Source organism: Manis pentadactyla, chromosome 11 (assembly GCF_030020395.1).
Source record: "Manis pentadactyla isolate mManPen7 chromosome 11, mManPen7.hap1, whole genome shotgun sequence".
NCBI classification, from domain to species: Eukaryota; Metazoa; Chordata; class Mammalia; order Pholidota; family Manidae; genus Manis; species Manis pentadactyla.
Genome location: NC_080029.1, coordinates 1,139,493 through 1,247,022, shown reverse-complemented (window position 1 = coordinate 1,247,022; position 107,530 = coordinate 1,139,493). Strand labels below are relative to the sequence as shown.

Here is a 107,530-nt window from a genome sequence, read left to right as displayed (position 1 = left end):
TCCTGCTGCAGCTCTGGGGCAGTGGGCTGGGGCAGGGCGGCCGACCGGAGGCGCATCCTCTCCCCAGACTGCACCCCCACCACCCATCCCGAGCTGAGGGGGGCGTCCCAGGGAGGCTTGTTTGCTGGGCAAGGACGCAGGCTGGGGCCTGGTGGCTTCTCTCAGGGAGGGAGGGGCGAGCAGGAGCCTGGCAGGCCCTGGGGCGGGGATCTGAGGCTTCCCGGTCTGTCTCCCACCTTCCAGAGGCCGCCCCAACTCCCCTGCCCCCACGTGTCCTCCCGCACACACCCCTTTGCCCTGGCCCCTCCCTCTACACCTCATTTGTACCCCACCCCCCTCTGGGTGGGGCTGGGCCCTCAGAGGCCTGGCTGTGGGCAAGCTTTGAAGGCGTTGGGTCGGGCGGTGTCTGGCCAGGCCTGGCCCTATGTGGGTTCTAGAGCCCTAAGCCAGGCCAGGCTGCTGTCAGGGCTGAGAGGCAGGCATGGGTGGGCATTCCAGCCCCTGCCAACCTGGCCTTGCATGGGGGCATAAAGCCGGTGCTCCCTGAGGCCTCATGAGCTGTGCCTTCCTCACCAGGCCCAGGGCAGAGGGGCACACAGCCTCACATGTGTCCCAAGCCTGGTTCTGGCTGAAGCGCCCTCCAGGAAGAGCTGAGGCAGGACCCGAGGTGCAGGACCACATTCACCGAGAGGCTGCATGGAGACAAGCGGGTGCTGGAAGGGCCCCCCGTTCCCGGGCCGACTTCGAGGCCTCAGCCCCAACTCCAAGACCTGCCTCTGGGAGCTGGCGCCTGGCGCTGCCCCTCCCGCCCTGGCCTGCCTCCGCTGAGCCCCTGGCACAGAGCCGCCGTCCTGCAGGGCGACCCTGTCACAGTCCCAGCTGGGGCCGTCACTCGGCGGGGCCTCCTCAGAACCAGGAGGGGCTGTTGCCTCGCACCCCAGTAGAGGAGGAGGGGTAGAGAGGCCCCTGGGAGGGGGTTCCGGGGCCCTTTCTCCCGCCTGCTCTGCCGAGATGTGCTCACACCCAGCTCACGGCAGAAGCCACCACTAAAGCCACCAGCCCCGTTTCTCCCTTGCAGGAGGCCATCCGGCTTCACCCATTGGTTGGAAGGTAAACCGAGGCACGTGGTAGGGCCTGGCGTCTCCTCGGCAGCACGTCCACCACCAGCACCGTTGTGGTGGAGCCCCAGAGAAACTGACCCTAAACTCAGGCCAGTTTCTAAGCTGAGGAGCTGGTGGCTGATTGTGGTGTGCGGAGAAGCGGCGGGAGGCGGGGAGACCCCCCAGCGGAGCCTCAGTGTGTGGGCCTCCCCCGCCCCAGGACCTCGGGTTCCAGGACACCTCACATCCGCGCGCCTCCTCGCCCGATCCCGCGTGAAGGCAGTGCCTCTGCTCCCGTCCTCCCCCCAGGGAAGACGCCCTCCTGCGCGGTCACGGCACCCTTGGGGAGGGCACCTGGCCCCTACCTTGTGCCCAGGGCGCCTCCTCTCTGCCGCCTTGGTGTTCTGCCTCGTAAAAGGGGAGCAGGCAGTAGCCGCTGCGGGTGAATGGGGAAGGCACAGTGGGTGCAGGGGAGCGGCCACAAAGTACCGGCCAGTGCCCAGGCCGGCCTCCCCAGGGGGCCATCCCCGGGTGAGAGGGGCGCCCACAGTAGAGGGCTTTGGCAACAGTACCCTACATAGCAAACCAGCCCCATCCGGGAGTGGTGGCTGTGCTGGGTCGTGGGTCACAGGCATCTGGGGACTGTCACCTGCCCAGGCTGCCACCACCCCCATGCTCCTGCAGCTGTCCCTGGCTGCCCGGCAGAGTTCGTGAAGGGCGGTGGAGTGCACTGGGCAGCGGAGGAGTATGGGGACAGCCGGCTGGAGGGCTGGGAGTGACAGAAGGCGCTGCCCTAGAGCTGAGCCACTGAGGCCTGGGGGCAGGGGGTGGGGCGGGAGGCAGTGCAGAACACAAACCGCCGCTCAGTGCCCAGGCCCACAGGCCCACCCAGCAGGTGCCCCACAGGGAACTGAGCGGGTCTGGAGCATCCCAGGGAATCCGGGGGCGCTGGGGACTCACCTCCCTGAGCTGGACTCGAATGGTTTTATTTTTGCCAATTTGAACAGAAGTTTGTACAAAGAGAAACCCAGTCCCTCACTTTCGTCAGCAGGTGGCAGGGCCTTCCTCGGTAGGCGTTTCTTCGCCGGAGCCCTAGTTTGCAACAGGTGGTCACAACACAGCGCCAGGCTGGCTGCCTCGCCAGCAGACTTTCACTGTCTCAGTCCTGGAGTCTGGAATCCGGGGCTTCCCTTCCCCCTGGGGGCCAGAGGCCAGGTGGGGAGCAGGGCTGGGTGCCCCGAGGCCTCTCTTCTCCACGTGCACAGCCCTCTGGTGCTCCTCTGTGTCCCTGTCTATGGGGACACCAGTCATGTGGGAGCGAGGCCACCCACTGACCTAATTTTAACGCAAGCACCTCTTAGAAGACCCCACGTCACCTTCTGAGGTCCTGGGGCTTAGGACTTCAACATATGAATTTGGGGGATGGAGACACAATTCAGCTCCTAACCACTAGTGTCTCAGAGGAGCTTGGAGGCCCAGATCCCACGCAGCCTGGCTCTGCCCAGATCTGGGCCACCCCTGCAATTTTCTTGTCTGTGAAATTTGTTGAGATTGCCGTTTTCCCCCTTCAACGTGCCTAGCAACCCATGGGCGGTTGGACACTGCCAGCGTTCAGAGCCACAGCTCTGGGGGGAATGCCCTCCTCAGGAGCCCCCAGGCCTGATTCCTCTCTGCCCACAGCCCCCATAGTGGCCCACTGTCACCCTAATCTCATCCCCTCACTGGCTCCCTCCCAAGCTGGACTTCCTGGGTGTGCTGGGCATTCCCTGGGGCTCTCGCTCCCAACATGGCCTGCTGGTATCATTGTCCCACTGGTGTCACTCCAACTGTGCTTTCCTGTAGTGTCTCACACACACACACACACACACACACACATATGCCCTTTCTTCCATCTGTCCCCACCAGGGGCCAGGGAGGTGGGGGACACCCTGTCTTCCGTTGCCTCACAAAATCCCAGCTCTCCTGAGACTCTTGCCCTCCAGACACATCCCCCCTTTCTCTACCCAAGGGCTCTACTGCTGTCTCCCCTTGTTTGCAGAAGATTCTGTCTCCTCCATTTCCCAGGCCAGTTGCCAACCTTCAACATCCAACCGTCTGCAGGAAAATGCACCCACCATCCTGACCTGGGCCTCGGGGCTTCCCTGTCCACCTGCCTCCGCCACCTCGGTCCCTACTCCCAGGTTCTGGGTGTCACCAACTCCAACGCCCCCTCTGGAATCTGAAGTTCGGACCCCTCACTCACACCACTCGCGTTGTTTCCCCACTGACCCGGTCCGGCGGCTTCTGGGCAGTCATTCTCCGGCCTGTCTGTGAGCCCACCGGCCTCCTCACTGCCCCGTACACGCCTCACATCCTTGGCCCTGGTTTCGGCCAAAGTCCTCGGCAAACCCAAACTTGGACAGATGAAGACGCTCCCCGTTGTGCGGCCGCTGAGAAGGAGGGGCGCCAGGGCTTCAGCAAGTCCGCTTGGCCTCATCCTGACACAGCGAATCAACCACAGGAGTGTCTGCCGTTACTGCCGGCAAAGATCCGAAAAATCAGAGCAGCAGTTCTTCCAGGAGGAGCTGGCGGTGCGGGTGGGGGAGCAGGAGGGAACTTTGGGGTCATGCACATTCTAGGGTTTCATGGGGGTGTGCTGTGTAGGTGTAGCCATTTGTCAAAATTTACTTAAGATTTGTGCATTTCAAAGGAAGTACACTTTAAAACCTGTAAAAATAGTCGTTGGCGGCAAGAGCAGAATAAGGGCCCCATGTGACTGGGATGGTGGGAGTGTGCCTGGATGTGGTGGGGGACGCAGTTATCATACTGAATGAAAGCTGTGTGAAATGTCCCATAATCACGTTCAGAGAAAAAAACACACAGATACTGTTGTGCATCAGACTGCAAGGTAACAGCTTTCTGACATCCTTTACTGGTGAGGCTGTGGGCAATGCTGAACTGCACTGCCGGAGGATTCAAGCGGACACACGGCCAATTCAGAGGGTAGTTTGGGAGCTGCTGTCCACGGAACGACGGCACATGTGCTCTAACCGGGAGTTCTGCAAATCTGTCCTACATCAGCTGACACGCACGCAAACAACTTGAGTGCAAGGGTATCTTAGGGCATCAGTCAACACAGCACAACATAAGCTAGGGCGTTGGTCTACACAGCAGAACACTGGAAAGGATTTAATATCCAAGGGGAGGGGACTGACTAAATGCACCACAATCCACACACTGAACGGACACTGTACCACCAGGAGAGTGAGGGCTCTTGGCACGCGTGTATGGTGTGGGGTGACCCCCGTGAGACATTCTAAAGTAAGTTACAACATGCAGAGTGTGATAGTGGGTCCCCTTCTCTTTGTGTAAAAACAATGTGTGTAAAATATTTCTGGAAGGAAAGTAAAGAAATAGATAACTTGGAAGTTGTGGCCACTTTTAGGGAAAGAACTTAGTGCCTGAAGGATGGGGAGACCTTCTTACATTTTGAATCAGGGTACCAATCATATCACCAAATGAATTAAAAACCTCGTCCTCAATCCCACATCTCCTTCCATTTCTCTCCTCCGTCCAGCAAGACTTCTCGTGTGACTGGTAAATGCTGGGTACCCTTTCCCTGTCCCCTGAGTACTGTGTTTTGGCCTCTGTGCTCCCTCTGGGCTTCTGGCCCCACCCCACCCCATTTGCCCCCCACCTTGAGTCAGCACTGTTAATCTTGTGTAGTCTTCGATGCTTCTTTTTGTAAACAGACCAAACATTCTCCCATCCCCACCCAAAGAGGTGGCTACTACCTGTTCTGTACATTTTCATCTAAAAACGCCATTGTAAGGACTGTTCCATATCAGTAAACAACTTCCCTGACCCTCTTTCTCAGCAGCGGCAGTTTCAGGGTGTGGTCGGTCTCCTAGAGATGTCACTGGGGTGGCGTCCAAACTTGTGCGTGGCAAGCAGTGCCAATGCGAATAACCTGTCCTGTGCTGTTTGGCACATGGAGGCATTAGGTCTAAGGCCCCCACACAGGCATTTGTGATCCATTTAGGCAGGCGGCCTCCAAAGCAGCTGTCCCTGCACTCCCCTAGCACCTGTGCCCGCAATCTTGCCAACCATGTTACCAAACTTAGGGGGTTCCCAAAATCTGATAGGAAACAATGGTATCCCCACATTGCTTTAATTTGCATTTCTCTTATTAGGAGCAAGGCTAAATATCTCTTCCTGTGCTCAAGGGTCATTTGTATTTCTTTTGGGTTGGCTCTGCTCATGTCTTTGCCCACTTTCCTATTGGGCATTTTCAGTGTTAAGGTATTCTGTTTATTTTCTAACATTTTAATGATTCCACACCCTTATCATTTATATATCTGACCCTTTTAGTTTTAGCAGGTATGTGTTCAGGGTATGTATCTGGCTTGAGCGCTGTCCTCATCACATACATTTCCACTTGTGTCCTGGTGTGCAGGTTCCCGCCATCGCCGGGCGCACGCTCCTTCAGCCTGCCACAGCCTGTTCAGAGCTCTGGCAGGACTAGCCATGCCCTTCTGTCCACTTCCAGAGTTTTCTTGCCCATTTTTCTTGTTCATTTTCCACGTGAACTCTAGAATCAGCTCATCTAGTTCAAGGGAGGAAGCTAACATTTACGCTGCAACCCTGTCCAACACAGCTTCTCTCCTACTCCCCCAAAACTGCTCAAGAAATGAGCAACCTCCAGGTCGCCACACTGGTCGGGGGCGCTGGTGTCATCACACTCTCGGAGCATCTTGCTTGGGGGATCACTCCCGCCTTCAAAGGCCCCCTCTCCGAGTTTCCCTTCTTCCTGGCCGCTCTTCGCCTCCGCCTGGCTCTCTTCTCTGCTAATGCCCATGCCTTAGGAAGTGTCATCCTGTCCACCGTGACTGACGCCCACTCTGGCGGGTGCCTCCTAAACCGATGCCACCTGCCACGAGCGTGCCTGTGAGTCTGGTCAGAGGCGGCACCTACGCACATCATCAGAGCACCTTCCGGAGCACAGACAGACCTGCTTTCCCCACAAACCTCCTCAGCCAGCAGCCCCCACTCCGCACAGGGCAGGGCAGCGCGCCTGTCGTGCAGCTGCGCCTGGACCTCGCCCTGGGTTCCTCTCTCTGGTGCCCAGGTTCCCACAGAGCTCCGTGGCTTCTAAGGAGCATAGCTGGGCTCCCCACTCTGCCAGCACCCCGGGACAAGTCACGTTCTCGCCCGCACAATTCCGGGTGGTCCTCTGTGACCTGTAATTGGATCCTGCAAGCACCCGGGGGGAACCCCCGCTGGTCCCTGGCCACCAGGGCGAGGACCCCAGTCTCGGTCCCCGGGAGCCACCCGCCCCCGTCTGCCGTCGCCTCCCAGCTCCGGCCCTGAGTCAGGTCCCCGGCCTGGAGCCGGGCCCAGGGCTCCGGGCGCGTCCCCCGCCCGGGCGCGAGGTGGAGGCTGGGCTCAGGGCCCTGGGGGCCCGGGTTACACGGCCCCTCCTCACACTGCTGCCCCCTGCTTCTGTCCTTTGACGCCACCGGGGCCTGGCTCTGGAGGGGACAGGCCGTCGCGACGCGCCCTCCGCGGATCGGCCCCGCAGCCGAACCGCCGCAGGGAGGCCGGGGGGCGCGGGGCGGCCGCAAGCTCAGCCCTGCTCCGGGCCCGGAAGTCGCCGGCGGGCGGCGCGCGCTCGCAGTCACGTGGGGGGGCGCGCGCCGCCGGGGTCGCTTCCCCGGAAACGCCGGCCTGCGGGCCGCGGGTTCCGCCGTGCGGGCTGGGCGGGGGCCTAGCGCGCCGGCCGGAGAGACGTCTGTCAGTCTGTCTGCCCGGCACAGCGCGTGCCCAGGGGGACGGGGCTGCGTGGTCCGCCGCTCCCTGCGCCGCATCCTGCTGGCCGAGGCGAATGAAGGCTTGAAGGTCGACCCTCCAGTTCGGCTCACCCGGCCGCCTCCCTGGCGGCGGTGGCGGCCTGGGACAGGGACGCCGCCCTTCCTGGCGCGCCCGCCCTTGGGCTCGGAGCCTGAGGAGGCCCGGTGGGCGGCGGCGGCCGGCGGCAGCCAGGCGCACTCAGGCCTCCCCGCCCGAGCCCTGCTGCCTCCCCTGCGCAGCTCGGCCCTCGGTGCGGAGCGGGCTGGGCCCGCGCACCGCCTGGTCCGCTGAGCTGCCCAAACCCAGGACCCCGCAGGTGGGGCCCCCCATTGCCGGACGCCCGGCTGTGGGAGGACATCCTCGGCTCCGTCCTGGCCTGGGCTCACCCCGGGCCTCGCCAGGCCCCTGCAGAGCAGGACCGGGTCGCCGGAGGGCGGGCGCTCCCGCTGTGGTGGGAGGTGCAGGGGTGGTTTGGACGCAGTAACGGAGAATTCTGAGCTCTAGGAGAAACACCTCCGCTACTTCAGACGGCTTTGCTGCACCTGGTGTCCTCACTGCAGAGCTTGGTTTGGTACCAATGTGGGGCTCCTGGGGAAAATGGGAGTTCCTGGGCCAGGATCCTCCCCTGACCCTCAACTACTTGGTGGTGTAACTGGCCTGCTGCTAGGCTCCTGCTCGCACACCCGTGGGCAATGAGCTGTTACCGACCGAGTCACTATATAAGGAGCTCTGCCCAGGGCTCTGGGTAGAGGCGGCGCTGAGGTGGATTGCAGACCTGCAGGCTGCCGGGTGTGGACAATTAGTGCTCTACGTACCACTGGGAGGATAAAGCCGGGTGTAAACACTTTGACCCCAAGAACGTTCTCTCGTCATCTCTAGGTCTCGCTGAATCCATAGTGAACGTGCCCGGGGCTGAAGCCCGCAGGCAGGACAGCCTCAAGACGTGCATCTCCCTGATCCTGCTTCCCACACTGAACAACCCTGTTCCGATGACTCCTCTGGAAAGAACGTCATCTCCCCTCCCACTTCCCCCTTCCCCCTGGTCTTTATGCCTCCTCTCCCCTTTCCTCCAACCTTTCTAAAAAGCAAGCTTGATTCACTTGTTCAGCTTGCTTTTTGAACTTGCTGAAGTTTAAGCAAATGCTACTCATTTGCTTAAAAGCTTCATTGACTCTGGGTTGGGTGAAGGATGGTTTGATAGGTGGGTGGAAGGCTAGTGTACCAGTTAGGGGCACTTTGGGTTCAAGTAGCAGAAATTCTGAGAAACGTTTGAACCCATGGGGGTATGTTTCTCCCATAATAAGCTTGGAGGCAGGTGTGTCTGCCTAAGTTCCACAGCCCAGTGGTGAGAGGCCATTGGCCTTTCTCTCCTGCTGGTCACACAGGGTTGCCACAGCTCCAGAAGCCTCATCTGTGTTCCAGGCTGCACGAAGGTGGGAAAGGATAGTGACAGAAATGGCTATCTCTATTATCATGGGAGCAGTTCCTGGAAGCCCCCCAGGAGCCTTCGGGCAAACCGCACTGGGCAGAACTTTGTCACATGACCGATGCTACTGCACAGCTGGGGAGTGGGCACCAGCTTTGCCAGTGACTGCTGCGAAAGCCAGTGGCGGAGGGTTTGCCGACTGCGGTGGACGTCTGTCACTGTGGCTGCTCAGCGTCTTTTGAGTGTCCCCTCTGCACTGTGACGGTTCTAACACTGTGAATCCCATCTTCTCACTTAGAATTTGGGATACGTGGGTCTGCCTCCCCTGCCACCAGGGGCAGGCGTCTGGAGTGCCGTGTGAGGAGCTGCTGGGCCAGGACAGCGGCTGGGGCTGCGGTTCAGCTGGGTCCCACCCCAGCAAAGGCAGGGTATTTCCGGGGCTAGGGGTGGTGGTGTCGGCTCCCTGCTGCGGAGACACAGCTGCCTGGGCTTGGCGGGGGCGGCAGATTCCCTACCCAGACCAGTTCTGGCAGGGGTTCTGGGCACTGCTAGAGGCCTAGCCTCACCTGTGAGCCATCTCACAGCTCCTTATAAATTCGTATCTGCCTAAACAAGCCAGGGTGGATTCTGTTATCTGCGTCTGCTGTGGCTGGACTGTGTCCGCCCCCTGCAAGCACCATGTTTAAGCACTATGTTGAGTCCTAATCCCCAGAACCTGGGAATGTGACCCTATTTGGAAATAGGGTCTTTGCAGACATAAGCAAGCTAAGGAGAGGTCGTTGGGATGGGCCCTAATCGGCGTGACTGGTGTCCTTATAAGAAGGGGGAAGTCTGGACACAGCACAGGGGAGAATGTCACATGACAGAGGAGGCCGGCCTGCGGCGCCCCAGCTGCCTGCCGAGGAAGGCCAGAGCTGACAGCGCTGGGGGACAGGTCAGCAACGGCCCTCTTCTGGAGCCTTCAGAGGCAGCGCAGCTCTGCCCACACCTTGACGGTGGACTTCTGGCCTCCAGAATGTGAAAGTAAACTTCTGTGTTTAAGCCCCCGGTTGTGTCCTTTGTTGCAGCAGCCCCAGGACACTCCCTAAACGGCAGCATCTGGGTGGGAGGGGGGCGTGCTGGCTGGGTCCCAAGGCCCCCTGCATGTGGAGGGTGTGGATAAAGTGAAGGTTCCTGTGGCCAAGATTCTCACCTGGCCCTGGTCAGCTAGCTCACAACGCACGTGTGGGCAATACGCTGCTATTGACTGTATAAGAGCTCTGCCCAGTGCTCTGGGCTGCACGGCTGCAGCAGAGCAGAGGCTGGAGTGGTGGCAGCGCCGAGGACAGAGACTGAGACGGCTGCAGGGCGGAGAGGCCCAGGAGCAGAGACGGGCTTGCTGCACGGAGACTCGCTCTGAGCGGACAGGATTCTAGTGACTGACCTGCCACTGTGGGAATAAAGTTGGGTATAAACCCTTTCACCCCAGGAACGTTCCATTGTCACTTTTCGGTCTCATTGAATCCATAGTGAACTTGTCTGGGGCTGAAACCCACTGGCAGGACAGAGGGGATGGGACAACCGGCCAGACTCCCATCCTCGTGCTCTCAAGCAACAGAACTGCCGGCGAGGGTGGCCACCCCGCGCAGCGCCTTGCCCCACCTGGCCCGGCTCCCACGCAGAGGTGGGCAGGGCGAGAGCCTCTGGGGCACTCATCTGTGGCAAGTTGCAGAGATTTCCACCCCATCACCGCTGGAGCAACGTGAGGGTCGCTCCAAAAGAGTCCTCCTGAAACGGGGCCGGAAGTGCCTGTGAGCCAGGGGGACAGGCCATGGCCCGCGCTGGAAGCTGGCCGAGCTGCCGACCCTGCGGACCCCCAGCCCCGACAGAGAGAGCAGGCCTCGGGCTGGATTCACCCTCCCTGGGGTGCGTGGGCTGCATGCTGGGGTGCACAGTGCCCACCTTAGCCTGGGTGTTTCTGAAAGGGAGGTCACTCCGCACAGCAGGCACCAATCAATGACAGGCTGCTGTGTCTCGGGCCCCGCAGGGGAAACAGCCTTCACCCTGCGGGGTCAGATGCAGAGAGCTTGGCGAGGGGCTGCGGCTGCCGCGAGGTTAGGGAGTGAGGTAGGGTGGCCCAAGACCTTCGCCAGTGGGAGCAGATGGGCTGCGAGGCTCGTGGTGCTCCGGCTCCCCACCCCTCCCCTTGCATCCCTTCCAAGGCCAGGCAGGGACCCCAGAAAGAGATCTGTAGAGTCCCATGCTTTCAAACGTGTAAAAGTTATATATAAAATAAATGTGAACATGAAATGTAAATACATGACATATATAAAGATAGTGAAAGGTATATGTGTGTGTGTGTATACATATATACACACACTTATCTTCATGTTGGGGCAGCCACATCAAAGTACCACAGACCAGGTGGTCCCAGCAGCCCCCCGGGTGCGCTCCCACTTGCAGTCGGATCTGAGGTCCAGGCGTGGGCAGGGCGGGGGTCCTGAGGCCACTCTCCTCCATGCAGACGCCATCCCCTGTGCCTGTTTGCATCCCCATCTCCTCTTCTTAAGGGGACACCAGCTGTGGTGGGTCAGGGCCTCCCTGGGACCTCATTTAACCTTGATTACCTTGTAAAGGCCCTATTTCCAAATGCAGCCATATTCTGAGGTGCTGGGGGTTAGGATTCACACAAGGAATTTTTAAATTTTGGGACACACAATTCAGGCTGTAACTGTATAATAACTTTTTCACTTAAGAAGGCACACAGGCCTTGCAACCCTGCAGGTGCCTGTGTCCAGGCCCCAGTGGGAGCCACACCCCATCCTGCCAGTGGGGAGTGTCCTGCCAGTGACCCCCACTGGCCGCTTCCCACCAGAATCCAGCCAGGGCCAGGCAATGGGACATGCAGGGCATGGTGGCCTCGGGACAGGGGGAAGCAATACCAGCCCAGCCCCCTCTTTGAGCTCTGTGTCTGTCGGGTCCTCACACCTAACAGAGAAGACGAAGTGGCAGCATGAGGTCAGCAGAGCCCACGCTTCCACCAATGTCTAAGTTGTGTGTCAGCACCTATGAACCCTCTGCTCAGGGGGGCAGAGGGAAGGACAGGTCACAGAAAGAGCAAATTCACCTTCAAATGCACATCACTGATGCCTGTGACATTTGCTGAGTGCTGGACAAGCTGGGGATGCAGGCTTGGGCCAGGTGGGCTGGAATTTGGGGTTCTGGGCACCCAGAGCAAGGTGGAGAAGGAAGGATAGGCTGCGAGGGTGTGGGCAGGGCCGCAGTGTCCGTCACGGCTTCTGCGTTAGTTCGGTCGTAACCAAGTGCCATAAGCTGGGGGACTGGTGATGCCAGAAACTCATTCCGCCATGGCTGTGGGGGCAGGACTCCAGGGACGAGGCGCGAGGGCGAGGCGTTGGCAGCGCCGGCTCCCTCCAAGGCTGGGAAGGCACGTCTGCCCCAGGCCTCCGCCAGCTGCTGGTGGCTGCTGGAGCTCTTTGATGTCCCAGGCCTTGCGGAAGCGCCACCCCGACCGTCTTCACAGGCTCTGCACCCACATGTCTGTCACAAGGTAGGTGAGACCTTGTGCAAGCGCACCTGGTGGTGCTGAGGCTCTGCAGCAGGACGGGCCCCTCCCAAAGGAGGCAGGCGGCGCGCTCTGCCCGCCCCAGGGCACTGCTGACCCCAGGGAGCTGCGCCACCTCAGCGGCTCAGCCCTTGTCTCTGCTGGTGGTGTGATGGGCACTGGGCGGTCAGTCTGGAGGAGACAGTGGGGATCGCCACCTGCCGGCTGCCTGAGCGTGTGTGCAAGGGCTGTGGCGCCTTGGTAAGGGGGTGCCTGCTCCCCTACAAGGAACCATTTGCCTGCCTGATTTTCAAGAGCCTTTGCTGCAGGGGATGTGCTTCCAAGGAGCACAAACACCTTCATGCTCTGCCCAGTTCAGATGGCTCCTTAGGACACCCGTCCCCAACCTTCATGCTGCCGAGTCACCCTGCCTGTGAGCTGGCCCTCTTGGAGCGGCATGAGTCTGTCCTCCGGGCTCTGCCATGGCCACTGACAGCCGCCCTCCACCTCCATCCCCCGGGGCCTTCCAGGGCCAGCTGGCTACTGCACCCTACATCAACCAGCCCAGTTCTTTTCTCTCCTGTTAACCAGCCACTAAGCCCTGCGGGCCACAGGCCCCAAATGGCAGGACGGCCTGGACCTCAGCAGGCCCCAGGTGAGCGCTCTCCCTTGCCCTGCCCTCCACTCGGGCCTGGAAGCTGTATGTGTTAGTCAGTATGCTGCGGGCGCAGATTCCAGCACAGCATATGCTGCCTCCAAAATCCACAAGGGCTCTCCTGGCTGGGCGCCTTGCCTTCTGAGGGGGGTGATTCACATGTAGCCACGTGTCTTTCACTGTGAGAGGGGAACACTGCCAGGCTCCAGATCACCTGACCCCAAGATACACTGCCACCTGAAGCTCCATGGGGCTCCCCTCACACCCCGGGCGCACACACCTTGCCACGGCATCTAGTGTGCTGACCGCTCCCAACAACTGGATCTGATCAGCATGCGCCATAAATGCCAAGGTACTTGTCTGCATGACATCAGGGGCGCTACGGTCCCTGGGAACGATGTTACAGCAGCAGGCTGGGGCTTACACGATCAGGAGGAGGCCAGAGGGTGTGTGGCTTCTGACAGCCCAGAGTAACTGGGATGGAGGGGAAGACAAAGCAAGCCTCCTGACTGGTCACCAGCCGCACACCAGGTGCAAGGGGGGCAGTGATTTGCTCTACAAAGACCCAAAGTCTAGAAAAGCGGCAGCTGTCACACCTGCCCAAAGGTGGCACAGTCTCCTGACGGGCGCGCCCAGTGTGTGTTTGCTGTGTAGACAAAGCAAACAGTGTGTGAGGACGTGTATCAGCTTCCTAGGGCACCCCGAACACAGCGGCTCAAACTAAGCCAGATCTGTTCTCTGATGGTTCTGGAGGGTGAAGTCTAGCATCAAGGTGTTGGGAGGGCCGCGTCCCTCTGCCAGCTCTGGGAAGCCACCCCTGCGTTCCCAGCTCCTGGAGGCACCGCATCCTTTGGCTCAAGGCCTCCTCCAGCCTCAAGGCACAGCCCTCCAACCTCTGGCTCTGTCCCACATAGTTTCTGACTCTGATGTCCCCCTCCTTTTTATAAGGCCGCTTGTGACGACATGGGGCTCACCAGGACAATCCAGGGTCATCAGCCATCTCAAGGTGTTCCCTTTAATCGCATCTGCAAAGGCCCTTTTACCGGGTGGGTCTCACAGTCACAGATCCTGGGGGTCTATCCATTCAGAGCCAGTGTGTGATAACCCCAGAGGGGGGCTCTTCTTCCCCGAGGCACAGCTCCCCGTCTGGTGGCCGCGGTTCCCTGGGATGGGCTTGGACAAAGGTCTGCATGTGTGAGAGCGCCCTTCTTCAGAGGCCTGGCCTCTCCAATTGAAGGGCTTGGGTCTCTGAAATGACCTCGGTCGGGGAACAGGGGAGGGTTTTGAAGTCCCAGTCTGGGGACTAGAGGAGGGTTCCCTCCACCTTGCTCACCAGCCCCATGAACTGTCAGAGCCACTTCCAGCTGCTGGGCCACAACTTCAACCCCACATGCTGCCTGAGTGCCCCGCGTGAACGACCCTGCCCCTCCTGGTCTCGCCCTCAGCCTCTGTTCCGGCAGGGAGGGCGGTTCTGTGGGCTCCTGCCAGAACAGATCAGCTCTGCAGTTCATCTGCTCAGCCGTCTCTCCCCCTGGGGCACGTCTACAGTTGCCCGTGGCCGCACTGTTGGCCTAGAAGTGGTCGGTGACCATGGCGAGTCAGGAAAGCAGTCACCCTCTCTGGGGCGACTGCCTCAGGTGGCATTGCTGAAGGTGGTTGCAGGAGGCAGGTCGTTCTCCAGAGAGGCACCATTCCTCTGGCAAAGTGGGCCTGTGGGCCTGGGCTCAGGGTTCCTCTTGTGTGCCTGCCCACTGGGGCCCTTCCTTCCCACCCAGCCCCAGCCTTTCCCTGAGACTTGCTGGAGCACGCCCGCACAGAGGGCCACCATCCTGCAGCGGCGTAACTACCCTCATCCATGTCTCCCCTGTGGGTATGCGAGGCGAGGGGCTCTTTCTGGGTGCCATGGTGTGGTCGGAAACTGCCACCCACCGCACGATCTTCACCAGCACCTGGTCTCCGCGGCACCAAAGCCAGCTGCCAGTCAGGCCTTGCCCGCCACTGTTCTCGACCTTCTATGGTGCTGATGCTGCAGCCGCTCTCACCAGGCCCTGGGAGCCCTTTGGAGGGCTGTCCCCTGGGGCCGCTCCAGTGACCAGCACCAGATGGGTCAAAGCAGTATTCATCACAGATACTTCAAATGCAGACGCTTTATAAAAGCGCTGTTTATGGACGTGTGGGCATGCCTTGGGGGGCAAACAGGGATGGTGAAGCAGCGAGAGGCCCTCAAAACTGGGAGACCACCACCTTCTTTAGAGCTGGAAGCATGCAAGGAGCAGCCAGCATCCCCAGACCCACTTAGATCTGGGCCCGTGGGGGAGAGCTGCCAGGGCCACCGCCCCAGAGCTGTGGCTCTTGAGACTTGACACCGAAGCCAGGAGGGGGTCAGGAAGAAATACCTGCACTACCTAGGAATGCCCTGCCCCAGGCACTGGCTGGTTCCTCCCATGGCCAAGCCCAGCCAGAAGCTGGCCGGAGTGGGAGCCCACACTGGTGTGGTCCACGGCCATCGGCCTCCCAGGCACAGAGCAGGGTAGAGGGTCCAAGGGCAGCAGTCAGGGGTACCGGGAGGCATGAACCCCCAGGTGGCCAGGTCAGTTGGAGGATGCTATCTGGGAGAAGAGCTTGAGCCCAGGACTGCTGGTGGGGCCCAAGGGACATGTGGCTGCTCTTGGAGGGTTCCAGCGATGGAGGGGTCTGGCTGAAACTAGACAACTATGACTTCCTCTTCTGTGAAGACGTAAAATTGTAGGGGCAACAAGGCTAGGCCAGAGCGAGAGCAGGGACATGATGTCACTGCAGTGATCCTGGCCTCCCCACCTCTTCCCTCGCCCACAGCCAGGAAGGACCGAGACCCAGGAGAGGGAGATGAAGGCTCGTCCCAGAGGCAGACCCATGACACTCCTGCTCAGTCCCGGGTGCCAGACGCGTGAGCAGACCCCACACGCCATTGCCTAGATGCCCTGAGTCCTGGGCATGGCCAGCAGTGAGGGATTAGCAGGGGTGAGAGTGCTTAAATGGGGTATGCCATGGATATTCCCAACTAACTGACCCTTTTTGATGCCCGAACACTGTGGACCCTGCATGAGCTTGAGGTGTAATTATCAGAAAGTGGGATTGGACAGGGCACAAGGAGTTTAAGCCCCAGTGATCTGGGAGGCCTCAAAAGAACAGGTACAGGTGAATAGATGGATGGATCCATAATGGAGGGATGGGTGGGTGGCTGGATAGATGGATGGATGTGTGGAAAGATAGATGGATGGATGGATGGGTGGGTGGGTGGATGGATGGATAGATGGATGGATGGGTGGGTGGGTGGGTGGATGGATAGTTGGGCGGGTGGACAGGAAGACGACTGGATGGATGGAGGATCATCAGGCATTGGCCTGAGAGCTCTGGGAGGCTGGGAAACCTTGGCCACACCCTCCAGTGCATTACTTTGCTATTCTGTCTGCTCCTGCCCACCTTCTCTCTGCCTATGAAACCCTGTCTCCACGACCTGTTGTGCGGGCTGGGTTGGAGCAAGGCCGACGTGGGGCAGCGGTGTGGAGGCACAGGCAGGAGCCAGGTGCAGGTCCGGGGTCTGCTGCCGAAGCTCCTTGAAAACCCCAGAGGATTCCAGAAGGCCCCAGGCTTTCCTGGTTGGGGTTCATGTAGGCAGGCGGCAGATTCCCATGGACCAGTAAGCAGACTGAAGCAGACATTTGGGGTTCCAGATGCTGATGGGTCCGGGGGAGTGGTGGGGATGGCCTAGCTGACGGGGATACTAGAGCGGAGGTGGGAAGCGGTCCAAGCATAGCTTGCGGGTGCCTGGGTGCAGCAAAGCTGCCAGTGGGGCTGGCGCGGGGGGAGGGTTCCAGGAGGGCACAGAGGCCACTGCAGGGATTTTGATTCTAACTTGAGTGAGGGGCGCCACTGGAGGAGCCCATCCGCGGAGCGACGGGACCAGACTTGGGATCTGAGAGCATGTCCCTGGCTGCTGTGTGGATAGGGCACAGGACGACGCTGCAGCGCAGGGGGCGGCGGGGGGCGGTGCTGGAGGGCGGGCGGGCAGCGCCCCCGGGAGGGTGGCATGGCTCACTCAGTGCCTTATGGTTCCCAGATGGAGGATCCTGGACGTAATGTCCATTTGGGAAGCTGTGCGGCCTGAGGCAGCTGGGACGCGGAGGAGGGTCCCAAGTGATCCTCGGGCCGCGTGGTGGCCACCCGCCCTGTGACTGGACGAGCGCCGGCCCGGAACTGGGTGTCGGCATGGAGAGGCCCCTTTCCTCCCCGCTCTCGGGCCCTCTCCGCATCCGGGGGGCTGTCGACACCCTCGGGCGCTCGGCGTGTCGGGGTCCCCGTGGCCGCTCGGCCTGGTCCCCGCGACCAGCGCGCCACCTGGCGGCGCCCCGCCGCAGTAGCGCCCGTGCAGGGCTCCTCCTCTCCGCGCTGCGCCGCGGGGCTTCGCGACGGCCCTGCGCCCGGAGCGGGACCCGAGCGGGAGGGCGGCCCTTTGCCCACAGTCGCGGATGGAAGCCGGGTCTGCAGCCCTCCGGGAGTGGGCGCTGGGCATCGGGGCCGGGGAGGGCTGCGGGGCGGGGGCTCGTGGGACGCGCTGCAGGGACGGGCCCGAGGCCCCGGGAGCCTGCAGTGCCCCCAGGACCGCCGGGGTCCCCCAGGAAGCCCCCGGGCCCCGCCCCTGCTGGCGGGAGCGCGCGCAGCGCGGGCTGAGGCCCGGGGGCCCCCCGTCTGCTCGGGTCCTCTCCCTGGGCCGCTCCTTCTGGGGTCTCTGGGGTGGGACGCCCCCTGCCCCTTCACGTGCGCAAGGCCAGCCTGCATGGCCCAGGCGCTGCCCTCATCCGCTCTGGCGAGAACCGCGGAAGGCGGGCGTTGGCGTGGGGGCCGGGCGGCCGGGGCAGGTGGCACCCCCGGGAGGGGGCGGCGCGGGAGCCGAGGGGGACCGTTCACTCCGCGCCCCGCTCCCGCGTGTCGCCCTGGCCCCTCCGGGGTCCCTCCTAGGATACAGTGTTTATGTTTGCTTAAAAAATTATTTAAGCTTGTTTCGTGCGTGTTTTTAATTCACATGGATAGAAATATGCTAAAAATCATGATGTTTCTTTCCTGCTTTAACATGTTTTCATGAACGTGTAAGTCACACGCAGTTCCGAGTCCCAGAGCCCGGGGCCCAGTCGGACGCGCTGCGGACACCGGCGCCCCCGCCCGCCTCTCTGACTCCGCGCCGTGCCAGCCTGGCGGCTCCCGGCTGCGGGACGGGCTCGCGCCGTGCCCCCTCTTCTGCCCCCTCTTCTGTCCCCGCTTTCTCAGTCCGTGCTGTGTCCGTGAGGCTCATTCACGTTGCTGCGTGGCACAATAGCTGTTTTTTTAATTTAGTCTTATTTTATTGTTATAATTTTTATCCAGCAGCCTTCCCTGCGTGACTAAACCCATTCTCCTCGCCGTAGATATTTGGGTGGTTTCCATTTTGGGGTTATTAGGAATAAGGCCACTCTGGTCATTCTTGTATATTCTTTTGGTGGACATTGCCTGCTCACATTGTATTTTTCTCTGTGCTTTTTTATTGAGGTATGATTTATATATAATGAAAGGCACAGAACTTTACTGCAAAATATTTGTAGGCTATTGTTTATAGGTAGAATCTCTAATTCCTCTCTTTTCTTTCTCTTTCCTAAAACTTAAAAATTGAGATATAATCTACATACCATAAACCCCACCTCTTTCTAGTGTCAGTATATCCACAGGGTTGTGCAGCCCTCATCCTTCACCACCATCCAATTCCAGAACAGTTCATTGCCCTTAAAAGAAACTCTGTCCCCATCAGCAGCCAGTTCCCAGCCCTCCCTCCCCCTGCCCCTGGCCACCACTACTCTGCTTTCTGTCTCTCTATGGATTTGCCCATTCGTGACATTTTGTGTAACTAGAATCTAATAATATGTGACCTTTTGTGTCTGGCTTCTTTCACTTAGCACACTGATCAGGTTTGTCCGTGTTACAGCCTCTATGAGTGCTTCAATCCTTTTTATGGCTGAATAATATTCTACTGTATGGATACACCGCCTTTTGTTTATCCATTCATCCTTTGGTAGACATCCTCACCAGCGCCTATTACTGGGTATCTGTTTGATCATAGCCACCTAGGGGGCCTGCGACAGCATCGTATTGTGGTTTTAACTTGCACTTCCCTACAGACTAATAATATTCAGTATCTTATCCCAAGCTTGTTGGCAATTTGTGTATCTGCTTTGGAGAAGTATCTGTTCAAATCCTTTGCCCAAGTTTTAATTAGGTTACATTTTTATTATTATGGAGTTGTAAGACTTCTTTATACATTCTGGTTATTAGACTCATCAGATAGAAGGTTTGCAAGAAATTTCTACCATTTTGTGGGCTGTCTTCATTTTCTTGATAAGTGTCCTTTGAAGCATAGAAGTGTAATTTTTGGAGTCAAGTTTATCTATTTTTTCCTTTGCTGCTTGTACTTTTGGTGTCATTCATATCTAGGAAAACACTGGTGAATCCAAGGTCACGGGTACTTACTTCTGTTTTCTTCTTAGAATTTTATAGCTCCAGCCCCTATGTTCATGCTTTTGATACAGTTTGAGTTCATTTTTGTACATGCTGTGAGGAGCCACCAGCCTCCTTCTTTTGTGCTTGGAATTCCAGGTATCCCAGCACTATTTGTAGAAAAGACTATTCTTTTCCCATGGGATTGTCTCGGCACTCTTGCCGGAAATCAGTTGAGCATAAATGTGTGCGTTCATTTCTGAACTCTTGGTCCTTTTCCAGTGATCCATATGTGTGTCGCTAGGCCAGTACCACACAGTCTCTAGTACCATAGCTTTGTATAAACTTTGAAGTCAGGGAGTGTGAGTTCTCCAACTTTGTTGATTTTTAAGGTCCTTTTGGTTAGAGTCTCTTGCATGTCCATATAATTTTAGGATCTGCCTGCCAAGTTATCCACATCTTCACCAATACTTGTTGTTTTCCATTTTGTAAAATAGCAGACATCCTGGCAGGTGTGAGGTGATAGCTCGTTGTGGCTTTGACTTGTGTTTCTCACGTGACTAATGATGTTGAGCATTTCATGCACTTACTGGCCATTTGTATGTCTTCTTTGGAGAAATATCTGTTCAGATCCTTTGCCCGTTTTTGACTTGTTTTTGTTGTTGGTTGTTATTGAGTTGTAGGAATTCTTTATATATTCTGAATATTAATCCTGAATCAGATATGTGATTTGCAAATATGCTCCCCCATTCTGTGGGTTGCCTTTTCATTCTCTTGATAATGTCCTTTGATTCACAAAGTTTTCTAATTACGATGAAGTCCAATTTGTGCATTTTTCTTTTGTTACCTGTGCTTTTGGTATCATACTTAAACCATTGCCAAATCCAAGGTCCCGAAGATTTTACCCTATATTTTATTCTAAGAGCCTTATACTTTTATTTAAGTGTAGGTCTTTGATCCATTTGGAGTTAATTTTTGTAATGGTATGAGGTAGGTGTCCAACTTCACTCTTTTGCACATGGTATAGTTTTCTCTGCACCATTTGTCAGAACCGCTGTTCTTTCCCCATAGTGTGGTCTTGGCACCTCTGTTGAAAATCAGTTGACCATTTATGTGAGAGTTTATTTCCGGGCTTTCTGTGCTAGTCCATTGGTCTGTACGTCTGTCCTTATACCAGTACCACACTATTAATGACTGTAGATTTGGAATAAGTTTCAAACTTGGGAAGTGTGAGTGTCCCAGCTTTATCCTTTCTTGGGACGCTTTTGGCTATCTGGGGGCCTCTGGCAATTCCATGTGAATCTGAGGATCGGCCTTTCTAGTGCTACACGAAATTTCTGCTGGAATTTTCACAGAGATTGTGTTGAATCTGTAGGTTTGCTTTGGGTGGTGTTGACATCTTTACAATGTAGAGTCTTGCTACCCATGAACATGAGGTGCCTTCCCGTTTACTAAGGGTTTCCACAGTTCCTTTCAGCAGTGTGCTGCGGTTTTCAGCGTACACGGCTTTCACCACCTTGGTTAGATTTATTCCTAAATATTTAGTTATTTAGATGCTATTGCAGATGGAACCACTTTCTTAATTTCCTTTTCTCTTCTGAATTATTTTTTATCTTCTTAACACTACCAAACATTTTAAATATGTTTACTTATTTTCCATCTCCTTTACTAGAATAAAACTTCCCAAGGGGCTAGAGCCTGGAATTGCGGATTGCCATAGTTTTGGATCTTAAAAACGGTGCCAGGTGTGAAGATGAGCATGTCATTGTTGAGGGCGTTAATGAAGGAACTGTACCTATACTGGCACTCACTCTATTTACCCAAGTCTGTGTGTGTGTGCCCCACTGCAAAGAATGCTGCACTAGAGAACTGTGAACGTGTGCTTTCTTAATTGAAATTTTATTTTTATGCCAGAAATTCTCAGTCAGGGAATTGATGTCCATTTGTCTTTTTGATCATATTTGTGGTTAACAGGCAGCTTTCCAACGCACTGTGAGACCCTGAGACTGAGAAAGGGGGTGGGTGGGTGAGAAGAAGATGGGCAGGCAGCCCCAGGGGTGGCGACCGCATCTCTGGGGGACTTTGTTTCCACCAAAAGCTTTAAGGGTCCCTGACCCCTAAGCCCCGGAGCCACTAGGCACCCATTTTCAATGCTGGCTGCCTGAGGCTGCAGCCCTGGGTCATGCTGCTCTAATGGCGCTTCCCTGACACCTGCGAATCCACCTGCTTGTCTTCTGTGAATTGCTTGTGTCCTTTGTCACCTTTCTATTGATTTCTACAAATCTGTTTCTTGTCAATTTCCAAGAGCCTTTTCTATATTATAGATATTCATCACTTACCTGGCATCTGCTTTACCGGTATGTGTTTTCCCAAATTTATAATTTTTACACTGAGCTTGTAGTGTCTTTTTCTATACAAAATTCAATATTTCTATAGAGTCGAGTATATCTACCTTCTCCTACAGCTGTGGGGGCCCCGGGCGGCACTAAGACATCCTCCTCAACCCCAGAGTACCGGTGTGCTGATCTCGTTTTTTCCAATTCTTGTGATTTCCATGTCTAATTATTTAATCAGTCCGGTTTTAACATTGATATATTATACAAATCTTTCTTACGGGTGGCTATCTGGACGTACCAACACCACTTACTAAACAACCCATTCTTTCCCAGGAATTTACCTTTCTCTTCGTTGTGAGTCAAGTTATCCCGTATGATGGCGAGTATTCTAGATTTTCTATTCTGGTCCGTGGGTCTACTTGCCGTTCCAGAATCAGCACGACTCCTGTCAGGTGACAGCAGCTGTAGGGGTTGGCCTCACCTCTGGCAGGGCCTGCCCTCTGTTCCTATCTTTTCTCCTTTCCTTGGCTGTTCTGGGCATTTATTCTGCCGTATGTGTTTGCAGATCAAGTTGACCACTGGGAGCGTCTTCCGGGCTCTGCTCTTCTCCCCTGTGGATCTTGCTTCTTCCTGCTCTGTAAGGTCTCACAGTTTCCCTTGTTTGGGTCCTGTGCCTTCCCAGCTGTCTCAGGTACTGTTACTTCTTTCCTGTACTGAATGCAGTAGATTTTCCATTTCCAGAAGCTCACTATTGGAACAGAAAAAATGACTGGTCATTCCACCTTCGTCTCCTCTTGCTATTTATGCTATTTTTGCCATAGTTTCACTAGTTTTCTGGATTGCCCAGGTGTTCAGTCATACGCCCTCTAGGGGGTGGCTTTGTGACTGCAGCACAGCGCTCATTACTCACTCGCATCTGTGTGCATGAGTGGGACGGCTATTTGCTCTTGTCTTGTGCCATCTGTTACCTGCTGGGGCCCTGCATTTGTCTGGAGTCAGTGCTCAGAGCTCCTGCAGCCTGCACTGGGTTCCCGCAGCACGACTGGCTGCTCCCGCCACTCGTGGCCTCCCTCCTGCTTATCAGGGGAGTTTTTGATGATAGGCCCCTGCCTTCCTGGGCCCAGGGGTCCTGTGGGACTGCCCAGGCCCTTCAGCTGATGGCCGCCCTCAGCCTGGGGTGTGGGGCTGTGAGCCCCCAGCTCGTAGGCCTGGGGGCCGACAAGGAGCAGCCCAGAGCCCGCGCCCCTGGAGGAGCCAGGCGTGCCCGGCTGCGGGGAGTGCTGTCTCTCAGCCCAGCCCACCTGTCAGAGGAGAAGGGGTGCGACACCCACGGAGGCGCGAGGCTCTGCAGGGACAGGCACGCAGTGGTGCCCGGGCCCCTCCCTCCTGCCTCGGCAGAGCACCTCTCTCTGCCCCAGGCCCTGGGCCCCTGGCCCCGCTCCCCCTCCGCCTCCACGGAGCCCCATCCCCCCGATCTCTGCACCCTGTCTACAACTGGTGTCGCTCCAACTCTGGAGACCAGCTCAGAGCACAGTGGGCACAGAGGGGGCATTCTTGGGTGTCTGGAGCTCACCTAGGAAGGCCAGGAGCTGACCCCATGGTGGAAGCAGAGCCAGTGTCCCAGGGCCTCCCCCATGGGTCGGGCTTTTTTGGTACAAGAAAGTGTGGCAGCAGAGCCTGCCCAGGGGCTACAGGAGCTAAGGTGGGGGCAGACTGAGGGTGGAGCTGGCTGAACCTCCTAGGGGACTAGGGGAAGGACACTGAGCTGGGGCAGAGGCACCGGGGACCTGCCCTGAAAAGGGAGGGAACAGCAGCGCAGCAGCGTGAACAGGAGCTGTCAGAGAGCCGTGGCCCGAAGCTTGAAGGAAGGCCCTGAGGCTGGAGTTGAGAGGCTGGCTTAGGGGGGACCTGAGCCTGAGGGCCACAGGGAGCCAGCTGGTGTTTTGGGGAGGCCCCGCTCTGCTGGGTGTGGACAGGAGCCAGAGCCCAGGTCATGGAGAGGGGACAGAGGCCGGGCCCTGCCGCTGTGTGCTTACTCAGGGTCCCTGCCTCTGGGGCAATAAGCTGCCCTGGAAGGTCTCTGGGGAGGTGGAGAGCTCTGGCCTCAGAGAAGGGGGTGCAGCCCGGTTCTGGAGGAAGCAGAGGCCCTTCCTTCCCCACCCCACCCCCAGCCCCTTCCCCGAGCTGCCCCCCTCCCACAGGTCAGGCCCCTCTGGGCCTGCCCTCCTCAGCCTCCTGCAGCCTGCAGGGGCCACCCCGACCTGCCTGCCCAGAGTGGGGGCTGCCTGGTGACAGGGACACTCTAGGTCTGTGGACCCTGAGACTGAGAAAGGGGGTGGGTGGGTGAGACGAGGATGGGCAGGCAGCCCCGGGGGTGGCGACCACATCTCCGGGGGACTTTGGGAGGAGCCAGGAGCCGCCCCTCCCCGGGGCGAGGGTGTGGGTGGACACCCTGACTCCCCCAGGCTGGCCTGGGAGCTGCTCCCCGCTCTTCTAAGGCTGATCAGCTATTAGACCTGTCTATCAGGTTCTTAATTTCAGTTATTTTATTTTTAATTCTAGAATTTCCATCTGTTTGGGTTTTTTTTCCATAGCTTCCAGGCCTCTGGTAAAATTCTCAGTCTCATCATTTCTTTCCTGAATGTTTTAATCGTAATTTTCCATGTTAAAAACCCATGTCTGATAGATAGTCGCAGTATCTGGATCACCTGTGAGTCTGTTTCTTTTATATTTTTTCTAGTGTTTCTCTGCTTTTTTCCCTTTTGTTCCCATCTCCTGGCATGTCTGGTAGTTTTTGAGTGGGTGTTGGACATTTGTATGAAAAGCTGTGTAGGGCGGGGACCATGCTTGGTTCTGGTTTGTTGGAGTGTCACATCCAAGGGCCTCATCAAAAAGCCTGGGCATCTTCCAGGGCACCTCTGCCCTCATGCCAGAACCGCAGTTCTCTCTCCAGCATCCTCAGACTGCTGAACATTCTGCTTAGCTATTTAGGCTTTTAGCTGCTACTTTCTGCTTGGCCCCTTACCCCAAATAGCTGAAAAATGGGCAAATACCTTGAGGGAGAAAAGAGGCCAGAGAGTTGGGTGGTAGCTCCCCAAGCCAACCCTTGTCTCTCCAGGCCTGGGAGAATGCCGGTGCTCTGAGCTGGCTGCGCTGCTTGGCCAGTGCCATCCACAGATCAGCAGATTTCCCCAGGAAGGAATGTGGCTGGGAATGCTGGGCTCTTCTCAGGGTGATGCCCTCTGGTCAGGATCTCAGCGCCTCAGGTGCTGGCTGCCTCTGTGACTCACCGATGACTTCAAGCAGCAGTGTTTTCTCATCAAGATTTTAGAGTTGCTTTTGGTGCAAGGTTTTGTCTGCTGTTTGCTGTTCGCTGTAGCCAGAAGGAGAGGCTTTGGCTTTGTACTGAGGCTTAACTTTTCGGTGCATGCACCTCATGGCTATGATTGAAAGTTAAGTGGTCTGAGAACTACAATCAGCGTTATAGCTTTGCTTGGGAGACACTCAAATAATCTACTGGATGATTTGATTGATGTAAGAAATCATTAAAATTATATAGGTGTGTGTTTTAAATTTTATAACAGAATAATGAAATAAATCAGATTGCATTTATTTTGGTAAGAACCCTATGAAGAAAGGAAACATCAAGATTTTATTTTCCTTCTCCTTCTCATAAAATCTGACCCAGGAGAACAAGAAGCTTAATCAAGCCTGTCTGATTCCCTTGGTATGCGGTTTCTGGGTGGGAACCTTACACTCGGCTCAGCCCTAATCTGTTCCAGAATAGTCTGAAGACTCCAGGTTCTCTACCACAAAGAGGGGCAGCATGCAAGCTGCAGGGCACGTCTGGATCCGATACCGGGGGGGCGGCTGCCCTGGCCCTGCCTGCCACCAGGAGACCACAGTCGTTCGTCTTTACTTGGAAGGATCTGATTTCCACCTTAGTTGATCTGGGTCCAGTTTGAGACCATGAGGCCTTGCTATGTTTTACTTAGTATGTCCCGATTTTAGTCACAGAACCAGGAGAGCACACATGTGCAAGAAACATGGAAGGCTTCCCGATATGTGTTGAAGTCGTAAAGCAAGGTGCCTGACTTGGAGCAGTATGCAGGCAGGGTGTGGTGTGTACAGCCCAGAAAGGGGGCAGAGCAGATGCAGGAACCCAATGGTAGGTCAGGCATAATGATCTCTATAAATGCTGTGACACATTAAAAAAATATATTGGCACTACGCTTATGGACAGTGACTGTAATGGGGTATGTGGGGGGGACTTGATAATGGGGGGTGTCTAGTAACCATAATGTTGTTCAAGTAATTGTACATTAACGTATCAAAATAAAAAATATATATATATTGGCTTTTATTAAGATTTAAAAACTGTGCAAACGACACATGTGCTTGGATGGGGCTAAAGGAGGCTTTGTCCAACTTCACTGTCCCTGAAGAGAAGAGACCTCAGCAGGAGCTCCCAGGCGGCCACCAGGAACAACGGCTCAGAGCTCTGCGGTCATGCCCGAGGGGGCGCAGGGTTGGCACATTTTTATTAAAACAAAAAATATATATACATATATCAGTAAAATTAACTTTTCTTTTATAGAAACATTGATTACCAATATTCCAAGAAATAGTTTGGAGAAAGCTGATCTAAACATGTTATGCTACATAGGTGTTTGGACTGAAATGGACTTAAAACATTCAACCCAAAGTAGCTAAACAACAGGGAGGGCTTTTTCTTTGTTTGACTTAATAAGAATAAGGTGCTAATCAGTGCTGGGGCCCATGCAGCGAGGCAGGGCTCTGGACTCTCCTGTCCTCTCCTCTCAGTCAGCAGAATGGCTGCTGCAGCTGCAGGCATCATGTCCTCACCCAGCAAAGGCAGCAAGTGAAGGGCAGAGTGTCTCACCTCAACCTTGTCTCGTAAACGGGAGCACGTGCATTCCTAGAAGCACCCTTGCCCCTTGCCGACAGCAGGCTTCCCCTCACCCCTCCTGGCGCCCGGCTCTGGGCCCGCCCCGCCCGCCCCCTGATCAGGAGTTCTCCACCCACGGCTCAGAGAACCTGGTTCTGTGGCAGAAATGAGGTGGAGGCTTGGTGGCAATCAGGGCCACAGCTCTCAGCACCTGCCGTGGAAGGACCCTGGGGAGAGGACCACAATGAGCCAGGAGAGGGAACCCCCACATTCACCCGCCATGTCCATCTTAGGAACTGCGGGGTCACGGGCGTGGGGGTCTGGGGACCTGCACCTGTGTGGACACAGGCCCCATGTTCCAGCCTGAGCCTCCTGCAGGGAGCACCCTGCTCACCCTGCCACTCAGTACAGGACAGTAGGCCTGGGGGCCCCACTAGGAGAAATGGGGAGGGGACATGCATGCAGGGGGCGAGTAGGGGTGAAGCAGGCACCATGCCCTTCAGTGGGGACACAGCCTCCCAGCCCCTCCACCCCATCCCTGCCCCCAGGCTTAGTGGTCCTGGGGCCCATGAGAGAGGGTCCCCCCCAGCCTGGGAGTCCCAGGCTGACAGCCCCACCCCAGGGCGTAGCAGTGCCCCTTGGTTGCTGGGCCTCAGCTGGGGTGAATAATGAAACCTGGGCACGCACAGCTGCAGCCTTTATGGACCAGGCCTCCTGCTGCCCTCGGATCATTACCCAGCCATCCGGCTGGGTCTAGAGGACTGGGTCTCCACGGGAGGCCAGCAGGCCTTGGGGAGCAGCCGGGGGGCCCTCCACACCTGTAATGGGGAGCAAGGCCGAGGGGAGGCCCCCGCCCCGGCTGCCCAGTGGCAGATGGGGCCCACAGAGGATGCTCTCAGCTCAAGGCAGGAGGGCCCAGGCCTGCGGACGAGTTCTCTGCTCTCCAGGGCTGGCCGGGCCCACACAGACCTGGGCAACCACACAGTGGACACATGCAGTGGGGAGGTGGGCCTGCTCACAGCCGAGGCATCTGTGCGAGGTCTGGACAGAGACCAGAAGGGAGGGACTGGCCTCTGGGCCTGGCCCTGTGAGTTCCTCTGCTGGGGTCTGTGCCTGCTGTCTCTGAGTCATAGGTTCCCTGCTGGCCCAGGCCCCTGCTTCCAGCAGCAGAAAATGCGCCTGGTCCTTGGGGCTTTGCTGACGGCTGGACACAGTGGAACCAGTGGCCAAATGCAAGAATCCACAGGCAAAGCCGGTGCCCCACAGGCCCCACCCACGGAGACGAGGGCGGGGAGCTGGTCTCACAGGGGTTTGGCATCTCGGGAGGGAGTTTCCCCAGAGCCCCTGGCCCACATCCTGGAGAGTGATGTGGGGATTGGGAGGAAGCTGAGGGAATGAGGACCGCGGACTGACATCCTCACGGTGGCCCCAGCCTCAGCCCCACCTAGAGGGTGCCGAGTCTAGTGGCTTTGAAGCCGGACCCTGGCGCTGGGGACCGGCTGGGAGCGGGAGGGGAAGCCTGCACCCTTCACACGCCTGCTCTCTCTTGGACTCATCCCCCGGCCCGCCTCCCGCCCCTGGAAGGCGGCGGCTGCTCACTGCCTCGAGCGCCAGGCACCAACTCAGGACCCTGGCCCACCCTGAAGCCTTGTGTCCGTGCCCAAAGCCCACAGACCTGCTGGGCGCTCCCTTGACTCTGCCATAATCCGCAGGGGGACCCCCGCCTCCCTTCTGACTCTCTCCTTTGTCTTCCTCGTTCAAAAATTTCAGGCAGAACCAAGGGCAGATGGTGGAAACAAGGGGTCTCCTGCCCAGTTACCACGTGCAGTGGCCGGGAGGGGCTTCTGTGCCAGCCTGGGACCTGGTGCCTAGTGCACAAGGCCACATGGCACCAGCTTCACTCGCTGCTGTCCTGGGGGACACGTGTTCCGGCAGTTTCCAGCTCTGCTATTGAGAGCAAAGCAGTGATGAGAATCATGCCTATGCCTGCAAACACCCCACATGACTATCCCAGGACCTGGCAAGGCTGGCTGGACTTGTGCCATGTAAAGCCCGCGGGCGCTGCCTCCCAGCCCTGAGCTCCCACTCCACGAATTGCAGGAGAACTGTCTTCACCCCACTCCCGTGCCATCCCCATCAGAACCTCCAATGGTTGTCAGGCTGTATGTGAGAACTACCATCGCCACGTACTGTGCGCTTGCCTTTCCCTGACGTGAAGCCGGCCTTTCAGCCAGTAGCCGCGGGGCTTTGCTGCAAGAGTTGAGGCGTCTGAGCGTCTCCCTTGAGGTGAGGGGCTCTTTGCTCACAAATTCATTGGAGTGCTTGTTAGGGACCTGGCCCTTTGTAGGCATGTGAGTTAACAGTTTTTCTCAGTCTGTCACACATCCTTTGACTTAAAACCTTTTATCTATGCGAAATATCACTATTTGTAATTGAATTTATCAAAAACATGTTTATGGCTTCTGCATTTGTGTCGTGCTGAGAAAAGCCTTCCTCATCCTGAGACTATTGATCGGTCCCATGTGTTTTCTTTGCTTTTGGGGTTCTTTTCTGAGTTTCCATGTCTGGCCCCCACAGAATTTATTTTGGAGTGAGATGGGGCCCAATGCCATCTTTTCTCCGGACAGCCGCCAGCTGTCTCAATGACCCTTATCAAACAACGCCCTTTCCCCCAAACAGTCCTATGTAAGCGCTCACGCAGTCCCCGGTCAATGTGCCAGCAAGAGCCCTTGACAAAACGTCCGGTTGGTTCTGTGACAGACTCTACCCTCTGGCAGTATGAGAGCCTTCTTTTTAAGAATTTTACAGGCTATTCTTATTTTTTAAACCTTTTTAATTGTATTACATACATAACAAAAATTTGTCATGTTATACATAACATAGAATTTACTGTTTTACCCGTTTTTAAGTGTACAGCTTGGTGGCATTAAGTACATCCACATCAAGTGCAGCCATCACCACCATCCGTTTCCTAGACTTGCTCATCCCTCCATCTGAAACTGTTCCCACCAGGCACTAACGTTCCCCCCAGCCCCAGGCACCCACCATCCTGCTTTCTGTCTCTGTGAGCAGGACTCCTCCAGGGACCTCATAGAATTAGAAGCACAAAGACTGGATTATTTCGCTTGGCATAATGTCCTTAATGCTTATCCATGTGGTAGCCTGTGCCAGGAGTTCCTTCCTTTTTAAGGCTGCATTGTATTCCCAGTGTGTGCAGACCACATTTTCTGTCCACGTGTCTATGGACCCTGGTTGCTGCCTCCTTTTGGCTCTTGTGAACAGTGTTGCTATGAATATGGGTGTCAAGTATCTGCTCCTGTCCCTACTTTCAGTTCTTCTGGGTGTGCGCCCACAGGTGGAATCGCTGGGTATATGGTAGTCCCACTTTTGAGTCTTGAAGAGCCTCCACGGCATCAGCACTGTGTCACATCCCCACCCACAGCGCACGGGGCTCCAAGCACTCGTGTCCTCGCCAGCACTGATTTTCTCTCATTCTTCTCCCTCTTTTGACAGCAGATATCCTCATGGGCATAAAGTGGCATCTCACTTTGCATGGTTTTGATTTGCATTTCCCTGATGACCCGCGGTGGTGAAGTGTGCTTCCGTGTGCTCGCAGGCCACCTGTGTGCCGTCTTAGTGCACACGTCCTTCAAGTCCTTCCAGACTATTCGCTCTCGCACCTTTACTTTCCTCATGAAGTTCAGGATTGGCCCATAGTGCTGGGCTGCATGCATCAATTTGGGGGGATTGTGGCTTCACTGCCCGGTCTCCTCTGCGGGTTCCTGGCTTGATCTGACTCACAGTAGCCCCCTCTCCTGGTGGCTCCAAGTCTCACCCACACCTGGTGACGCCTGACGCTGCTCCCCAGCTCTGTCCTGAAACTCCCAAATGCTACAGGCAGCTCGCCTGAATGTCCCCAGGTCTCTCCGTCCCTCTGTGTCAAACTCTCAACTGCTGACTCCCACACACCTCTCCGGTCTCCCAGTGACAACAGGGGGTTCGGGAGAATGCTGGGCACCATCCTTGTCCCCCCTGACCCACCTTGGAGAAAAGGTCTTGGCAAGAGGAAAAAGCAGAGAGAGAAAAGGACATTTTGGTGGTCCATTCACCAACATATGGACAAGGGGTGGATGAAGCCGACAGGGTGGTGAAGGCCCTGGGCAAGGACATCCCAGAGCCCTGAGAGGGTAGGAAAGGCCCCTGGGCAAGGGCGGGGGCCTCTGGGAGAGGACAGGTCTGCACCCAGCACAGAGGGAACTGGGGAAATTCCCCAACCTCTGGGCTGGAGGCCAGATTCACCCAGAAGCCAGTGGGAGGTGGGGGATGGGGCCACCTACGCTGTGCTGGATCTCAGGGAAGGGAGGGCGGAGAGGTGGGAGGGTCTCAGGGGCAAAACAAACACGCTGTCCGTCCCCTTCTCTCCCTGATGTCCTCTTCCAGCCCAGGGCCTCTGGTTGGACACCTGACCATCCCCACCCCCTCCCCACGGCACCCAGAGGCCCCCAAATCCTCATCTGAGCAGGTCTCCGCTGGCATCGGACCCTCCTTTGACGCCACAGTATCCCTGGAATGAAGTCCAGCCTCCTGGAGCCCTCCGAGTCCACGCTCCCACAGGGTCCTGCCTGTGGGCCTGTAATGGGTGTGCACCGCCCCCCGCACGCTCCCAGTCTTTCTTCTGGTACGGGGCTCCTGCCTGCCTGGTGGAGGGTGACCCCCCACCCTCAGGTCGGGCCTGGCACCCCTGCTCTGCCTGACGACTAGGACAGCTGAGGGTGCAGTCCTGCGGGGCGGCAGCAGGCCCAGGTGCAGGGCAGCTGGGTACCGTCGCAGCCCGGTATCGCCCAGCGCCCCCGCTGCCCACGCCGTAGAGCCCAGCCTCCCGGGCACAGCGCGCCCCTCCGCCCCTTCTCCCAGGACCTTCCTCCCCTTTGCTCGAGGCCTTCTCCGACCCCCGCCGGAAAGGTGGCATTCCCGCAGGGCCTTCCCTCCGCCGAGGCTCTCCCACGCCCCCTTCCCGCCCCGGGACACCCAGCACCTACAGTGGCGCCCAGCTCGGGGCGAGAGCCGTTGAGCACTTATCCCAGGAACAGTGCGCGCCTCCGGAGCCCCCAGACCCACCGGGACCCTCGGCAAGGTCTGCCCCACAGACCCGCGCGACCCCCGGCCCAGCCTTGAACGCCTAGGGTCGCAGCGCGGGAGCGGCGGGAGGGGTCGAGCCAGCGCGGGTGGGCTTCTGGGACGCAGCACCCCTCCTTCACCCTCCGCTCCTCATGTGGGCGGGCAGGGCCAAAGGTCAGGCGGCAGGGCTGGGCTCGAGCCCGAGCTCCCGGAGCGCGGTTAAGCGTTAACTCGCGGGCCCGGGGCCAGGCCGCGGGGCCGCTCTGCCCCCGGGTTCCGCCCGGCGCGCGGAGGCGGGTCCCCACGTTGAGGAGGGGGCGGGCCTGCGGGTGGGGCCCAGACGGGAGGGGAGTGGGTCTGCGGGACCGGCGGGCGCCGAGGACGGGCCCGAGACCCGTGGGGCAGGGTCTGAGGGTGGGTGGGGCCGGGGGGGGGCTGGCGGGGCCGGGCGGGCCCGGGGGCGGGGCCTCGGCGGGAGGGGAGGGGTCTGCGGGCCGGGCGGGGCGGGCGGCACCGGCGACGGGGGCGCGGGGGACCGGCGGGAGCCGCGGCGGGGAGGGGTCTGCGGGCGGGGCCGGGGCCGGGCCCGCTCACCTGGCGCCCCGGGCCCGCCCCGACCTGATTTCCGGGGCGGGGCGCTGCGGCGGGGGCGGGGCGCGGCGGGGCGGGGCGGGGCGGGGCGGCCGCAGACGTCAGGGACCCGAGCGCCAGGCCGCCGGTCGCCGCTCCGCCCGTGGGCTAGGCCGGGGCTGCCGCGAGCTTGCGGGCCGCGCCGGGCATGTCCTAGGCGGCGGCCCCGCCCAGCGCTCGGCTGGCCGGGCGGGAGGGCCGGGGCCGAGCCGGGGCCGAGCCGCAGGTAAGACGCGCCGCCTGGCGCCCTCGGCGGCCGGGCCTCCCTCCGCCGCACCTGCGCCCGCGGGCCGCCGGGGATGGGCGGGGGACGGGGGAGCGGGTCCCCGCCGGGCCGGACAAAGGCGCGGGCGCACCTGGCCGGGCCGGTCCCCGCCGCGCGGAGGCGGTCCAGCTCTGCTCCAGGCCGGGAGGGGCGCCCGGCGCCCGTCTACGCAGCCTGGAGAGGGGGCGCAGGCCCGGGCGCCGGGGTCCCCGCCAGGGCACCGGCTTGGCCGTGGCCGCCCCCGGCGAGCGCTGATTCAGGAGCCGGCGCCCTCCCCCCACCCCGGGCCCGGCGCCCCCGCCCGGCCGGGCCCTCCTCCCGCGGTCCCTCCCTCCCTGCCCTCCTCCTCTCCTCGTTTCCCTTCGCCGCCGCCGCCGCCGCCTCTCCGCTGTCCCGGCCTCCGTTCCGTCTGCTCCTTCCAGCCGCCCGCCGCACCCCTTCCCGCCCCCGGCGGCTCCAGCCCCTGCCTCCTGCCCCTGGGCGACTCCCCTCCTCCCGCGTCTCACCTCCGGGCGGCTGGCCCTTCTGCCTGGGACCGCCGAGGGGACCGGTCGGGGGTGTTGGCGATCCCCCCTCCCAGCAGCGATGGCCCGCCCGGGCGCAGACCGAACGCAGGCTGTTGGGGAGCGCCTGCGGCTCCCAGGCCTGGGCCTTTTTAGGATGGGCCGGCAGTAGCGGCGGCGGCCTGGCTCCCGCACTGCCGTGTGACCGGGCTCCGGGGACCTCCCCTTGCCAGAAGCAAAGGCTGTGGCCTCTTGTGGGTGGGGTGTCTGTGCCCACGGCCCTCCGGGAGCTCGCGGCCGGCGATGCAGGGTGTGGAACACCGGGCCTGGGCTGGGCGGGGCTGTCCGGGAGAGAGCCCTGTCACCTCCTGCGGCCGCCGGGCCGAGGGGTCGTAGAGGAGGCTGGGGCTGCGGGTGTCTCCTAGGGGCTTCGGGGGCCTGGGAGTCCCTGCGCCCTCAGCCTCCGGTGCCGGCTCCTCAGGCAGGACCTTGAGAAAGAGCAGGGGCTTGGGTGAGGGTCCCTGGCTGCAGGAGCTGCCTTCTCCTGGGGTGGGTTTTTCCAGTCTTCCTACCTGCCCCTCCGAGGTGGTGGGAAGGGCGTGCGGGGGAGTGGGGCGCTGTCCTCACTAGGGCCTTTGCAGATGGGTGGGGCCCGGTGTTGGCCTCCTACACTGCCCACAGGGAAGGGAGCTGAGAAATTCGGGGCTTCTCCGGGTGAGCATTACAGGGACAGGGTCTGGGACCCCGTCCCCCACCCCCACCTGTGCTCCCCCGGGTTCCAGCGCCATCTCCTGCCCCGTGATTGTCTCACTTCTTAACCAGTCTCCTACGTAGCCCCCTGCAGTACTCACACTGAGACCACCGCAGGCCGCCTTATTCAGGCCCTACACTCCATTCAGTGCTTTGTTCTTGCTGTGGGAAGCCCTTCACGGTGTTTGAACGAAGTGTTGGACATTTTCTTTGCACCGAGCGCTGCCGTGATGCAGCATGTCCCGGGCCCTGCAGGGCCTCCCTTCTGGCTGCAGACCAGCCACAGGGCTCCCAGGGGCTCACGACCCAGCGTCTCTGCACTGATGTCCCTTCTGCCTGGACCGCAGTCCCCAAGATGTTCCTGCTGCTTGGATGTCGCCTTTCCTGACCAGGATCCCTAAACAGACCCCTCCTGGCACTGCCCCTCCCTGCTCCTGCTTTTTCTGTCACTCACATCTTTTCACAAGGAATTCCTGTGTTCCTGGGACAGTGTGTGTTTTGGTCAGGGCTGTTTCAGAGTTTCAGAGGCCAGGACACCTGGCACATGGTGGTGCTTGGGGTACATTGTACCCAGCGTGTGCACATGTGCATGTGCTCAGGATGAGTGTGTACAGAGGATTTGGGCCAGGGCTCTTTTGGGTGGTGCTCCAGGTGTATGAGGAGACAGTGCACACGTGTGGTGGGCAGGGGTATGTCTGCCCAGTGGGTGCCTGTGTACCTGTGCTGCTGTTGCAGGCTCTGCAGCGTGTCACACTGGCTGTACAGGGGCTGGGCTGTCCTGGGGCAGCGGGTCTGAGAGCCTCAGGCTGTCCCAGGGCCTGTTGTTCAGGTTGCCCTCACTATGCCCTTTGAGCCACGTGGTGCCCGCCTACCTGCCCTGACCGTAGCAGCCCCTTGGATCCCTCCTTTGCCAACGCCCTCAGGACCTCGGGCATCAAAGCCCCGCTTCCCTCCGTGATGCTGGAGGGGCTTCTGGATGCCTTGGCCACCACTGTTCTGGCCTGGGGGCTTCTGCAGGGTGTTCACAGTGCCACCAAGCAACATTCAGTCTCTGGGTGACAGGCATGTAGGTGGTTGCCCTGCCCGGGGCCTGGCTCAGAGGGTCTGATTCAGGGAAGCAGACCCCGTGGTTAAGGGCTTGTGTCCTGGGGTGGGTCTGGTGTGTGCACCCGTCATTGTGGGGACCCTGATGGTCCCTGCTGAGTCCCACAGGTCTCAGGGACATGTGGGGCCAATGCACCGTGGACTCATCCCCTGGCACCTAGAAGAGAGAGGAGGCTGCACGTGGGGTCTAGAGCACAAGGGAGGACTAGGCAGCCTTCGCCAGGGGTGGGGCTCACAGGGCACAGACATACCGAGGGAAGGACAGGTGACCTGCCATGGCTGGAGCCCGGTGCTCCTGGAAACAGCCATTGTGATGGAGCATGAAGGTGCTCGAACCACGGAGGGGCAGGATCTGTGTGGGACCTCCGGACCCAGGGCCCCAGGCCGGGCAGCAGAAAGCCCCACTCTGATGACTCTTTCCCCTGCAGGACCAGGCAGGCCTCCCCAGTGCCAAGATGAGCATCACCTCCTGGTTCCTGGTGGGCAGCAGTGGCACCCGGCACCGGCTGCCCCGAGAGCTCATCTTCGTGGGGCGGGATGACTGTGAGCTCATGCTGCAGGTGAGGTGCAGAGGGCAGGCAGGGGCCAGGAGGCTGAGGCCCCGTGCAGGGTGGTCTCTGGCTGTCAGGCAGTGCATGCGGGCCCACATGTGCTCCCGTGGGCACAGTCCCTGCCTTTGCATACTGGACCTTTTCTGACTAGAGGGTGCTCGGGCTTCTGTCAGATTCTCAAGATGTGAGCAGCCTGCCTTTGGAAGGTGCTGGGAGGTGCATCGCTCCGTATCCTTGTCTGGGAGCTCTGCCTGGGCTGTGAGTCACGGTGGGAAACCACAGGGCCAGCTCTGACCATCAGAGCTGTCCAGGGGAAGGCTGGTGCTCCTTTGAGGCACCCTGAGGGGTACAGGGCCTCTTTTGGCCACTGGCAGCCAGAGCCCTGGGCACTAGGCAACCAGGAATTTTTCTCTGGCCCTGGGTTTGAGTTTCACTCTCATGGGACTCACCAGTCAAGATATTTGGGAACAAGAAAAGAGGGTTGGTGGACTAACCCTGCAGGGCGCACCCCAGCACCCGTGCCCTTCCCTCATCCCTCATGGGTGTGATTGAGTTGGGCTCCTTGCAGCCCTGACCCCTCCCCAGTGTGGCGCATGGGTCCCCTGTCCCCAGGTTCCCAAGCTCCATGCCCCCAGAAACAAATGGGCATCCTGGGTGGGCTGTCTGGTCCGGCCAAGGGGCCTGCTCGGGTGCAGGTGAGGCTTCACCCAGATGCCAGTTCCCATGTGCAGCCCAGCTGCTACCATCTGCTCCCAGGATGCAGAGCCAGGGGCCCCAGGCACGAGCATGTCCCCATGGGCCACAGATGTCTGTCCCCCTCTCCCGAGGGCAGGCCCCATCCACACCCAGGTGGGCCCTGACACCCTGGCTTCTCCTTCAGCATCCTCTGATCTGCTGGCCTCTGGTCCCACAAACTTCTCACACTGCCTTTGCTTCCGGCCCGTGGGCAGCTTGCACCTGGAAGTCTGTCCTGTTCTCTTTCCTTTTCCTTTGGAAGCTGGAGAGACCGAGTGGGTGGCTCTGTACAGGTCGGGCAAGTGTTTCTGTGAAGGCCCAGGGGTGTGTGGCAGGCCTTGGGGTCCACTCGCTCTGTGGCAGCCACTCAGCTTTGCCACAGTCCTGAAGTGACAGGCAGAAGCCGAGGGCGCTGTGCCAGTAAAACTCCGTGGGGCATTGAAATGTCAATTTCATGTCAGGTTCATGTGTCATTACATAGTCTTGACTTTTTACAAAGCCATTTAAAAGTAGCTCTGAGTCCATACAAAGCAGGCAGCAGGCTGGAGGTTGTGCCCCTGGCCTCATGGAGTGACCCATGTGGGGTCTGGATGTGGCCAGTTGCTCCCTGACAGCGTCCTGTGACATGACCCCTGTTTTCTGTTTTCTGAAGGCAGAAGATGTGGCCGGGTTTGGTGTCACTACATTTGCCTCTGACCCCTGGCAGGGTGCTGTGTGTTTCATCTGTGCCTGTGTGGTGTGTCTATGGCCCTGCCAGTCTACCCAGGGGGTTCAGGAAGGCCTCTTGGAGGAGGTGGCATGGATGGGAGCCTGTGGGAGGAGCCAGTCTGTGGGTGCCCGCGAGTGCCAGGGGCCCAGTGTGGGTGTGCCTCCTGTCTCCTGCCTGGGTCTGTCCCCTTGAACCAGGCCCTCCCTCTGCTTGCTTCGTCTCCCAGCACTCGGGGAGAGCCTGCTGACTAGGCTGGGTTGGGGTACTCAGGAGTGTGGGGTCCTAGTTTCTGGCAAGTTAGTGGGGGAGCCCTGGGCAGGGCAGCCTCTGTGCTGGGCTGACCCCTGGCTGGGGAGCCTGCATTTCTGCACCTTGCTGTCCCCCAGCCCTTGGGGAATGCCTCTCCCTGGAGGTCCCAGCCACCCCTCTGGCCTTGGCCTCCACCTCTGCTCAGGGCCTTCACACGGTGTGTCCCCGGCCGCCGCCCCCGGGTTCACAGCCTGCTCGGGGGACTCAGATGCAGGCCAAGCTCAGTGCTGCTGTGCAAAATGTGTCCTCCTCTGCTCCCCCCACTGGGGGCCCCACCAGTGGTCCAGGGACACACTGCAGCTGTCCCTCCCCCTCGCTCACACCTCCGGTGTCCCCGAGTGTCACTCCCACCCCTCCGCCAGTGTAGGGACGAGCAGCTTGGCCCAGCCACCCCCACCCGCCCTGGCTCTCTGGGGTCCCTCATGCCCTAGCTGGCCCTGTCCTCTCCGGCCAGCTCCCCTTTATCCTCTCCCTGCCGTGTGCTCCCCGAGTGCCTGGTCTTCCCTGTGCAACGTCGTCGTGTTCATTCCCATGTTCCCTACTCAACAGTTGTCACTGAGCACAGAGCTGTGCCCTGTGCCTGGCACTGGGAAGGCCACGCAGACAGCCTGCCTTCCTGGGGTCTCTGCTCCAGGGGTGGGGCCGGCCACAGACCTGTGAGCAGGAACCCGAGCTTTCCCAGGGTAGACACCTGAAGAAGGTGGCACTGGCTGGGCATGGTGACCTGCGCAGAGAGCCGAGGATGATGGGCAGCATGGTGGGGTGGGGGGTTGGCAGAGGTGCCAAAAGGGGAGGGGACTCTGCAGGAAAAGGGGAGGGGACAGAGTGGCTAGGACAGGGCTGGGGGGTAGGAGCTGGTGTCACAGACTAGGCAAGAGGGGCCGTGGCTTGGTCCCCAGGGGCAAAGGAGGTCGGGAATTGTGTTCTGGAGGCAGAGCCAGCAGCCTGGCTGTGTGCCGCTCCACACTCTCCAGGGTCCTGGCTCCCAGTGCAAGCCTGGCACAGCTGGTACCCAGCAGGAGTGTGTTCAATGACAAATGTGAGCAGGTGTGGTCTGGGCCCGCCTGGTGCCAGAGCCGGGACTGTCTGCTGTGGCTCCTGCCTCCAGGTGGCCCTGGGCTCTGGTGTGGGGCAGGTGTGCCCAGACATGGGGCTGTGTTACACACCTGTGTCTGTATGCACGTGTGAGCTAACACATGCTTACAGTGCAGCGTCCTCCTAGCTCTGCCCTCTATGGGACTTTGCAAGAACTGGCATTCGTCGGCCCCAGGTGGGCGGGTGAGAGCCCCCTGCCCGCACGACAGGCTAAGCCCATCCTCTGGGGCCCTTGTGGCCTCGCTGGTGGGACGGCGTGCCGAGCCTAGGGCTGTGGCTGCCCCCGGGGCTCTCACCCACAGGCGACAGCAGACATGAATTTTGGAAGCACATCTTTATTCCATTTTAAAGTGAGTACAGTTAGACCCTTTTCCAAAAATCCGTGTGTTTGGAGCTTCTAGGCCATTTCACGTGTGTGTCACGCCCTCCTCTCCACCGTCAGGGGCCGCTTTGTGTCCTTTCCAGCCTCCAGTCCTGGGCCGAGTGGCTGCTTCCGCCTCTCGTGGGTGGGCTTCACACTCTGAGCCCCTGGGTTAGGTGGGGTTGGGTCTGCTTCTGGCCTGGGTGGGCAGCTCCGGCACCTTGCCGGGAAAGAGGAAGCGGCCTCAGGGAAGGTGGTGACCGGGGTAGGGGACCTGGCCCTGCAGAGGGCGTAGCACTTCCAGAGGTGCGGAGTGGTGTGGCCGGCGGCTGGCCGGGATGGACGAGGGGGGTTCGGAGCGGCCACCAGGGCCTGTGGCTCCGGGTACATGGCCAGCTTCTCCTTCCCAGTGGGGAGCCCAGGGAAGCTTCAGCGGTAGACTGACGGGTGGGGTGGGGTGGGGGCTGGGAGCTCGGGCAAGAGGTGGCTGTGGAGTGGAGGCAGGTGGACAGGTTGAGGGGTTCCGAGGAGGAAGGCCAGCGGGTGTGGCTGGAGCACCTGGGGCTCGGCTGGCAGTGTTCCTGGGGGCAGGGCCAGGTGGGCAGGGAGGGGGAACTGGGTTTGGCCAGGTTGGGCTTGGCTGCGTGGAAGGTGGCTGGGGTGTGTCCAGTAGTTGGGGGTCTGAGGCCTTGGAGGAAGGGGAGTGGTTCAGGCCGGAAAGGTCAGCCCAGAAGCTCCTCCAGGTGGTCCCTCCCTGAGAAAGGCGGTGTACAAGCTCAGGACACAGAGTGCCCTGTCTGCTGCCCCCCTACTCCCATCTCGGTCAGGCAGAGCCTGGGGCCCCCTGCACCTGCCAGCAGCCTGACCTGTTCCTTCTCACCTTCTCAGAGGCCCCCAGGCCTCGGGGGTCCATGAGAGGGCAGAGTCCAGCCCTCAGGCCTCAGGGTTCACTTTCTGGAGAGAGCGGGTCCATTTGGCCCAGTGGCATCCAAGTGCTAGGCAGGGCTGCGTGGGCAGCCGGCCTGTCCTTGAGCCCTGGGCTGTGCATGGGAGGGGGTGCAGGAGGGGGTAAGGCCCAGCTCTCTCAGTGAGCCCCAGGCCGTGCAACTGCCAGCCTGGAATTGTGGTGCTTGAGCATGGGGCCACCGACAGGGGCAGTTACTCGTCTGGTGTGGGCCAGTTGGGCACCCAGGCACTCCCAGAAGCTCCCCCAGTGCCCTGCAGCCAGCAGGCTGAGCCTGGAGAAGGGAGAGCCGGCGTCCCCAGCAGTGCATCTCCCCCACCTGCCTGTGCCAGGGCCGGAGGGAGGGGCTGTGGTGGAGAGCCGCAGGACCAGCTCTGGGGAGGTGAGCGCCAGGTGGGCCTGCGTCAGGGACCAGCAGGGCAGCCCCGGGCAGGGAATGTGGCCTGGTGGCCGGGAGCTGTCCAGCTGTGGGCGCCACTTTGCATGAGGGATTCAGGATGGGGGCAGAGGTGAGGCCTGGAGGGGTGGGGCTGCAGGTCTCAAGGTCAGAGTCACCTTACCAGAGACCCATTGCTTCGGGAGGCAGGTAAGTCGACACCGGAGCCCCCCCAGGACCATCCTTCCCAGGGAGGGTGCCCCGAGCAGGCCTAGCCACCGACCTGTGCTTGCCCGGGCCCCCATGGCGGCCACTAGGCCAGGTGGCTCCGGGCTAGCCTCCGTGTCAGAGAGGCTCCGGCTGGCCCTGCAGATCTAATCGGCCCCTGAGTCACCTGCACCCCTGCTCCTCCTCGCCCCACAGCCCCTGGGCCTCCCACTGCAGCACCGACGCTGTGGGTCCTGCCAGCCACCTTGGGCTCTCTGAGTGCAGGAGAGGCTGGGGTGTGGAGGCCAGGCTCAAGCTGAGCCGCGCCTGCTGTGGTGCTCTCTCACCAGCTGAGAGACCGTGTGTGGGGACAGGGCTGGGCCAGAGCCCTGTCCACCCCCACCCTGGCTCCGCTGACCACTTGGGTCTCTGGGTGAGGAAGGAGGGTACTGGGGCCTCCCTGGAAGCTGGTCACTGCAGAGTGGGCTGAGGGGCCTGGCAGGTGGAGAGTATCAGGGAAAGTGGGCTCTGTGGTGTGGGGCCAGGGGGTCTGGCACTCACCTGTGAGAACTGAGAGGCCTGGCAGTGTGGTGATGGGGGACGCTGGTCTGGGACCACCCTCCTGCGGGCTGAGGGCTGTCCTGTGCCAGGTGGCGGGGAATGCGTGTGGCTCCATGGATCCCACGCGTGTGCTCTGGAGCTGCCTGGGAGCTTTGTGGGGGGCACTGCTGGCAGGTCCAGAGGGGCACATACTGTCATGCGTCTGGGGCAGGGCTGGACACTGCCCCTGGGCTGCACGGTTCTGCTGGCTGGGCCTCTGGCCCAGGCTCCTCAGCTGCTGTCCAGCCCCCCCAGGCCTGCAGCTGTGTGACGTAGGCATAGTGGTGTGCTCTTTGCTGAGACGGCCATGGCTGGGTGTGGCAGCACTTGCTGAGGGTGCCTAAGCAAGTAGTGTGACCCTGTCCCTGGCTCTGTCCCCCAAGCCCTGGTAGGTGGGGGGCAGGAATGGGGCTTGGCTGAGCGTGCTGGGTGACTGTCCTGGAGGGTGTCCTGGGTGGACTAGAGGCCAGGGAAGAGTTAGAAGTGCTCAAGGAGAAGTACTTGTGTGTGTGCATGCATGCGTGCATGTGTGCACGGGAACTGGTGGCAGAGTGTGCTCAGGATGTGTGGGAGCCCTGTGCATGCATGTGTACAGGGAAGGGTCTGCAGCATCATGCATGCCTGTGTGCACATGCCCATCACGGGTTGTGGGGCTGACCTGGAGTCGGGGGAAGCCTGCCCCTGAGCACCCCCAGCCCCTTGACCCTCCCTCTGAATCGCCTGCCTCCGCCTGGCCACCCCCGCCTGCCCTTGGGAGTGAACGGCATGTCCCAGAGGGCCAGGGGGTTGCCTCTGGAACGGCTCCCACTGCCAACCCAGGAGGAGCGCCAGGATGGGAGGGTTCCCTGGACTGTTGGTACTGTGCAGGGTGGTCACAAAGGGAGGGGCCCTGGTGACAGCCTTGGGGTAGGAAGAACTGGCCCTGACGTCTGGCAGATCCCTGTGGCTGGGACGCTGGCCGAGTCAGGGTGGGACTCTGGTGTGGGGGCGTGGCTGGGACCTGGGCCTCCGGGCCCATGGCACTGGGCTTGGTATTGTGGGGGAGAATGGGGACACCTGTGGGGGTGCCTCCCCCTAGCCGGGAAGGCCACCCGAGGACCCTTTGTGTCCCCAGTCCCGCAGCGTGGACAAGCAGCATGCTGTCATCAATTACGACCAGGACAGGGATCAGCACTGGGTGAAGGACCTGGGCAGCCTGAATGGGGTGAGTGCTGGCCCCGCCCCCGCCCCTCCAGCCCTCCTGGCCGCGCCCACACACGACCCCTCCCTCTGTGCTGGCCCCGCCCCAGCTCCATTCCTACCCTGGACCCCATACCCTAATCATGACCCCACCCCTCTGCTCGGGCCCCTCTCGGTGGTCCAGAGCCTTCTGCGACCACAAGCCTCTGCCCTGCCCTACCTGCCCCCCCCGCCAGGACTTCCTGCTCGGGTGGGGAGGAGGCACCCGAAGGTACAGAGATCCCCTGGCCTGCGTAGGAGCTCACTGGGCAGGGGCTGCTCTGGGGGCTCTGGTCCCTCGGGCAAGGGAGGGAGGCACTTGGACCACCTGCAGTCTGGGAAGTGGGGCTCCTGCGATGGACAGGGCTGTGCTGGGGTACCCTGTCGTGGAGGGACCTCTTGGGAGTTGTGGGCAGTGGGGACACGGAGGTGACCAGGAGGAAGGCCCTGACTGCAGGAGCAGGGAGGGGCTGGGCGAGAGGAACCTGGTATGTGGGGCGGAAAGTGGGTGCACTCCTGGGTCCAGTGTCTGTCTGGGTGTGTTTCCTGCCGCGGGACACTGTGTCAACAAGGAAACCACCGTCTGCCTCCATTCCCGTTTGCTGGATCAGGGAGGGCCTCTGCCCCGTCCCTCCCGGCCTGTTCAGCCCAGTCCCCGTCCTGAGCTGGGGGCCCACAGCAGCCTCGGGCCAGCCCTGCCTCCGCTGTGCTAGCACACGAGCAAGGGCTGTGCACCCCACCAGGCCCCCCTCGCCTCCCATCGGGGGTGTCAGGCTCTGCTGGGTTCTGCCCCCAGTCCCACCTTGCTCAGCTGTCTGGTGGGCTCCAGGTGCCGCTGCAAGGGGCATGGGCTGCGGCCTGGGTTAGGCTCCCTCACCCTGCAGGGGCAGATTCTTCGGGGTCTGTGATGGGGTGCAGGAAGTGGCAGAACGGGTCTGCATAGCCTTGGAGCTGTCCCCAGGCCAGGCCTGCTGTCCTCTGCTCCTTGCTCAGCACCCGAGGACCCCTACTTTACATACAATGTGTCCAAAACCAAGTTTGCCATTGTTCCAGCCCTCCCCTGGGCCCCCTCGGCTCTAGTCCCATTTGCCACCTTCCTGTCGCTGCCCTCCCAGCTCCTGAGGTGCTCTGTCCTGTAATGCACCCCTCCCCCACATTTCTTGCTACTTCTGCCAGACTCGGGGCACAACCACATCTGCCTTCCTCGTGACCCCCGCCTGCCCCTGAGGTCCTCAGCACCTGCTGGGGTCTTTCATTCACGTGACCACTGTGGTGTCCAGTGGCTGGTTGATTAGAAGCCCCTGATGGAGGGAAGAGGGTTTCTAGGGCCTGGTGTTTTGATGCGCCTCATGAATGGGCAATGCAAACAGCCCTGCCACCGGACCACCCACGGGCGTGCCTGGGTGTCCCAGTGGCAGTGTGGGCTGAGGGCTGGGGCCAGCATGAGCCCTGCCTGTGTGGACAAGAGAAAGGGTCTTATTCACCACAATGGTTTGTGTTTGAGAGGCTACATCAGGGTCCCTGGGGTACTTTTTGCGGCCAGCCCTTCTGTAGCTGCTGTCTTGTGGTCCCTTCGGGGCACACGGCTGGCTGCGTTTGAGCCCGAGGGACAGTGCTAGGCCCAGAGCAGCACAAAAGGGGCCTGGGCGTCCACTTGGGGGGTCGTGGGGCCCCCAGAGTTGCTGCCCTGTCTGCCAGCAGCCCAGCCCTGCCACCTGTCCCCTCCACAGACCTTTGTGAATGACGTGCGCATCCCGGACCAGAAGTATGTCACGCTGAAGCTCAACGATGTCATCCGATTCGGCTACGATATCCTTTCTCGGCCACGCCCAGCCCCTCCTCTGGCCTCCCCCCCAGTCCCCGCGGCCATAGTTGCCTTGTTACCCTGGAGGCAGTGGGGTCTCAGTGGTCACAGTGGGGGCCCGAGGGGTTAGCGAGTGGCCAGGGTAAACCCAGGCTGGACAGTGGCCGGAGCTCCAGGCCCCATGCCTGTCCCTGCCAAGGCTCCAGCCAGGGGCACCTTGAGTTCCTAGGGCCACAAACAGGTGAGCTCCCTCTGGGGTCCCAAGCCAGGGGCAATCTGGAGCTGCCCAGGCAGCTTCTGTGCTCAGACACAGGTGAGCAGGTTCCGGGGCCCCACGCGCATGGCAGGCGTGCGTCCTCTGCCTGCCTTGGCCGACACCGTGTGGGTGCACCGCTGGTGGGGGGCCACATGGTCCCCCAGCGCCCTCTTGATGTGCCTCACCGGAGGACGGCTCCTCCCCCTGGTGAGGAGCGGACGTGTGTCCCACAGCGCCCTTCCTGCTCCCAGATCTCCTTGACACACCTGCACATCCCAACATGTATGTGCTGGAGCGTGTGCAGCATCGCGTCCCCGAGGAGGCTCTCAGGGTCAGTGCCGTTGCTCGGCCGAGGGGCCCCCGCCACCAGGGCCCTGTGTCCCCACAACCCCCGCCCCCCTCTGCCCGCCCTCGGCCGGCGCTCCTAGGCCTCCGGGCCCCCGCCTGGCTGTGGTGCTGAGTCAGCCTGGCCCGGCCTGCCCCGCCGGATGCTCTGGTCTGGCAGGTGAGGGAGGCGGTCCTTCCCACCCCCAGGCTCATGGGGCCACGGATGCTGTGTGTAGTGGGGGCCTGGGAGGGCCCACTCAGTACCTTGGGTGCAGAGGACCCTGATGAGGCCACTGTGGGCTGGGCTGGCCAGGGGCAGGCGGGAGCGGGTGTCTGGAGGCTGGCCAGGGGCAGCCTTTGGCAACGGTATTGTGGGAGGTCCTGGGTGGCAGGTGCCCTCAGTACATTTACCCAGTTGGAGTTCGAGGATCCTGGGGAGGGAGCCACAGCAGGTGGGGTGTCTCCCTTCCCCTCGACTGTGTGGGAGTCATGGCACACTGGCTTAGGGGACCCTTCCTGGAACTTCCCCCAGGAGCCCTGTGTGGGGAGACCAGCCTTAGCCCCACTTTCCAAACGAACCTCTGGTAGCCCAGTGAGCATGGCAGCCTGCTTGGAGTTACATGGCCAGTAAGGGCAGGGCCGGTGCCATCCAGGCTCTGACAGCAACGGAGCTCAGCCCTGTGGGTGCGGCCTGTTTGAGCGGGCCGCTGCTCCCCGCCTCCCACGGCCCCTGGGCGCGGCTCCCGTGGCCGGGCCTGTCCTGCTCCTCGGCTGGGCTGCAGTGTCTCCCTGACGATTGCTGCCCACCTCCCCCTTCCCCACCCCGGACAAGCCCCAGGTCGCTCCTGGGAGCTTCTGGTGCTGGGGATCTCCTGGGCTTGGGCGCAGATCCCCAGCTTTGGGCTGGGTGGCCCGGGCAGGCTGTCTGCTCCCGTGGGGGTCGTATGTCGTGACACATGTGGGTTAGCGCCGGGCCACCCTGCGTGGAGCTGTCCTCCCGTGGCAGCCACCCACCCTCACCCGCCCCACTGCCCGCAGCACGAGAAGTACACCAGCCAGCTGCAGGTGAGCGTCAAGGGCCCGGCTCCCACAGGGGGAACAGCCCCTCCGCAGCACGCGCCTTACTGCGAGTCCTCGAGCCCCAGGCTGGAGAGGGGGGACCGGAGGCTGGGAGCAGGTAGGGTGGCCCTGCCGTGGGCCGGGAGGGGGTGTGCATGCAGGCTGCCCCCGCACGCCTCCCAAGGCCTGCCCACCGGGTCACGCCCCACCCTGTACACACATCCCCCCCCCAAACCCTGGCACACCCACACCCCTGTACCCTGTGTGCTCAGACTGGTGGCGCTTGGCCTCTGGGGTCACTCTGTGGCCTGAAGCATTTGCAGAGCCATTGCTAATGGCCCTCCCCTGTGTCCAGCAGGCTGTGGGGGCAGAGAGCCTGGGGCAGGGCTAAGGGATTAGCTGGCCAGGGCAGTGCCACCCCAGGGATGGGCTTTCCTAGCACAGCCACCCCGCAGGGAGGCCCAGGACTTGCTGCAGCTGTCACCACCATGGACGAGGACGTGGCTTGGTGGTTGGTGACTGCAGAGTCCCAGGCAACTGCTGATCTGAATGGGACGGTGACCAGGGCCCCTCCAGACCCATGCCTTCCCGGCTCTGGGCTCCCCTCCTGCCCGTGCTGGCACCACAGCCAGGGTCAAAGTCTGTCCCTTTGCAGAGGCAGCGACCTACCGCACACCCCTGTATGGGCAGCCCTCCTGGTGGGGGGAGGATGACGGCGGCGACCCGTCTGAGGACCAGCGCCGGGAGGAGCCCAGTGCAGGTAGTCCCGGAAGGCGGCCTGGTCCGTGCCGCTCTGGGGCAGACGGAGCCCACGGTGTCGCAAGAGGGGGCTGGGATGAAGGTGCCACGGGGCCCCGCCTGAGGATGCGCCTCCCACAGAGCGGCCCAAAGAGCTGGCGCAGCAGGACGGGGAGCTCGCGGGGATGACGGCCGCCGCCCGGGCCACTGCAGAGTCTTCGGGGTGCGCCTTCCGGCGGGAGCCCAGCTACTTCGAGATTCCCACAAAGGATGCCCCCCAGCCCGAGGCACCCCCCCAGGACGGGGAGCTGGGGAGGGACGGGGCCACCCCTGTTGTGCAGAGCCACGCCTCCTTCACCATCGAGTTCGATGACTGCAGCCCGGGCAAGGTCAAGATCCGGGACCACGTCACCAAGTTCTCCCTGCGCCAGCGGCGGCCCCCGGGCAAGGAGGCTGCGGCCGTTGAGGTGGTCTCCGCCGAGACCAAGGTGGCCGACTGGCTGGTGCAGAACGACCCCAGCCTGCTGCGCCGGGCCGGCCCTGGAGATGACCGCCACAGCGCCAAAAGCGACCTGCCCGCCCACACCCGCACCCTCAAGGGTGGGTGCCCGGCGGCAGCTTGGTCAGCTTGACTGACCTCCCGATCTGGGCAATCCGGGGTTCCCCTCGCTTGCCTCGGCCGCTTATGCTGGGCTGCGTGTGATGGGCTGTGTCCCCAGGCATGTGACGGCTGCGGCTGTGGGTGTCAACCCCCTTGGGCTCAGGGTGAGGCGGCCTCAGGACCGCTGTGTTGCCTTCCCCTTGGACCGATGAGTTGGGGTCCCCTGCCCGCAGGCCACAAGCATGAGGATGGCACGCAGAGTGACTCGGAGGACCCCCTGGCCAAGGCGGTGGTGGCTGGGGTGCCTGCAGAGGGCAGTGGGGAGCAGGTGCGGCTGCAGAGGCAGATCAAGCGGGATCCCCAGGAGCTGCTGCACAACCAGCAGGCTTTCGTCATCGAGTTCTTCGACGGGGACACACCCCGCAAGAAACGCTCCCAGTCCTTCACGCATGCACCGCCCGGGGACCCCAAGGCCGACAAGCGCAGAGCCCCTGGGCCAGCTGACAGGGACCGCCCGGGGGCCCCAGCTCCGGCCCGTGGCGGGGGCAGCAGCTCGGGGCCTCAACGGGCCGGCTCCCTGAAGCGGGAGAGGACGGAGGAGCGGCTAGGCAGCCCCTCGCCAGCACCCCGGGCCTCTGCCCGCCCCTTTGGCAGCGTGGGGCGCCGCTCCCGCCTGGCGCAGGACTTTGTGGCCCAGTGCCTGCGGGAGGGACCCCCGGCCACCCGGCCCGGCCCCGAGAAGGTGCCCCCCGTGCTGCCAGCCCCCCTGACACCCCGTGGGGCCAGCCCCGCGGCCCCCTCGACTCCACCCCCCCCCTCCGCAGACCCCCAGCTCACCAAGGCGCGCAAACAGGAGGAGGAGGACAGCCTCAGTGACGCGGGCACCTACACCATCGAGACGGAGGCGCCGGACCAGGAGGTGGAGGAGGCCCGCAGGATGATTGACCAGGTGCGGCTGTTCGGGGCTGCCTGGGCCGGGCCTGGGGCCTGGGGCCCGGGCGCCGTGCTCTGACCTGAGGCCTGGCGGTCCTTCCTGGCAGGTCTTTGGGGTACTGGAGTCCTCTGAGCTCTCCAGGGCGTCCTCAGCCACTTTCCGCCCCGTCATCAGGGGGGACAGAGACGACTCTGGTGACGGGGTGGCCCAGCGGGTGGCCCTGCTACAGGAGTTTGCATCCCGGCCAGCGGGCATGGCCCCCCAGGGGGAGCTCCAGGTACACGGGGCCCAGCCCAGACACCACCCCGGCAGGGGACGGGTGGAGAGGACGGTGCCTCGGCTGGAGTCCTGGTCATTGCATCCTGAAGGCGCTTGAAGGCTCTGGTCCTCCCTGGCTGGACCTTCCCTGAGGGATGTGCCTGCTGGCAGGAGGGCTGGGTACCCATGGGGAGGGCTCATGGGCACGTCCTGAGGCTCCGGGTCGAGTTGGTCGCCTGGGTGTGTGTGATGGGCAGGGTGGGCTGCCGGCCACTGTCAGAGCCCGCAAACAGTGCTTGGATGGCAGTAGTTAAGCTGGGGTCCTGCAAGCCCCAGAGAGGCAAGGGGGTCCTCCTGGTGCTTCTGCAGGGGGAAATGTGGCAGGCTGGGGCTGCCTTTATGCCCCCTCCCGCCCCCGGCACCTTCCTGGGGGCGCCTGCCTGTCCCTGCCACAGGGTCTCCTGCTCTTCTCAGCAGGGCCTCCTGGTACCAGGCTCCCCTGGGGGTCAGAAGTGGGTGTCCCGCTGGGCCAGCTTGGCTGACAGCTACTCAGACCCAGGGATGGCAGGTAAGTGGCTCCAGGGCTGCAGTGGGGAGGGGCTGGGGGGGTGGCTTCAGGCCACCGCCTGGGGAAGTCGATGCTGCACATGCTGGGAGGAGGGCCAGGCTCCTGGTGCGCATGGACGGCCCGCCTGCCGGCCGATGACCCTCACAGTGGGGCTGCTCTCGTCTTCACAGAGGATGGCTCCGGGCGCAGAGCCGGGGAACTGGAGGGGACCCTGCCTGTGCGCCAGCGGCGACTGCTCCCACAGCTGCCCAGCGACAGGGTGGACAACCCCGTGGGCCCTGAGGCTGCCAGGAGGAGTGGGCCTGGGCTGCTGGAGCCAGGCAATGAGCAGGCCAGCTGCCTCCTGGGCCAGGAGGACCTGGAGCCTGACAGCCTTAGTGATGCCAGCGGGTCAGACGGCGGGCGAGGCTCCGAGTCTGGCGGGGGCCGCCAGGAAGAGAGACGCAAGAGCCCCCGGGAGGGACTGGCCTGGACGAAGGGCCTGCACTCGCCCAGGGCCCCTGGGGAACCAGCCCCCACCTCTTTCTTCATTGGGGACAAGAACAAGGAGGCAGCCCTCCCCAGGGAACCCCCTGCGGCTCCAGGGGGGGCGGAAGGCCTAGGGCAGGGGGCTCAGTGCAGCCCCCCGGCGAGGGACAGCACCTACGTCAGCACCAGTGGGAGGCTGGTCCTCCAGCTGCGGACAGGGCGGCCCCCGGGGCCTGAGGGCCCCTCCCAGGCCCTGACCAAGGAGACCTCGGCCTTTGTCCGGCAGGAGAGCTTCACCAGGGAGGTAGCCAGCTGCCCCCCAGCGCCCAGCCAGCTCCCACACATTTCCAGCCACCCCCTCCTGCAGGACCTGGCCACAGCCCGGGCCTCACGCATGGACTTGCACTCCCAGGACACCCACCTGATCTTGAAGGAGACAGAGACCGCTCTGGCTGCCCTGGAGGCCCGACTATTCTCCAAGCCCCCGGTGGAGGTCGATGGCGAGGCAGGTAGTGCCCCAGGGCCCCTGGATGACTCCCTGTCTGGGGACTCCGACGTGGACACAGCCAGCACTCTCAGCCTGCTCAGCGGCAAGAATGGGCCCAGCCCGCCCAGCCCCCTGCCCACAGGGCTGCCGAAGGAGAAGCCGCCGTCCCCTCCAGCAGCACGGGGTGCTGCAGGGGTCACCCCAAGCACTGCCCGGGAGTCTCTCTCAGAGAAGCAGTGTCGTCCTCTGGGCATGACGGACATGGATCGAGTAGAACCAGTGAAGTGCCTGTCTGTGCCATGTGGCCACGGGCCCCGAGGTCCCTCGGACTGGCCTGACGAGGAACGAGGCTCTGGCCTTGCCCGGGTGTCTGGTGTAGATGCCGTCACCTCTGACCACGAGACCTCTGGGGCCAGTGGGACAGGGCGTCCAGGGCCCCGCCAGAAACCTACAGCCCCACCGCCATCCCCAGCCACCCGGGAAGAGCAAAGCCGCAGCTCCGGCAGTGCCCAGAAGGTGCAGCAGGCCCTGACCCGCTCCAACAGCCTGTCCACCCCGCGGCCCACACGAGCCTCCCGGCTGCGGCGGGCCCGGCTGGGGGACGCCTCGGACACAGAGGCTGCGGAGGGAGAACGGGGGGCCCCAGCCAACCCCGAGCCGGGGGTGCGGCCAGCTGCTGAGCAGGCCAAGAAGCTGTCACGCCTGGACATCCTGGCCATGCCCCGGAAGCGGGCTGGCTCCTTCACAGGGCCCAGCGACTCTGAGGCGGCCCCCGCCCGGGCCGGCTTCTCTGGTCGCAGCGTGGAGCTGCATTGCACCAGCCGCAAGCCCAGCATGGCCGAGGCCCGGGCTGCTGCCCGGAAGGCCGCCAACTCCGCCACGGCCCCCCACCAGCCCTTCAGCAGGGCCCGCCCGGGCAGCGCCCGATACTCCTCACCCAGTGAGTGCCGGGAGCGCGTGAGCGCGTGGGTGGCCCTGGGCCCAGGCAGCTGGGCAGCGGGTCTGTGGCTTGCTGTGTGCCAGCCTAGCTCCAGGCTGCAGGACCCCCAGCGCTGGCCCTGGAGGAAAGCCTGTTCCCGGGGTGGGCATGTCTCCAGGCATACGCCCCTACCCTGGGGTGCCCCCGGCCGTAGGCCCGCCTCAGCCCCAGTCCGTCCTGAGACCCTGACTCTCCAGGATGTTGGGGGCTCCTGCTGGCCCCCGGGAGGGCCTGTGGCTGCAGACAGCAGGCTGGGCCTGCGCACTCTTCCGTGGAGTCCCGAACTTCAGGCTGCGAGCTCATGGCCTGAAAGCTTGTGTGGAGGCCCAAGTCCACTGTGGGGCCAAGGGCCCAGAGAGAATCCTCTCTCCTCAGCTGCTGCATTTGTGCAGCTCCACAGGGGCCCCGGGAGCCCATGCAGCCTGTAGCCCGGGGAGGGTTGTGTCAGCCCTCAGCGCCAGTGAGCAGCGGCCCCAGGAAGCCCTGGCCCGGGTGTGCAGTGCAGGGGTGCAGGGGCACAGGCTGCCGTGGCCGCTGCCTTGGGTGGCTGGACGCCTCATCCTCACCTGCCCAGAGCAGCCCTGTCCTCCGAGGGCATTGGTTTGAGGTGTGGGCCCTGCTGGCCCAGCAACATGCTGCTGCTCCTGCCTGATGCCCCTGACCTGCTGGCACCACGCGTAGCCTGCCCCGCAGCTGGGGACAAGGGGGCCTGAGATGCAGGGTTCACTGGAGGAAGGGGTGGGGCAGGGCAGGGTGGCTGCAGGCTGAGGACCATACCTGCTTCTTGGCTGAAACCCCCTGCAACCCCCACCCCTCCTCATTTTCCTGTGAGTGTTGATAGCCACTGCAGGGGCTCAGGAACGGGGCGGGCAAGGGTCAGGCCTGAGGAGACCGTGCAGGCCCAGGAAGGGGCCGGGCCGTGAGGGCTGAGCTTGGGCTCTGTGGACTGCCCAGCCACTCTGTAGTCTAGCCCAGGGTTGGCGCTGACCCACGTGGAGAGGTTTACCCCTATTTGGGGTGTCTGCATACTTCCCTACCACCGAGGGCCCTGGCTGCCATCTAATGGGCGTGGACCCTCTTCCCAGGATATGGCTCCTGCCCACTGGCCCACTAGCCATGGCTCTGGGTTGTTCCCCGGAGGCCTGAGGAAATGCTTGGGTGCCTCTGGGCCGGTGGTGGCCTTGCAGAGCCCCAAGAACAGCAGCTGCCGGTGCTCCAGCTGAGGGCCTGTGGGGCAGGAGTGCTGGCTGCGGTTGGGTCCGCCCTGCAGCGCTGGGCCCTCCCAGAGGGCCTCCGGGGCCACCACAGGCTGCTGAGCACGGGTCTGTTCTGTTCTCGCTTCCGGAACCGACCCACCCAAGATGCACGCCGTCGGCAGCAGGGCTCAGACTGCGCGTCCACCTCCGAGGAGGAGTACGGCTCCCACCACGGCTCCCCCAGGCGCACGTGCTCCCACACCTCAGCGGCCACGCAGACCCCCCGGGCGGGCAGCTCTGGCCGGGCCCGGCCTCGGGCCCCTGGCCTCCGGGACACAGATGAGGAGGAGGAAGAGCCTGACCCCTATGCCTTTATTGTGCAGACGGCTGAAATCGCTGAGATCGCCAGGTGGGCAGCACAGGCAGCAGGGTGCCGCCAGCGCAAAGGGTGCCACCCCTGGGCCAGAGCTCGCTCTGACTCAGGGCTCTCTTCCTCGCCTGTCAGGCAAACAGATAGTGGGTGAATGCGTAGATGATGGATGGACAGGTGGGTGGGTGGGTGATGGAGGAATGCAAACCTGCCTAGGAAGGAGGGGGCCTCTGTTGGGAGGAAGGCCTCCACCAAGATCTTGATTAAAGTGAACTCCCTCATGTAGCCATTCATTGGGAGTGTCACCCCAGGCCAGGTGCAGGGGAGGACGGTGGGAAAGTGGCCTGCTGAGCCACGGTCAGGTTGGGCCCGGCTGGCCTTGTGGAGGGGCCAGGAGGAGCCCCGGAACTGGGTGAGTGGCAAGCGTTTGGTGCTGCAGATGCCAGTTTGAGCCTGTGAGGCACCTGGAAAGGTGACCAGGAGCAGGCGGCTCCTGGGAGAGTGGCCATACTGGGGGCGGGGCTTAGGCTTTGCCAGCACAGGGATGGTGGCTGAGGCTGTGCAGCTGTGCAGGGAGGATGTGGACAGTGGAAGAAAGGAGGGCCAGGTCGAGCTCTTGGGACGCCCGGGCAGTTGGAAGGATGACCTTGTGCGGAGCCCTGGCCTGTCCCTGGTGTGGCTACAGGAGTTGACAGGCCGGCCTGCCCCCTAGCCAAGGGCGGGGCACACTGCTTGCAGGGCTTGGGGCTCTGGGGCAGGTGGTGGAGGCTTTGGGCTCCAGCCCTGGGCCTCACAGGCAGTCGGGGGCAGAGGGCTGTTCCTGGTCCCTGGCTGGCCTCTGCCCTTTTCTGGGTTGCCCGGGAGCCTGTCGGGAAGCGTGTTACCTGTGGAGGGGGCAGAGGGCCAGATGTGCTAGAGCTTAACCTCCTCTGGCCCCCTGTCCTGCAGGGCTTCCCCTGCCCCTCTAGGTCCCCAGCCTCTGCCTGACTCGGACCCTCGTCTGGGACCCTGTCGCCTCCCCTGCCCCTGCCCCGGCCTGCAGAGTAGGGCTGTGTGGTCCCGTGTGTTCTTTGGCGGCCCTGATGCCCAGCCCTGAAGGCTGGGGAGGAGGAGGTGTGGTGTGTCTGTCCCTGTCCCGCCCAGTTTCACTCCCCCAATCACTTGGGGCATTGAGGCCTTGAGCCTCCTGGCACGGCCCTGTCGGGTCTGGCCTTGGAAGTGGCTAGCTGGGTGCAGTTTGGGCCAGGCCGGAGTCTGCATACCCCTGGCCCTGCTCCTCCAGAGGGGGACCCCCGCCCACCTGGGCAGAGGGAGCACTGAGTCTCCTCTGGCTGCCTGGGAGGACCCCACAGAATGTGCCTTGTTTCCTGCTGGCTGCAGGCTGAGCCACACGCTGGTGAAGGATGTGGCCATCCTGGCCCAGGAGATCCACGACGTGGCCGGGGACGGTGACTCACGGGGCCCCGCCTGCAGCCCCTCTCTCAGCATCACACCCGGCACCCCCGCCTCCACCATCTCCGCCCGGGAGGAGGTGAGCCTGGTCCGCCCCCCAGCATGGGCCAGGGCCCCTGAGCGCCCTTCCCAATGTCCACCGTGCATCCCACGCTCAGCTCCCCGGACAGGCACCCAGAGAGCCCGGGTCTGGACCCGCCTTCACGAGGGGCCTGGGGTCTGCAGGGTGCACCTGCTGTCCTGGTGAGGAGGTGCCTCTCTCGCCACCTCCTAGCGGACACCCCGCCCAGTGGGCTGACGCCACCCTACCCCCCACAGCTGGTACAGTGCATTCCTGAGGCCAGCCTCAACTTCCAGAAGGTGCCACCTGGCTCCCTGAGCTCTCGGAACTTGGACCAGAACATGAACGACTGCCAAGAGGACCCCTTGGCCAACAAGACACGGCCACGGAGCCGCGAGGAGGCAGGCCCCCTTCCCCGCCAGGAGCTGGCCTGGCCGAGGCTGCACAGGATCCCTCTGGGCCGGGCGCCGGGCTGGGCCGGGGGAGCAGGGCTGGCCAGGGGGCACCCGGCCTTGCTCACACCTGGTCCTCACAGGTCATCTTCGATAACCTGATGCTGAGCCCCGTGTCCCAGCTGTCCCGTGCCATCCGTGAGAACACGGAGCACCTCGCCGACAAGATGAAGTGAGTCAGGCCCCGAATGCCCTGCAGGCAGGGGAGCCCCTCGTGGGGGGAGGGCCAGGAAGCCCCCCACTGCTTAGTGGTTGCCCAGCCAGATCCCCCTCAGACACAGGTACGGAGAGGCGTGTGTAAGCGGAGACCGAGTCAAGGGCGCACAGCCCAGTGGGTGCACGCATGTGCACACGTGGCTCCCGGCAACTGGACTCCAAGCCGGGGGAAGCCGGAGCCCCCAGGAGAGCTCCCCAGGCCCGCCCTGCGTCAGGCTCAGTCAGGGGCTCCGGCACCAGCCCGCCCCCGGCCCGCTCAAGGCCTGTTTCCCCGCGGGCACAGGCGGGGTGGCCAGGCTTCCCTGTGGGGGCGGAGTGGCCTGGGAAGGAGCCTTGCCCAGGCCCCACGGCCGCTGTCCTCGCCTGCTCTCACCCTCCCTGGGCGGGCAGGGTCCTCTTCCAGAACTCAGAGCGTGCCTGGGAGGAGCTGGAAGCCAGGATCAATGCGGAGAACGAGGTGCCCATCCTGAAGACATCCAACAAGGTGGGCTGGGCAGGGCGGGTGGGGACCCTTAGCCCACCTGGTTCAGAGGGGACAGCTGGGGAGCTGGCTCAAGCCCAGACCCTGACTCCTGCCCCAGAACCCTGGGGAGAGGCCGCCCCCAGGCCGTCCCACTCATGTGCGTTTCTTCCTGTCAGGAAATCAGCTCCATCCTGAAAGAACTGAGGCGTGTGCAGAAGCAGCTGGAAGGTGGGCTTGGCCCAGATGCGGGTGGGGGTGCCGCACGGGGCTTCCAGTGGGGCTGGCGGGGTCCGGGATGGGGGGAGAACTGAGTCACACGTGCCGCCACCCAGCCGGGCAGGCGCGGGGGCAGGGAAGGACCCTTGGGCCTACCCTCTCCCCCCACAGTCATCAACGCCATTGTGGACCCCAGCGGGAACCTGGACCTGGTGGCTGGAAGCAAGGCGTTTCCAGGCTCGGCCCAGCTTGCGAAGGGCCGGCCGGCCGCCCAGAGCCCGTCGGCCCGGCCCCTGAGGAGCTTCCTGCAGCGGGGGGGCTGTGTGTCCCCCAGCCTCCCGGACCCCTCCTTCCTCCCCGACTCGGAGAGGTTCCTGATCTAGGCGGCAGGCAGGGGCGGCGCGCCTGTGCCCTGGCCCCGGGCCTCCCACCCACCTGCCTGCTGCTGAGGCCCCTCCCGGCTGCAGGTGGGCCACCAAGAAAACCCCCACACGTGCCATAACCCCGTGGGCCGCCCCCCCACCCCAGGCCCTCCCGCCCTCTGGGCCAGGGTCACAGGCGTGTTCCCCACCTCCGCCCTCATGTTACTTTGTCTCTAGCTTCCAAAGGAAGAGTGGTTTGTGCCGCTGTGCAGCCTCCAGGCCTGGAAGCCCCGCGCGCTTCTCAGGCCGTAGGCTGTCCCAGGAGGCCCGTGCACGTACCTGCCCTGTCCCTGTGCACTGGCTGGGGCCAGACTGAGTCGGGCTGAGCCGTGGGGTGGGTCCGTGCCAAATGGAGCCGGGAGGGCTTGTGTTGCCCCAGCGCTTGCAGAGGGCGCGGTGCAGGCTGGCCAGGGCACTTGCTGCCGGCTTTGCTGAGGAGCCTGGCAGCTCCCAGTTGCCTCTGAGTCCAGCGGCCCGGGTCAGGGACGTAGCCCATGGAGATGTTTGGGGCAGGAACCCCACTGCTTTGAGCCTTTGGTGCCAACTCAGTTGCCAAACCCACTACGCAGGCCCCTGCTGCACGTGGGCCGGGGCCGAGACCGGCCACACATGGGCACTCATCCATGCTGGACACGTGCGCCCTGCCCACTGCTAGTCCCCCACATCCCCCACTGCAGAGTGTGCCCTGGTATGGGCTACGGGCCTCTGCCCTCGGCTTCTGGGGGTTCTAGGCTGGGCAGGGGCGAGCACTAGAGTGAAGTGGCTGGAAACTGGGCTTCCAGAACCCCCCTAGACCACACACCCTCCCCCAGCCTCACCCCTGTCCTCTGGACGCTGTGGCATTCATTGGGTGTCTGCAGCCAGCTAGGGACCCAGAGGCCCGTGTGCTCCCCACCCCATGGGTGGGGGGCAGGGACAGGCCCCAGGAACAGTTTTGTTTTCTCAGGATTCTTTCAGCGGGGATATGCCGGGTGTGCGGAGCGGGGCCCTTCCCCGGGGGCTGATGTTCCTGGGGCCCCGAAGCCAAAGAGCCCACTGGCTGTGGCGGGCGGGGGCGGGGTGCTCTGCTCTCCGCCTGGCATCAGCGTGAGTGTCAATTGTGGGCCAGGGCCATGGTGGGTGACACGTCCCCGTGTTTACATTTAGCTGACCCCCCATGTTTACGTGTACGTGAGTGGGGTGGGGGCTCCCGCCCTGCGACCCTGCTGTGTCCACAGGGGAGGTGCTGGCCTGAGTCTGCTGCGCCTGCATGCCCCGCCCTCTGCTCAAGCCCGACCCCTGGGACCAGTGGCCCTTCTCCATCCACACCCACTCAGTGATCTCTGTAATTTTTTTATTCACAAATCCGCGTCACTGCCCCTCCCCACCAGCCTTCGGTGGTATCGGTGACTTGCTGGCTTCTCCGCTCCTGTTTGTCCTCAGGTGGTCTATGGATGTCTTTCAGAAAAAGGTTATTTTATATGATTTGTCATGGAATTTGTTCTAATAAACCATTCTTCTATCACGTGGCAACGTCCCAGCATCTGTTGCCTTGGCCTCTTTTCTCCACTGGTGGTTTTGGGGGGCGATGCTTGACCTTCCTGGGCTAGAAAATCTGATCGGACTCGACCAGGGACGCTGCAATGCAGAGACATTGCCACCAGGTGGCGGACTGGGCAAGAAAGCAAAGCAGGGAAATTTCAGATGTTTGCACCTCCAAAAAAAAAAACTTACTCAAGCCCTTCAGCGATGCTAGGTGCAGGACACTCTTTGAAGTAGGCCATGCTGCCTACAAAGAGCGGGACAGGCATGGGACTGTGCTGAGCCCCTGGCTAGTCACTGGCTCCTCGGGGGTCTCTGACCTCACCCACTCTGGGTGACGTCACACCACTGAATGCCCACAGCCCTGGGTCTGCACAGCTAGGGGCAGCCACGGCCCCACCTCCAGCTGCGGAGGGGACCCAGAGGCAAGATGGACAATTTGGCTTGAAGCAAGCAGCCAGGCGTGCTGGCAGCCCACGAGGCTGGCCCCCACCAGAGCCTGCACGTGAGATCACTTGGCCAGCGGCTCAGGAGTCCCCTGTATCACAGGAGTTCTCTGCACCACTCTGTTCCCCACACTGTTCCCGGTGCCTTCTCTTCGCACATCAGCTCCATTCCCTGGAACAGCTCCATCCTGTGGAGACCTTTGTAGAGGTGAGGCCCCCTCTGCCACTCCCTGCTCTGCCTCCCTTTCCTGGCCACAGGGCAGCCCCACAGGAGGAGGAGGAGGTGGGCTGACTGTGGCCCCCATCATGCAGCCCCTCAGCAAGAAAGCCTTCACGGTGACCCGCTCTGCCCCAGGCCCGGATTGGCTCCAGCCCCAGAGACTCAGCTGAACAGAGCCCAGCTCCTGGCGGCCGCAGCCTGGTACCGCGGGGACAGTGGATTGCGTGGCACCGGAAAGGAAGAAGTGGAGAATGGAGGCCCGGTCCAGGGCTGGCACCGTGGGGCGGCGGGGGCCAGGCTGCCTGGAAGATGGCCGGAGAGGGCAGGAAGGACTCCCGGGGCCGTGGGTGATGGGCGGAGCGGGGCCGCGCGGACCAGAGGCGGCGCTCGGGGAGTGTGTTCTGGGCGCTGGGTGCATGGCTTCCAGGCGGGAATGCTCTCGCCAGGGGCGCGTCCTGCGTGTCACCAGGCAGAGATGGCAGCCCCCTGGCCTGAGCTTGCTTGGGGCGTGGCTCATTTGTGTCAACTAACAAAATCCCAGAAATGCGTAGATTGATGAATTTCTCCAGTTGATTTTGCTGTAGGCAAATAGAAACCGGGTCTTGAGAGTGGTGAAGCTCACACACTTTCCATTCAAACATTAAGGCTTTCTCTTCTCAGGGAAAATCTCTGGGAAAAAATATTCCAAGAAATAATGGCCGAACGTTCAAATTACAACCCCCACACAAAGTAAACCTTGATTTTGCTCAGAATATAATGTTCATGAGAAACTGCCCTTACTCAGTTTCATGAGTAAAAAAATACATGAAACAGCAGTTTTGAGACCGTGGCAAGCAGGCAGCACAGAACTCTGGTCCCGAGAAGGAAAATGAGCGCAGTGGCCCTGCCGGACCCTGTCAGGCGACAGGCAGTCTGGAGATGAAGCGTCCGCAGTGCGTCGGTGCTGCCGAGCTGAGCCCCAGAGCCGGGGAGGGTGGGGGGCCACGCAGCCAGATTGTAGTGGAGAGAGGGGCGTTGCACCCAGTGGGCTCCAGGCAGCCACAGGTCACCCCAGGCATGTAAGGGACATGGTGACTAGTTCATATTCACAGTCACTAAGAGAGTAGATCTTAAAAGTCCTCATGACAAGAAAAACAAATTGTAGCTACGGGAGGCGAAGGGTGTGAACCAAGTGTACTGTGGGGACCTTTTGCAACGTGTGCACAGATCCTGTGCTGTGCGCCCGAAGCTGATGCGATGTCGTATCAGACGCCAGCAGGGCCTTCCTCACAGGACGCTGCCCAGCTCCCGACAGTAGAGGCGCGAGGACGAGGCAACAGCTGCGCCTGCCGAGATACCAGGCATCCACAGGGCTGCCTTCTGGGCAGGAGGGGCAGAATACCCGGCCGGCTCGGCGTCGCTGTGCATGGGGAGCGGCGGCCCTGGGGACCCGTGCACGGCACTGCCAGGACGAGGCCCTCCGCTGGGAGGCTCTGCTCCTCACGCCCGGGGCCCAGGTAGAGGCTCCAGGGGGCGGGGAGAGGGGCGCGGGGAGGTTATTTTTTTTGTGGGGGGAGTGATTTAAAAGTCAAAAAGCAAACTCAGTGTGGGGACCTCAATTGGATACGGTAGCAAATCAGCCAGAAAAGACATTTCAGGGACATTTGGGAGCATTTGAACATCGCTGTAGACTGAGTATATGTCCCCCCCAAATTCATATTTTAAATCCTGAGGTTTGACATGATATGTCAGGACAAGGGGCCTCTGGGAGGTGATTAGGTCATGAGGGGAGAGCCCTGTGGCGGGTGAGCGCCCTCCTCAAAGACCCTGCAGGGCTCGCCGGCCCCTCTGCCATGTGAGGAGCAGCGCTGATGTGAGCCAGGAGGCAGGCTGGCCAGACACAGAAGCCGCCGGGGCCTCCATCTCAGACTTCCTGCCCCAAACTGGGAGGGTAAATAAAAGGCCCCTGTAAATAAATTCTGCAGCCATGAAATCCAAGTGGTGAGCAAAAGGCCGCTCATCATACCCTGCTCTCCACTTTCTGTGTGTCTGAGGTTTTTTTGAAAATCGGGAGTATAAACAAGGCAGCAAAGGGAGAGAAGTTTCCACACATACAACGGACAACCCAGGAAATATAAGTAAGTCCTTCAAATCCATAGGGAAAGGTCAATGACTCAATTTAAAAATGGGCCCAAAGCCGTGAACAGGGCCTCACAGAAGGGGAGCCCAGCCCCCCAAACATGAAGCAGGGACGCGCACATGGCAGCCACACCCGGACCTCCGGCTCCCAGACCAGCAGCCTTTACGTGCTGGCACTGCCGCCCTCAGTACCCAGGGGAGGGAAGATGTGCAGCCCTGCTCCTGGGGGGACAGAGCAGCGCTCAGCCTGCAGAGACCAAGGCCGGCTGGGGCAGACGGTCTGGGAGGCGCAGGGGCCTGGGGCCTGCACCCTCACCGTCAGTTCCCAGCCCCTCACACTGGCCCCAGGCCCCCTCCGCAGGCCCTGCCTTCAGTAGCTGCTCCCGCCCAGTGAAAAGCGACTCTCTCCTGTGGGCACCCTGAGGTCAGCACCCTGGACAGGGCCCCACAAGGCTGGAGCCGGCAGCGGCCAGACCTCATTCAAAGGTAAGGGGCCATGCTGAATGGCCCAGTCTGCCAGCTCCGGTACTCAGGGAGCCCCATTTGATGGGGAGGCAGGGTTGCTCCCTGGCAACCGGGGCTGAGCACTGGCGGCCTACAGCCAGGCCTGCCTTTTCACACAGGCCAGTGGGCGGTGCCACCTGCATTCTCCAGAACGGGGGCCTAGCTGCCTCCGTTTCCTAGCCTCCCCTGCAGCGAGGTGCAGGCATGTGACTGAGTCCCATGCCACGGGACTGTAAGTGCACGTGCCCTTGTGGGACTCCAGGGTGCCTCCTCTGGATGCCTCTTATGCTCTTCTAGGAACACAGAGGTAACAGCTGAGCTCCAGCAGCCACTGTGGGACCCTCAGGCTGCTGGTCAGCCCTAGGAACTGGGAGCTGAGAACTGCAGGGACCTGGCTGCCAGTGGCTGTGGGGCCGACACCAATTTTAGGCCGGCAGCCCCTGAGCCTGGTTTGTGTGAAAGAGAAATAAACAGTCTTGTCAAGCCATGACTCCTTGGGTCCACGGTCTGCATCAAGCCCAGCCATGATACCCAGGCCTCTGACGGTGGAGTCCACCTGTGGTCAGCCGGAGAGGAGGGGGTTCTCTGGAGGGTAAAGCTCTCAGCCCCACCGCTGACGGGCTTAGCCAGCCCCGGTGTCTGTCAGGATGCGGGGGGGTTACTCAGGACTCAGAGGAAGTGGCCAGAAGGGAAGCGGCAAGCTGCAGAGGGGAGGCAGTAGGCGGGCTGGGGCAGCTAGCTGGAGCAGGGGCAGCTGGGGCCAAGATGGACGTTCAGGTGGGACCCCCCAGAGGTAAGTGCCAGTGAGGCCAGGGCCTGGTAGGAGAGCCAGGCCCTGCCCTGGGAAGGGGGTTGCCAGCCGCCACCGCAGGGCCCCAGGCCGCCAGCAACCCCAGACCTAGAGGGTAACAGAGCCTCTAGCGCAGCCAGGACCACCAGGGCCTCGGGGTCTCCTGGTGAGGCGAGAGCAGGCCCTTGGTCCCAGCCCAGGCTGGGCAGCTGCCCCCTTCACCCTGCAGAGCAGGAAGTCCCACACCTTTGGTCATGACCTCTGGTGCGGGCCGTGTCCCACGGCAGCCCACCACAGGCTGGGGTGCTCAGAGCTGCCCCCAAGGGTCTTGGCCTGCCAGTGTCCTGAGACGCCAGCGCAGATGGGCCAGCCTCCCCAGGCGCCAGCACGGTTCCCCATGGCCAGGAGGAGATTCCCATTCTGGGGATCGGCAGCCTGGGAGGTGCCTTGGGGGCAGGACTGCACTCTGACCAGCCTGTCTGCCCAGACATTTGGTCGACAGAGACCCTCTTCCCGGGTGGTTTGGGGTGGGCAGCAGCCCCTCAAGGCTTTCTGTCCCTGGTGCCCCCCTCACCTAGCCCCCAGCCTCTCCTGAGAGTCAGTGAAGAGGGTCTGATACCCCTGTTCACCACAGAGGTCTGCCAGTGAGCCCTGAGCCCTCCCTGGGGGTGGCAGGGAGGGAGCAGGACCCCTGAGCTCAGCTCTGCCAAGTTTTGGGAGCACCCTTGAGACCTTGGCTGGGGGTGGGGGTAGGGGGTCCCTGGCTCCTTTCTAGGGGACTCCATGGCAGGGTGGGGTGCCATGCCTTGGGGACCCTGCCCAGCCCCTTCTCTTGTTCTGGTTTCTGGGGCCCCCACCGACCTGTAACGGCCTGGCTTGGGGCAGACACAGCCCCCAGGCCTGGTGCCTATGGCCATTCGTCCCCGTGCTGAGGCAGGCCCTCAGTCCTGTGGGAGGGCAGCCCTGCACAGACCCCAGAGGCCTGGAGGCCGAGCCAGCTGCCCCTGGTCTGACCTGTGGTGGCACTGGGGCCTGTGCTGAGGGCCTGCCTCTGGAGGCCCCATGCCTGGCCAGCTCCACCCACAGGCATGTGGTGTGGCCCCAGGCCCCCGCCCAACCAAGGCAAGGACCTCTCAGTCAGAGGTTGGCTGTGTATAACCCTTCTCCACCCTCCAGGGAGGGCGAACTGAACTCAGGAGCACCTGCTCATGGTGGCATTCAAGGCGCAGCAGGGAGGGGCCCACCTCCAGTGGGGACAGGTCCTCCGTTCCGATGGCTGCAGACTCCTGCTGCTGAGGGAAAGGCCCCAAAAGGAACGTGGGGCCCCGACTCAGCCCACACGGGGCCTCTCGCCCTCTCTGTGCCATGCTTTCCTGGCTGGGACAGGGGTGCTGCCTGGCTCCCAGGAGGGGGCTGTGCAGGGAAGGGAAGCGGCTAGCTACAGGCAGGAGCAAAAGCAGAAATGGCGCTTAGGCTAGTTGCCGTTGTGGTTGAAACAAGGAACTAAGATTCAGACACCCAGACACCCAGCAAGAGGGGAAACACAGCCAGGGGCAGGCGCCTAGGCACACACGCACACGCACACGCACAGAAGCGGGGGCTCGGTCAGCTTCGGGCTCCACATGGAGGCCGCCTGCAGCAGAGTCCAAGGGCTGGCCTCTCACCCAGGGCCCCGCCGTGCACAGGGGTATGGAGGCGTCTGGGAGTTTGAGCAGGTGTCCCTAGGGGCCCCCAGCTGCCTGGGCACGGTGGGGCTGCTCCAGCCGGGCGAAGCTGTGGTTGATGCCCAGTCACCCTGTGCAGGTGCCGAGAGCTTTGCAGAGAACATCGGTGGCCGCTGTGTGGCCCTACTGTACGCCACCCCACAGCCCACAGGAGAGAGAGGCCAGCATGGTAGGACTGGGGTCCCAGAGGAGGAGGCTCAGCAGGTTCACAGAGCGCCTGGGCCAGAAAGCCAGCCAAGGGGGAGACTCGGGGGCACCCTGCCCAGTGGGCTGTTGGCACCTGCCCACGTCCCTCTGTCCTGGGGGAACTGAGAGTCGCCACATGGCCGCGGTGTCACCGAGCAGGCCCAGGCCTCCTGGTCCCTAACACAGCGGGCTTGTGCCCTGTTCAGCCCTTGCCCCTGTGGCCCCACCCAGCTGCAGCCTGGCCCTCCCTGGCAGCCGGGGACAGTCTCCACACTTGAGGGGCCGTCTCGGCCCACCTGGAAGAACGGCACGGCACGTCCCCTGGGGACCCCAGCGTGACACCCTTCCCCAGTTGCAGGTGCTGGGAAGGCTGGCCCTGCTGTGGCTTGGCACTGCAGCTCTCACGTACCTCCTGTGGCAAGCGCACCCTCCTTCCACCTGGGCCCAGACACGCGCTGCAGTGCGGCCCACCAGGCCCGGGGCCCGTGGCACTAGACCGGCCTGGGAGCCCCTGCTGGGGAAGGCCAGGCAGCAGCTGCCAAAGGACTCCTGCCGGTGAGTGAGGCTGGGGGTCTGCAGGGGAGCGGGCGATGCTGCCCAGACGGATAGGCGTTGCCCTCCACCAGCTCCTCTGGGAGATGCTGCTTTCTGAAGGCAGGGGGAGCCTGTGGGGGCCGAACTGGGTAGACTGGTGGGGGTGGGGAATGGGGGGGGCTGCCCCCCAGGGGCTCCGACAGGCTGTGAGCCCGGTCTTACCTGGGCTGAGGCCTGCACCTTCTCAGCCCTTCCTGCCCCATACGGGAGTCCTGGAGTGCCCTGCAGACATGCCCTGGGGCGGGGGTGGGTGCCCACGGGTGGGCGCCCACCCATTCCTGGTCAGCTCTGGCCGCCTCCCCCCCGAGGGCAGTGCCCTGGACTGCAGTGGGACCTGGGCCCCAAACCTGCCCCGCTCCTGGCCCCCCTCAAGCACTGCTCCTGCCCTGTCTGGTGGGCTGTCCCCTCCGGGTACCCTTGGCCTCAGCTTGGGCTCCGGGGCCGCACTGGCAGTGGCCTCTCCAGCTTGGCCAGTGGAGACAGAAGGGGACCCAAGGTGACTGGCGGCTCATGCTCGGGCCCCTGGCCCTCTCCACAGGCTTGTCCTTGTCAAGAGCATCCCCCAGGACCTGCCGTTCGCTGCCGGAAGCCCTTCTCTCCTTCCCCTGGCCCAGGCCTGGCCGCAGCTGCTGAACGCCGCCCGGGAGAGCATCCACATGGCCTCCTTCTACTGGTCCCTCACGGGGCCCGACATTGGAGTCAACGACTCGTCTTCCCGGCTGGTGTGCCCCGGGCCCCGCTGCCGAATCAGGCCGCAGGCTGTCCCCCCTGGCCCAGTGCTGGGCACACAGCAAGTCGGGGTGCACCTCCTCTGACCCAAGCTATGGGCAGTCCAGGGTGACCTCCTGGGGAATGTCTGGGTCCTGCATAGTTGGCAGGGGCTGGGGGCAGAGACCAGCCTGGGGGCATGCCTCACAGCTGGCCTGGCTTTGCAGGGAGAGGCCCTTCTTCAGAAACTGCAGCAGCTGCTGGCCAGGAACATTTCTCTGGCTGTGGCCACCAGCAGCCCAGCGCCGGCCAGGAAGTCCACAGACCTGCAGGTCCTGGCAGCCCAAGGTAGGCACCTGCCCGTCCTGGGTCTTCTGACCTAGCGTGGGCTGACCTGCTGGCGCCACGGGATGAGACCAAGGACAGCAGAGCTGCCTCGGGGGAGGCCGGGAGCTCAGAAGGCCAGAGTGGCCCGTGCCTTTCAGTCAGCCCCACCCAGGGCAGGGCCGGTCCGAGGAGCCCAGGTGCCATTCCCTGGGGCAGAGCACAGCGCGCCTCGGCCCCTCTGAGCCCGGCTGCTTTGACCTGCAGGTGGGGGCTCAGGCTGGGGGCTCGGCCGGGGGGCAGGAGGCAAGGGGCGCTGTCCCATAGCCCTGGGCCCTGGGCTGGCTGCCTGGAGGATCCTGGGCCCGTGGGTGCCTGTTTTCCCACCTATAACATGGGGACGATGGTAGCATCAACTGTGGAGGACAGCTAACAGGAAGGGGCCAGGAACCAGGCTCTCCATGGAGTTGCCCCTTAACAAGGGCTAGGTCACTGTCTCCCTGAACCCCCGGCCAGGTGCCCAGGTGCGGTACGTGCCAATGACGCAGCTCACTGGGGGTGTTCTGCACTCCAAATTCTGGATCGTGGATGGGAGGCACATCTACCTGGGCAGTGCCAACATGGACTGGCGGTCCCTGACACAGGTGAGTCCCAGAGCCCAGGGAGGGGAGAGCCGCCACTCCGGGGCTTTGCCCGAGGCCCCAGGCAGCCGCCATCACCCTGGGCAGTATAGCCACATCTGTCATGTGGCCCCATAGCGGAAGCGATGGGAGTCACTGATTCCACCCACCGTGGGCTACCACCCAGCCGCAGGGAGCATGTTCCAGTCACTTCACCCAGGGAGGCACGCAGACCGCCAAGCACGGTCCTGTTTAGGAAAAGCAACACATTAAAACACTGTCAGAAAACGATGGCGAAAAGGGATAGCGGCTGTCCCTTGGCAGTGAAGAACGATTTTTTTCTTCTTTGTGTTTTTGCGCATTTGCTCTTTTTTTGGTAATTAACATGTACTTCTTTGATCGTTGGAAACGTGTTCAAGACAGGGACTCCCTGGGCGCCGCACGCGCAGCTCCCCCAGCACCCTGTCTGTTACGGGGCCTGCAGAGAGGCTGCCCCGTGCTGGCCGCCAGCGTGGGGCTGCTTCCTGCCGGTGTCCCTCGCCTGGGGGCCTGCAGAGCCCCACCGAGGGCCCCCCAGCAGCCACTGCCCTTCCCTGCAGGTGACAGAGCTGGGCGCTGTCATCTACAACTGCAGCCACCTGGCCCAGGACCTGGACAAGACATTCCAGACCTACTGGGTGCTGGGGGCACCAAAGGCTGTCCTCCCCAAGCCCTGGCCTCAGAACTTCTCCTCCCACATCAACCACTTCCACCCCTTCCAGGGCCGATTTGACAGGGTGCCCACCACTGCCTACTTCTCGGTAAGAGGGGTCACGAGGCTGTCACAGCCCCCTGGCTGCCAAGATCCATGGGGGGCCCTGCTCCATACCACAGCGCCTGCTGGGTCCTCAGGTTGGGGAGCCAGTGCCGTGGACAGGGCTGCGGTCTGCGGGGGCGAGGGGCAGGCTGCTGTCGGCAGGCCCAGCCCCAGGAAAGGATGCCAGCCATTGCTATCCATGGGAGACAGGTGGCCTGGGAGGCGGCGGGGCACCCTGTGGCCCTGGGGCTCCCGAAGCACACTGTTTGGTGGAGTCAAAAGGCTCTGGCTTCCGACTGCAGAGGGTGGGGAGAACCAGCCCCTCGGTGACTGACTCTGTCACTCTCTGTGGGAGGAAGACTGAGGTGTGGGCCGAGCCATTCGTGCAAACCTGCAGATGCCGTTACGTCAAGGAGCAATGGCTGGGAACAGTGGACACCCAGTGTCAGAGCCCCAGCACCTTCCTAGACATGGGGCCCCCAAGCAGGCCCAGAACCTTCCCTGTGCAAGGTGCTGTCTTTACAGGAATTCAGGGGGGCCTGGAGCCCAGGACAGTCGGCTGCTCCCAGGCCTTCCCACCAAGACTTGGGGCCAACCTGAGGCTCCTGAGAGCCTCTTGAGACCCTCCCTTCCCTCGACCCCTCCAGGCAGCACCTCCTGTCTGCCTGCTGGTTCCCAAGTGCAGGAGGGTGGGTGCATGGTCGGGATGAAGTGGACGGAAACGGGGCGGCAGTACCCCCGGGGCCTCTCTCCCCTGCAGGCCTCGCCACCAGTGCTCTGCCCCCACGGCCGCACCCAGGACCTGGACGCGCTCCTGGCAGTGATCAGAGGAGCCCAGGCGTTCATCTATGCCACGGTGATGGAGTACTTCCCCACCACACGCTTCAGCCGCCCCACCAGGTGGGAGCCAGGCAGCCGCCCAAGGGCAGTTCCCGCAGCCTCCCCTCCCACCAGCGCCCTGGCCCCGAGGACCGACGCCCTCCCCTCTGCAGGTACTGGCCAGTGCTGGACACAGCGCTGCGGGCAGCAGCTGTGGACAGGGGCGTGCACTTGCGCCTGCTGGTCAGCTGCTGGCTCAACACGGACCCCAGCATGTTCCCCTACCTGCGGTCCCTGCAGGCCCTCAGCAACCCTGCAGCCCACGTCTCAGTGGACGTGGTAAGCACCTGCTCCTGGGGCCGGGCTGGGTGGGGCCAGGTGGCCCTCCTCCCTCCTGACACCCCTCTGCTCCCCAAGAAAGTCTTCATTGTGCCAGTGAGGAACCACTCCAACATCCCGTTCAGCAGAGTGAGCCACAGCAAATTCATGGTCACCGAGAGGGCGGCCTACATAGGTGGGTGGGGGGCGGCCTGCAGGGGTGGGCTCGGGCCTGGCGGCGCGGGGCCCTGGCATCTCTGAGGGGGGCCATGGGAGTGGGTGTGACAGAGGCTCCTCGCCCCACAGGGTGGATGCATCCCCAGGCACTGGCCGGGCCCGGGCACTGAAGGGGACGCTCTCATGTGTGGCTCAGAGGGGTCAGGGTCTCCAGTGGGGTTCTAAGACCGGGCCAGCAGCCCGCTGTCACCTGGCTCCATGGGGCACACAGGAAAATCTGAAGCGCCGATCCCTGGGAAGGCCGAGTCGGGCCGCCTGTCCAGGCCAACGAGTGCAGAGTTCCACCTGTGATGTGCTGGCTGGCCCTCCTGGGGCTGCAGGGGCGCCCCTGACCTGTGAACCTGCGCAGAAGCATCTCCCACCCACATCCTGGCGGGCACCTCCAACTGGTCCGAAAATTACTTCAGCAGCACCTCGGGGGTGGGCCCGGTGCTCAGCCAGGGGGCCCCCAGCACCCAGCCAGGGCCACCCACCGCGCAGGAGCGGCTGCGCCAGCTCTTAGAGCGAGACTGGAACTCCCGCTATGCTGTGCGCTCTGACAGGCAGGCCCAGGGGCAGGACTGCGTCTGGCAGGACTGAGGCCCGGACCAGAACCCCGTGGCGGGCTCTGCTCCCATCCAACCACCTCGCCCTCCACACTGGGGCACCAAGCAGCTCCATCCCCCTGAGCCCTGGTCAGGGCAGGACTCCCCAGGTGCAAACTGTTTGCTGTCCAAATCCAGCCCTCTTAAACCCCACCTGCAGGGAGCCTTCCAGGATGCTCCTCCCTGACTCCCTCTGTCTAGCCTTCAAAAAGGGCCTTTAGAATATATTTGCCTCTGTGCCTCCCTGCCTCTCGTGAGTCCAGCGTGGGGCTTCTCCCCCTCCTCCTTGGTACCAGGCTGTTGTTCAGCTCCCTGAACCCTGTGAAGGCCCTGTGTCTACATGGCCCCTGGGTCAGGCCACGCCACGTCTCTGCACTGGGACCCCTGAGGCTTTTCTGTGCTGTTTTGTAGGAACCCAGGGGCAGGAGCAGGGGCAGTGAGGGGCACCCGGTGGGGGCGGGGCCTGGAGTGGGGAGTGGGCCCAGGGCTGCTGCATGGCACCAGGGGCAGCGTGGTGGCTGGCCCTGGTGTGCAGGGGGCTGGGACTGTGTGGGTAGAGTCCTTAGGATCAGGTTGAGGTGGCTGGAGGCGTGGCAACACCATGCTGGGTTGGTGTGCATACAGCCCCTTCTCTGAATCCACCCTGTCCTGGGACCCGCCTGGGTACCTGCTCTGCAGACGCAGCGCCTGAATCTTGGTTCAGTGACTCGCTCTGGCCCCTCTGCTGGAAGTGCCTGATCGGAAGCCTCTGTCATCTCCTGGTTCTGAGCAGGGCACCAGAGCCTACCTGCCCTGCTCTGGAGTCTGGGGCTGGCTCAGTGGTCCAAGGGACCTGGCCCTACAGAGGCCAGGCAAGTGGACACCAGGCTCCTGCCCCCATCTCGGTGCCCTTTCCCCACCTCCCCTAGTCCTCTCTGCCCAGGGAGTGCAGGCTGGGTCGGTGCTGGGCACCTAGACATTGGCATCCTTGCCAGTGGACACGGCCCTCTGAGCCCAGCTGGCCTCCCTGCCAGGCCTTGTGAGGGTCTGAACGGGGGGGCCGTGGGTCTGTGAGTGTCCAGGCCTCTGGGAGCTGGTCTGGGAGCTGCACTTGACCAAGCCAAGCACTGGTGGCAGCTGGGGCAGCTCCCCCAGCCCTGTGCCCCATTCATGCACTGCAAGGCAATAGCCCCCCAGAAGCAGGCGGCCCCCAGACCTGCTCTGCCCTCTAAGGCTTGCTGTCTTGTTCTTGGGGCAACTGCATGTGTCCTGAGGCACTCAGCCAGCTCCCCACCACAAGGCTGGTCCACCACGGACCAGGAGGACTCTGTTCCAGGCCACAGTGGGACAACAGGTACAGGCCACAGTGACTGTCCCAGGCCTGGCTGGCGGAGGCTGCTTCTCACACTCTGGGTCTGGCGGCCACACCTTAGTGGCTGCCTCGAAGTTCCTGCTCCAAAGCAGACCCCCACAGGACACCCAGTTTGATGAGGCTTGAGAGACCCTGGGGAGTATGGGGCCCCCTGGGCTGCAGTGGACAGGCTCTCACATGGCCCCCAGGCCCCACACCCTGGGGTGGTCTCCTCCCCCTGAGGGTGGGCGAGACTTGTCCTTGCTTACAACAAATGAAATGCATGGAGGGGGTGGGATGTCCCGTCCAGGAATACCTAAGAGTGCCAGCGTCTTGCTAGGAGTCTGGCCTTTGCTGGCTCGCTGCAGCCAGCTCCTAGGCTGTGGGCTGCCCCGCGGAGAGGCCCCCATGGCAGGGCGCAGAGATTGCCCAGCAAGAAACAGAGGCTGCTGATCATTCAGCCTGCAAGAAATTGAACACTGCCGCAGCTGCGTGTTGGAAGTGGCTTCTTCCCCAGTTGGGTCTGCAGATGAGATCACAGCCTGGCCTGCCCCTGGATGGCAGCCCTGTGGGCCCCTGAGCAGAGGCCCTGGCTAAGCTGCACGTGGACTGCTGACCCTCAGAAACTGAGAGATTGTAACCGTGTGCTGTTTCCAGCTGCTAACTTGTGTTATCGTTACACAGCATGGACAGCCCGGACCCAGGAGGTTCAGGCCCTGGGGAGGCTCTGCCGCTCGGTGGGTCCCCACGGGACGGGACTGCTGCCTTCTGGCCACTGGCGCCAAGGCCGTGATCCCGGGTTCAGAGGTGGACAGAACCCCACAGAACCAGGAGATAGCCACTGGTGTTCCCAGAGCACCGCGCCCACCATGTCCACCTGACACACAGGGAGAGGCGGGGGCCAGCCTGGGAGGGTGACGGCCTCTCTTGACTGCAAGAAAAAGGCCCCACTGTCTCCTTCCCCCTGCTCCACTCCAGGGCCACTCAGGGGCCTTCTGCACTTAATAGAGGATTCCACATCCCCTAACTTGGCGACCTTCCCAGCCAGCCCCAGGGACAGACATGGCCTGCTGCAGTGGCATGGGGACGGCCTCGGCCTGTCCTCCCCACCCCCGCTCCTGCCCCTTGGCCACCACCCTTCCAGGCCCTCTCAGGGCAGCACCAGGGCAGGCCGCCTCGGGCAGCAGGCCACCTCCCATGCCCACAGCCTCCAGGGGGCCCTGCTGGCCCTCCTGCCCCACAGTCCTGAGGGCAGCCACCGCTCTCCGTGGCTGGAGGTTCCTGTCCCCCGGGAGCCGGGGGCATCCGAGGGTGGCTGTGAGCAGGAGCTCTGACCACTGAGAGGGTGCAGGAGCCCCGGTGAACTGACCTGCTTCTCCACGTGGATTAGCTTCCTGCAGGCTGGGATGCAGGTTGCTGCGCCAGGAAGCGCCTGAGACGGGCCCTGTAGTGGCCCAATGAGCCAGCTCACCTCTGGGCCAGGGATCTCTCCATGCGCCCCTGCCCTGTGCGTGGCCGCCTGTCCTCGCACTGCCTCTGTCTATGCCACCAGCCATACCCGGCCTTGTCCCTTGGCCTCACAGCTGCTGGCCCAGCGGAGGTTCCATGCACACAAACGGGTAAGTGGACAACCACGCTAAGAGTCCCCCGCCACTGTGTGTTCCTGAGCAACCCAGAGATGAGGGCCTGGAGTGGGTGGGGAGAGGGCAAGGTGCAGGTGAGCCTGACCGGAACAAGAGGCCCACGGACACTGTGCGGTGTGTGGTTTCTTTATTGCACGGCCGCCCAGGTGGGCAGCAGATCCCATCTGGGCCTGGCTGCCTTGTGTACACCAAGGGGCTCAGGGCAGGGCTGGCAAGGCAGAGGGGCATCAGCGGACAGCGGCAGGTGGTGGGCACATAGGGACACCACAGGTGCCACCCTTCTGCCAGCACGTGCATGTCATGACACAAGGCATTGCGGAGCTCGCCAGGTGAGACCGTCAGCAAGGAGCAAGCACAGCGCGAGGGAGCAGGGGAGGTCCTCCTGGGGTGTGCCAGACACGGGGAGCCCGCTCACCGGGGAGCACCGTGGGGCAGTATGCACAGAAGCCACGCGCCCCGCCTCTGGCCCCTTCTGCAGAGGAGCAGACCGGCTCTGCGGGCTCGGCAGCCGCCCCGGGAAACGCCCTCTCCAGCACCCTGTCACGGGTGCTGTGGCCCTGTGGGTGCTGGTGTCTTGCAGGGGCCAGGTGGTTGCACTTGCTTCCAAAGCTCTGGGGGAGCGGGGGCTGAGGTGGGACGTGGGGTGGCCGCCCGCTGTTCTCGGGCCCTGTGAAGCGGTGTAGACACACGTTGTCAGGAGGCGTGCTCTGTGCACGTCATGGCTCTGCCTTCAGACTTCATTTGTGTGGCTGTCCTCTGCCAAAAAGTGACCCTCCGGCCCGCACTCGGTCACGGGCCTCGGCACAGGATCCCCGCGGGCCTTGCTGTGCTCTTCCAGCAGCACGAGCTCGGTTCTTCCAGGATGTCAGCACCGCGCTGGAGCTGGCGTGGGGCCCGCGGCCTCTGCGCGCCTCCCGTCGTCCTCTTCAAGGGGGAAGCTGTCGTGGGCATCGAAGAAGGTGGCTGCTTCCTCTTGGAGTTTCTGCTCCGCCAGCCTCGCCTCATCTTCGGCATGCGCGCTCTTCTTGGTGGGCGAAGAGAACCCTAGTTTCGGAAAGCGAAACCAGCCCGTCTTCTCCGGCCTGGGCGGCGGCCCCGCCTCTGGCCTTTGGAGTGTGTCTTCGGACTCGGCGCTTTTCTCGTCCACAGAGGAAGAAAACCCAATGTTTGGGAGCCAGAGCCGGAACAGACCGGAACCCTTTCTGCTTTCGGGTTCTGCTCCTGGAGCCCTGCCCTCTTCAGCCGGGGCCGCCTCTTGGCTGTCTTCAGGGGGAAATTCAAGGATTTCCGCAGGCTCCTCGTCCGAACAGCTGTCTGCAAACTGGTGGCCAGAGCAAACTTCAACCACACATGTTTGCAGTCCAGGCACGGTGACACTGGAAGACATCATTTCAAATGGCTCTCCGGTGTCAGACTGAAGATCTCCAGAAGCGGGGTCCGCTCCTGGGGCGGCACGTGCAGGAGCCTCTTGCAAAGCCTGCCTCAGCCGGGAGTCTGGGGTCCCCACACGCGCTCCAGCCCGAGGCAGGGCCTCTGGGATCTTCACCTTTAACAAGGAGAATCCATAGGCAGGTGTCTGCACCTCAGATGCTGGGATCTCAGATTCCCGTACAACCTGCGTGGAGAATGCCCGGGGATCCGCTACGCCGGCAAACTCAGCCGTCACCCTGCTGCACATGGCGCCCCCCTGGCTCTCTGCCGGGGCTCCCTGGATGTGCACTCTGACCTTAGAAATGGGGGAAGCTTCTGAGGAGAGGCCAGGGACCACAGGCCGCTCCCTGGGCCCCCCGGCGCCTGCCTTCAGGATGCTGGCATCCCAGACTCCAGGGCTCTCCCTCTGCAGGGCCATGCCAAGGCTGCTGTCTGGGCACTGGATTTCTCTCACAGCAGGGATGAAAATGTCAGCCTCAGAGCCGGGGACAGGGTAGGTGAGCCTTGGCACCTTTAACCTGGGGAACCTGACGGTCAGCACCGAATCTTCCCAGAGCTGACTCGTGGTCACTACGGAAATCTGGGATGGCACATCGGTTGTCGACACCTTCAGTTTAAGGGGTCCCTCGGGGTGGGAAGACCACTCCCCTGCCCCCTTCTCCCCCCTGGAAAGGTCCTGTCCTGCTGGCCCGGGAGGAACTGCCCTGCCTGCTTCTCGGGGAAGACGGTAAGATTCTGGGAGTCTCCTCTGGGGAACCTGAAGGGGAAGGGGGCCCTCGCCCGGGCAGACCCCAGCCTCAAAAGTGCTAGGGTCAGAGGCGGACACCCTGGCAGGAGGGAGATGCAGCTTCGAGCTTCTGCTGTCAAGACTGTGCCTTAGAACATCTGCGTGGGACGTGCTCTCAGCAGCAGCCACGCCCACATCAGCCTCTGGGGACTGTAGGGACACGGTCACCTCTGGCCCAGGAATGTGGGTGTCCTGCCTCCTGACTCCTTCCCTAGGTGAGCCGGCAGCAGGTGCACACAGCAGACCCCTGGGGCCCCCAGCCCCGCCTCTCTCCTCGGAGGAGTGCCGGGCACTGGGCAGGTGGAGCGTGGGCATCCTGTGCCAGCTCTCTTGAGACCCTGCCAGCACAGCCCACTCTGGGCTTCCCTCTGCTGGGCCTTCACCATCTGCCATTCTGCAGGATGGTGGCAGGGGGTCTTCTGTGGAGGGGGCTGTGGCCTCCCCACAAGGCTGGCAGGCTGAGCTGTCCCCAGACCCATGCCCTGTGCCACCATCTCCGAATGACAGGCCATGTTTGGGAAAAGGAAGGTCACCCTCGCAGGGTCCAAGGGTGGGCGTGGCAAGGCCCAGCCTGGGAACATGGACCCAAGGCAGCTGGGGATTCACGCCTGCTGTGTCTGAGGGGACAGCAGTAGCACTAGTGTCCCCACCACCCTTGCCGCTGCTGGTTCCTGTGGCTGGAGACTCAGTCTTTCCTGGGGGACTGGACAGGGAAGAGTCAGGGTCTGTGTGCAGCAGCCCGGCCCCTCTCCGAGGAACCCCCGTGCTGGGGAGTGGGGGCTCCAGCCCGGCAAAGCCAGGGGTGAGGACCACTCCTTTCTCTGCATCCTTTTCAGGAGTCACATCTGGAGGTGCGTCCATCTGTGCAGCATGAACACCAGCTGGGACGTCTGATGGGACCGCGTCTACAACCAGGCTGATCTCTACACCCCCCAGGCTGCCAACAGGGTCCTCTCTGGACCCTGCCCCCTTCTTCGGGGATGACCTGAAGGATGGAAGCTCGAGCTTTGGCGTTTTCAGGGAACTGCCTTTCCCTTTGCAGGGGGCATCTGCAGCTGGAGCGGCCCCTGAAGCCACGGCTGATGTCCCCACAGTGCCCGACAGCCCCTCTGTCCCTGTGGACACAGAGACACCTGCAGACGGCAGCAGGAACACTGCGGCTTCCCCAGCCGATGGGTCCGGTCGGCGCACGGGGCTTGGAGGAGACGGTGCGAGGGCACGTTCTGTGCAAGCAGGCTGCGCCTCAGCAATGCCAGCTCTTGGGACTGAAAACACGAACCTCGGCCGACGAAACATAGGAAAAGTCACTTGAACACAAGATGTGGGAAATGGTGAATCTGTTGGGCCAGTCCCACTGTCCACCTGGGACAAGAGAACGCTCGTGAAGGCGGGGTACACTGGAGTACCTTGCAGGCTGGGCCAGGGAGCGTCCCCCTGTGACACAGATGGGGATGCCAGAGGCACCTCCAGGGGTACGGCAGATCTGGGGACAGTCACCTCTCCCTCCATGATGTGCAAATCCACACTGGGACCCTTGATGTCCACGCTGGGGGCCTTGACGTCCACCTCGGGCATCTTGGTGCTGGGCATCTGCACCTTGGGCAGGTGGGCCTTGATCCGGGCCCCTTCCACTTTGCCCTTCAGCTCGGATACCGTTACCTCGGCCACGGGGAGGGCCACCTCCAGCTCTCCCCCAGGCAGGTGCACATCAGCCGACGGCAGTTGGACGCTGCACTCTGGGGCCTGGGTCTCTCCTCCCAGGGAGGGCCGGGTCGCCTCCACTGTGACCTTGGGCACAGGCACATCCACTGAGGTTTCCAAATCCTTGCTTGGTGCAGACACGCCGAAGGACGGCATCTTGAACTTGGGCATTTTGAACTTGCTGTGTCTGGCAGACACCTCCTTGTCGCCCAGGGACAGGTCACCCAGCAGGTTGGCATCTGGCACCTCGATGTCCACCTCCATGCTGGGCACAACCTCCTCCACGTCGGGGATGGCCGCCTCCCCTTTTACGCCCTTCATGTCCAGCTTGGGCCCCTTGATGTCCACCCGGGGGCCCTTCAAGTCCACCTTGGGCATCTTGATGCTGGGCATCTGCAACTTGGGCAGGTGTCCTGTGCGTCCGGCTCCCACTGCCGCCTCCTGGAGCTCTCCCCCAGGCACAGGGCCCTCCGGGAGCTTCGGGGCCACCTTGGCAGTCTTGTTGTCCAGGTCAGCAGATGGAAGCTCAATGGGGTGGTCACTGGACTTGACGTCAGCCTGGATGGAAGGCAGGCACACGTTGGCCTGGGCCTTTGGCAGGGACACGTCCATCGAGGCCTCCGTGGATGTGCTTGGCGCAGACATGCCAAAGGACGGCATCTTGAATTTGGGCATTTTGAACTTGCTGTCTCTCGCGGCCACCTCCTTGCTTGTCAAGGACAGTTCACCCTCCAGCTTGGCCCCTGGCACCTGGATGTCCACGTCCGGGCTGGGGACAGCCACTTCTCTCACATCCACGCTGGGGCCCTTGACATCCACACTGGGGCCCCTGATGTCCACCTTGGGCATCTTGGTGCTGGGCATCTGCACCTTGGGCAGGTGGCCCTTGATCCGGGCCCCTTCCACTTTGCCCTTCAGCTCGGATACCGTTACCTCGGCCACGGGGAGGGCCACCTCCAGCTCTCCCCCAGGCAGGTGCACATCAGCCGATGGCAGTTGGACGCTGCACTCTGGGGCCTGGGTCTCTCCTTCCAGGGAGGGCCGGGTCGCCTCCACTGCGACCTTGGGCACAGGCACATCCACTGAGGTTTCCAAATCCTTGCTTGGTGCAGACACGCCGAAGGACGGCATCTTGAACTTGGGCATTTTGAATTTGCTGTCTCTGACGGCCACCTCCTTGCTTGTCAGAGACAGATCATCCTCCAGCTTGGCACCCGGCACCTGGATGTCCACCTTGATGCTGGGCACAGCCACCTGCATGTCAGGGGATGCCACCTCTTTCTTCTTGCCTTTCACGTGCATGGTAGGGTCCTTGATGTCCACGCTGGGGGCCTTGACATCCACCTTGGGCATCTTGATGCTAGGCATCTGCACCTTGGGCAGGTGGGCCTTGATCTGGGCCCCTTCTACTTTGCCCTTCAGCTCGGATACCGTCACCTCGGCCCTGGGAAGAACCACCTCCAGCTCCCTTCCAGGCAGGTGTACACCAGCCAATGGCAACTGGATGCTACACTCTGGGGCCTGGAGCTCTCCTCTCAGGAAGGGTCGGGTGGCCTCCACTGTGACCTTGGGCACAGGCACGTCCACTGAGGTTTCCAAATCCTTGTTTGCTGCAGACATGCCAAAGGATGGCATCTTGAACTTGGGCATTTTGAACTTGCTGTCTCTGGTGGACACCTCCTTGTCTCCCAGGGACAGGTCACCCTCCAGCTTGGCACCTGGCACCTGGACTTCCACCTCCATGCTGGGTACGGCCACCTCCACATCGGGGATGGCCGGCTCCCCTTTAGCACCCTTAACATCCAGCTTGGGCCCCTTGATGTCCACCCGGGGGCCCTTCAAGTCCACCTTGGGCATCTTGATGCTGGGCATCTGCAACTTGGGCAGGTGTCCTGTGCGTCCGACTCCCGCTGCCACCTCCTGGAGCTCTCCCCCAGGCACGTGGCCCTCCGGGAGCTTCAGGACCACCTCAGCAGTCTTGACGTCCAGGTCGGCAGATGGGAGTCCAATTGGGAGGTCACTGGTGTTTATGTCGGCCTGGATGGAAGGCAGGCACACCTCGGCCTGGGCCTTTGGCAGGGACACGTCCACTGAGGCCTCTGTGGATGTGCTTGGCACAGACACGCCGAAGGATGGCATCTTAAACTTGGGCATTTTGAATTTGCTGTCTCTGACGGCCACCTCCTTGCTTGTCAGAGACAGGTCACCCTCCAGCTTGGCACCTGGCACCTGGATGTCCACGTCCGGGCTGGGGACAGCCACTTCTCTCACATCCACACTGGGGCCTTTGATATCTATGCTGGGGCTCTTGATGTCCACACTGGGCATCTTAATGCTGGGCATCTGCATCTTGGGCAGGTGGGCCTTGACCTGGGGCCCTTCCACCTTGTCCTTCAGCTCGTATGCTGTCACCTCAGCCCCGGGGAGGGCCACCTCCAGCTCTCCCCCAGGCAGGTGCACATCAGCTGATGGCAGATGGATGCTACACTCTGGGGCCTGGGTCTCTCCTCCCAGGGAGGGCCGGGTCGCCTCCACTGCGACCTTTGGCACAGGCACTTCCACTGAGGTTTCCAAATCCTTGCTTGGTGCAGACATGCCAAAAGATGGCATCTTAAACTTGGGCATTTTAAACTTGCTGTGTCTGGTGGACACCTCCTTATCTCCCAGGGACAGGTCGCCCTCCAGCTTGGCACCCGCCACCTGGATATCCATGTCCGGGCTGAGGAAAGCCACTTCTCCTCTCACGTCCATGATGGGGCCCTTGACGTCCACGCTGGAGCCCTTGATGTCCATGCTAGGGCGCTTGACATCCACCTCGGGCATCTTGGTGCTGGGCATCTGCACCTTGGGCAGGTGGGCCTTGATCCGGGCCCCTTCCACTTTGCCCTTCAGCTCGGATACCGTTACCTCGGCCACGGGGAGGGCCACCTCCAGCTCTCCCCCAGGCAGGTGCACATCAGCCGATGGCAGATGGACGCTGCACTCTGGGGCCTGGGTCTCTCCTTCCAGGGAGGGCCGGGTCACCTCCACTGCGACCTTGGGCACAGGCACGTCCACTGAGGTTTCCAAATCCTTGCTTGGCGCAGACATGCCAAAGGACGGCATCTTGAACTTGGGCATTTTGAACTTGCTGTGTCTGGCAGACACCTCCTTGTCTCCCAGGGACAGGTCGCCCTCCAACTTGGCACCTGGCACCTCGATGTCCACCTCCATGCTGGGCACAACCTCCTCCACGTCGGGGATGGCCGCCTCCCCTTTTACGCCCTTCATGTCCAGCTTGGGCCCCTTGATGTCCACCCGGGGGCCCTTCAAGTCCACCTTGGGCATCTTGATGCTGGGCATCTGCAACTTGGGCAGGTGTCCTGTGAGTCCAGCTCCCTCTGCCGCCTCCTGGAGCTCTCCCCCAGGCACAGGGCCCTCCGGGAGCTTCAGGGCCACCTCAGCGGTCTTGACATCCAGGTCGGCAGATGGGAGTCCAATTGGGAGGTCACTGGTGTTTATGTCGGCCTGGATGGAAGGCAGGCACAGCTCGGCCTGGGCCTTTGGCAGGGACACGTCCACTGAGGCCTCTGTGGATGTGCTTGGCACAGACACGCCGAAGGATGGCATCTTGAACTCGGGCATTTTGAATTTGCTGTCTCTGACGGCCACCTCCTTGCTTGTCAGAGACAGGTCACCCTCCAGCTTGGCACCCGGCACCTGGATGTCCACGTCCGGGCTGGGGACAGCCACTTCTCCTCTCACATCCACGCTGGGGCCTTTGATATCTACGCTGGGGCACTTGACATCCACGCTGGGGCCCTTGATGTCCACCTTGGGCATCTTGATGCTTGGCATGGGCACCTTGGGCAGGTGGGCCTTGATCCGGGCCCCTTCCACTTTGCCCTTCAGCTCGGATACCGTTACCTCAGCCACGGGGAGGGCCACCTCCAGCTCTCCCCCAGGCAGGTGCACATCAGCCGATGGCAGTTGGACGCTGCACTCTGGGGCCTGGAGCTCTCCTTCCAGGGAGGGCCGGGTCGCCTCCACTGCGACCTTGGGCACAGGCACTTCCACTGAGGTTTCCAAATCCTTGCTTGGTGCAGACACGCCGAAGGACGGCATCTTGAACTTGGGCATTTTGAACTTGCTGTCTCTGATGGCCACCTCCTTGCTTGTTAGAGACAGGTCACCCTCCACCTTGGCACCTGGCTCCTGGATGTCCACCTTGATGCTGGGCACGGCCACCTGCACATCAGGGGATGCCACTTCTCCGTTCTTGCCTTTCACATGCATGGTAGGGCCCTTGATGTCCATGCTGGGGGCCTTGACATCCACCTCAGGCATGGGCACCTTGGGCAGGTGGGCCTTGATCCGGGCCCCTTCTGCTTTGCCCTTCAGCTCGGACACCGTTACCTCAGCCACGGGGAGGGACACCTCCAGCTCTCCGCCAGGCAGGTGCACATCAGCTGACGGTAGACGGACGCTGCACTCTGGGGCCTGGACCTCTCCTCCCAGAAAGGGCCTGGGGGCCTCCACTGTGACCTTGGGCACAGGCACGTCCACTGAGGTTTCCAAATCCTTGCTTGGCGCAGACACGCCAAAGGACGGCATCTTGAACTTGGGCATTTTGAACTTGCTGTGTCTGGCGGACACCTCCTTGTCTCCCAGGGACAGGTCGCCCTCCAGCTTGGCACCTGGCACCTCGATGTCCACCTCCATGCTGGGCACGACCTCCTCCACGTCGGGGATGGCCGCCTCCCCTTTTACGCCCTTCATGTCCAGCTTGGGCCCCTTGATGTCCACCCGGGGACCCTTCAAGTCCACCTTGGGCATCTTGATGCTGGGCATCTGCAACTTGGGCAGGTGTCCTGTGCGTCCGGCTCCCACTGCCGCCTCCTGGAGCTCTCCCCCAGGCACAGGGCCCTCCGGGAGCTTCGGGGCCACCTTGGCAGTCTTGTTGTCCAGGTCGGCAGATGGAAGCTCAATGGGGTGGTCACTGGACTTGACGTCAGCCTGGATGGAAGGCAGGCACACGTTGGCCTGGGCCTTTGGCAGGGACACGTCCATCGAGGCCTCCGTGGATGTGCTTGGCGCAGACATGCCAAAGGACGGCATCTTGAATTTGGGCATTTTGAACTTGCTGTCTCTCGCGGCCACCTCCTTGCTTGTCAAGGACAGTTCACCCTCCAGCTTGGCCCCTGGCACCTGGATGTCCACGTCCGGGCTGGGGACAGCCACTTCTCTCACATCCACGCTGGGGCCCTTGACATCCACACTGGGGCCCCTGATGTCCACCTTGGGCATCTTGGTGCTGGGCATCTGCACCTTGGGCAGGTGGCCCTTGATCCGGGCCCCTTCTGCTTTGCCCTTCACCTCGGATACTGTCACCTTGGCCCCGGGAAGGACCACCTCCAGCTCTCCCCTGGGCAGGTGCACATCAGCCGATGGCAGTTGGACGCTGCACTCTGGGGCCTGGGTCTCTCCTCCCAGGGAGGGCCGGGTCGCCTCCACTGTGACCTTGGGCACAGGCACTTCCACTGAGGTTTCCAAATCCTTGCTTGGTGCAGACACGCCAAAGGACGGCATCTTGAACTTGGGCATTTTGAACTTGCTGTGTCTGGTGGACACCTCCTTGTCTCCCAGGGACAGGTCGCCCAGCAGGTTGGCATCTGGCACCTGGATGTCCACCTCAATGCTAGGAACGGCCACCTCCACATCAGGGATGGCCGGCTCCCCTTTAGCACCCTTAACATCCAGCTTGGGCCCCTTGATGTCCACCTGGGGGCCCTTCACGTCCACCTCGGGCATCTTGATGCTGGGCATCTGCAACTTGGGCAGGTGTTCTGTGTGTCCAGCTCCCGCTGCCGCCTCCTGGAGCTCTCCCCCGGGCACGGGCCCCTCCGGGAGCTTCAGGACCACCTCAGCGGTCTTGATGTCCAGGTCAGCCAATGGGAGCCCAGTGGGGAGGTCACTGGTGTTGACGTCGCCATGAATGGAAGGAAGGCACACCTCTGCCCGAGCCTTTGGCAGGGACACGTCCACCGAGGCCTCCGTGGATGTGCTTGGTGCAGACATGCCGAAGGATGGCATCTTGAACTTGGGCATTTTGAACTTGCTGTCCTTGGCGTCCTTCCCGTCTCCTGGGGTGGTATGCGTTTCCTTCCTGCCACTCTGTCCCTCTTCTCTTCGTGTCTGTCCTGGTTCTTGGACATCTGTGTCTCCTCCTTCTGCTGTGGGTCTTCTGCTCCCATCTGTGTGCGTGGCCATCTGCAGGGCTGGGCTTCCCTTTTCCATCTCCCGTCCCTGCACCACTCTCACCGCGGGTGCCCTTGGCTCCCTTCCTGGTGGCCACCCAAACGAGGGCATCTTGAACCTCAGCGTCTTCATCCTTCTGTCCCATCCCTCAGTGTCGTCGTCCCCAGCCTGGCTGTCCTCCTCGCCATCCTGCGTCCTGTCTCCTGCTCCTGCTTCCTTCTCTGGTGGTGGCCCCTGGGCTGTACTTCGGCCCCCCTGCCGGTCCGCTCCCCCATCTGCCTGCTCCCCCACCGTGTCTTTCCTCCCGGGGTGGCCCCTCCTCTGCTCCAGCTGGAGTGCCATCATTCCTCCTTCTGTGTCCAGTACTGTTTCTTTGGAAAATCCAAACTTGGGTGTTTTTAAAGTGGGTATTCGGACCTGGAACTCCGGTGGGCGGCTGTGTGTGCTGACCACGTCCGCGGCAGCCCCGGTCTCCAGGCCAGGCCCTCCTTCCCTGTGCGCCTGTCTGTCTTGCCCTGGGGCTGGGCCCGGCCCGGGCTTCCCCTGTGCCACCGTCTCCTCCTGGACCTTCCCCTCCTTGGTCTTCCTTGGGCCTCTGGGTGCCACCCTGCCCCCTGCCCCCAGGGAGTCCTCACTGGGCAGGCTGGGCTCTGTGCGCTGCTGCTCGCTTGGAGCCGCGGCCCCCTCCTCCGCCTCTGCCACCCTGTCCTCTCTGCGCGCAGTCCTGGCGTCCTCTCGGGCATCACCCCGGGTCCCTGCCTCCTCCAGGACCCCAGCCTGGGGCAGCCCACCCGGGGCCTCTCTTCCTGGTCGTCCCACTGGCACCAGACCCTTTCCCGAGCCCGCCCTGAATCTCAGGTTCAGGAACCGTCTCCGGGGCTGGTTGTCCGGCCCTGCCTTCAGCTCCTGCTCCTCTGCTGGGAGCTGGGCCTCAGTGTCTGTGTTTGTGGGGGATGCGTCAGGGCCGTCCTCCTGCTCACAGGCCTCTGAGGAGCTGTGTGACCTCCGGGGCCCTGGCCCATGCTTGGGCTTTATTGCTTGGAATTTGGGCCAGGACACCCTCTCGTTCTTGGGTCGCCTGCCTCTGCCTTCCCTGGGCTTGGAGATGAGGCTCTCTCGGTCTCCACCTCCTTCCAGCGCCGTGCTGGGCGTCTCTGTGTCACCGTCTGCAACAGCCTTGTCCTGAAACACAGGGAGAGCACGTGTGTGGGCACAGGGGCTGTGGGGGGTGGGGGCGGGGCCCGTCCTGGCCTGGGCTCTGGGCACAGGGAGGTGGGCTGGGCCCTCCCCACTGGCCGTGGCACCTCACCTGCGTGTCACTGTCCTCCGGGTCGTGCGGAGCGCCGCTGGAGGCCCACTCCTGGTCCTCTCCGGCAGGAAGTCTCCGTTTGATTTGGAACTGAACCTTGTAGGGCTCTGAGTACTGAAGGATTTTGAGAGCGTCTTCATATTTAATGTCATCAAAGAATATGGTTGTGCTGAGCAGCTGATCCCCTAGACAAAGACAGAGTGGGCCTTCGGGACTTAGATCTCCCGGTCCTGCTGTGGGGCAGGGTGTGCAGGGCTATGTGGAAGAGGAGGACACCCCCCATGGCTGCCCAGCCAGCCCCTCCCTGAGCCCAGGGTGGGAAGAAACCTGCCTGTGCACAGGTGAGGCAGCCCCTCACAGTGCCATCCCCAGCCCAGAAGGGGCCGAGTCTCAAGGTAGGGCCCAGGCTCCCTCCACATCCCTCCCACCCTGATTGGGACCCTGGGGACCCTAGGGACGGGTGGCCATGGCACCTTCTCTCAGGCTGAAGAGCTTGGCAGCTGCAGAACCCTTCAGCACTTGCTTGACAAAGATCCCCTGCTCCGCACCGCCTGTGACACTGTAGCCACTGGCTCCGGTCTCCACCTCGGTCTTTAGGGTCACCTCCATTGCCTCCTGCATGGACCGGACAGAAGCACATCAGGGTGTGCTGAGCATATGACTGTCGCCCCATGGGCATCAGCTGGGGGTTACCTCCCCTGAGGACGTCCATCCAGATGTCCTGCCCATCACTCAGACAGGCCAGGGCAAGGGCAGGTGGAGGCCCCCAGCCCACCGGGCCCGGTGCTGCATGCATGCTCTGGGGGAACCCAGCGGCAGTGGGGGTGGCCTCTCCTCCCCGTCCCGCCTGCCAGGACTCAGCCTGTGTCCCCACCAGGCCAAGCAGGGCTTACAAGCTGGGAGGACAGGCTTCTTCTCACACAGCAGCCAAAACCTCCTCCCTCGGCTCCGTTTGCCTTCTCATGCCCCGAGCATTGATCACATACGAGGCCGCGATTGCCCAAACCAAGGAGGGTCATAAAAGCCGAGGAAAACAGAGCCAACAGCAGTGGTGGCCTAACCTTGGCCACGATGGGGGGCCACCAGGGACAAAGCAGGCTGCCGCAGGACTCAGTGCAGCCTCCTCACGGTGAACCCACAGAATGTAGCCCCTCTGTGGCCTGCGTGGGCAGCAGGCAGCAGCCTTACCCACTGCACAGCTGAGAACACTGAGGCCTGTCCACGTAGGTCAGGCCTGTCCACCTGGCCAGGAATCTGGGCTCTTTGTCATAGGGGTAGAAGGGTCAGGGGAAGCCTGGACCAGTGTCCTGGAGCACCTGGCCATCCCCTGCACAGGCATGGCCAGGGGAACAGGCGTGCCCTTCCCAGGGCACGGGGGCATGCTACCAGCCTCCCTGCTCTCTTCCTTCTTGCTCTGGCCCTGCATCTCTGGCTGGAGCCCCTGAGGAGCCCCCACCCCTGACCCTCAGCACCCGTCCATGCCCACCTCTGGCCGACTCATCCTGGAAGACGTCCGTGAGCCCCCTGAATCCCACTTCCACCAGGATCTCCGTCTCCCTGAGGAGCTGTGTCTGCTCGGTGTGTCTTCCTGCAGCCACAGACATCGGGGGTCAGCCACCTGCCAGCCAGGGGACAGGAGGGACTCGGGGAGGCCAGGAGACCCCAGCTCAGAGACCCAGAACCTCCAGCATGCAGCTGCATGCAGAAGGGGCAGGGTTCCTCCAGGCAAAGGGCACTCTTGGCCTCTGTGTTTCCTGAAAGGGCCTGGCCCCCAGCTCTCAGCTCACACTCCCCAGGTAACTCCCACGGCATCTGGGATTTTGTGTGTGGAAGGTAAGAAAGACATACAAACAGAATAAGAATGAGTCCTCGGGTGAAGATGCCTGCTCCAGTGTGTCCCCCCAGGGCTCTCCAGAGACATCAGGTGAGCACACACATCCTGTGCTCCAGCACACACAGGCGCATGAGGTCTGTTCCCCGCGTGCACACACCGACCCCTCGACTGCCTCTGGGCCAGCGGAAGGGAGGGCCCAGGGGCAAAGGAGCCAGGACAGCGAGTGGGCGTGGCTGAGGCCCAGTGGGCGGCAGGGGAGGGAGTTGTGGCTGCACACACATGGGTGAGAACTGCCCACACAGGGTGACGCAGGAGGAAAAGTGGCCACTGTGGCCCCACCCTGGGCCTTCCCTCACCTGTGGGTCCCTGTCCAGCAGGCTTACCGCGAATCCAAGGCCAGCACCCTCAGCCGCACATTCATAGACAGGTGAGGACCCCTGTGGCCGCGGCCGAACGATCTCATCCGCAGGCCCTACCGTCACCTGGCAGGAGGGAAAGAGTCAGGTGACCCTCAGCAGCCCAGACTCTGCCAGGCCCAGGAAAGGAGTGGGGCAGGGTACGAGGAAGGCCCGCGTGCCCCCCAGGCCTCACTTACAGGGTGGGCCTCCTCTGCCTCTGTGCTGGCCTCTTCCGGCTGCAGCTGTTGGCCAGATACTGCGGAGAGAAGGCTGAGTTAGCGGAGCCCACAGGCGGGGAGCCCGGTCAGAGGGGCCCAGCGGCGCATCATACCATGCAGGTGACGGGACCCTGCCCTGGGCTCTGGATCCGAGAGCACAAGTGGGTGGGGAGGCTCCACAGCCAGTGGGCTGGGGAGGTCGTGACACTGAGCCGGTGGGCTATGAGCCAGGATGGGGGTGGGGGCACTCAGTCAAGGCAGGCGGACTTCACAGGGCCAGCCCAAGAAAGTCACTTAAAAACACACAAACTAATAGATAGTCACAACCACGAGGGGAAATTGGGATCCAGAGTTATAACCCACAATGTCCAGCATTCGACAAAAAATAACATGACAGGCAAAGAACTGGGAAAGTGTGACCCTCACCAAGGAGCAACGCAGTTAACGGAAACTACCACTGAACACCCACAGATGCTGGGTTAGCACAGCCTTCAAAGCAATTATTACAAATCTGTTCAAAAAAAAAACTAAAGGAAACCACATCTAAAGAATGATTGGAAAATATGTCGGCTCAACGAAGGGAGAATGTCATAAAGAAATAGAATTAATTTTAAAGAGCAAAGGAGGAATTCTGGAGTTGAAAGGTCACTAGAGGGACTCAATGGCAGAACTGAGACCCCAGAAGAACTGAAAAACCTGCAAATTAATAGAAACTGACTAACTGAAAGAACATGGGGAAAAGTCTGATGGAAAACGAGTAGGGCATCTGGGAGCCGAGTGCCGTCTAGGGCACCAGTGTGCCCGGCCGAGGTCTCAGAGGAAGGGCGAGAACAAGGTGCACACAGCGTCTGAAGGGACAACACCGAACACCGTCTGCAGACCCGAGGAGCTCCACAAACCCCAGGACAAACACCAAGAGATCCAGACCCAGAGACGCCGCAGTCAAATGACGAGGACAAAGAGAGAATTTTGAAAATGAGAAAAACGACCTGTCCCACTGAAGGGCACGACAATGCAGTCAACACCTGACACCATGGAAGCTGGAAGGCAGGGCGGGACATTCCGCCGCCTTCCAGATGCAGAAGCCCTTTGAAGATGGGGCAGCGAGCGGGCCGGTGTTCACGGATTCCGGCATCCACAGCATCCTGTGCACGGAGGGAGGTGCTGGCGGCCCAGGCCCAGTGGGCGGCCCTCCCTGCCAATGTCACACAGTACTTATTGTCCCCAAAACGGCTGGGAGGGGGGGCTCTTCACTGCCGGGGGGCTCCCTGTCTGCCCTGGCTGGGGCCGTCCCTGCCAGACACCCCTCCCCTTGCAGAATTGACTTCATGAGGGCACAGAGGGAAGTACGGGCCACGACTGAAAGGAGAGGTGCAAAAGGCCCCGTGAAGGCCTCAAGGACCCAGATGTGGGCTGATTTGATAAAGGCCGGGGTAGTGCCCCAAAAAGGAGCCTTGAGCCCTGTGCACATGCTAACACACCCTCCGCCCCTCCTCCGGTGGCGGCTGCAACAATATCATACGCAGCAGTAATAGTAGTATAACTCCATTCGGGGTCCCGGACCCGATTCCAGTGTGTGTAAGCGTGTGGGAGGGGGTCTTCCCACACATACTAACCCCAAGCAGTTCTCGAACGCCGGCAGGGTGTCCACGAACTCAACTCAATCCTGACGGTCTCTGCCTGGAGACGCACCGGGTTTCCCAGGTTAAGGGCTCCGTCCGGCAGGACTGCCCCCCACCCCCAGCCCAGGCGGTCCCCTGCGCTCCCGACCGACCCCGACCCGTCCTCCGTACGCCAGTGCTCATATGCGTTACTTCTCCATGCTTCTCCAGGTAATTAACTGCATAAAACAGAATTAATTTTTTTTAGAATCTATTTTTTTTTCACATCTCTTTTGAGGTATGACTTACATACCATAAAGCCCACCCACTGTAAATGCAGAATTCAGTCATTTCAGTACTTCTACAGAGCCGTGCAACGGCCAGCACAGTCAGCTCTGGAATGTGCGTGTCACCCCCAGGCTCTCTGGGGCCCGTTCAGGTCAGGCCTGCTCCCCCCACCCTGGCCCCGGGCAGTGCCCACTTCTGCCTGGCACAGACTTTGATCCGGCAGGTCTCCTCATCCTCCCACTCCTTTTTGCTGTTTGCTGCCACATGTGTATCCTCTGTATATGCTGTGCCCATCAAGATGGCATTAGAATCATTGCCCAGTGTGAGGAGCTAACAGTCTGGGGCCTGGGTGCTAAACCCAGCTCGTTGCTTGTTTTGTTAGGTTTCGTTGGAACACAGTCCCCACGACCTCCCCCCTGGGTTCGACTAACTTGCTGGAGTGGCTCACAGACCTCAGGAAAACACGTTTACCAGGTTAACGAAGGAGAACGTAAAGGACACAAGGTAACAGCCCAATGCAGAGAGACACAGGGCGGGGTCCCAGACAAAGGAGCTTCGGTCCTCACCGGCCCGGCTCTGTGGCACGCGGAGGCACCTGGCTCCCCAGGCAAGGAGGCTCTCCTAGGCTGAGACGCAGAGATACGCTCCTTTCGGGGGTTCTGTGAGGCTGCACTGCACAGTCACGATTGACTAAATTACTGGCCATTGGCTGATTCAGCCTCCAGCCCCGCCCTGGGGGTGGGGGGTCCAAAAGTCTCATATTAACATGACAACACACCCATTCCACTTTTAGGACTGCTGTGAAAGAAAAAGGTGATTCACTGGTAAAACCAGAATAATCAAATGTAGATTTAACATATGGAGAGGTAAAGCCTAGGAGGACTAGTATTTGAAGGACTGGTTGGGATAGGAGAGTCACTGTGGTAAAGCTCTGACATCACACACGAGGTGGTGTGACATCTTTTGAAGGTACGGAGATGAGCATAAAGCCGTAAAGCAACCTCTAAAGGAGACACATAGCTGATAAGCCGGTGGTGGAAAGACCTGGAAAACTAAACAAAGGCACTGTACATAAACACAGACAATGTATATCTAGCATGTATGTTATTGAGTGATTATATATATGGAAATATATTTAATCAATCCTCAAAAAGGTAAGGAAAGGGGGAAGAGGGGCAAAGAAGAGATGGGGAAAAATAAAGTACAACTACCAAGATAGTAGGATTTAAACCAATCATATTTGTGATTACCTTAAGTATAAAGGAACTTAAAATTCCAGTCAAAAGGCAGAGATTTGTCAGATGAGATTTATGCTATTTACAAGAAGTATACCATAAATATAATCACACAGATAGGTTAAAAGAGAAAGGAAGGGAAAATATGTACCATGCAAAAAATAATCATCTCACAATGATAAAGGGGGTAATTCATTCAAAAAATAATAAACCTGTCTCTATATACCTAATAACAGAGTTAAAAACACTGAACTGAAAACTGGCAGAACCGACTAGACAAATAGACAAATCCACAATTAAAACACGGATCTCTAACACTCCCTCCACAATCAATAGCCTCACAAAATAACTGAGCTAAGAACACCTGGAGCAGCTGCCAATCACTGAGACAGAAGGGACACTGAGGGGCCACTCTGCCTGACAGTAGCAGAACACGCATCCCCCTCAAGTGCGCATGGGACACTCGTCAAGATAACCTATAATGCTAGCTCATTAAATACGCCTCAAGAAATGGAAAATAATTTAAATTCTACTAGGTATTTTTTCTGACCACCAGTAGAATCAAGACAGTATGATATGAACACACAGCTCCATGGGACAGCACAGAGTCCAGAAGAGTCCCACACTTTGGAGGATCGACTGATTGTTGTTGACAAAGCAGCCAAATTAATTTAAGGAAAATAATACTCTTTTTGACAATGTTGCTGGGACAACCAATATTTTGGGGGGGAATGAAAAACCTGGACACTTACCTCATGTCACACGTAAAAATCAACCCAAAATGAATCATAAAATGTAAAAACTAAAACTATTTTCTAGAGGGAAAGTATTTTCTAGCAGAAAACAGTAGAAAAGTTTTGCCATCTTGGGGGAGGCAAAATTTTCTTAGACAGGATACAAAAGGTGTGAGTCATAAAAGAACATTTGATAAATTATATTTCAACATAATACTTCTAGTCTTGAAAAACATTCTTGTGAAAATGAAAGGCAGTGTATATATCTGACAAAGGACTTGCATCCAGATGAAGTACAAATCAATTGAAAAGACAAAAAGAAAAACACACCCTCAATTCAAATGAGCAAAAATTTTGAACACACACTTAGAAAAGAAGTCATAAAAGATCATCCATCATGATCCAGTAGGATTTATTCCTGGGACGCAAGGATGGTACAACATTCGAATATCTATCAACATCATCCACCAGATCAACAAAAAGGACAAAAACCACATGATCATCTCCATAGATGCTGAAAAAGCATTCAACAAAATTCAACATCCATTCATGATAAAAACCCTTAACAAAATGGGTATAGAGGGCAAGTACCTCAACATAATAAAGGCCATTTATGATAAACCCACAGCCAACATCATACTTAACAGTGAGAAGCTGAAAGCTTGTTCGTTAAGATTGGGAACAAGACAGGGATGCCCACTCTCCCCACTGTTATTCAACATAGTACTGGAGGTCTTAGCCACGGCAATCAGACAAAACAAAGAAATAAAAGGCATCCAGATTGGAAAGGAAGAAGTTAAGCTGTCCCTGTTGCAGATGACATGATACTGTACATAAAAATCCCTAAAGAATCCACTCCAAAACTAGTAGAACTAATAACTGAATTCAGCAAAGTTGCAGGATACAAAATTAATACACAGAAATCTGTTGCATTCCTATATACTAATAATAAACTAGCAGAGAAATCAGGAAAGCAATTCCATTCATAATTGCATCAAAAAGAATAAGATACTTAGGAATAAACCTAACCAAGGAGGTGAAAAGACCTATACCCTGAAAACTACAAGACACTCAAGAGAAATTAAAGAGGACACTAACAAATGGATATACATCCCATGCTTATGGATAGGAAGAATTAATAGTGTCAAAATGGCCATCCTGCCTAAAGCAATAAACAGATCCAATGCAGTCCCCATCAAAATACCAACAGCATTCTCCAATGAACTAGAACAAATAGTTCTAAAATTCATATGGAACCACAAAAAGTCCTGAATAGCCAAAGCAATCCTGAGAAGGAAGAATAAAGTGCCGGGGATCTTGCTCCTCAACTTCAAGCTCTACTACAAAGCCACAGTAATCAAGACAATTTGGTACTGGCACAAGAACAGACCCATAGATCAATGGAACAGAATAGAGAGCCCAAATATAAACCCAAGCACATATGGTCAATTAACATATGATAAAGGAGCCATGGACATACAATGGGGAAATGACAGCCTCTTCAACAACTGGTGTTGACAAAACCAGACAGCTACATGCAAGAGAATGAAACTGGATTATTCATTGTACATGTCTAACTCCATACACAAAATAAACTCAAAATGGATCAAACACCTGAATGTAAGTCATGAAACCATAGAACTCTTAAAAGAAAACCGGCAAAAATCTCTTAAATATAAACATGAGCAACTTTTTTATGAACACATCTCCACGGGCAAGGGAAACAAAAGCAAAAATGAACAAGTGGAACTATATCAAACTAAAAAGCTTCTGTACAGCAAAGGACACCATCAGTAGAACAAAAAGGCATCCTACAGTATGGGAGAACATATTCATAAATGACATATCTGATAAGGGGTTATCATCCAAAATATATAAAGAACTCACATGCCTCAACACCCAAAAAGCAAATAACCCTATTAAAAAAATGGGTGGAGGATATGAACAGAGACTTCTCCAAAGAAGAAATTCAGATGGCTGACAGGGACATGAAAAGATGCTCCACATGGCTAATTATCAGGGAAATGCAAATTAAAACCACAATGAGATATCACCTCACACCAGTTAGCAAGGCCAACATTGAAAAGATAAGGAACAACAAATGCTGGTAAGGATGTAGAGAAAGGGGAACCCTCCTACACTGCTGGTGGGAATGTAAATTAGTTCAACCATTGTGGAAAGCAGTATGGAGGTTCCTCAAAAAACTAAAAACAGAAACACCATTTGACCCAGGAATTCCACTCCTAGGAATTTACCCAAAGAAAACAAGATCCCAGATTCAAAAAGACAGATACACCCCTATGCTTATCGCAGCACTATTTACAATAGCCAAGAAATAGAAGCAACCTGAGTGTCCATCAGTAGATGAATGGATAAAGAAGAGGTGGTACATATACAGAATCTCTGGAATATTTTTCAGCTCTAAGAAAACAAATCCAACCATTTGCTATAACATGGATGGAGCTAGAGGGTATTATGCTCAGTGAAATAAGCCAGGTGGAGAAAGACAAGTACCAAATGATCTCACTCATCTGTGGAGTATAACAACAAAGCAAAACTGAAGGAACAATATAGCAGCAGACTGACAGACTCCAAGAAGGGACTAGTGGGGGACAGGGGAGGGGTGGGGAAGGGCAGGTGGGGAGGGAGGGAGAAGGGGATGGAGGGACATTATGATTGGCACACATGGTGTGTGTGGGGGTCACAGGGAAGGCAGTACAACACAGAGAAGACAAGTAGTGACTCTGTAGCATCTTACTACGCTGATGGACAGTGACTGCAATGGGGTATGTGGTGGGGACTTGATAACATGCATGAATGTAGTAACCGCAATGTTGCTCATGTGAAACCTTCATAAGAGTGTATATCAATGATACCTTAATAAAAAATAAATAAAATAAAAGGGGGGAAAGAAAGAAGTCATACAGATAAGCAATATTGGTATATACAATGAAGGATGCAAACATATCTAGTCATCAGGGAAATGCAAATTAAAGCCAGTGGAACAAAGATCCCCCACCCAGACTCAGGCAGATATAAAGTGCGGGAAATGTGTGATCTTTGCTATAACAGGTGCTGGGTGCATCAGCTGTCCATATGGAAAATATTCATCTTGACCCCTGTGTCCCCACAGAAAGGATTAATCTCATGTGGATGGTAGATGCAAAGCTGGAGGTTTAACAGTAAAGCTTCCAGAAGATGAACAGAAATTGTTTTGAGGGTAGGGAAACAATAATTAAACACGACACAGAAAACGCTAGCCCTACAGGAAATGATCAATAAACTGGTCTGTGTTAAAGTGAAGAGCTCCTGTTCATAAAGACACCCTCGAGGGAGTGAAAAGTCAAGCCGTAGGTGGGGCAAAAAATCTGCGAAATGCTCACCCCACAAAGGCCTTCTCCCCAGAATGTAGAAGGGATTGCAAACCAAAGGGAAAAGACAGACAACCCCACAGCAAGAAATGGGCAAGAAAACACTGGAAAGGCGATTCGCAGAAGAAGACACCCAGCTGTATGCCTCGGGATGGACCGAGACGATCCGCCGTCCTGGACCCCAAGGCCAATCAAGGCTCAGCACCCTTGTCACCAGGACACCAAGACAATGCCACTCAAAACTCCCGGAGAATGGCTGAAATGAACAAGTCTGACCGCGCTGGATGGAGATGGGCAGGGTGGCAACAGGATGCCCCTGCCGGGGGTCGGGGGTGGACTGGGACACTCGCTCTGGAAGACAGGCAGCCAGTAAGTCTGACGCCCTCCCCCGTGGCCCGGCAGCTCCACACCCACACACGTGCCCAAGCGAAATGCAGGTGTACGCTGCCCAAGAGAAGGGCACAGAAATGTCCACCTGTGCAATACAGCACATCCAGAGACTAAACAGGCTCAAAGGCCCCTCAACAGTAGAATGAAAGAAACCTGGGGTATTTGTGCAGTGGCCAGGGCAGCAAATGGCCACTTCCCCATGCCACGTGGGCGAATTTCAGGAGCAGAATGAACACAAAAAAGCCAGACATAAAAGGGCCCCAGACAGAAGGAAAGCTGGCAGCCTCAGTTCACACTCGGGTGCCACCCACACGTGTTCTGAGTCCTGTGGGGAGGGGCCGAGCCGGCAGGGGCAGCCCCCGGGGGTGGGAGGGTCTACTTCTCCACTGGGGTCTCTTAACAGGCTGTGTCCACCTTGGGAAAAGGCAGCAAGCCACATACTCAGGATTTGTACCCTTTTTCAAGAAAAAAAATTTAATTCTACATAAAACTGAAATTTATGCAATAAAGGTGAAAATTTAGCTGAACTGAACATATTCCTAGAGAAACACCCTGCCAGCACCACACAGAGAAACAGGCTCAGTAATGATGTAACAACCAGATCGGGGTTTAAAACCTTTCCTCCCACAGAACCCACCCCCACCCCCGCCCTGGACTCACACTATTCCAGGGAAGGGTGCTCACCTCACACCAGCTCGGGCACAGCGGCCTGGGCTTGGGGGCACCGTCCCTCGGGGAGACACACTGCTCACGAGGAGGGGGCGCAGTGCCCACTCCCAAGCCAAGGGCCCCCAGGGTGCACAGCAGGGACTCAGCACTGGGATCCGGGCCTGTCCCTGTGGCTGTGCAGCCGATGGGGAAGCCCGGTTCTGGCAGGGGCGTGGGCTCTGCTGCCAGTCACTCCCTGCCGGTGTGCCGCGTGCCCTGGGCAAGCCCGTCCCTTCTCTGAGCCTTGACGCCCCCAGGGATTTCCAAGAGCCACTCTGCCCACCCAGAAGAACCAGAGGGTCCGCAGAGAGGACGGAAGGGGCAGAGGGGGTGCCATGGGGGCGGGAGTGACTCCCGGCTCTGATTCTAGGCCTTGGACCCAGAGCCTGCTCCCCACTGCGCCCCAAAGAAGCCAAGGGCAGTGGCGGCTGACCCCACTCCAGCCTCAGCTTCCCTTCCGGTTCTGCCCAGACCCTCACCCCCATCCCCAAAGTGGGTGTGCTGTGTGGTAAGCAAGCAGCAAGCTGCCCCAGGGGGCTCAGCCAGCAGGAGGTGAGCAGGGACTGCACACCGCGGGGCACCCCACCCCGCCCCTCCCTGTGCCAGTTGGCAGGCAGAGGAGGGGCCCTGCTGGTCTGGGCATGCGGCCTGGGCCATTGCTGAGCAGCTCAGGCGGCCCCAGCGGAGGGGCAGGGAGGTCAGCGAAGCTGCACGGCCACCCAGAAAGCCAGCCTGCCCTGTCCGCCCCCAGCGCCTCCAAAGCCACTTTGCCGAGTCAGACAGCAGAGAAGAGTCCGGAGAGCGCCCTCTGCTGGCAGACAGGCAGGCGTGGCGCTGGAGGGGGCGGGGGCAGCGGTCCAGGGACAGAGCCGGGAAAGACCCTGGACCACAGATGCCAGAGGAGACCCCGGGTGGGGGAGTGTGGGCGGGTCAGCGAGCAGGGCCTCTGGCCGGGTGCAGTGTGCTGGGGGCTGCGCCGCAGCTGCACCCCCAGATCTGCTCCGTGGGGGTCTCTTGGCATCACAGGCCTGGGTGAGGAAAGGTGCTGACAGGTGGCAGCCAGGGCACACCTCACCAGGGCTGGGAACCTGAGGCAGGCAGGAGGCTCAGCCGCCCTATTCCAGGGGCTGTGGCCTGGGGCTGCCAGCTGGGCCCACACATGCCAGCCCCACCCGCACAGCTGCCCCCTCAGAAGGCAATGAGCCCAGGGCTCAGGGCGTGGCAGGCTCAGCCCAAGGCCACACAGCTGGGAAGGTGCCAGGCTGTGGTGTTTGGCTCTGGGTCCGACTGCACCCCTGAGGCAGGACCCTGGGCTGGCCAGAGCCTGACCCAGGGACACACAAACAGGAAGGAGGAAATCCTGCCCGCTTTGGGCAAGGCTGCCTAGGCCCTGCCAGCTCGGACCTGTGCCCTTGGGGAGGAGGAGGCACCTCTCCCCAGGGCACTGTCCTGCCAGGCCCCATGTCTTGAGGGCCCCCCCCCATGCTCCGAGTGCAAGGACAGTGTCCCAGCCTGTCTGACCTGGCCTGGCCCCCACGTGCCACAGCCCCCGCCGTCACCCTGAATAATGACTAATAAGGTCACCAAGGTGCCTTTTTACAGAGGACATGCAGGGCGCAGGCTGAACCAGGTGCTGCAGCACTTGGTGCCCCGCCTCACCCACATCTCATGCCCAGCACCTGGCTGGGCTGCGTGTCCACCCAGCCCCTAACCCTAACCTTCCTTGGCCACAAACGAACTCCACTGTAGCATCCCGCTCCTGTGGGCGCAAGCTGGCACCCAGGGCAGGGACCCCCGGGCAGGCCTTCAGCACTCGGGGGAGGAGGGCTGGGGGGCTCAGGGAGTAGGGGTGGGCACATCAGCGGGAAAGCTTCCCTCCCAGAAACTGGAACACTCTGGGGCGGGGTGTCCAGGAAGCACATCCTGGGAGGGCAAAGGCAAGGACAGGCAGATGCTGGCTGGGAGCTGGGGGCGGGGGTCAGAGAGAGGGGGCGCTTGCCCAGAATGGCTCTCAGGACCCCAGACCACAACGAGGACTCTCCCGCCAGCCCCAGCCAGGTGGCAGTCCTTGGAGGGTCCAGAGGAGGGCCACCCGAGGTGGGGCAATTGCTTAAACAAAACCCAAGTGTGTATGCAAACCTGCTGCCCCTTAGGCCCAGCTCCAGGCAGGCTACGTGGGTGCATCCGCATGTCACCGGGGCAATGGTGGGACTGGGGAACCACGAGAGTGGCTGGGAGGAGAGGCCCTAGGTGTGGCCGCAGAGGTCCTTCCTGGGGGTGTGTGTGTGTGCATGCACATGTACACGAAGGGGTGTGTTCATGGGTTTTCATGCTCACGCAGGGGTGTGTGAATGTGTGTCTAGACCTGGGACCCTCCCTCGTGCACAGTGCACGGGGCTGGGTGAGGCTCCCCGCCAGCCCAGGAGCCCCGGGAGTGGGAACCCCCAGGCAGACCCATCCCTCAGGGGACGCTGCCCTTGGGCCTGGAGCCCAGTGCCCACCGTGCACATGGACACTCAAGCCTCACCCCCTCGAGGAGCTTCCCGAGGACAGTGCCAGGCTCGGCTGACTTTTCAGGAGAGCTCTAGACATTTCAAAGCAACACGCCCACAGGGAGCCAGGGCCTGCCCACCCTCCCCGGTGTTCCCGAGACAACTGCTATGCTGGGAGGCCAGCAGGGCCCCAGCTTCCGCCTCCAAGGCTCCAGAGGCCCGGGGGACCAGCCTGCTGCCCCATCACCCTGTCCATGACAGCCTGTAGCTCCCTAGCACCCCAGCTGGTCAGCCTGGCACGGGAGCCTCTCCAACCCAGTGGCAACGTCTGCAGCCTCCAGGCCTCACTGCTGCTGCCCAGGGTCCCCCTGAGCTGGACTCCAATCTCTCTTCCCCCACCCCGTTTCCTCCACCAACTCACATGCCAAGGCCGGCACTTCTGACCACTGCCTGGTCCCTGGTCTCCAGAACCCTCTGTTCCCTGAACGCTCAGAGCCTGGAAGCCAGCAGGTACCGAGAAATTCTAGTGCCGGGGGTGGGCAGGGGGAGGAAGGAGAGGGGCGGGGCGGACCTCCTGGAAAGGGGCGAGTCCCGCCCCACGTGGGGCGCAGCCAGGTCTGGGGGCTAGTAGGGCAGTAGGTGGGCCTGAGCATCTCTTTCTGTGCCTGGAGAAACTGAGGCCCGGGGCAGGCATGCCAGCCCACCGGCAGCTGAGAGAAGTGGCCCCACACAGGACCGGGGGCTCAAGCCTGCTTCTCTCTCTGGGCTGCAAAGGCCAGCAGCCCGGACATCAGACACAGTGTGACCCTGGGCAGAGCGGTCCACCACCACAGGCCCCACAGCCCACCTGGCCCCATAGGTAAGCCTGGGAGGCCTCAGGCACCTCCCACAGCCCCCCCAGGGTCCCAACAAGGACAGCAGCCATCACCTGAGGACCCCTCCCCAGCCAAATGGCCCAACCTTGAGGATTTGCTCCACCTGGGACCGAAATGGCCCTGCTGGTGCCCTTGGCTGCTGTGAGCGGTACACCTGCCCCTCCAATATCAGCAGGGGCCCGGCAGGGCAGAGGCTCAGGGAGACGCCCAGCCCAGCCTGGCACCCCCAGCACCCCACCCGGCCCTCACGGGCCTGCTGGCTGGTGAGGTGGCCGGGTGCCCCAGGGCTGAACCCAGGGAGATGGGGGCAGGAGGCGGGGTGGTGCAGAAGACGGCCTGCCGCAGCCGCTTACCGAGACCGGTGTCCTCCCAACTTGCCCGGCAGTGAGGATCCCGGCTCGCACTGCCCTCCACTGCCCCGCCCCCGGCCTCCTCCAGGCAGGCCCCTCAGCCACTCGGGCCCTCTGACAGGGGCAGAGCCGGGCCAGGCCCCTCCCCTCAGCTTCAAGGACCTGGGGACCCCGCCCTCCCCCGGAGGGCCCCCACCGAGCCCAAGCAGCTGACCTGGGGAGGAAACCGCAGCACGGGGCTGTCTGAGTCACCACCACCGGCCTGGCCCAGCTGAGCCGGTTCTGCTGCGTGGACAGGCCCAGAAAGGGCCCTCTGGGCAGGCTGCATACAGGCCCTGCCCCTCATTTTGCCTGCAGACCCAGCCTTGGTTGGGCTGTGGGGGCTGGGATCGGATTCCAGCTCCTGCCCAGGCCGCAGCTCAACCGAGCCCACCTGCGGCCTGGGCCATGACCGCAGGGGAAGTGGCCTCAGCCACAGCCCCCTGCCCAGGGCAGCCGAACTCCAGCCACGCTTCCAGCCCTCTCAGCCAAAACTCGGCACCCCCACCCCTCCAAGGGCGTGGGATAATGGCTGTGGGGGGAACCAGCATCCTTAGCGCACCCGCTCTCCCAGCCTGTCCCCAGCCACTTGGGTCTAAGTGGTGGCTGAGGAACACCCCCCAGGCTGAAGGCCCCGAGTATCCTGCCCCCCAGAGCTCTGCCTGCCTGCCCCGCCACCTCACCCTGCTTCACCCAAATGCTCAGCCCGCCCCGCTGAGGGGGCGGAGTACGGGATTCTGGCTCCCAGGCCCATTGTGGCCCCAGACTGGGCAGGCCCAGGCAGGAGGGTACAGGGTGTGCTGTCTGCAGACCTGCTGCGGCATCCCAGGGGCCCCGCCCTGCACCCCGAGACCCCTGGGTGCAGCCCAGCTGGCCGAGGGCACCTGCTCCCCACACGCAGGTTGCAGCAGGCCGGCCCAGCTGAGGGACCCAGCCCAGGGTTTGAGGGCAGAGAGGGGTCAGGCCGTGCCCAGTGCTGCCCGCCACACCAGGCTGGGGCTGTGAGGGCAGCCACAGAGCAGCAGACACCCAGAGGAGCCACTGGGGAGCCGGGCCCCCCACCTCCTCAGCCAGGATGGCCTGCGGTGGGGACAGCAAGGGAAGAACAGCGGGCTGGGGGCAGACAGGGCAAAGGGCCTGGGGCAGGCCACCGGTCCCGGAAGGAGGGGCTCCTGGCCCCTCCGTCCTTTCCCCTCTAGAATCCTACAGTCACAAATGACTCTATTTACAGTGAGACCAGAGAGCAGCCAGGCCTGCCGGCTGGTCCCACAGTCCTGGAGAGTTCCCACCTGGGAACCCTGTGTGCTGCCTGACACCCACCAGACTGTCACCTCCCCCAGGGCAGGGCTGGGCCAGCTGACTACACAGGAGCTCCCAGGGCTGGGCCTGGCTGGAAGAGGAGGACTGGGCGGCCATGGGGCGGGGCCGCCCCACCTCCTTCTCCCCAGGCCAGTCAAGCCACACCCCCAACCTCTGACCCCAACCTACCGGGTCCCCTGCCACGACCCCCCCAGCCCTGGGCCATGACTCAGCCTTGGCGGGGGTCCTCAGCTCACGCAGCCAGAAGGAGGTGCTCGGCCAGGCCCCCTGTGCAGTGCGTCATGCCCGCTGAGGGCTCTTCCAGCCACACTCTGTGCCGATACCCTGTGCCCTGTTCTGCCATGGCAGGCCCTCTCTAGGCTCCACGTGTGCCCTGCCTGGAGCACCCTCCCAGATCGGACCCCGGACTCTCCCCAGCGGCCAGTGCCAGCAGCCCTTGGCCAAGCTGTGCACATGTGGCTCCCAGGCAGAGGTGAGGTAGGTGCTGACAGGACAGTGCGGACTTGCAGGCCACGGGGATGGGGGGCAGGAAGGGCAGGGCAGGCTGGGGGCACTGAGCTCTGGGTCTGGACCACTGGGCCCTCGTAGGGGCCACCACTCACACCCAGCCCCCGGGCAGGCGTCTGGTCCCACAGGGGGTGTACCTGGCTCCCCAGCAGGTAAGGGCTCTGGGAAAGACCCTGCCTGCCTGCCTCAGCCCCTAGGGATCCCACCTGCAAGACCCCTGGCTCTGCATGGCCAGGCCCTGTGGGCAGGCAGGCGCTGTGCTGGCTGAAGGGGCAGTGGCAGGGCATCTGCTGCACTGACACACCTCGGGTCCTGAGAGCCAGGCCACCCAGCACACGCCCGCCAACGCCCCCTGCACAGGCAGTTGTAGCTCAAACCTGCCTGGACCCTTGGGAGTCACCATGGAACTCGGCTGGCAGGGCCGGGGCAGCTGATAGTGAACCATCTGGAGAGGAAGCCAGGACCGAGCATGGCATTCTCAGATGGCATGTCCCAGGGGAGCCCGAGGGTTTCTGGCGCCACCCAGGAGCAGGGCCTGCCAGGCCAGAGCTGCCCCCCAGGGTCCCGCAGCCAGGCGCTCCATGGGGGGCCGTCCCTGCCCTCCCTCTGCCTGGAGCCTTGCTGTCCTCAGCAGCAGACACCCACCTCCTATGCTGTGTCTAGGAGGGAGTGCAGGGCCTGAAGGACCCTTCCCAGGACGCCTGCCCCAAACCGCTCACCCGCTCAGGAGTCCCCAGCCTGCCTCTGCTGGTGGCTGGGCGCCAGCAGCTCTGCCTGCGGATCCAGCATCCCACTCTGAAAGACATGCCTGCCCAGGGCCCTCCCAAAAAGCCCAGTGCCCCCCTTCAACCCACACCCTCTGGGGTCGGGGAGGCCTCCTTTGGCTCCCCATATGGCAGGAAGCAGGGCAGGAACTGGGTAGCCAGCGGGCAGGGGTGTGGACACAAGGATACCACCTCCAGGCCTGCCGCAGTCCCCCTGGCCTCCTGGGCCCAGCTCCATTTTTTTATTTTAGAAAGTGCTTCTGCCTATTGAATATTCACCCCTGTGAGGCAGACCTGTGGTTCCCGGTGTCTATGGCTGCCAAGAAAAAGCAAAACAAAGGGAAACCTGGAGGTAGACGCAGGGTGGGCAGACCTTGACAGAGATGGCCCTGCAGGCTCACAGCGTGACCAGAGCCCCGGCCAAAAGGGCCAGCTGCCAATCGCGTGGGGAAGGGGCAGGTCAGGGGGCGTGGTCAGTTGTGTCCAGCCGAGGCTCCCTGCCCACACACAGTCCCTCTGGGCTCATCCTGCCTCTCCCCTCTCGGGGCTCAGCTCCCTCTGTTTCTCCCTCCTCCTCCTCCCTGCCCTGCCTCATCCCTTTCCGTGGGGGCTCCCCCGAAGCCCCTGGGCCTCCCCAGGGCCCTGGAATTCAGCCCTCCTTCCTAACAGCCTGGTCCCTGCCCTCTTCACCCTTAACTCTCGACCCCACCTGCAGGCCCACCCTACTAAGCCACTTGCTGCACCCTAGCCAATGGTCTCTCCAGGACTCTTGCATGTGCTGCTCTTCCCATCAGGTGGCCCTTCCTCCAGGAAGTCCTCCCCAACTCCTCCATGCACCTCAGCCTATACTGATGGCGGAAGCCATGCCTGGCTCACCTTTGCTGAACGAACAGTGGTGAACCCTGCTTCCCAGTGTGCGACCTCTCAGGGCCCCTGGGACACACGGACGGACAGAGAGGTGGGCGGGCAACCCCCTTCCATTAGCCCTAAACATAGCATTTGCTTCCTCCTACATTCTCAGAGGAGCCCAGACAGAGGACCAAGCTGGAGAGATCTGGGCTTTTCACTTCTGGGGGAGAGGTAGGGGCCCTCAGATGGCCAGGCCACCCCCCAACTGTGTTTCTCTTCCCTGGCAGCTCCACTTCCCTACCCCCAGCTTGAAACGGCAGCCTTCAGCAGAGGCAGTCAAGGGAGAAAGCATACAGAAAGGGTGGGGGTCTGGAGAGCTAAAGGTAAGCCAAGGAATCCAGAAGACTTCCTGGAAGAGGCAGCTCCTAGCCAGGCCCAGACAGAAGTGCTTGGCCAAAGGGACAGAAGGCCACATGGGCATTCCTGCCACAGGCCCAGCCACGAGGCACCCAGGTGCCCAGGTGGAGTGCACATACCACTTCCAGCATGCAGGGGCTTTGGGGCACTGGACCTGCCCTTCCCTCCTGAACTCCACCCCTCCCCTTTTCCTGAGGCCTTAGGGCAGGAGCAGGGCTGTCCACCTTCAGTTTTCCTGCCAGAAAGAGCTGGGGGTGCTATCAGGAACACATATGCCATCACCACTGGTGGCTTTGAGAATCTGCTTCATTGAAGTGTCAGGAGAGATGCTACCCCACCCAGGGTGACCCCCACTTCCTCTTTCTTGGTTCCTGCCCCTGCCACAGCTGCTGCTTGGCTGGAGAGGGGCACTCGAGAATGCCCCTGCCTAGGGCCCTTGCTTGGGGCAGGGCAGAGTAGGCGCCTCCAGACATCAGAGGTGTGGCACAGCTGCCCTGGCCTCACTGCTCTAGGACTCAGGGTGCCTGTCTGCAAAATGGGGCCAGGCTTCCCTCTCTGGAAAGACCCCAGGGTCGCCACCGCGCCCTGCTGGGGAGAGACCACCCAGATGCCCCCTCCTGGTGTTTCGCTGCACCTAGGGCCTCCCTGAGCCTTGTGGGGCTTCTTGGGGTGGAGATGGGGGGCCCAAGGCCAAGCCAGAGACTTGCAGGCACAAGGCAGAGGCCCAGGCCAGGAGTAGGGGGCTCCCTGTCAGTCCGGCTGCCCAGGGCCCAGCTCTGCCTCAGCAAGGAACAGGCTGCCACGGAGACAAGAAGGGATGTGACAGCCAGGGCCTGTCACAGGGGCACGTGGTTGGTGCCCCGTATGGGGGCGGTGCACCCAGGTAGAGCTCAACCACACCAGAATAAGAGGTGGCTGGGAAGACGGGGGTGGGGAGGATTTGGGGGCTCTGCCTGAACTACCCAGGTGCTGTGTGGCTGGGGGATCCCTGTGCACCTGTTCCCAGTGAAGCCACCAGGGGGCAGCCTCTGAGGGCCAGCTGGATGGGAGATGGCTCCCTCCCCCTTGGGCTGGGGGCAGGGGCACAGACAGGCTCTGGGAGGGGTCTTCAGAGGACCTAACATGGCTGGCCCAGGAGGGCAGGTTTGGACTGAGCAGAAAGAAGGGGATGGGAGGGCCTGCCAATGTCTGGCCTGCCAGGAGGACACTGCGGCTGGAAGAGCCCCCAGGGGGCCTGATCAGCAATGCATGTTCTTGGACCTCCCGTGAAGGTGGGCGGCGGGGGCCTGGGAGTCCACAGGTTGTACAGAACCCCCAGGGGCCCTGATCCGACAGGTCTCCTACCCACACCCCGTGAGTACAACTGAGCTCCTTTCACCAGGGGCAGATGGTTCTGTGGGCTGGACACGGGGTGTCGGGGGGGACTGCCCAGAGGCCAGGGAACCACTGAGTCATGGCAGAGAGCAGAACCTGAGCTGGGAAAGGGCGCCAGCACGGGCCTCTGCGAGGCGGGAGGGTGGATGAGATGGCCCGACAGCGTGCAGCCTGGGCCTCCGGGCCCCCTGGGAATGAGGAAGAGACCAGTGTGCAAAGGGGGGGCAGAGCACCGGCCCCAGGTCCCTCGGGTCCCTCTCCTCCCCTTGTGATGGGATGTGGGCAGGGCCACCCAGTCACAGGGAGCGGACGGGGGCCCACAGACCCACAGCAGCCATCATTCTCCCATGGGCTATCCAGGGAACACCAGGGCACTCTGGGCCCCATCTGGGAGAGGGTGGCCTCAACAGGAGGTCAGCTGGACTTCGGTGCTCACCAGACTGGAGGGGCCGCGGGCCTCCTGCTGCAGCTGAAGGGGTGCACCCAGGCTGAAGGGTGACCCCCTCCTCTGCATCAGCAGTGCCATCATCACTATCTATCTCTGCTTTCCCCAAGGAGTGGGGTCCGGTCTGCACCGACACAGCATGGCCCCAGCCCCCCTACCAGCAGCTGGCCAGGTGTCCTGGGTGTGGCCAGGCTGCTGCATTGCTGACCAGTGCTGGAGAGACTGCCCGTGCCACACCCCACCCTGCCCTCCATGAGGCTGAGACACCCAGGCCCTGGAACTAGGCCCAGCGTGGGGCAGACAGATAGGGAGCACCTGCTTCCCGTTCTGTGGCAAGAGGTGCACAGCGGGAGGGGTCCTGCCCCACAGACAGCACCCACCTTTCCTCACCCGGCACTGGGGGACTCTGTGGCCTGAGCTCTGACCCCACTGAGGCCCCCTCACCAAGCCCAGATCCCAGGTCTAGCCCTGCCACAGCCACCATCTAGCCAGTGAGCCTGCCACAGAGTAGCCACACTGCTGACCCAGCCCAGCCCAGCCTGGCGGTCCTGGACCAGGGCCAACTGCCGTGACTCCTGCTGCAGACGGGCTGCTCTGCCCCAACACGGGTCAGAAGGCAGGCCTGGCAGCAAGTCCTCACACCCCACTCCCACCTGCGGCCCTCCCCAGGCGGTCACCTCTAGGGACAAGGCAACGTCCCAGGGGGTTACAGCAGGGGGTCGGTGACAGAGGGAGACGGACAAGGGCAGGGAGCGACAGGGTGAGCGGCAGGGCGGAGAGGGGTGGGAAGCGGGCGAGTAAAGGCCAGAGGCAGGAGAAGGCAGGCCGCCACCCAGCAGTCCCCGAGGCGCCCCCCACCCGGCCGCGCGGCGCACGCCCAGCGCCTCCCGCGGAGCCCACCCGCCCCAAGGGAGCGGGCTGCAGGCGGGGAGGAGGCGCACCGCTGCCGGGGGCTCCAGGCCAGGTGGGCAGCACCATGTGGAAGCAGTCGCACATCGCGGCGGCCTTCGGTGCGGGCCGGTAGCGGCCCGTCGTGTCCGGTCGCGAGTTCCCAGATCCGGCGCGCGGGCGACCCGGAAACGGGCGGGCGCCGCGCTCCGCCTCCCGCAGCACCGCGCTGCCGCGACAGCAGACCTCGGACTGCGGGCCGAGCCCCTCTCCAGCGACCCCGCCGCCGCTGCGGGACCCCGCCCAGCCCGCGCGGGCCACTGCGGAGCGAGCTCGGGCAGCGCCGCCGGCCTCATTCAGCCCATTGGCTGCCTCCCGGCCGGCCCCGCCCCCGTCCGAGAGGCAGGGCCCCGCCCCCGGTCGCCCGGCCCCGCCCCGATCGCATCAGGGCCCCGCCCCTCGCGTCGCCGCTTTAGTCCGACCCCCGCCCCAGGCCCGCCGCCGACCAGCCCAGACCCGGGCTAGGCCCGCCGCGCGCCCACGGCCGGCCCCCCTGGGACCAGAGTTGGCTTTGGGCGCCTGTGTCCCCGCGCTGCGCGGACGCTCCTGGACCCGCGCGCCGCAGTCCCACCTCCCAGTCCGGAGATGGACATTGTAGCTCTGAGCTGGGGAGTGGGACACCCTGGGGTAACCGCCAGGGATCTGACCCCCGCGGCCCCGCCCGAGGGGTGGTCTGCGGGGTAGCGCCTTCAGCGGTGGGCGTGGCCGACAGTCCGGACTGGGACCTCAGGGTTGCCGTAAAGAGGCAACCGAGCAGTGTGTGCGCGGAGGACAGGGAAGGCCAAGGCTGAAAGCTGGGCCCCTGGTGCTGCGGGAAGGGCGCCGGGGGCAGCAGGATTGGGCGATGGGAGATGAGGAACAACCACCCTGTCCGTAGAAGCACTGCTGGAAGCCTGGAGCCCTGCAAGGGGGCCCATCTGGACCATGTGGGGTGGGAACAAGGGCCCAGGATGCCCGACACCAGCAGAGGGGTCTTGGTGAGGACTGGAGTGCGGCTGGGTGGACTCCTGAGTGTTGTGCAGAAGGGGGCACTCTGAAGGGGTGGGGAGGCCCAGGCGAGCTCTGTTTTCTTGAGGACAGGAAGTTAGCTGAGGCCCAGCGCAGTTACACCTGAGGAGGGGCACCTTGGGGGTGGGCATCCTGCCGGGCTGGGGCTGGGGAGCCCTGGCCAGAGCGAACCAAGGGGGCACCATCACTCCAAGCAGGGCCGTCCCAGGGGACTGCCCGGGAAAGGTGCTGGCGGTGCTGGGACCATTAGACACACACGAACACACACACCTTTTCCTGGGGTAGTAAGAGGCCAGGCTGCGACAGGAGGGCCACACAGACCCACACACTCACCAGTACACAAAGGGCTGCCTGGACGTGTCCCCATGCGTTCGGAGACAGGCACACCCATGCTCACACATGCCTGGGCCCACACACACATGCATACTCACACATGCCTGGGCACACCTATACTCACACACAGGGCCCACATGCCTGGCTATGCTCAAGAGGACACAGACACACACGCGCACACACAGGCACACACCACTCCTGGCTCACTTGGGGATGCACACAGCCAGCAGGGCCCAGGTGAGCCTGCCCAGAGGGATGACTCACTCACAGCAGTTCCCGTTAGCCGCGCTGCAGCCGGGCAGCTTTCCAGCAGCAGGTCAGACAGACACGCAGCACTGCCGGGAAGAGGCCCTGGCAGCGTCCTGCCCCTTGAGCTAATGGCATGATGGAGCACAGCCTTCTCCTCCAGGTGGGTCTCACCCTCCTGCCCCAAGGTCTTCTCTGTCAGTCTGGGAGTCAGTTCCTTGCAGAGACAGGGAGTGGGGGCTGCCTGTGTTCCTGGCTGCACCAGCCGTCTGTCGGGGGTCCCAGACTTTCTGTCCTTTGTGTGTGTGTCTGGCTGTGGGGATCTGGGTGGTCCTTGAAGTCCCCTGGCTGGCTAGGGCCTGGGGCAGGGACCTCCCTACATTCTACCCTTGGCCTTGGTGAGGGCTGGAAAGGCTTACCCTGGCCTGCCAGGGCCTTGCTCACTCCGCAACGAGGGAGTTGACTCAGCACTGGCTCCAGTCCACAGATTCAGGATGGGGGTGGGTAGGGACCCTCACTCCCACCTTCCCTGTCCTGCCTACTCTGAGGCAGAGGGCTGGCATCACCTGCTATGCTAACCCCCATGCATCCCCGCGGGCCCCTTTCGTCTTTGGGAGAGCCCGGCTCCTCAGGCAGTGCACCCCACGCCCAGCAGGCTGCAGCTACCCAGAGGGAGACTGCCTACAGTCGGCTCTTACCCCCAGGACCAGCCAGCCTGGGCCCTGCCTCCCCCTGCCTAATCCCTCATCCCGCCTTCAGGGGCCTCGGCATCACAGGGCCATACAGGGAAGAGCGCTGCCCAGGTGGCACCTATAAAGCCCACCTGTGACCTCCTGCTGTCCCTATCCCCCAGCTGAAGCCTGGCCTCAGAGCCTTGCACTGCCAGGAGTGCCAGTCATGATGTGCAGCCCCAGCTCCAGCCTCACATTCCCCCCAGGGACAGATGCCGCTCTGGGGAAGGCCACAGCAGCTGGACATCGCTCAGGAATTGCTGTCCCCCAGAAGCATGGAGACACGGTCCCAACCCACAGCCACGCCTGGCACGTACAAGGCCCCATCGTCTCTGAGTGCCACCCCATGGTGGGCCTGCAGTGTGCTGCAGTGCCCTGTGCTCTCTCCTGTTGGCACCCACAAGCTTGACCTCCTCCCTAGGACCATGGTGCCAGAGACACCGAGGGCCACTCTCCAGTGCTGGCCCTGGCCTGCTGGGGTCTCAGGCTTGCCCGCAGCCTACCACGGATAGGTACCTGGGGACCAGAGTCTGGTGGGGCCAGGGTGAGGGGCCGTGGGAGCTCGCTATGTCTCCCCGGGACCAGCTCCTGAGCACAGTGCCCACCCTGCCCCCACCTGCCTCTCCAGGCCAGAGGGGATGTCCAGAGCATCAATGATTGATGCTTGTTTGTGGCTGCTGCAGCAGCAGGAACAAAAATAGCTCTGCCGTTGCCCCGCCCCACCCGAGGGGCAGGACAGGGCAGTGGGTGTATCTGCCCCCCCACCCAGCTGCTGTCTGTCCTCCCACCCAGTCCTTTGCACAGAAGCAGTGGGGGAAGGCTGCAGGTCTGCTGGCCCCTGGCCCCTCACTGCCTTGCTCAATCCCAAGCTGTGTGCCCACTCCAGGCGTGGGGTGGGTGACCTCCTCAAATCATCCCAAGGACTCCGGTCTGAGGACCCCAGAGGACAGGATACCTGGGTGCTTCCCTGGGGTGCAGGCTGGCCCCTCCTCCCAAGGCTGGGGCAGGGAGGCTCAGCTTGGCAGCAGAGAAGCTGTACCTCATGCCCTGTCCCCCCATTCAGCAGGGCTGATGTTCAAGATGGACTGAGGTGTCCCAAGAGGAGCTGGGAGGGCTGGGACACCTGTAGTCAGAGCACCCAATGGTGGGGTCACCTGTGCTGCCTCCTTTGAGTCTTGGCTCCCCCAAGGCAACACATACTTGGTAGGGCAGCCAGGGTCACTCTGGTCATCAGTTTCCTGTGACTGCTGTAACAAATAACCACAATGCAGTGTGGTAAACCAGCACACATTTATTCCTTACAGCTCCAGGTATTGGTGGGGCCAGGTTCCTTCTGGAGTTTTCAGGGTAGGTCTATGTCCTTGCCTTTTTCAGCTTCTAGAGGCCACCTGCCTCCCTTGGCTCACGGCCCTGCATTGCTCTGGTGACCTCTGCTTCTGTCTTTCCATCTTCTCTCCTGGACTCTGACCCTCCTGCCTCCCTCTTGTAAGGACATTGGGCTCAACAGCTGAATCCAGGACCATCTCCCCATCTCAAGAGCCTTAATTTAACACAATCAGATCCGTAAAGTCCCTGTTACCTCGAAAGGTCCCAGAGTCCCAGGTTCTGGGGACCAGGATGTGGACCTCTCGGGAAGGCATTATGCAGCTACCACACCCAGTGACACAGATCGGCCCTTCCTTGGCCCGTTTTGTGCCTGGTCATTGCATCGTGCACCCAGGGTCCCAGTGCCAACGCACTCTTCAGTGAGGTCCAGACAGAGCATGGGGAACTGACGAGGGTCAGGAGCGCTGGCTCCAGCCCTCGCGACGGTTCTCAGGCCTGTGGGCCTGGGCCTGTTTCCCCATCTGCACCGGAAGCCAACACTCCTCCTACCTCTTTCCAGCTCCGTGGACTGTGAGGATGGCAAGGACACTGGGTGAGGGGGTTCGAGCCGATGCTGTCCCCAGGTGACATGGCAGGAGAGAGCTGGCATTTGCCACTTTC

General features: G+C 61.4%; 3 protein-coding genes across 11 annotated transcripts; 2 read left to right on the top strand and 1 right to left on the bottom strand.

Annotated features, from left to right (window-relative positions):
• The first annotated feature begins 32,136 nt into the window (after positions 1 to 32,136).
• Positions 32,137 to 56,630, top strand: CEP170B (centrosomal protein 170B). 3 transcript variants are annotated; one of them, XM_057488072.1, is made up of 19 exons: positions 32,137 to 32,274; positions 35,099 to 35,230; positions 41,692 to 41,781; positions 43,526 to 43,606; positions 44,130 to 44,186; positions 45,221 to 45,359; positions 45,897 to 46,001; positions 46,121 to 46,579; positions 46,814 to 47,529; positions 47,621 to 47,791; positions 48,250 to 48,340; positions 48,511 to 50,235; positions 51,636 to 51,879; positions 53,221 to 53,371; positions 53,611 to 53,754; positions 53,889 to 53,977; positions 54,412 to 54,505; positions 54,661 to 54,712; positions 54,872 to 56,630. In XM_057488072.1, exons 2-19 carry the CDS (start codon positions 35,126 to 35,128, stop codon positions 55,081 to 55,083), a joined length of 4,725 nt encoding a protein of 1,574 aa, XP_057344055.1. In that variant the 5' UTR covers positions 32,137 to 32,274; positions 35,099 to 35,125; the 3' UTR covers positions 55,084 to 56,630. The 3 variants fall into 3 exon arrangements, with proteins under 3 accessions (XP_057344055.1, XP_057344054.1, XP_057344056.1); XM_057488071.1 differs by having other exon boundaries at positions 48,247 to 48,340; XM_057488073.1 differs by lacking the exons at positions 32,137 to 32,274; positions 35,099 to 35,230; positions 41,692 to 41,781 and adding an exon at positions 41,845 to 42,027 and having other exon boundaries at positions 48,247 to 48,340.
• Positions 56,631 to 61,525: 4,895 nt separating this feature from the next.
• Positions 61,526 to 68,036, top strand: PLD4 (phospholipase D family member 4). 2 transcript variants are annotated; one of them, XM_057488074.1, is made up of 10 exons: positions 61,526 to 62,614; positions 62,984 to 63,186; positions 63,764 to 64,025; positions 64,161 to 64,281; positions 64,774 to 64,901; positions 65,477 to 65,677; positions 66,434 to 66,573; positions 66,666 to 66,831; positions 66,910 to 67,007; positions 67,425 to 68,036. In XM_057488074.1, the coding sequence occupies exons 1-10, from the start codon at positions 62,504 to 62,506 to the stop codon at positions 67,624 to 67,626; spliced, it is 1,632 nt and encodes a 543-aa protein (XP_057344057.1). In that variant the 5' UTR covers positions 61,526 to 62,503; the 3' UTR covers positions 67,627 to 68,036. The 2 variants fall into 2 exon arrangements, with proteins under 2 accessions (XP_057344057.1, XP_057344058.1); XM_057488075.1 differs by having other exon boundaries at positions 61,532 to 62,614; positions 63,764 to 63,947; positions 67,425 to 68,032.
• A 2,597-nt stretch (positions 68,037 to 70,633) lies between these two features.
• Positions 70,634 to 103,429, bottom strand: AHNAK2 (AHNAK nucleoprotein 2). 6 transcript variants are annotated; one of them, XM_057488070.1, is made up of 8 exons: positions 95,760 to 96,512; positions 84,499 to 84,557; positions 84,260 to 84,385; positions 83,556 to 83,657; positions 82,543 to 82,684; positions 82,070 to 82,254; positions 78,282 to 81,942; positions 70,635 to 76,808 (listed from the first exon to the last, which is right to left on the bottom strand). In XM_057488070.1, exons 1-8 carry the CDS (start codon positions 95,989 to 95,991, stop codon positions 71,470 to 71,472), a joined length of 9,846 nt encoding a protein of 3,281 aa, XP_057344053.1. In that variant the 5' UTR covers positions 95,992 to 96,512; the 3' UTR covers positions 70,635 to 71,469. The 6 variants fall into 6 exon arrangements, with proteins under 6 accessions (XP_057344048.1, XP_057344053.1, XP_057344050.1 ...); XM_057488065.1 differs by having other exon boundaries at positions 70,634 to 81,942; XM_057488067.1 differs by lacking the exon at positions 95,760 to 96,512 and adding an exon at positions 103,220 to 103,429 and having other exon boundaries at positions 70,635 to 81,942.
• Between the last annotated feature and the right edge of the window lie 4,101 nt (positions 103,430 to 107,530).

Bases quoted from the DNA above. Each gene is read 5' to 3' on its own strand.
- CEP170B (XM_057488071.1), top strand. From the start codon at position 35,126: ATGAGCATCACCTCCTGGTTCCTGGTGGGCAGCAGTGGCACCCGGCAC. The intron at 47,792-48,246 runs GTACACGGGGCC...TGCTCTTCTCAG, and splicing joins CCCCCCAGGGGGAGCTCCAG to CAGGGCCTCCTGGTACCAGG. The intron at 53,978-54,411 runs GTGAGTCAGGCC...CTGGGCGGGCAG, and splicing joins CACCTCGCCGACAAGATGAA to GGTCCTCTTCCAGAACTCAG.
- PLD4 (XM_057488074.1), top strand. From the start codon at position 62,504: ATGCCCAGTCACCCTGTGCAGGTGCCGAGAGCTTTGCAGAGAACATCG. The intron at 66,574-66,665 runs GTGGGAGCCAGG...TCCCCTCTGCAG, and splicing joins CGCTTCAGCCGCCCCACCAG to GTACTGGCCAGTGCTGGACA. The intron at 66,832-66,909 runs GTAAGCACCTGC...CTGCTCCCCAAG, and splicing joins CCCACGTCTCAGTGGACGTG to AAAGTCTTCATTGTGCCAGT.
- AHNAK2 (XM_057488065.1), bottom strand. From the start codon at position 95,991: ATGCTCAGGCCCACCTACTGCCCTACTAGCCCCCAGACCTGGCTGCGC. The intron at 82,255-82,542 runs GTGCCATGGCCA...GTCTTTGTCTAG, and splicing joins GCTCTTCAGCCTGAGAGAAG to GGGATCAGCTGCTCAGCACA. The intron at 81,943-82,069 runs GTGAGGTGCCAC...CCTGTGTTTCAG, and splicing joins CGGAGGACAGTGACACGCAG to GACAAGGCTGTTGCAGACGG.